Source organism: Calypte anna, chromosome 12 (genome assembly GCF_003957555.1).
Source record: "Calypte anna isolate BGI_N300 chromosome 12, bCalAnn1_v1.p, whole genome shotgun sequence".
NCBI classification, from domain to species: domain Eukaryota; kingdom Metazoa; phylum Chordata; class Aves; order Apodiformes; family Trochilidae; genus Calypte; species Calypte anna.
The window spans coordinates 2,214,056-2,355,514 of record NC_044258.1 but is presented as its reverse complement, the minus strand read 5'-3'; the positions used below and the strand labels follow the sequence as shown (position 1 = coordinate 2,355,514).

At 44.1% G+C, this 141,459-nt stretch overlaps 1 protein-coding gene and 1 long non-coding RNA gene across 2 annotated transcripts in view; one reads left to right on the top strand and one right to left on the bottom strand.

Moving 5' to 3' along the window:
• LOC115599030 overlaps positions 1 to 4,164 on the top strand; it is a 10,759-nt gene extending 6,595 nt beyond the window's left edge. The window contains exons 2-4 of the long non-coding RNA XR_003988093.1: positions 2,739 to 2,831; positions 3,733 to 3,824; positions 4,091 to 4,164. This is a non-coding gene — a long non-coding RNA (uncharacterized LOC115599030). The remainder of the gene's footprint in view (positions 1 to 2,738; positions 2,832 to 3,732; positions 3,825 to 4,090) is intronic.
• An 18,195-nt stretch (positions 4,165 to 22,359) lies between these two features.
• On the bottom strand, positions 22,360 to 133,878 carry WNK2 (WNK lysine deficient protein kinase 2). Its single transcript, XM_030458638.1, has 28 exons — positions 133,135 to 133,878; positions 96,305 to 96,477; positions 95,112 to 95,332; positions 91,536 to 91,693; positions 82,067 to 82,155; positions 81,042 to 81,261; positions 77,854 to 78,142; positions 73,244 to 73,440; positions 70,537 to 70,683; positions 66,992 to 67,183; positions 65,443 to 65,997; positions 62,835 to 63,149; positions 60,022 to 60,071; positions 57,143 to 57,308; positions 56,946 to 57,062; positions 56,616 to 56,783; positions 56,361 to 56,406; positions 55,383 to 55,499; positions 53,820 to 54,910; positions 52,346 to 52,397; positions 50,842 to 50,897; positions 50,088 to 50,764; positions 48,694 to 48,908; positions 46,567 to 46,782; positions 45,584 to 45,682; positions 40,333 to 40,377; positions 38,564 to 38,817; positions 22,360 to 22,530 (listed from the first exon to the last, which is right to left on the bottom strand). The coding sequence occupies exons 1-28, from the start codon at positions 133,846 to 133,848 to the stop codon at positions 22,423 to 22,425; spliced, it is 6,747 nt and encodes a 2,248-aa protein (XP_030314498.1). The 5' UTR covers positions 133,849 to 133,878; the 3' UTR covers positions 22,360 to 22,422.
• Positions 133,879 to 141,459: the final 7,581 nt, after the last annotated feature.

Here is a 141,459-nt window from a genome sequence, read left to right as displayed (position 1 = left end):
AAGGGACCTGGGAGTCTGGATTGACAGGAAGCTGAACATGAGCCAGCAGTGTGCCCAGGTGGCCAAGAAGGCCAATGGCATCCTGGCCTGTATCAGAAACAGCATCACCAGCAGGTCCAGGGAGGTGATTCTGCCCCTGTACTCAGCGCTGGTTAGGCCACACCTCGAGTATTGTGTCCAGTTCTGGGCCTCCCAGTTTAAGAAGGATGTAGAGGTCCTGGAACAGGTCCAAAGGAGGGCAACCAGGCTGGTGAAGGGACTCGAGCACAGGCCCTATGAGGAGAGGCTGAGAGAGCTGGGGCTGTTCAGCCTAAAGAAGAGGAGGCTCAGGGGAGACCTCATTGCTGTCTACAACTCCCTGAAAGGAGGCTGTAGCGAGGTGGGAACTGGACTCTTTTCACAGACGACCTTCAACAAGACAAGAGGACACAGTCTTAAGTTGTGCCAGGGGAGGTTTAGGTTAGATATTAGAAAGAATTTCTTCATGGAGAGGGTGATTAGGCTATGGAATGGACTGCCCGGTGAGGTGGTAGATTCTCCGTCCCTGGAGACATTTAAAAAAAGACTGGATGTGGCACTCAGTGCCATGGTCTAGCAACTGCTCCGGTGGGTCAAGGGTTGGACTAGATGATCTCTGAGGTCCCTTCCAACCCGGCTGATTCTATGATTCTATGATTCTATGAATACTGTACACATTCCTGGATGCAGGAATCAATCCTGTGCCACTTCTCTAAAATAAACTGATCCATGCAGTATTCCCTGCACCAAGGAGAAAGCAGACCTTGCTCAAGGATGGGGACAACATTACACTGGCTAAGTCACCTACCAGAACCGTGGATTTATTTGCTCTTGCTCAAGAGGCAGAAATTTACTTTTGGCACAAAAGAACATGATCTAAGAGCTGAGTATTTTGCTCCGGGTGGAAGAAAAAGTATGGAGCTTTTCTAAGTGTAAGTTGTTCAGCAGCATAATAATTTTCTTGCCTTGAGGCCCTTGATTTATGGGTATAGCATTAAAAAAGCTTCTTGCTCAGGAAGGCCATGAGGGTGCCATGGCAGGGCACGAATGGCACTGCATTCATTTCCAGCTACTATACTGGCTGTGTACAGCTACATCCCAAACCCAAGCTGCAATTAATATCATTCCCTCATTTGAATGTCTCAGGGTGATCCTGAGACACACTCACAGTTTGTATCATCCATGCTGGGGGTGGGAAGGTGCCAAGGATTCCTGCAGGAGCCTTCCTGGAGCGTGTGGGTATCCAGTCCTGGCAGCTGGGCTGGGGTAAAGACACCAAAACTGTTGTTTGAAAGTTGGGCTGAGGGAACTTTGATGCTTAAAGCCAACAACTTATTCCTATAGCAGGCTATATGAAGCAGACTAAATTATCCCAAAAGTTATTTGTGAGCACTGAGAGTTAAAATTTTGGGTGATACAGTCAAAGAATCATAGAATTACAGCGTGGTTTGGGTCGAAAGAGATCTTAAAGATCATCTGGTTCCAACCCCCCTGCATGGGGAGGGACACCTTCCACCAGACCAGATTGCTCGAAGACCCATTAAAAAAAAGGTGCATTGGGTCTTTTTTTGCACTGACAAAATCAAAAAATATTTCAGAAGTTGGATTGAGAGCAAAAATACAACTTCTATTTGCAAAATTCATATTTGAGCAAGTATAAATTGGTCTATGACTTGCATTCTTCAATACTTCTATACAGAACATTGGGAGGGTTTAGTTGTTTTTCAAGGTTTTAATATTTTTATAGAGTGGACCTTTTGTAAGGGACAGCAGCAAAGATGCTCATCCGTGTCCCAGTCAGAATCACAGACATCATCATCACCCACAAATTTCATTACTTTTTCATTTCCATTTCTCATACTTAACATCACAAAGTGCCTGGGTGACAGTTGCAGCAACTGTTTACATGGTCAAAAATACCAGCAAAAAACTTGCACAGCGTGCCAACCAGAGCCCAGGCCTGTAATTTATAAATGCCTTCACAGCAAACATTTAAAGATTGGATTTGAACTTCTCACTCTGAGCTATGGTGGCACCCAGTGTTCAAGTTGACTTTTTCCTCCTTTTTCAGCATTGCAAAGTCATTCTAACACTTTTCTTTTTAAGAGGACATGTGATAAAGTGTCCCAAACCCTCTGAACAGTGCAAACTTTCTTTTCTACTTTTATCTGGAAAGATGGTAGAAGGGCAGTTTCCTCCAGCTAGGTAAGTGAGAAAAGGAGGCTTTCCTCTGACTCCAGCAGGGTTGGGCTCATCCCAACCCAGTGTTTTGATCCAGTCAGATCTTTCATAAAGATGCAGCAATAACCAGAAGAATCCTGCAAGTATTTCTAGGAACAAAGTAGTTTTTAAACGGTGAAGTTTTGCATCATTTCAGTTGTAATTTGGAACCTGAGCACTTTCTATGCTGTTGAAAGCCTCATTTCTCACAGGGATGTATTGTGAGACAGAAATTTCAATGAACTGGGGTGAGACAAACACTCTGGTGAGGAACAGATTGAAGCTGTGAAGTGAGTAAAATAGTGTTTTCTTTAGGGCTGGAAGAGCTATCTTCTGGTCAGCTTGAAAATTACCAATGTGTGTCAGCTGCAAGCATGTGCATCCCTAAGTCTCAAATAATTTTCAATAGAATGTGTTTTCTGTGTGAGTTTTCTGAGTTCAGAAGGGGGAATGTTCTCAGAGAAAATACTGAAAAGCAGCTTTTGATATTGTGTTCACAGAAACAGACACCACATGATGTTCATGTAGAACAAATGGAATTAGGAGAAATGTTTGAAGACTTCTCACAAGAAATTGCTCACAAATGACCTACAGTGCACAGTTATTGCACAGTTATTACAGCACATGTAAAAATAATCAAGAAAATCAGACTCATGGACAAATAACAAGGAGTGGAAAAATTCCTCTAATAAATATTATTCACTGCAAATTATTCAGTCAGCTCAGGTGGCAGTAACCAATTTTTATGGCAGTTTGTGGAGTAGGAGGTAACAGTATGAAGAATGATTGATTCAGTATCTTACATTGCAGTTCTGGAAGGGGTTCAACTTCTAATTCAAAAACCATTTTCTTCCTTTTACCCACTAACAAAACCAATGGCAGTCACTGTCTGTGAGCTGTTTGGGCAGATAGAATCTATTTTGTCTTCATGCAGTACTGTGGTCACTGACAAGGGCTAGCTCATAAGAAAGAGCAGCTATTTATTAAGAAAGATGTCTCTTGCCAAAAAAAAAAGCAAAGCAAAACAAACCAAAGCCAGCCTGTGGAAAGATATTGCAATCATAATCCTCTTTGCATCTTCCCATTAGAGAGTAAAAGATTTGCCCTTCTAGAAGAGACACATAATTGGTCTTAAACTCAGTTTATCTCTTCAGCCTTTGAGTTGTGGAGTCTTGTGTAACCTGCATCTCCACCAGCCCATCTTTCAGTCCTCAGCAATACAATAATCAATGATTTACTTTCCTTTAGAAGACTACAGAGCATACTTTGGGAATCTCTCTCCTGAGACCAAATTTTGTCTTTTCTTCCCCACTCTCTGGGAGGAAGCCAGACACCTTCTGGGCAAGTGGCTCTGGGTGGCCTGGCCAGGATGGTGGCAGAGTTTTCTGTTTATGCCTGGAATGTGCTGGGTAGCAGTTCAGCACTTACATCTCCTAACTCCTTACATCTGTATTCTTGATTCAGTCCTTAATTCTCTATTTAATTCCTGCACAGGCACACACAATATTTCACAGGCACAGAAGATGGGAGATGGTCCACTTGATCCCTGCTGCTTTACTGCATAAAAACCTGAACATGCTAATGCTGTAAGTAAGAATTACAGCACAGTCTCTGGGTGAATGATATCCAGCACTATTACAGATTTTATTCATAGTGAAGGATTTTAGAAGCTACTTTGAGCTAGTGGATGGAGAGTTTTCATTTAGAGCAGGGATATGTTGGTTCCCATAAGTGCTGATTGATGTAATTCTATTGTATGTTCTTGGCTTAGCTATACTGTGCTGAGTTAGCTTGTTATAACTTAGCACTAACCACTGATTATAACTTAATTATACTATTTCTATGTTTTTAGAGAGAAAGCCACCAGGACCAATACATTCCCATGTCCATTGAAGCCAACAATGAAAAAAATTGCATTTCTACAAGAACATTTGAATCAATCTTTTCAACAAAGGGAGGATGTGCTGCAGAAGATGATGTTGAGGAGCTATTTCATTGGGATACAAAGGGAGGATATCTGCACCCAGTTGAGTTGTGCTGAAACCACCTTTAATTCCTGCCCTTTCCTACCATGCTGGAACCTCACAATATATTGATGACCTCTTGAAATGCTTTTGGAGAGCAATGCCAACCCACTGCAGGTGAACATCCTGCCAGCCCCTATGTGCTTGAGGAGCCCTTTCTGCACCCCCCACCTCTGCTTCTGGAGCACACAGTAGCTCATCCCATCCCTGGAAGTGTTCAGGCCAGGTTGGATGAAGCCTTGTGCAGCCTGGTCTAGTGGAATGTGTCCCTGCCCATGCAGGAGGGTTGGATTTTGATGGTCTCTAAGGTCCTTTCCAACCCAATATGATTCTGTGATTCACAGCCTGCAAAGTACTTATCAGAAGACAGCTAATGTGTTGGTGGATCAACCTCAACAGTTTCTCTGAAGAGCTTTAATTCTGACTATACTCTTAATATATAGACAGATTTCTCAGCCTGCTTCAGTCTGTTGACTGCAGGAATGTATGTAGATTGTTTGAGCCAGGTAAAAAACCATCCCTGCCCTTTGCCTTTATCCTCCCCATATGCAATTTTGGAAAGTTTGCCTAGAAAGGGTAACAATGCTCAGCTGCAGCAGGTCCCCCAAGCCTATACCAGCTTTTTTCTTTTGTTTAATTTGTATTTGTGATTAACTCCACTGCATTTCTGCCTGGCAGAATCTGTGACTAAAAATATCCTGTGAGTATACATCGTATGCTGCAACACTGGCACCAAGTAAATAAGCCCATAGTCTTCATAATCACTGTTTTTCCAAAGAACTGCTGCTCCCAGCAGACAGGTTATTTTAGGCTGTAAGTGGAAATCAGAAAATGAGGTTTTCTTTCCCCACTGGTTCTTCTCCTGGGAGCTTTAGTGCTTTCCTCTGTGCATCTGCTTGGGGTGTTGGTGGCAGGTTATTGGCAATACCAGTCTCTTGGTGGATTGATCACTGGAGCCCTTTCTGCAAATCACCAGTGAGCATGGGAAATCATTTCCACTGGTACCAACACATTGTTTGTTGATATAAAATCGAGTATTTGATCAAAACCAGCTACCTGCATTTCTGCTCTAATATTGCATCTCTCAGTTTTGCAGATTTTACCTCCTGTTTGATGGTCTGAGTCCAGTCACGGACGTAGACACTCTTGATTTGTAGTCCTGTCAACAGCAGTGATGTCTGGCCTTGCCTCCAGTTTCTAGCACAGACACTATCACATAAATCATCCTTATCATATGGATCTAAAGCAAGAAGCCTCCACGGTCTTTAAATCTCAGAAGTTCTGATTATCATACTTAATACTCCATGTATTATGCATTTTTTCTGGAAAAAAAGCTTTGCGTTATTAGGAATTCAGTAGATCAGGTTTTGCTACAGCAACATGCAAATCTGAGAACTGGGGAACAAATCATAGTATTTAGCATCAGCTGTACTTTTCTGATGCCCCAGATGATGCTAAGAAGGATTTCTTGTGAATGGAAATACCCTAATGACTTCATGTGATGGGTACTGCTGTGATATTACATCTGTATCACCCATTTGATTGACTGCTCCTCACAAGCATCCTTTGGCCTGCTGAGTAGCTGGTAATTTATTTTAGTCAACTCTAGTAATACTGAGAAGCACTTTCTTTTTGCCTATATAATTAAAAAAAAATACCCAACCAACTTTTAACCTTGGAAAAGCATTAATCATGGTATTTGCTTCACTGAGGGAGAAGGAGTGGGCTTTTTCAGCAGCAAACCAATTGAGTGAAAGAGTATCTTGGGCAACAAAGGTCAGCTCTGTTGCTGAGTCAGAGGCAAGATTTTCAGAAAATTCATGAAAAAAAACCAGATGGCTTTACATAAATGAATAGAAAAGCTGCTTTGTGGTGTACCCAGACATCCCATGTGATAGTCCAGACATCACAAATTGTTGCCATCATCATGATCTGTCGTTTTCATGCTCTTCCATTTTGTTTTATCATTTGCAGCACTCACGTGCTTGACTTAAAACAGTCTGATGCTGTTCATTTGGTTGCTTGCTTTGACCTTGAAAATATCATTAAAATTGCATACACAACTAGCAAGTTGGAAAACTAGTATCCAGGAAAAGTTCTTGGAGCACAGTGAGAGATGTGAGGCCACTGAACAACCCACTCTTAGCCTTACTGGGTTTGAAGAGGTCCTGTCCCCTCTGTCTCTCCTCACATACCCCCAGCTGCACTTGTCCATGCCAATGCTGCTTCACCCAGACTGTTTCATAGTGGGCTCTCCTCCTTTTGTATGATTTATTCAGGTATTTTCATTCTTTTCCTTTTATAGCCCTCTTTCTAAAACAGAACAAGACCCAGATACTCCCTATCACCCACCTTCTTAGACTCTGTTACCATCTCCTAATCATCTATTTTTACCATAAATTGTAGCTATGTATCTTCATGCCCCACAGTTTTCTATGTAATATCCCTCCTCTCAGGTCAGCCTTCCTCTTGAGCCACTATGGCTCCTCAAAATTAGAGGAGCATGGGTGAGCAGATGCTTCAGCTCATTAAACACAGCACACAGTGCAACATGGTCAACCATCACCAGATCTAGTGTTAATTTTGTAGCCTTTTCTCCAGAGACCCCTTTGGCTTTTCAAATCCTGAGCAGCTGGAGGCAGGGAATGTTTTCCTTCCCTTTGCTCTGCACCTCACACCATGGAGGACATGATGGTTGTGGTCTCAGGGATGTTTAATGTAGAGAAACAAGATAAACCAGGTGCCTCGAGTTGCCAAAGAGTGGGTGTGAGTCCACCTGTGCCTGGTTAGGGCAGGCCCCCTATTACCAGGGGGCCAATAAAGGTGGGACACACACCCACAGAGAGAAGCTCACTCTGGTGCGAGGCAATGGAGAGACCAGCAGCTCGTCAAGCCTCAGGAGCAAGAAAGGCTCATCCTGCAACAGTTTAAGGTCCTGTATTTTCATTCTTCAAATCCTTACCTCCTATGTTACTTCCTTGCCTTCCTCTTTTATAGCCCATCACCTTCCCATTTCTCGTTTTTCCTGTGCTGTTCCTCAGCAGGAGTCTGCCTGGGATAGATGGGACTGTGCCAATGGTTTCTGCCTCTTTGTTGTTGCTCATCCCATGGTCCAGTTATCTTCCTGATGAGATACCCACTGGTGCCTCAAGGAGAATACTGTAACTTACTCCTGGAAAGGTAAAAGGTTACTTATCCTGGAAATTTCACACACACAATATTCACATCATGTACCCAGGTGGGCTTTTTGCCCCAAAAAGGGGTCATTTAAATCCTTAAAGTAAGAGCTGAAAGGCAAAGTACGTGGGTGGCTCCATAGGAGTTTTTCTCCAACTCTGAAAAATCCATCAGAGGAAAGAGAAGGGGTGGGGAATAACATCAGTTTCCTGACAATTCATGTATAATTCCTACTGAAATAAAGGAATAGAAGAAGAGGGAGCCACAAAAGAAAATACAGCAGAATCCCTTTGCTAGAAATAATGAACAGTTTAATTGGTCCAAAAGGCTTATTCTTACTGCTGAAAATTACACAAGAAAAAGAAAAAGCAGAATTTAAGAAACAGATTTATGGGAAGCTACCAAATTCAAGAATAATGAGTTTCATTTTCATATAAACACCAAATATAAAAGAGCAACTCCAGTGGGAAAGGGCAAAAGGGTTGGGGCTTTGCAAAATCAAGCTGTGGCCTTTTGTAGCATTTGTTATGGTCAATATTATAAGAATAAAATATACAATATTTCATAAGGGGATTTCCAAGAGGTTTTTAAGTGGAAGTGGTGCAGTTTTCTACAGATTCACAGAACACCTTTGCCTTCAAATTTACTGCATTGCCAGCCAATATAAAACCACTCCTAAGCAGAGATGGTTTTGCCAAACTGAGCAGACAATTCATAATAGGAAGAGGGAATTAAATAGCTTGATAGATTGTCATTCCTCTATCTGGTCAGTAAATTTACATTACTTACATTATGTGGATGTGAGCACAGAATTCCTGGTCTGTGAAATAAGGGCATCCCTTACATGAAACTGAAGCTCAGCTGAGCAAATCTTGAAGGAGCAAGACTTGTAGGAGAATGCAGGCTCAGCAAACCCTAAAGTCTGGTGCATCAGGTTGGGCACCCTAAAACTGTATCACCCAAATCCTGCCAGCTGGTTGGGAGCCATCAGGATGGCACTTTTGTTGCAAGGTGATGACAAACCATGAGGTTTGATGCCCACCAGCTGCATCCTGGTATACAATAGTCTGCTATTCCAATAACCACTGAGTCTTCTCACAATTCTGCCTCGAGAGAGGCAATTGCCTCTACCTGTGTTTACAGCATCCTTCAGGTGGTTTATTTCATGGAAGATCCTGTGGGTCATTAAGGAGAATGAGTACCAGAAAAGCAGCTGTTCTCAGAATAGAAATCAAGATCAGTAGGCAGAAAAAACTCACTACTTAAATAAGGGCTCAAATGTGGATGACAGGTGTGGGCTAATCCATCTGTTTGTCTTCTCCTACAACCTCTTCTGCTTGCAGAAGGAATGGTACAGGTTTGTTAATGATTCTTACACATACAAGGGGGTCCCTGTGTGCCAGGAATTGTACAGGCACAAGGGAATAGATACTGCTTGACCTGGGCATCTTCAGCTCTAACAATGTGTCTTCATCATCTGCTTTCTCAGCCTCCAACTAGAGGTTATTTTGCACAACTAATCTATCAGGCAGTAGAAGGGCTCCGAGGAAAGCTCTGTCTTTGGTTTAAATAATTAACTACCTTGACTTGGATATTCTGAGAGCCCCCACTAATCTCAGCCTTCCTAGCAGTATGTACCAAATACAATAAAATAAAAGTTTGTCTAACTCACCACCATTTTTATGATCAACCTCCTCTGCCACCTTGGCTCTTACCACTTGGGACCAGACCTGCCCAGGTAGGTTTGTGTCCAAGGCAGCAGAAAAACAGCAGTTTATTTCTTTCCACTGAGAATTTGACACCAGGCTATTTTGGGACTGAGTGAAACTTGTCCTCTGTAATTACAATCAGAAAAAACCCCACTTCCTAGAGCAGCTTGGTATAATATGAAATCATTCTTTAAATATTCTGAGTTTGTGCTGTGTAACAGCAAGGGAGGATGATGACCTGGAGAGTGCCTGGTGGTCACCTGAGAGGCCACCAGAGCACTGTGGCTGTGCTGTCATGGACAGGAACAGTTTAACCAGGCCTGAAGTTGCCAGATGTTGACCAAGGAAATCAATAAAGCATGTGGGGAGAGCTGGACAGCTTATGATGTCTTCTCTCTAAGGCTACATGGACTTCTATTTATTAGGAAAATAAATGTACTTTAATCAATTAAATACCAGCCTCTGATGGTCTTCTATGTTGCAGAAGGAAGATGAATGTATTCTAGGATCTTCTAGGTCTGTTGCATTTGTCCACGCACTGCATCCAGCAGGATTGATCAGAAATAGAGGGTGCAGTCCCTGACAGATGCAGAGCTCTGTGTGAGCAGGACAGCAAAACACCTCCTGTGGTGCCTCCTGGCACTGAGCTTCCTGTCCCAGCACTCTCCTTGCCCTTGGTTTGGAAAAACATGATTTTACATACCTGCTTTCTACAGAAGGCCCAATGAGTGCTGGGATGGCCTGTCCTAAGATGATCCACACAAACCAGGGGCACTGCTGGGTGTTTGGCCAACACAGGATCCCAGGGCTGGAAGGGAGACAGGGGCTACAGAGCTGGAGCCCAAACCTCTGCAGGCCACAGGGCAATAAATGTCTTGGGCAAAATGGTACAAAGGCTTTCTGCTTACCTGCCACAAGCATGCTGGGGCCACAGTCTGTAGCCAAAGGCCAACCTCATCCCTGTGCCTTTCACCAAGGAGAGGCAGCAGTCAGCAGTCAGCAGCAGCAGCAGTGCCTGGTGTGTGGCTGCATCCCCACATGAAGCTGTGGAGTGAAAATTGGTGGTGGCCTTCAGGGACTGATGTCCCTGACTGCACAGGAGGACAGGGGGACCAGCTCTGGGTTGTCTCTGCTGCCTGAACTCCATCCAAACCTGGACTTGTGAGAATGCCAGACAGGACCACCTGCTAGACCCCATCATTTGCATGCTACTTAACAAATCTCTCTTTGTCCTGTTTCTGGACGAAACTAATCTGCAGTGGTTGAGAGGATGGGGAAAAAATAACTCCCACAAGTTAGATGATACACCAACAAGAATTTCTTCTTATCCCTACAGGTAACCAGCAGAAAGGCTGGGACTCATGCTGTAAATCCAGCATCGGGGGGAAAAAACACACTCCTTTCTTTTCTCAACTACAGCAGCCCACCAAATCCCTGAGGACTCACACCAAAAAGCCATTTTCTGTCCTCAGGAATCTCCACTTGGCTGCACAATCCTTCTCAGTCCACCTCTGAAATCACAGGGCACTCCATAATGTTGCTCCTCTCATTCCTGTTAACTGTCTCTTAATTTCTAGTCTGTGATTATTTGTGACTGACTGACACTCACTTGATCCCAGGCTAACATTAACCTTTAACTCATGTAGTGCTTCCTGCTTGCTATTTACCCCTGAGGGTATTTATAAACAGGAGCCTTCTGTCATGCTCACTTTGGTGGGGATGAAAAGAGAAACTGGTGTTTATCAGCCATTGAAGTCCTTCCTGTGTGAGGATGGATTTACTCCTTCATGTGGTGGATCAGCCCAAAATAGGTCCTCAGGTTGCAAAAACAGTCTCCTCAGTTACATGTAAGAGCTGTGCATTTTTTGTTTGTAGTTACCAGATACTAAGGTGCAAGTCCAAGTCATTAACTGACTGAAGATCACTCTCCTTATTGCTCTCCTTGCTGTGCCAGGCTGCTCTCTTTCCAGGCAGCTCCACTGCTGATGTCCAGCAAGGCAGAAAGGTCCCAGCAAGGCAGAAAAATCTTCAGAGGCCTTTTCTGAGCTGCACTGGCAAAGCAGCCACATCAGCCACTGCAACACCCATTGCAGCCAGGGTCTCCTAGCACCAGGACTATGGTGACAATGGGCACCAGAAGGGGAAGATGTGTTCAAGAAGGCTGATACCTGGGAATCCTGGTAACACTTTGGGTCCAAGTTGTTCTCCTGGGCTAAGGAGGAGCAGCCTCCCTTGGGCTGGCCAGAGAGCAGCTGGCAGCCTCAAAAATAGGTAAAATGGATTTGAAATAATTTTCAGCAGAGGAGCAAAGTGTTGCTGACACCCAGACTGTTACTGAGAGCACCAAATTCCTCAGGTCAGCTCAGCTCTACCCAACATTAGGTCTGTGTTGATCAAGTGTCCCTTCAGTGGCAAAGTGTCAGAAATTTTCCTCACTGTCACCTTCCCCCTGCAAGGCTCTCTCTGCCACTTTGCTGCAGTTCATTACTTCTTAAGAAGGTTATCCTGGCAGAACACAACTCAGGAGAAGTTCTTTTGGTTTTGGTGAAGTTCTCTGGGGCATTTGCTGTCTCAAAAAGCTTTGCTCCCTACCTTAAAAAGGTTGTAAAGAGGTAGGGGTTGAGCTGTTCAGTGAAGTACAATTGAACAGGAGAAGAGGAACAGGCTGCCCAGGGCAGCGGTGGGGTCACCATCCCTGGGGGGATTTAAGAGTCTTATAGACATAATTCTTAGAGATATGGTTTAGTTATGGACTTGTCAGAGTTAGGTTAATGGTTGGGCTCAATGATCTTGAAGGTCTTTCCTAACCAAGGTAGTTCTGGGGTTCCCTGTCCTCCTCCCACAGTGCTGCTCTTCCCTCAGCCTCTCCCTTCTGCAGCTGGTGCTATGGATTGCTTTGTATTAATATAAACTCTGAGATCTGCAGAGCAGGACAAAGCCTCTGCACCATACTGGGGGTTCCCTCCATCCACCCCTGGTCCTAAATCTCAGACCATCCCACAAGGATGAGGGGATAGAGACCTGGGACATCTGGAAAGGCAGGAGATCCATCTGGTGCATTAACAGTCCCCAGGCAGGGGCTGGAGCTGAAGAACAACACAGACCTGCTCAGAACCACCACACCCTCAGGAGAGTGATGCTTTGCTTTGGTTTGTACCCTTTTGGAATTCTACAATAGAGTTCCAGAGGCTGGGAAACCCCCTGACCTGGTGTTCTGCACTGGAAAATAATGACAGGGTTAAAAATGTTCTCGAAAAGCTGAAAGTTGCATTTTTGGAGGTAATGCCTATGCAGTTACTTTTCTACTAAACAAGCAAAGTTGCAAAATTCAATATAAATGGATTCCTCCAGAAGAAGCAAGTACTCCAAGGTAAGGAGAACCAAATATTGAACCCTTTTGAGGAACGGCAACAAAAATATTTAGAAAATCGTTACATACCTTCAAAGAAAATTCCCTTTCTTTACTACAGAATTGCTTTTTAGATCACCCTGCTGAAACTAACAGTATTGGAAAATGTTTCTAGCCATCCCTTAAAGGCAGGAATTCCTTTACTCTCTGTCAGACAGGGACTTAGGAAATTTAAAACACTTGATGCTAAACTTTGCAAAACTGACCGTAGGCAATGGAAGTTACACTGGGTCATGCTTCCTTCATGGAATTTCTTTTCCAAGCAAAAAGGCAGCACTGAAAATATTACTCCTCAGAGATAAAATATTGACAGTTTTCATCACTGCCAGCAAGCAGGAGTCAGCTGGGTAGTGGGAGGTTCTGAAGCAGCTTTGAGGACAGCAGCTCCCAGGGCAGGAGGAGGCAATCCCAGGGTTGATTCCTGGCTCATTTCCTGCAGCCCTGGCTCTTGGGGTGGGGGAGGAAAGAGAGCTCTGGAAATGAAAAGGGAAAAGGCATTGCTGCAGGAAGAGGAGGCACTTTCTGGGTGCACGGGGAACTGCTGGGCTAAATTAGAGAAAAAAAAATTAGAAAACTTGGTTATTTTTCTTAGTGTTTGCTAATGAAGCTTCTTAAACTCTTCTTCATTAAGAGCGTTCCAGTTACGACCTGTCAAAAGCAGCAGCTGAGGTGAGAGGTGGTGGCAGAGCTCCAGGTGGAGGGGACCGGGTTTGAGCAGTGTCACAGAGATGGTCACTGGGGTCAGTCCCAGGGAAAAGGAGCCCTTAGAGCACCTCCCAGTACCTGAGGGGCTGCAGGAAAGCTGGGGAGGGACTTTTATATGGTAGAACAAGAACAGTTTTAAACTGGAAGAGGGGAGATTCAGATGAGATCTTGGGAAGAAGTTTGCTGTGAGGGTGCTGAGCCCCTGGCCCAAGTTGCCCAGGGAAGCTGGGCACACCAAGAGAAGTCCTAGCAGAGTGGGACTGATGCAAAATGCCAAAAGCTGTAAGCCAGGAGGAGCCCTGGCCCCATGAGCTTGCTGTTGAATCCCTCAGCTGGAGTCTTGCTGCTCTCATGGAATGAGCTGGGTTGGAAGGGACCTTAAAGCTCATCCATTCCCACCCCCTGCCATGGTCAGGGACACCTCCCCCAGCCCAGGTTGCTCCCAGCCCCATCCAGCCTGGGCTGAGACACTGCCAGGGATGGGGCAGCCACAGCTTCTCTGGGAAACCTGGCACAGGGGCTCAGCACCCTCACAACAAAGGATTTCTTCCTACTGTCCAACCCCTTTTCCAGTTTTAAGCCATTGCCCTTGTCCTTGTTCCTGCCCTCGTACAAAGCCTCTCCCCACACCCTCCACAGAGAGGGCTGAACTACCAGTAATAGAAGCAAACTTCTCTATGGGCCCAGTTTGTAGGTGAACTGGGGAGTGCTCTTGGTGGGAGCATCTCCCACATCCTCTCCAAATGGCTTGACCCTCGTGGCACTCTGCTTCCCTTACTAGGTGCCAGTGTGAGAGCTGGCACAGCAAAATTTCAGAGGAAACAGACTTGTATTTTTATACATTTTTTTTGTATTTGTATATTTTATACAATTTTTACATTTTATGCAATTTTTGTATGTTATTATATATTTATTATATGCTTATATAGAATATACTATATAAATTTATTATATATTTTTGTACATTTGTATTTTTGTATTTGTATATTTTATACAATTTTTATATTTTATGCTATTTTAGTATTTTATTATATATTTATATTTTATTATATATTTATTATATGCTTATATATAATACACTATATAAATTTATTCTATTTATTATATATTTATTTTTGTCTATTTTATACAATTTATACATTTCTTGTATTTGTATACTTATTTTTGCCCTTAGCTGGCACAGCTAAATTTCATAGAATCATAGAATCATAGAATTGGCTGGGTTGGAAGGGACCTCAGAGATCATCGAGTCCAACCCTTTTACCACCGTTGCAGTTGCTAGACCATGGCACTCAGTGCCACATCCAGTCTCTTTTTAAATATCTCCAGGGACGGAGAATCCACTACTTCCCTGGGCAGCCCATTCCAATGGCTGATCACTCTCTCCGTAAAGAAATTCTTTCTAATATTTAACCTCAATTTCCCCTGGCACAACTTGAGACCCTGCCCTCTTGTCTTGTTGAAAGTCGTCTGGCAAAAGAGACCAACGTCTACCCGGTTACAACCTCCTTTCAGGGAGTTGTAGAGAGTGATGAGGTCTCCCCTGAGCCTCCTCTTCTCCAGGCTGAACAGCCCCAGCTCCCTCAGCCTCTCCTCACAGGGTCTGTGCTCGAGTCCCTTCACCAGCCTGGTTGCCTCCTTTGGACCTGCCCCAGCACCTCAATCTCCTTCCTGAACTGGGGGGCCCAGAACTGGACACAGGACTCAAGCTGTGGCCTCACCAGGGCTGAGCACAGGGGCAGAATCCCTTCCTTAGACCTGCTGGCGACGCTGTTCCGGATACAGGCCAGGATGCCATTAGAGGAAATTTCAGAGGAAACAGGTTTGTACTTTGCTTCAATTTCTCCTGAACCCCCTCACTTGTCCATAGCAGAGCCAAGGGCAGAGCAGCAGCTGATCAGTAAACAGGACATCGATTGGGGACACTAAACCTGAACCTTTCCCCAGCAAACCCCAGCATCCCTGCACCCCTCTCCCTGAGCAAACCCAGCAGGGTTCCTCCTCCTGCCCTCAGGGATGAAGATTTTAATACAAAATCAGCTCCTGCCCCCCCGAGGAGCTCTGCAGGCCTCACCCCCACCCCTCATCACTTGGTTTTTCTGTTTCACCCAGCAACGCAGGGACTCAGAAATTAAAGTTTTGTGTTTTGTTTGGGTTTTTTGTGGTTTTTTTTGACTGAGCAGCAGTGAGGAAAGGAGCTGGGCTGAAACACGCTGGCTCCTGGCTTGATTTTAGCAGCTCAGAAGAGATTTTCCAGAGACCTTTTCAATTTCATCGAGGACATTTCTGGGCAATTAAATGATGAGTGAACTTTGCCTGCTCTTAAGATAAAAAAACAAAACCGAAACCCAACTGATCTGAGGAGATGAAACCGAGTCCAGTTTGATATTTAGGACTGAAGAAACCGAGTCTCTCAGATCCTGTGTATTACAAAAACAAGGCCCAGGGAATAGACTGCAGCTTTCAGTTTACTTCATTAGTTTCTACACTGAAACTATGAATAAAAGGGCTGTGAGTTGCTTTGGCTTTAGTAGTAACCCTGGGACCATGACAACAGCAAAGAATTACTGAATTTCCATGACAAAGGAGGGGAGAGAAGGGCTCACTTGGGCCCATCAGAAATTCAGTGTACGTGGAAAAATACACCCTGGTGTTTCTTTACTTCAATGCCCAGGTTTTAGCCCTCTGTGGAATAAAAATTTGTGGAATGGTTTTTGGGCACCTCAGAAGCATCCCTGCCCTGTCAGGGTCTGTGGGTACCAGCAGCATCTTGCAAAGCCAGGATGCACAGATATTTCCAGGCTGTACCCCTGCCTGCCCAGGGGCTGCTGCTCTCAGCCAGCTGAGGATTTTGTCCTAGATCTGATTAAAAAGGACAATGAAAAAATTACCTTGGCAAAAGCTTCTCGGGGCCCTCCAAGGTCTTTCTGACTTCTGTGGAGATGGACAAGGAAATCCCCTAATAATGCAGTTCAGACCAAAACTGAGTGTTTGGATTTTGAGTTTTCAGCAGCTCCATTTCCCCCTGGAGCAAGCAGGTACTTTTGGAATTGTCAGCTTTTATAACAATCAAACTTAGAAAACAGTGAAGAGGGAAAGGAGTTGAATAAAAGGCTCCAAGTGCTCAGCTCTGTAAGGTTTGTGTCTCCTTTCTTAACTTCACCAGTCAGTAAGCAGAAATATTTTTCCTTCTGCAATGCTAATTGCCAGGTTTGGTTCATCTGATTCAGCTGATGAATGCTCATCAGAATTAAAAAAAAAAAAAAAGAAAAGAAAAGAGAAAAAAAGGAAGGAAATGAAAGAGGAAAGAGGAAAGGAAAGGAAAGGAAAGGAAAGGAAAGGAAAGGAAAGGAAAGGAAAGGAAAGGAAAGGAAAGGAAAGGAAAGGAAAGGAAAGGAAAGGAAAGGAAAGGAAAGGAAAGGAAAGGAAAGGAAAGGAAAGGAAAGGAAAGGAAAGGAAAGGAAAGGAAAGGAAAGGAAAGGAAAGGAAAGGAAAAGGGAAAGGGAAGGAAAGGGAAGGAAAGGAAAGGAAAGGAAAGGAAAGGAAAGGAAAAAAGGAAAAAAGGAAAAAAGGAAAAAAAAAGGAAAAAAGGAAGTCTGTTTCTGGAACCCTATTCCAAGAGCAAATGCAATGCTGCCCATCATTTTCAGGTTGTTTGTTACTTCATACCAGCAAGAGCAAAACCACTGGGACTGGGACTGGATGTGCTGGGAGAAGGGAATCTGACTCCTCAGCCTTCTGCCACCTCCTCCTGTCCTCACTGTCCCCAGGACAGGAAACCCAAGGCTCATTCTGCCACCAATAGGCTGGCACAGCAACACTGAGCTGCACTGACTCCACCTGATGGACTTTTTTTTAAATCCAGTGCACAATGCAGTTTAAAAAGGACAATAAAACCAGGTTATCTCCCCAAGGAAACCCCCAAATGTAGCATTTAAAGCTCCATGCCCAAAGTATTTACCACATCAGTAAACCTAACAGCCTTGGCTGGCCAAGCCCTCACATGCAGTTAGCAAATATTTGACAATTATTTTGTTATGTTTGACATTTTTTACTGACTTCCAATTTCCATGACTATGTTTAATAGCCCCTGGAATCTTTGGTAAGCATCTAACAGCCTCAAACATCTTCATATCCCCCCCAGCATCAGTGTCTCTCCAAATTTATTCCTCCTTTCCTTTCCAGAGATTCTCCTGCTCAGAACACTGAAGCACCTGAAGAAACTGAAGGCACAAAATAAAACATCTGACTATGCTCCAAAGTCTCAGGGAAACTGTACCAATCTAGAGGGGATTTGAAATAGTTTCAGATTCAGTAGCTACTGAAATACTTTGCTGCTTTTAGAAGCCTCTGTTGCAAGAAGCTAAGCTACATTTTTAACATTTGCAATTATTTCCTTTATCATCTCAAAAAAGGCATTTTTGTCAAAGTAGAATGTATCTTTCTGAAAAATACACAGCTATTTTAATATAGTAAAGGTTTGGTTTTACTTATTTTTTCAACAATAATTTGTCTGTTCCAGGGAAAAATTAGAAATGAGATGTAAGGAACTCTATCAAACATGAGTTATGTTCTAAAAATAATGTTTAAAAAACGTAACAAAAAAAAACCCACAAGATTTTTGGAAAAAGTGACATTAAATGAATGCAATTATAAAACACCCCAAAAATTTTTCTGAAACTAATGCTGAATGCACTTAAACCCCACCAAAACACAGTTTTGGTACTCGGTGTTCAGGCCTGTGACCTGGCACAAACTGCCCGTGACACATTGGGGTGTTTATTTCCCAGGTCCCACAGGATGGGGCTCACACAGCTCAACCTCCCTGAGACCTCCCCAGAAATCTGAGGCCAGAGCTGCAGCAGAGACCCTGCCATGGGATAGGGTTAGGATCAGGGTCAGGGTTAGGGTTTAGTGTTAGGATTTAGGGTTAGGGTTTAGTTTTAGGATTTAGGTTTAGGCTTAGGGGTTCAGGTTTAGGGTTTCAGGTTAGGGTTGGGTTCAGGGCAGGGTGCTGGAGGGGTGCAGTGGGCACCCTGTTGTCCCTTTCCTACCCTCCCCAGAGCACAGCTCTGCCTGCACTGCAGGTCCCAGCTGGAGCTGTGCTGCTGACCTGGTGTCCCCAGAGCCTCCCCTGCTCCAGGGGTACCATCCCACAGAACCCTTTTGGATCTATTCCCTGGATCAGAGACCAAACACCTCCCCTTGCTTTTCCCACTGGGTAGCAGCATCATGGACGCTGCATCTCTGTGCAGAGGAGCTGCAGCCCATGTTGCTCTGTCCCCAAAATCCCACAGCTGGGGACATTTTGGTGCTCAACTCTGCACTTCTGGGTAGAGCTCAGAAGGGTCTGACCTGCTCAGCCTCATGGTTCTTCTTTGCCAGAGCAAAGTTGTTACCCACACATCCCTGTTGGGTAGTGCTGGGGATGCCTCAGAACTTCAGTCCCCAAATCTGGGCTGTTGTGGGTTGAGGGGATCTCTGAGTCCCCAGAGCTGTTCAGTTCCCTTGCAGAGCAGCGGGGCTGCCTGTGAGCAGGGTTACAAAGGCTTTACTAACTAGCTACTCCTCTAGATGTTGTAGAAGGCTGAGGGGTAGCTGATAGATCACAGACAACCTGGCAGCTGAGGTCTGACCCTGAGGACATCCCTAAGGATAGTCTGAACATATAAAGCCAATAACACAAAACATCTTTACTGAGAGCTATCCCAAGACTTCAGCTGCTTCACATCCACATCTTGGCATGAAAGAAACCAAGACCTAGCAACTACAGTTTAGCTGAAGACAAGTTGGGTTTTATCTCAGTCTTGTAAAACTCTCTCTAAACCTCCTAACTATGCTTTCACCAGCTAAATGGCAATAAACTGTTTTTAATTTAAACACTTGTTTTATATCCAAAGTGATTTCAGAATAACCAGCCAGCACCAAGGAATCTCATTCTTACACTCATGGTCAAATCAAACATGATGGGACTGCTTTCAGAGCACTGAGCATCCAAACCATTTTGGTTTGGGTGTTGGTTTTTTTTTTTTCTTTTTGAGGTGTTTTTTCAGGAGGTGGCACAGGCCCATTTAAACTACAGTGACTCACAGGTAGTAAGGGAGAATATTCTTTCAGGGATCAGCATTAGTCAGAGACTTCCTGAGAGGCTGTGGGGTTGGCACAGAACCCTCCTGAGCTTTCTGTGAACTGAAGCCAAGGGACAAAGCCACCAGCAGCTTTCCAGAGGGGAAGCTCGACCATGGTGTCTGGAGTGACACCATCCAAGAACATCCTAATGGCTTCAGCACAGTGTTAAATCATCTTAGGGTGACAAATATCTATGAGATGTCAGAGGAGACTGTGAGACTGCTGGCAGCTCCAAGAAGAGAAATGGAGCTGGAGAACATTGGAGAATATTTCATTGAAATATTAATGGGTGCCATGGACAGAGCTGTTTCAGGTGCTCCTTGCTCAGCATTGCTGTTCCAGCCAGGTACAAGCCATGCACAACCAGCCCATCCCATAACCTCAGTGACCAACAACCAAAGAAAGGAGCTGGAAACAATTCCCCCCACAGCAAACCCAAGGCTCTGGTGCAGGAGTCAGGGGCTGCTGCTGGCTGGCAGGCAGAGAGGAGCTGGCCCTGGCCACTCATGGGGTTTGTCCTGGGTCCCCACCACACACAGTCCCCATCAGTGGGTGCTGAGCTTAAAGCAGCACCCTTAAAGCTGAGCTTTAAGGTATAAAGTGGAAGAAGCAAGTTCACCCTCTGTGATGTGTCAGGCACCAGGCACTGCATTACAGATCAAGGATAAAGCTCAAATCTTCCTATTCCTCCTTTGCACTCATGTGCTGCATTAAATCTTGTCATGGTCTTACTCACCTGTGCTTGGGCTTTCGATTATGGCCATCAGAAAACATTTCTGATTGCATTCTAAGCTTGACATCACCTGGAGAGGAGAATTTGCTGCTGCTCTGCAAGGAAGAGAGAAGCTGGAGAGAGCAGGCAGGGAGGAAATGCACCAAAACCCATCTCTTCCTCCAGGGGAGCATCCCAGGCAGTGGTTCCTACCACAGGAGCTCAAGGATTGTTAGCACCTCTGGACTTTTACACCAAACTCTACTGCAACCAGTCAATACATGGGTTACACCCCAAAACAGAGCATCCCTAGTGCTGAGGAGATTATCTAAAGGTGGGGGGCTTGGCAGAGGTGGAGAGCAACCACCACCCAGGGTTTGCCACAAGTGCTCCTCCTCAGTTTTCATCTTGTAACTGAACTTTATATTTTAGCTGAATATTAAGATTATATTCAAACTACTGATCTGAAGACAGAGCCCCACCAGCTTCTTGCAGCCATAGCCATAGCTGGGGCCATGGAGAAGCCCAAGGGTTTGCAGGAAGAGTTAAGAGGGGTGGGCATCAGAAAAAACCAATGAAGACTGTGCATGCTGAAGGAGACTCAGACCCCAGAAACCCCAGCACAGTGTTTCTCTAGAGAAAGCAGCCTTTAGAACTTTTAGGGAATAAAAAAAATCTCAGGTGAGGGTACAGTGATGACTGGACCAGTGGCTCAACCCTGGAGGAGCACATTAGGTGTGTGGTACCCCCTTCCCCATACCCCATGTGCAGGACTGGTGGGCAAGGGAGGCAAATTCAAGGCCAAGGAGAAGATGACAGCAACCAAAATAGAAAATGAAATGTTTGGTGCTGGGTCGGACCCCACATTTCCCACCCCTTAGAAAGGGAAACAGGTCTGGCAGCTGCTGAAGGCAGAAAAACCCAAGAGAAGCAACAATTTATCATCAGTCTTTACTCCCTCTCTATCCCCTATTCTCACACAGGAATCAGTCCCATGTCCTGAGCTGGAGATAGGACAGGAGGCACCCCAGAGAAGCACAAAGTTAGCACAAATATATTGATTTTAACCCCAAAGCTTCAGAACTCTGAATTGACAAAAGTGTTTGAGTAGGTCTTTGTTTCAGGGCTCTTGAGCTTCAGCAGTAAGTCTAAATCCACCTGTGCTCTCATCACCCTGGCTGAGGGGTAAGGGAAGGTGGAAAGGAAATAGGGACCAACGGCATCAAAATAAGATTTATTATTTAGAACTGAGATTTGGAAGAGACAGACATGGCAGGTAACACCGAAACAAAACGCCAGGCTCCAGCTGTGAGAAAGGATGAAAGGTCCTGAAAGGCTCAGGGGCAAATAGAAATTCCTCTTTCTCTTTTCACAAGAGTGAAAAAGTCAGAACATTGAACTGTCTGCAGGGGAAGCAGCCGAGGCCCCGGGGCAGAGCACAGCAGTGGAAGGGTGGAAGAGTTTGAGCCCCAACCCTACCAGCAGAGGCAACACTCTCCCCCTCCTCAGGGACCATGCTGAAACAAAACCATCTCCCTAAGAAAGAGCTGAGGACTCCACTCCTTTATAAAAAGTGATTGCTCATGAGATTATTGCTGCAAACTAGTTCATACACCACCTCAACCCAGAAGACAGCTGAAACCCATTGTCAGTGAATGAAGGAAATCTCCCACTACATAATTTTAGCTTGCTGAAGGCACTTTAAAGTCTTTTAAAAATTGCTCCAATTACCACCCCCTCTGCAGAAGGATTTTAGTCTTACATTTAAAATTAGAAGTGACTCGAAACTGTATTTAATTCTGGCAAGAAAATGTGGCCAGGCTATGAGAAAAAGAAAGAGGTAAAAAGGGAAGTGACAAGTACAAACTCTCTCTCTCTGGTGAAGGCTCTGGAGGTTTCTTTACTTGATTTAAGCAGATTTAAAATAGGGTATTATCCCTACAAAAGAACCGTGAGAAATTTAAATAGAATTGGAATTTATCCTCCTTGTACTAGAATCTGAATATACGTGCCTGGCTTATCTTTTGGAAAATTACTTAAATTTACAATTGACTGTGTGGAACTACAAGTATTTGAAGGAGTGCCTTCTCCTCCTCCCTCTTCTCCAGCCGCTGCTCATGGGGAACCTGGCTCACAACAGAAGGGAACAATTTGGAACAAAATCCTTTTCCCCCAAAATAATTCTCCTTTATTTTTTTTTTTTTTTGCATAACATTTTTTTTTTGTATTTCCAACTATAAATAAAAAAATGATTAGAAAGAAGTTACAAAATTGCGTTGAATGGACCAGCACAGCACAGAATTTCTCACACATGATACATCACTTCCCATCTTCCTCTTCCTCCTCCTCAGCTGCGGCGGGGCCTCGCACTTGGCACCGTAGCTGAGGGGGCCATGTGTCAGTCGCTGATGATCTCATTTTCAGAATCTAAAAAAAACAAAACAAAACAAAAACCCATATATGGATTTCACATTCAGGAAAACCCCAGCAAAACCCAAAAGGGCCACGTGGGACCGTGGACCCGCAGCATGTGGGAGATGCTCTTGCAGGGGAACAGAAACCCAGATCACAGAATGGTTTGGTTTGGAAGGGACCTTAAAGATCATCAAGATCCAACCCTCCTGCATGGTCAGGGACACCTCCCACCAGCCCAGGCTGCTCAAGGCCCTGTCCAACCTGGCCTGAGACACTGCCAGGGATGGGGCATCAACAACCTCCCTGGGCAACCTGTGTCAGTGTCTTACTGCCCTCATGGTAAAGAATTTTTCATAATATGTAACCCAAATCTCCCCTCTTTCCGTTTAAATCTATTATCCCTTGTCCTGTCACTACCCTCTCTGGTGAACAGTCCCTCCCCAGCTTTCCTGTAGGTCCTGAGGCACTGGAAGGTGCTCTGAGGTCTCCTCAGAGCCTTCTCCAGGCTGAACACCCCCAACTCTCTCAGCCTGTCTTCACACCACAGCTGCTCCAGCCTTTTGGTCATCTTTGTGGCCCTTCTCTGGACCCTCTCCAACAGTTCTGTATCCTTCCTGTGCTGGGGGCTCCAGAGCTGGGCAGAGCATCCCTGGTGAGGTCTGAGCAGAGCAGACAGGGGGGTATCCCTGCTGCCCTGCTCCTTGTGACACAGTCCACGCTGTCAGCCCCTTGAGCCCAAGGCTTGAGAAGCATCAACACAGTGGGGCTGGGGGCAGAGCCGCACGGAGACCACAGCCCCACCACCCTTGGAGGGTCAGAGCTCAGCTTTTTGGAGGTGGGAACAGAGAACACCAGCAAAGACACCTGGGGCCAGGCAGCTCCATGGGGTCCTGCCACGGGTGGAGGGGGTGGCGATGCCACTGGAGCTGGGACAGGGATGGAGGGGCCCTGGGCTTGGGCTGGGCACAGCTCAGGCTCCTCTCCCTTGTCTGATGGAAAGTGAGATGGGCTCAGGATCCCCTCCTGCCTGAGAAGCAGGGATGCCATGCTCCATGCCAGCAGAGCAGAAGGCAAAGGGTGGGATCCAGCAGCCTCCACCGTACTCTGCAGCCCACGGGGGGTGATGGCAGCTGCACAGGAGAGGATGGAGTGTCCCAGGACAGCACATGGTGAGAACACAGCACGAGGGGGAACACAGCAACACCGGGTATCCTGACACGTCCCCTGCATCCCACAGGATGTGCCCCCCAGGACACGTGGCTGTGCTGGTGACATGCACCAAAGCCCTGCACTCTACAGCATGGAGCCATGCAGGTTGTTTGAGATGTGCAAGCACAGATGGGTTTAGGCAGCACCCAGTTTGGTAGCTGCTTTCAGAAGAACGCAGAGAGTGATTTTGAAGAGCAGGGAGGGCAAAGGCCATCGGGGAAAGCAGAGGTGCAAGGAGATGTTTTCTGTGCTGGGCATCGCTCCTGGTGGGTCTCCAAGTATCAGGCTTTGCTTTCATTAAATGTGGTCCCGATTTCTTCCCTCCCATATTTCTTACTCTGCCCGCTGGTCAGGAGAAGTGCTTTTAAAGATGTAAAATCACATCTTGATCACAATTCCTGCCCCAGGTTCTGATCAACATCAGTTCTGCAGACTCACTCAAACCCACCACCACTCTCAACAGCTGCCCATTGCTGATAACCACTATTTGGAACAGAAGGTCACCCAGGAAAACAAAACCCAGAATTAACTGTTCTTCAGGTAATGGGGAAAGCTTTAAGACAGCAGCAGCCCGACCCCTGCTCACCTCACAGCTCAGCCACAAAGCCAGAACCAGAGCTCACCCTCCAGGTGCCCAGCTCTGCACATAAACCCTCACACACCCTTAGCCCACATCCCAAGGATCTGGGATTCCCAACCTCTTGGCTTCTTATTCCAGATTCCATCCTGAGCTTTCAACCAGAGGCTGAAAGGGCAGTAGCACCAAGGAGGTCAGTGAACTCAGTGATACTCACAATTTCCTTGGTGCTGAGAACTCTGTGAAGAAGGCAGTGACTTCTGGGGGTGCCCTATACAGAAAGAGGAGTTGGACTTGATGGTCCTGATGGGTCCCTTCCAACCCAGCAAATACTATGATTCAGTGACTGCATGTCTTGTGCCAGCTAACAGAGAGACCAGTACTAGACACAGTCTATCCAGCAGGATTAACAACCTGAATACTGGGGAAGTTTTCACCTTATTTGCAAGGTAATTAAAAAAAGAACACAAGAGCAAATATTTTTTGGAATTATTTTAGGTCAGACTTAAGGAAGACCCGTTTGGGAAGGACTGGCAGCTGCTTCTCTTTTAACATTCCCATGTTTTTACAATGTGTCAGAGCCCTGAGTATCTCAGAAAAGCTACCATGGACAAAAAAAAAAAAAAAAAAAAAAAAAAAAAAAAAAAAAAAAAAAAAAAAAAATATGCCCACAAGGAGTGGCTGAGGAGGCTTTCCCTGTGTCCATCCTCTCACCTGGAGCTCCTCAAGAGCAATGGTGCTGCTGCTGCACTCAGGAGGCACCTCACAAATGCAAGGCAAAGCATGGGGAGCTGCTTTGCAAGAGAGAAAAAAAAAAAAAAAATAATAAAAAACCCCTCCTAACTTTTCCTTTTTTCCTTGGTAATGTGTGAATACCACAACACACTAAACATACGCCATGAATCCACCCAGTGGCACTGCATCAAAAGAAATTAAGCCAAGTCTCCCTTCTTGCCAGACTTTGAAAAACCAAGAATTCATCCCAAGAATTTCACTGTTACAAAAGATACTTTATAAAAAATAGTAGCTTGTCTTCCATGTGTAGCTTCTCCACACTGACCAAACAAAATCTAAAGCTCAACGAGGCTTTGTACGTAAGGCTGAAAGCCTGAATTATGCACCCTTTCACTTTTCATGTGAAAATTATTTCAAGGGAAAAGTTTTATGTTCAAATATAGATCCAAGAGTACATAGCAACAAACCTGGCAGTACACTAAATCTATCACTCTGGGAAAAAAAAAAAGCAGAAAGGGCCACATGATTTACAGAAGTTGCTGCCTCCTGGTGTAAGCTTGGCTCTCAAATGAATCAGTGACAAGTCATCTATTTACTGACACAGCTAACATCAGCACCACCATACATTCAAAGCCCTCTGAGCAACAAATTGTTTCATATTGCAGAATTTGTAACCTGACAGCTCCTAAAATCCATTTTATTAGGTTGCACTTCTGCAGCTTATCTGCATTAATAAAAGAACCAGCCCAGTGAGGGCTGGAACATCTCCATCCTTGCTGCATCTGCTGGGGTGACTCCAGTCAGACCCACCATGAAAGAGCAAACATCACCCCAGGCAAGAGGCACCAAGACATTTAAGCCACAACACAATTCCCATCTCATTGACAGTCCATTTCAGGAGTATATATACAGAAAAATAATTGTATTTACCAGGTTCCTTCAGAAGAAACACCCCAAAGCTCAGCACAGCAGAGAGCTTGCCCAAACACTCCGGCCAACCACAGCTCTCATCAGCACAGATCATAGCTCTCCTCAAGGACACAATCAATAACCAGGAATGCAATCATGCTTTTGCTGTTTTGTAAAGTCAATCCCATAGCAAAGATGTCCATCCAGCAGTGACAACAAAGAGTGCATGAACTCCACTTGTGTACTCTGCAGAGACACCTTGCCCGCCTGCAGCAACCACCCCCCTCCAGCACTGCAATCCTCCTGCACAAACACCACCAGAAACTGGGGGCTGAGAAGAGTCAGCAAGGAACCAGAGAATGCAAGGAAACCTCACTATTAAGAGCCATGAACTACTGCATTTGTGACTTTGGTCTTCAAGCCAACACTTCCAACAGCATCTACTGAAAACTCATCTGAGGGCTACTTGGGAGCAAAGCAGCAACCTAGGTAGGTTCTCACCCCACATCTACCACCTGCTAATTATTCAGCTAATACCTGACACATCAGCCTTTCCCAAATACACCTGAACCCTTTGCTCCATGAAGGGGCACCCAGGGAAAGCAATGCTGAGGTCAAATCACGTCAGAAAGGAGACTGATGAGTACAACTCCCCAAGCCAACCCCGAAAGAATGTAGGAGGACAGATATTCTTCTGCTCAAACATGCACTCAGCTGAACAACACTGACAGGGACCCACTGAGCCACCATGGGGCTTGTTTGGAAAAACTCTGAATGTTCTCAGAATTGAAAATAGTGCCCAGGGCCCACAGAACCAATTTTTAAAGGGAAACAACTATTGACAAAGCCAAGTTAAACTGTTCTAAAGTATTAATTAGGGGTTTCCTTTCACAAATACCAAATGACAAAACCTGCAACTCATTTCACAAATGCTGCCATTTAGCCCTGCACCCAAACAGCAAAGAGACTGTCACACTTGGCCTAGTCAGTCCCTCATCTTGTCTTTCACACTGGCCAATATCAAGTATTTCAGAGGAAAGTAATCAATTTATACAGTCGGGAGACAGGTGTAAAGTAATGGTTAAGTAATATTTCCTCTTTAAAGTTGTGTAATGTAGGCCAGAGTTAAACATGCAAAGGAACCACAAGGGACAACTTTACATCATTTAAAAAAAAAACAAACAAACCATGTCAGGGAGGTTGAATCAGGGCTTGCAGAAGAGCCTTAAGATGTTTGAATGTTTCTCCCCATGTTGCATCCCTGCAGCAGTGGCTCTGCTCCAACACAAGCTGGGGGGGTGGTGGGAAGCAGGATGCAGTTACACACCCAGCTCCTCCATCCCCATGTATGGCAAACAGAAAGGCAAATTAAGGGCATATCACAGTATCATAGAATAATTCGGGTTGGAAGAGCCTTTAAAGGTCATCTAGTCCAACATCCCTGCAGTATCAGGGACACCCTCACCCAGATCAGGGTGCTGAGAGCTTCCTCAAGCCTCACCTTGAACATCTCCAGGGATGAGACCTCAAAAACCTCCCTGGAAAACCTGTGCCATTGTTCCACTACTCTCATGGTAAAAAAACCTTTTTCTAACAACTTAATTTGGGTAAACTTACTTTGGTACTGTCAAACTACTGGGTGCCTGACATAAAAAGTTCTTTCAGTATTTGTATGAAGCTTCTAAAACTTCCGAAGGGTTGATAACTGGGGGATCTGTGAACTCCCCCATCAGCCCCTTACATTTCAAGCTGACTGTCAGATCCATACGGGCTTCACATCTGCCCTTGCAGAACAGTGCTGGGAATGTCTGGAGATGGCAGAGCTACAGGACGTGGCTGCAGGTCTGCAACCAGCAGGGTAAGGCATTCTACCCAGCAGGTTTGACCCCTGTTTGCTGCAGAGTTAGGAATAAAATTAATTCAGTTCTGAGATCTGCAAGGGAATGTCTTTTAGGGTAGGGACCCACGACCTCTGATGGTGCAGCACAGACCCCCCAGGTCCCTCTCACTCCCTTGCTCACTTTTTGCTCAGGAACTTGTCCCATTTATTTCATCTCATGTCATTAGTTTAGTTGCTACCAAGGCTCCAAGCACCCTCTGATAAAATTGCCACGATGGAGGGTAACGAACCACAGCTTCAAGTTAACAGTCAGAAGAATTGCAGCCAAGACAGCTACAGGGAAATTAAAATCATAGATATTGAAACGCAAACATCAACCTCCCAGCCCAACCCCAGCTCAAGATGCAACACTTTCTACAAGAAGTTTGGAAGCTGCGTTGAAGCCCGGCTCACACCGGCTGCCTGCCCGGGGTGGGCACACACAGCACATGCAGCTCAGCCACTGGGGGGCAGGGAGGGCTGCAGACCCACACATGCACATGGTGCATGCAGCACATGCAGCACCCCGCAGCACCCGCAGCACCCGCAGCACCTGCAGCGCCCACAGTGCCCGCAGCACCTGCAGTGCCCGCAGCAAAGCCAGGCAGGTCAGACGTGCAGGAATGCAGAAGCAGGAGCAAACCCTTTCCTGCATGCCCCTTCCTAACTTCTCCTACACCAGCAATGGTGACTGCCAAGAGGGTGCTGGCACTGGGGCCCAATTTTGTATCAAAAATTTCTGTGCTTTTCAGTGTTGGAGAGACACAACCCAAGCACCTCTTTCACCACCTACCAAACTCACACCCACTCGGCATCCCCACGGGCACCCACCAGCAATACTGAAGGCACCAGCTGCTCAAAGGAGCCTGGTTCATGTCCCACTCTGCTCTCCTCCGTGGCAGCCCAATGCCAGAAACACCACAGTGGGCAGGGGATTTCGGGCACCGTGACCTGTGAGGTGGCACAGATGCAAGGTCTGTAGCACCGTGTCACTTCTACAGCAGCCAGGAGGAGGGATGTGCCAGCTGCTATGGGCAGAACCTGAGAAAGAGTGGAGGCATCACATCTGCTCCTTCTACACAAGTCAAGGGATAAGAGTCTGGAAAACAAACGTAGAGTTACCCAGAACAGCTGGGAATTGACACAATTCTACACTTTTGAAAAATACTGGGTTTTTCACACGATTTTCAAGCACAAAATGTTTATTTTTCTTCTTTTTGATCTGTACAATTTCTCGGGGTTTTTAGTGCCACTGACTTTGTCAGTATACAAAGGATGGGCTATACAACAGGCAACAGCGACATAAACTGTACGGTTCAGTGCAAGCCAAAGGAAAACTGGTGTGAGAACATATTTTCCATGTTTGCTCATGAAGCATACAGGCATGAACCTAAAAAACCCAAATAAATTAAAGATACATGTTACAGAGAACAGAAATCTCTTACTACAGTAAGTATATTTTGCCCAGGCAGAAGACTCTGCATAATTGTCTATAAAATTCAATTCTAACTGAATTGATGGAATAATATATTCAAAGGCTACAAACAAAATAATTTAGACAGAGAGAATGCTCAAAGTACAACAGAACTATTCAATTAACAGCTTGGCAGCACAGGACATCTCTGCCCTTCAGCAGACAGGATAAAATGCCATGGCAGCAGAGACCCAGCACCAAGTGCCCTCAGAGGTGGCCAGAGTTACCATGGGCACATCACAGCTGCTGCTTCTCTGGTGCCTGTAGGCCAAGAGGCACAGGCAGAGGCTCTGTGCACAGCAAAAAAATAGGAAAAAATAAAAATAATAAAAAAAAGCAACTTTCAAACAGGCAAGAGAAGTGTCCATACCACCCAGAGCGCAAACTTTGTGAAAGCAAATAAATAGTTATATATATATATATATAGGTTTGTAAACAAACAAACAAAAAAAAAGGTGGTGAGGCTCCAAAACTGAAGTACTGTATATGAAAAAGAATTGCTTTGCATTTTCATCCCATGCCAGCAGGGCACTGGAAGAACACCCGCCCAAACCCTGCAGACTGAGGCTGCACTTACACAGCTCTTACACCAGCCCAGAGGTGTGTGCTCCAACAATCAGGACTGCAAGTGAGATTATTCTTTTTTTTTTTCTTTTTTTTTCCCAACTTATGAAACATGCATGAGTTAGTAATTTACCTGAATTATAAAAGAAACGTAGTCCCCTTTGCTGTGATCCAGAAGAAAACAATATTTGCCTGCCTGTTAGAGAAATAAGTTGCTGTCTACAACAACTTTCCCGAAGAGTGGGGAAGAGAATGAATTGCACTGCCTAAAGCTATTGCCTGTTCTTGAATACAACTTGGACCTCTTTGCGAATGCTCCCGTTTTCAAACGTGCATTTCACTATCCCTTGTACAAACACAAGCAATTTTTGATCAGCATCCCAAACAAACCTCACCACACAATTATTATTTTCTTTAAAAGCTTCAGAAGTGAGAATTCAACCAGTGAATGAAAACTAAAGCATTTACAGCGGGACGATAGTGATGAAGAACATGGGCTGTAAAATTCCAGTATCTTTGCAAATAAGAACTTCAACTCACAAGCAGACTGTAAAGAAAACACACCTTCCAAATAATGTTACATCTCTTTCCAGCTGGAACTGGAAAGCTGAAATTCAAGGCACTGTACTCCTGCAGGGTTAGTACAATTTTCTAGTCAACAATTCAAGTACATCGACTCTCTAAAGTGTGAAACATCAGAACACAAGAGGATAAAGTGCCTTCAGCAACGAAAGGTAAGCAGCTATTGCCGTGACAAGCAAACTCTCTGGTGAGCCCGTGTCACAGTGATGCTGATGCGGCTGCTGGCCCCGCACGCCTGCCCGGCCCCCGCCTCGCCCCGCACCGCCCCGCACCTACGGCATCTGCCAGCGCTCCCGTGACGACGCTGCCATCGTCGTTACCTACGGCAAGGCAAGCGGCCCAGGTCCCGGGCGGCGGGGGGCTGCAGCGGCACCGGGTACAGCCGCAGGCAGGTTCTGCCCAGGGGCGAGAAGCGGGCGATGCCGGCACCGCCGACGAACCGGGGCTGTGCCGCCGGCCCTGGCCACCGCACGGCGTAGCCGGGTGCAGGGACAGCTCCTCCGTAGGGACAGAGGGGCATCACGTACGGTGTCACCGCGCCCGGCAGGACAGCCCCGGGCACCGGCACCGGTACCGGCACCGGCACCGGCAGCGACGGCGACGCTCCAGCAGCTCGAGCAGCCGGCAAGGGGCAAGGCGCTGGAACGACGCACTTTGTCCCCAGTCCCATCCTTACCAAATTAACCTACGGAGAGAAAAATACAAAGAGCATCGCTATAGGCTCCTCACTCACTCGCTCCCCACCTGCCCTGGGCAGCAGGGGAACCTCGACACGCCTGTCCCTGCCGGCACATGGGCTGCATCCTCCGGAACCACCTTGGGATGCGCTTGCTTTCCTGCCTCCCCCTCTCTCTCTCTCTCTCTCTCTCTATTTTTTTTTAATGTCTGTTTTTATTTTCTTTAATAAAGGACAAAAAAAACCCACCAAAAAACTGGAAATGAATAGTAAAGGCTGCTACAAGGAGGAGGGGAAAAAGCTGCCTGAATATCATCTTACTATTTACAGAGGCAGGAGGCATTGCAGAACAGGAGAGAACTCAACACCACCCAAAAAGGCACAAAAAACCCCCAAAGTCCAAAGTAACTCAAGTATTATTTGTGCTTGGTCTTGTGCATGAAAGTAAACTAAATGCAGAATTAAACCAAATCATAAAAAAAAAAAAAAAAAAAAACACCTTGAAAAAAAAGTAAAAAATTCAGGGACATGGTATAGTGGTGGCCTTGGCAGTGCTGGGTTAATGGTTGGACTTGAAGGTCTTTTCCAACTAAAATGGTTACATGATTCTACAAAGAACTGTCACCCCATATCTCATAAAAATCCCAATAAACCCCAAAGCTGATGTTGCAAAAAACCCCAAGACAAATCTTGAAAAAAACACCACACAAATATAACAACAAAAAAAAAAAAAGAAAAATCTTGTAAAACCCCTAAATCTTGCAAAAAGCATAAGAAAAAACCACACAGCTGTATTATTTAGGTTTGGGAGTCTTTCATTAATTTGGTATTTCTCATTAAAGTGATAAACTTGGTATGAAGGTGAAATTTCAGCAGAACAGAACGTATGTACAGGACTGTGCAGAGCACTTAATTCTATGTTTCTGATTTTACCATCTCTTTTCAATTAAAAAAAAAAAAAAAAGTCACTTTAGAATTTACTGCTTTTGGCATTAACCTGTGTCCCAAAGGAAATTTTTAAAAAGTACAGAATATTCAATATCCTTCTGCACTCCACTGTCTCCAGCTGGAATCTGAAATGCACCTGATGGTGAGCATCCAGCTAAGAGAAACAGTTCTTTGGCTATAGTGAGTTTAACATCATTAATGTACAAAAATCCACCAAAATTAACAGGAGAACCCAAAGAACAATAAAGAGAAGAACTAAGGATACATTTTTAAGACAACCCCAAAATGATGGCTCCCACCAAACCAGCCAGTGGTGAGGGGATGGCAATGGATGCCTACAAAGATACATAACTGAGGTATATAATTTTTTTTCCAGGCTGTAGATTACACAGAGGCACTGACAAAGTCAGGTCACATTTTAGCAAGCTGCCTGTTTATAAATTTGAACCTGAAAAAGCTTATTTTCAGTTCTTTTAAAACAATGAGAAATCAACCTCTACCTGATTTGGGCTTCTTGACTTGTTCATTCTCAGCTGCACTACTCAGGAAAGCAGCAGCTCTATTTGAGGCTGTATCTGTGCAACTGGGAGTAAAATTGCATCATGCTCAAACCCAGCCAATGCACATACATATTAAAACCTGTTTAAGGTGTGACGAATGCCTTCTAATGATTTGATGTTGTCTCCTCTACCTTTGCTGCATGCTTCAAGGCAGCAAAACACACGTTAGGAGCCAACAAGTCATCTAGCTCTTGCCTCTTCCCCTGGCTAGAAGCTTCTTGTGAAAAGCCATTTTTAAACCATCATTTAACCAGCTGTGACAACTTAACACCAATGGAGCAGGAAGCAACCCGTTACACCAACTGACACATCAACACCAATATGCACCAGAATATTCCTCAAAACAGCACATGGATTTCCCAGCTGTATGAAAGCCAAGAGTCCCCAAGTCACTTTGTTCATAAAATTCAAGGGGAAGCAGATGGACATCCACAAAGTGATGGATAAGGTGCGTACCCATGGTGGGGCCAAAGTCATGGCTCTGAGCAAAAGTGATTTGTATTTCCATTGGTAATGCTGATACCCTACAGGAAGGACACTGTGGCATGGCTGGGTGCACTGCCAATAGGAAGGGTATTTCAGCCCTGAGCACAAGCCCTGTAGCTGCCAGGGGGTTAAAGCTCACAAAAGTGATGCTGTGAACCCAGAAGCTCTCCCATCACCCCAGAGCTGGCCACTTCTGTGCTGAAAAGACAGATTTGTTCCCTGCAGCTCCCTGCCTGCCCAGGTGACCTCTTGCCTTAGCTATGAGCTTCTCATTTCTGCAGAGCACAAGCTGTCAGGTCTGAAGTGTGCATCAAGCACTGCACACAATAACCCAGCACTGACAAAGCTTCAGCTTCCAGAATATCCTCTGGACTTTGGCATTCCACACACAGCTTGAAATACAGGTGAGGATTGTTCCTTTTATACTGAAATTGTCTTGGAAATGAAGTGGCCCAATGGGGTACTCCTGTACCCAGCTCAGTGTTAAGCAACCACTGAAATATCTTAGAGATACTTTTTGCCCTCACCTGCAGTCACACAGGGCAAATGTTTGGGGTTTATTTGACACACACCAACTCTTCTGCAGGAGAGGGAAGCAGCAGCAGTTTCTTCCCTTCCCAATTCAAGTTTAGGTGATGAACACTAGCAATGAGGAATGAGATCAAGCACATGATGCAGCCAAGCACAGATTCACTGTTAACATTACAACATTAATTTACTTCTGTTTGTTCTGCTGCCTGCCCAGTCCAGCCAGCTGACCTGGCCCTTCAGCAGGCCAAGAAGGTAGGCACAGTATTAAATGTAATTAATTTAACAAATGCACTGCAATATTTATCTCTGCCATCACTATGTAAAATAGTCTGTCTGCTAGAGATATTTAATAGGGCAGGTTTGTTTTTTTTTTTTTTTTTTGGAAGGAAGACTGGGTTGACATCCTAAAATGTGTCTAGGGAAATCCACCCCCATCTCTTACCCTCTGCATCTCAGCCTCCTCCATCAAAACAATGAATTTCCTTGAGGAACACCTATGGTGACATCTCAACCTGCTGCCTTCATTCCTCCCTTTCTGCCCTTGCCAACCTCTCCCTGCACGGATGCACCTCTGTCCCCAGGGCTTGTACAAGTCCCTGCTGGGAAAGAGCTGTCTCTTGCTCCTGCCACCCCAAGTGCCTGCCTTTCTGCTGCCAGACTTCCCTTGACACCTTTTATTGCTGCTTCCCCAAATAATCATTCATACTCACTTAGAAAGCAAGAATATCATCCACATAAAGAAAAACATACATCAAAATATAAGTAAAAATGAAAGCAAGAGAGTGGTAGTCAATGGGTTGGAGTCCCATTGGAGTTGGTTTTAGTGGAGTCCCTCACGGGTCAGTACTGGGACCAGAACTATTCAATGTATTTACTGATGACCTGGATGAGGAAGCAGGGTGTCCTATCAGCAAGGGTGGGGTGGCTGACACCCCAGGAGGCTGTGCTGCCATTCAGAGGGACCTGGACAGGCTGGAGAGCTGGGCATGGAGAAATTTAATGAATTACATCAAGGGCAAATGGAGAGTCTGACATCTGGGAAAGAACAACCCCAGGTGCCAGGACAGGGGGAGGACTGAGCTGTTGGAGAGCAGCGAAGGGGAAAGGGCCCTGGGGGTGCTGGGGGATGGAAGGATGGATGCCCAGGAGCCAACAAGGTGTCCTGGTGGCCAAGAAGCCCAATGGCACCTGGGGGACATTAGGAGGGGGTGGTCAGGAGGTCAGGAGAAGTTCTCCTGCCCCTCTGCTCTGCCCTGGTGAGGCCACATCTGGAATATTGTGTCCAGCTCTGGGCTCTCAGTTCCAGCAGGACAGGGAACTGCTGGAGAGAGTCCTGAGCAGAGCAACCAAGGTGATGGAAGGAGTGGAACATCTCCTGGTGAGGAAAGGCTGAGGGAGCTGAGGGGCTCTGCAGCTTGCAGAGGAGGAGACTGAGGGGTGAGCTCAGTGATATTTATAAATCTTTATAATATAATGTGTGCTGAGTGCCAGGAGGAGGGAGTCAAAGCTTTTCTCAGGGGTGCTCAACAACAGGACAAGGGGCAATGGTTATAAAAGGGAGCACGGGAGGTTCCATATAAATAGAAGGAAAATTTTTTCAGTGTGAGGGTGATGGAGCCCTGGCCCAGGCTGCCCAGGGAGGGTGTGGAGTCTCCTCTGGGGACATTCAAACCCCCCCTGGATGTGTCCTGTGGGACTGATGGAGGTGACCCTGCTCTGGTGGGGGCTTGGACTCCAGGATCCTCCCAGGTCCCTTCCCACCCCTCACCTTCTGTGATTCTATGATTCTATGAAATTTAATCCTACTGGGCAAAGGCTATGTGGTAATTCAAGACCACAATTCTGCTCTCTGGACTTGTTTTAATTCTCTACCTTGCCATCATGCTTCACCAAGTGAGCTCTGAAGTGCCACTTCAGCAGTATTGATAGCCCCAGTAATGTGAAAGCTGACTGACAAATATCATAAAAACTTGTTTTTATATTAGAGCAGATGAACCTGGGTAATTCTGCTGGGAAAATTGACCATACCTATTACAATTCATTCTAAAAATGCAGGCTTTAGATAATTTTTCTTCCAGCTCCATTTTGCTGACTACATTACTAGAATGACTCAAAACAGCAAAAACTTTTGCAGGCTCCAGCTACCAATGAACCAAAACCACCTGAATGACAGAACAGAGTCAGAGCTGGCTGCCAGCACAAGCAGGGCAAGGACACCAATACATCTTTTTTATCACCCTTTTCCAGTGTCCCAAAAACCCAGAGTCACCCATGCTTCTGCAGATTGGTGGGTGCTCCTCCAGGTTCCTGGAGAGCTGTGCTGACATTTAAACCAAGAAGTCAGTGCTGAATAGCTTCCAACACAGATTCATCCAATTTTTTTTTTTTTTTACTATCCTGGTTCAATGAAGATGAAAAACACAGTAAAGTGTTACTAATCTCTTCATTTTCTCATCTGTGGGGGGCAGAAGAAAGAACTCTTTCCCAGCTCCCTAAAATCCCAGTGTACTCAATGCCAACTCCTGATGTTGTCTAAACCCCAGCACACATCACTGACCCACACAGACCTGCAACACTTCACAGGAACCACCTCATTATCAACTTGGAACATGGTCACAGCTTTTTTTTTCTTAGATAACAGTTATTTCTTTAAACCTTATGGAGCTATGGAACAGCACGAAGAATAGAAAACATATTTTTGGTGAGCCCTTTATTCCCAGATGTCTTGAAATAATACCTTTAACTACTGAGTGTAGTTAATACTCATTTACACACAAGGCAGCTCATGCTCCCAGGAGAATTCTTTGACTGGTGGTAACCACAATTACCTCTAAAAAATGATTACTTCATTGTGCCTTCAACACAGATGAGCACAAGAGAAATAACCATTATCAAGCAGTTTGACTTCCTAATAACTCCTATTTCAAATTATTTCTGATGAGAATCCACGTCTCTGTGTTTAAATGAAACAGCTGAAAAGGAACATTTCAGTGCTCCTGTGACATAAATGGATGCTTGAAGGTTTCCCCAGAAACTTGATATGGATCAACAGGATTTGCAGCCAAACCAACAGACACACAAAGCAGATTTCAAGGTCTTCCTTTCTGTCCTAATTATTTTGTTCATTCTACACTTCTATTGAGAAAGAGAAGAAAATAAACCCACTAACTTTTCACACCATCAGTTTCTCCTTTGAGCTTCCTTTCTGCCTTGAAGAGTAGCCCACACTTGGTTAAAAACAGTTACCAGTAAGCTGTATGCACACAGAAAATAATTTGCTGATGGTGGTAAATTACCTCTAAAAGATTTCAACCACCTTGTTAATTCCCTGGAACAAAGGCCACGTTCTAGAAAGAAATAAACCCTCTAAAATCAGTGTATCACAGCAGGGATATTCCTCTCACAGCAATATTCTGCTGTCTCCACAGGCTTTGAAACAGAGACACCAAGACAGCAGAAGGGAAAATTAACCATAAATGTATCTTAATGGGTGATTTAAATAAGCAAAATAACCACTCTCATTCCAGAGTTACAGCTGGGCAAAACACCCTCACCAAATGCTTCAACTGCTGCAGGAGTCTTGGGGGAAAGACATCAAGCTGCAAAGAGCACATCAAGGAGAGTCAGGAGAGACTTAGCAGAACAAAATCTGGCCCCTTACCATCACTTGTCTAGAAATCTTTGTGTTTGCTGGCACCTCTTTTGACTTATTTTGGATGAACTAACAAGGTCTTCAGTTGACATTGCTATTACTCCAGGATGAGCTTATAGTGGTTGAACCATCACTGTGCAGGACTGGTTACTTTCCAGATAATTTACTCTTTTTGTTCATTTATGGTAGCTAAGAATTGACACCAAACTGCCCAATAAATTTCCACAGGTATTTTCTCCCTGTGACATCAGTGACCTGATAAGCTCTGAGATCAGCAGGTATCAAAGCAGAAGTGTTATGGTTCCTACCTCAGCATGTCTCACCTCACAAATAACTACAAGAGGTACCACTGCTGCACATGAGCTTTTTTTTTCCTACAGCATCTCAAAAAGGCATGAAATACTATCCAGATATCTTGTTTTTAAGGGATAACTAAAGCAGCCTCTCACACTGGTTTTGTTTTCATTATTTGTTTTGTTTTGTTTTTAAAAAAAGTAAATCCAGCAGAACTTCAAAGAATCATCCAACCATGAAGAAGAGGTCTGGAAACCTAGACCAGGGGGTGGGACAGAATGATAAACTGGGATTATGGATACATCTTCATCCATTTTTGCTCATGGCTCTCTACCATCCCTCAGTCACAAAAACAAGCACCAAACACAGACACAAACATACGTTTTTTTCCTGCCACTGAGAATAAAAAAGACTGATTGGAAGTGCTTCCAATTTCCATTTTGTTGTGGTTTACTCTAACAGCATTTCAGAAGAGGGTGTTTTCTGGAGGCAGAGAGCCTCAGAACTGCCCAGTACAACCATCAGAGGTGAAACACCTACAGCTGCCCTGGTCTCAGTGCAGTACTCACTCTGCTCCCACTAAAACAAAGGCTTTCTTACCACCAAGCCTTCAGCCCAGCCACTGTTCTGCCCTGAGGAAAATTAATATTAAGCATCAAAAACTTTAGTTATAGAGTAGTTAAAACTTAAGTTGAGCAACGTATAGTTAACGGTATGAGTATTGCTGTTATTAAGTAGTTTGCAATTTAAACATATATATTTTTATATATATATGTGTGTATGTATCCTTCAAGGTTATTGCAAAAGACAATTAAAAAAAAAATCTGGTTTAGACTTAAAAGAGATGGACATTTATAGCAGGCATCTATCTGACATAATTTTAGTCTATGTCCTTCTCCCAATCTGAGTTCTGCAAAGGCTCTCAGACACACAGCACAAAAGGTATGTTCTTCAAGGAGTGCCACTTACTCCACATGTCTCATTCTGTGTTTGCATGGGATTAGCCTTTGGCTCCATGTCTTGCCTTTTTTGGTTCTGCTTCAGTTGATTTAAAGAAGGTTTTGTCTGTGCAGCTCCAACGGTTTTGCTTGTCCACTGGTCCACCAGCTTGTGAAGATCATCTGTGAAGGTCCCTTTCTTGTTGTTACTGTTGTTGGCCTGAACCTGCAGGGTGGATTGCGGGAGGGGCTCAGGACACGTTGCAAGACTGTTTGTTGAGGATCCTGGAAAATCACACACAAAGAAAGTTGGGGATGGCATCTCTGCATCACCGCCCACTGCTCAAACAGTTTCTCAGCTACTGCAATTTAAATGGTGGGGTTTCAGACTTCTAACCCTCCCCTTCCTTTCTAAAGAACAACTTTGCTTGAAGACATGGTTCGAGTCCAAGAGTTCCATATTTTCTCTCAGATTCTGTTACCTCAGCCTCCAGCTGCTGTGCCCACAGCTTCTCTCTGGGTGAAATTAATGACTCGGAGAGGACCAAGAGCAGTGCCTGTAACGTGAACATTCCCAGGCTGACACAGCCTCTTCTGGGGAGACAAGAGAGTGAGAGGCAGGCTGTACTACTTGCTAACAACTGCATGTGTTTAAAAAAAATGAATTTACCATTTATTTTACCTGTCATATAGTTTACAAGTAGGGTTGGCTCCTATACCTCGCGGGTTCCAGGAACCCACAACCTTTCTTGATGATGTCAGGAGCATTTACTCTGCCATCTGCATTTTTGGGGGGGAAGATCCCATCAGGACCACAAATGTCCAGAGGAAAGAGAAGAGGAGGACACAGTGGGTAGGTGGCTTTTTGAGACAAAGATCGAGATACAGAACTTTTGGTATAGGTAAAAGCAGACAGAAAGAGTGTTGATAGAGATTTGATTTTAGATGTGCACTTAAAAAAGAAAAAGGGTCCTTTTTATGTGTTGGTGACTACAAGTCTGGCACAGCCAGATCAGCTGGGAACAGCAACTGAATGTGCCTGAATTTGACCTCAGCAGAAAATCTCAAGTGAGTTTTCAGCTAACATGTTTGATAAAGCTAAAGATTTGAAATAAAGACCATCTCTTCAAGCAAAAAGTTCATAGTGCTGTAGCAAAACTACTATATAAGCAAACATGAACATTCAGTCTTCATTTCTGTGTTAATCAGTTACCAGCCATTGAAACCAAGTAAATTAGTCCTATGGTTACATAAAATACATTAATAACCTTTAAATGATCATGCATTCAACCTGCAACATGACTTCTAAGTGAATACTGATCATTGTCTTTTCCTTTGCTTGGGGGGAAGGGACCAGTGAAGAAAAAATAAGTATTTTGACAGGACAGGTGTTCAATTAGTGCTTAATTTCATGCAGCTCAACAGGACCAAAATAATTTTAGACTATAAATTCCTCCAGCAGAGAACTGCAGTCATATAAAGGTGTGTATTTCAGAAGGACAAACACAGAACCCAGTTTTCTCCCTGCATGCAGGCACAGTCTCACACACAAAATACCACAAGTGTCTCGCAGCATGCATGGTTTCCCAAGACATCACAGCACATGCATTATTATGAAAATATCACACTTTAGACAGGCTAATTTCATATCAGTATAAGCGCATCAGCTCTACTTGTCAAACCACTAGCTTTTAGTAAAAAAATAAGTAGAAAAAAAAAAAAGAAGAAACCAAAAACCAAAAAACCAAAACCATCCCATGCCATGAAGGAAATACTGAGAAACAGAAACGGGATAGTTACTACTACTGTGATCTTTGCCTAGACATAGTCGTTTCAAGGTGGACCCTACAAGGTAAAACAATACAAGACATACATAATTAGGTAAGACTAAAACACAACAAATCTGACGGACAAGCTTCTGTACTTTTAAGCAATCAAAAAGTAGTTATTATGCAAGAAAGGACAGACAAAGTCAGCAGTTCAGGTGAGTCAAGAAGTCTAAATAACTGGACAGCTCAAACCTTTCTTAATGTGCAGCCATTCAGAAGCTTTGAAAAGTAGGACAGCATGCCAAAAGCAAGGTCTTGTGACTTAAAGATGCGTTTGTTTGGGCTTTTTGGTTTGTTTGGGTTTTTTGTTTGTTTGGGTTAGTTTTTCTTTTCCACTTGCCTTGGCTCCCCAATAGGAGGGTTTGATTCTTACTCTATTTACACAGGAAATGTCAATTCAGTTTGTGACAGGAGGCCAAAAATGCTTTCAGGAACAAGTCAAGCTAGTCTGGCTGCAAAGACAAACTGCAAAGCAACCCTAAAAGCCCTGTTTTACAAGTCCAAAAAGATACATTGTTCTGCAGGTCTGAGGCCAATTGTTTCCAAATATTTTATTAGCAGGATTTGTGTCTGAAGTGAGATTCTGAACTTAATTCAAAGTAATCATGAACGAGTTTCCCTTATGCCTTGTCCAAGTGCAGAAAAATAATCCAGCAGAGCAGCTGAGCTTTCATTTAACCAAACTTTGTGGTTTTATCATTATTATCTCATTGCAACCTCCATCATGGTTTCATTACATACTCTGGTGGATAGCAGGTAGCTGGAGTGCCACAAGTGTACCAAGAACCCTCCTTGACTGTCAGATCTTGCCAGACATAAGCACCATTTCTACTTGAGTGCCAAATTTCCTGAAAGGTATTTTGGACTTGGTAAGAAGAATATCATTATGGTATGGGAGGAGATGAATACCTGACAAGGGGCATAGCATTGTGAAGAAGCACTTGAAAATATGAGCAAAATCAGATAGTGGGGCAAAAAGCAAGATACAAGACAGATGTGCTTTTTCTCTACAGCAAACCAGCGCCGATAATTTATGTTACTGTGCCAGAAATGCAGCTTTGAAACTTAAAGATTTGCAGGTCCAGGTTGACATGGGCTCTGAGTGAGTCTTCAAAGGAGAAAGGAGAGACATCAGTCTGAGACTGAGGAAGAGAAAGTAAAGAGGGAAGAAAAAAAGGCAGAAAAAATGTTTGTTTTGATGTGGGTGGCATGAGAAGGAACAGGAGGATTGCTTTGAAAGATTTGCTTATTATTTCATAGAGTTTAATGAGGTTTCTATTCCAGGAAAATCAGAAGGACATGACTACAGTAGCATCTTATGCAAGCATGAGCAAGTTTAGTTTCTCATCCCAAAGCCTAGATAACACATACAAGTCACAGTCACAGCTGAGCAGTCTGCTTTAGGTGTTCCAATTTTTTTTTCCCTCAGATATACCTTACCTTGCCTGTCTCAAAGTTAGCTAGCAACTCCCATTAGGGAAGCACCAGTGGCAGTCATATCCAAATGCCATTTTCTGAACTGTCCTGCAGCATTCAGCAGGAAGCAGCAGGTAGGACTTGGCACAACACATATGCAAATGAAAAACACAAGCAGGCAGCTGACTGCAGTGCGTGCCCAAATGCATGTAAAAAGTTTAATCACCAACCCCTCTGCTTCCTGAAAACCTGGTCACAAGTTCATGTGCACCTCGGGTGCCAAACACAACCTGGGGCCCCTGTCTGTATGTGGAAGCACAAGGACCAGAGCTACTCAGGGGTCACAAAATACTCCCAGGAGTGGAGCCAACGCTCAGGAAAACACCAAGGGAGCAGCAGTCACCCCAGGAAAGCTGCTTCTCCCAGGCAGCATCACTCAGCACGTTGCTGGGGAGATGAGAAATGGTATCCAAGTGGTGATGCTGCTTGAAGGGGGCGACTGACAATCACCAGCTACAATTGATTTTACATTCAAATTCAATTAAAAATGCATTCAGTAAAGCTAATTTTCCAGATTAATTGTATTACTTCTAAATCAAGGTGTTTAATAGCTGTAAAGTTAGAGAGGAACCATAATTAAGATTTAATCTAAGCCTGTAAAAGTTCAGAAGAGTGTTTTGCTTCCTATTCCAGATTTCTTATCTGAGAAATTAAGTAGCTATTATATCATACAAGGCAGAAAAAAGCCACTGTCCCATACTTGCACTCTAACAGCTGCCAAAAAGCTTGAAAACTGAAATAAAATTGGAATGGCAATAAACTGTTAGACTATTTCCATAATAGCATATGAACATACTATATATTCATTACTACACACCTGACAAAAAAAAAAAAAAAAAAAAAAAAAAAAAAAAAAAAAAAAAAAGTCACACAAGACTACAAGGCTGAAGCCAAATGGATCTTTTGAAAGCTCCACTCACAATCAGTGCAAACCCTTCTCTGGGCTTAACTACCCTTGCAGCTTAACCCAGGGAAAGGATTCAGGCTAAAATTACACCGAAGCCCATCAAAAATATTTTATTCTATGAAAAGTGCAAAGGAAAAGTCAATATTGGACACGGGGAATAGATCAAAAAGCTGTTCTGGCAGAACACTGAAAGTGTTCAACTTTGATGGATCTTGTAACCAGGACAAAATACTTAGTAAAACTAATCTTTAATGCATGGGAACATTTCTTTTTGAATGTGTGCAGCTAATCTGCCTGCCAATAGAGCACAGGCCTCGCAGGGGAGTAACCAAGTTCCCCGAGGGGCTGTTCTTCTTTACTCAAATATATATGCTCAGAGCATTTTTGAAAACCCAGCGCAGCTTTTCCCAGCAGTTCACAAACAAACAAAAACATCCCAGGGCAACCCCAGCTGGGGGAGCAGCCCCAGTGCCCTGACCTGACAGGAGAGGCCCTGAGATGCCCACGCTGGGCAGCCCCATCCCGAATGCCTCGTCCTAACGCTCAGCCCTGCATGCATGCGGGGTCAAACACCTCCCTTCCAGAGGGGAAGGAGCACGAGCTGGTTGGCATTCCCATCTCCATCCTCTAGCACTATATTTCCTGAGGTCTGTACTCCCGGCTCCTCTGCACCAGCCGGCTGGAACCACCTCCCAGCCTTCCAGCAGCTGCCCCTGGGGGGAACAACAGGGCTGCCCGCAGCGCGTACTCATCCCTTCACACACACGCTACCAACCTGTTGGGCTCCCTGGGAGAAGGAGCTCAGCCAACCTCCTACCCCCATCCCAACCTACCAGCGAGGCAGCTGTGGCAAACTGTCTAGCAACCCGAGTGACAGGCAGCATGGGAAAGGCAGCTGCACGCTCTGAGCAGCGGTGGCTTTACGGATGCGTCAGGGTTAAGTGCCTGAAACTCAGTCCTTCTCCTGGAATGACTCAGACCCGGGGGAGTGCAAACCTCCTCTCCAAACACTGCGCCCAGAAGAAGCAGGGAAGAGAGCATATGGGCTGAGAACAGAAAGCAATTAGTCGTGCCGAGTTAATTTAAGCATGGGGAAACTTCACGATTTGAAGGATTTACATATTTCCCTTGGTTTCATTCACAATATCCATGCACCCAAAAATTTCTCATATTATGGTCTTTAACGGCCATCTCCCAAGTCTTTTTGCATCCTACTGAAGAGTAATTCTATGAAAGATTAATGAAACAGCTTCTGGGAATTACATGTGCAGAGGAAGAAACTACTGGGTCCATTATAATACCAAATGGAGAAATCTGTGAGCTGAGAATTCCTATCAGGTTTTCAGAAAAAAAAATAAAAATCCCCGAATGCAAAATGCCTCACGACTTCAGCAGTCATTAAAAACTTGCATGGTAATAAATTCAGTGTGCTGAGCAGCAAACATCAGTCTTCAAGAATTTGAATGCCTGGACTTCTAGGGACCTCACCCACTTAAAAAAAAAAAAATCAATTTTTTTAAAAAATATTTTTTATTCATAAAATTAAGAGGAGTGTATTTGAGTGGTCTTGTGCCTTTGATCTGTACCACTTGGATAATGATGAGCAATGCAGAACTCCAACAGGAGATCTGAGATTAATGCAAATGAACAGTTGTTTAACCAGACTTTTTCTCAAGAACATTCTTAGCTTTCTAATGTTGTATGTAAGTGGCCTATAGTACCTGTTCAGCGCAACATATCTTTATTGTACAAGCAAAATCTGTTTGCCTAAATAGCAGCATATATGATTGGGCAAAAAGGTCTTATTTTTTTAATGAAATAGCTTGATATCATTTGGTTGAATTGCCAATTACTTTAGAAGTGACACAAATAGAATACAAATAGCAGGTGCACAATTATTTGAAACAAAAAATACTGGATCCTGGTAATCAATTTCAATGTGAAAATCTGATATTCCTTTTTCACTTATGCTTTGATGAACTGCTAATTGACTTCATCTCTGAGGTCACATAAGGTCATAAGAAAATAAACTGAGTAAGTGCTTCAGCCAGATCAGCTTACACAAAAAAGAGTTGATGGTACTCTCCCTTGGAGTAACCAGATCCTCCTGCTGCTTACCATTCTACAAAACATTGCTCACTTAGAGTAATTGAAGTGAATGCAAGGGTAAAAGCCCACCTAGAAAACAGATTTTGAAAGAACTAGCTGGAGCACTATTGCCTCAGCATTTCCACATGCAAAGAGCAGGGAAGGGGGGGAAAAAAAAAAATCAAAGAAAATAGAGTGAATATAAACAGTACTGTATATCGTGTTAATACAGCCCTTGTATGGAAGTTATACCCTTCAGTGACCTTCTAGTATTGTATCAGCTTGCTACATGCATGTCTTCATAGTCCAAACATGTGTGAAAGAGACCATTCGTCTACAGAAGGATGGGTTTCTTTTTGTTGTCGCTGGAACCGGGACAGCAGACATGTATTTGCCACATTGCAAATAAAATTACTTCAACAGAAATCACATAAAGTACAAAAGCTTTGATAAGTCCAGGGTAAAATTTACCATAAGGCTATATAATAAATGATGAGATCTTCCACACATGCTTTTGGTGCCCAGGCACGAGTCAAAAGCAGTGCAAAAAAAGCTTTCATATGAAAAAAAAATCAATATAAATAAGGTGTGTTCATGATGATTACTTAAAAGAACGATAAAAAGAAAAGAAAAGATGGTTGAGAAAAGGGGCATCCTGCCAAACATATTAATAGATATAAAACATGGAATTGGAAAAAAGGGGGTAAAAGAAAGATGGACTGTGATAAAATACAAAAGAACAAATACAAACAGATGGACAAAGACACAGGTCCACTGAGGAATCTGGTACGAGGTTTGCTACTAGATTTATAGGTCACTCTCTCAGACGTTTGGTGGAAAACCGTCCAGCCTGCAAATGAATATAAAGGGAAGAAAACAAAGACACTTATAAAGTACAAGTAGCTGTGATCAGATGTCCTATACCATCAGTCAAATCAGCTTTGTTAGTTAAACATCCACATCTCCATTTTAACTTTGCCAAAGAGAAGTTAATTGACCATACACAAAGGATGCAATAACGGCAGAAGAGAACAGATACTTTGCAGATTAGTTTGGCAGGATGTGCAATGGAAGGAAGGTATTTTAATCATCATTAGAACTTCCAATATGCATGGCAACAAGATCAGTCAAAGCCTACGGAGGTGTGCAATACACAGAGTTATCTGAGGTTGGGACTGGGGAACACAGCCAATCTATAGGCATTTAGCTGGGACTCCAAAATCATGCACAAAGTTAACTCCTTGGGTAAAGGAAACACAACTTGGTTCTCTGGTTTGGGGTTTTTTTTGCCTTTTGCTTTCCTCACACCCAAGATGGTTTGGTAATCTATAAAGAGGAACTCTGGGTCTACCAGTATCAAGGGGCTAAAAGAGAGCCCAATGTGAACCAAGGGAAACAATCTCCAAGACTTCTATATAATTTGTTTTCCTTTTTTAATTTTTTATTTTTTTCCCCTATGAATTTGTAAAGCAGACTCCAGAAAAGGTATTTCCTTCCTAAAAATCAGCACTCCTTCTTGAATGTTGACGCTTAACACTTGGTAAGGCACTTTACTTTTGTTCTTCTGACAACACTGCAATGATCTTTTTAGAGATAAGCCAGTATTTTGGACTGTTCATGTTCCTAAATCCCTAGAAGTGAAATCCACTCCTAAAAAGTTCAAGCATAAGGGAAGCAAACTAATTTTAGCATGTGCTGGAAGACATGCCAAACAGCTGGTAGGAAAAAAATCACCTTGGCTAGAGCTTGCGTTGGCGTCACCTCCTTCAGGGCCTAAGCCAGAGCAGATGTCAGAAGACAAAGAGGCTTTGACAGAGCAGGGCTGCTGTGTCTGAACTGCTTTCCCAAAGGTGGCTGGTGCAGGGGCAGTGACTGCTGCTGCTTCAGGAGAGCCAGGCTGAGCTTTAGCTGTTTCTTTGTGGGGTGAATCTTTAGAGTCTGAAAGATTACCTGGAAGAGCAAACACACACAAAATAAATGCACGGGCAAATGAGAGGAAACCACTGAATAAAAATCCGTGTCTAAAAATAACCAGTACTCTGCCACTCTGAGGAACACTGGTTTGCAATCCTCAAGGACAGACTTTACCCAGAGCCTGAACCAGAAAACAATCTACACCTACAATGCCTGACCCAGTTTGTCCAAGAAGCTTAGGGAGCAGGTGCAATTTTTACAGGTACTTTTCTGCATATTCCAGAGAGTGGGAGTCAGAACCTCACAAAGAGCATTGCTGAAATACAGTGAGAGCTGCAAAGGAGCCAGAAGAGAATGATGAACACACAGAACACCTGAGGAGAATGTGGAGGCTTGCACTCAAACATGAAAGGTGAAAACAGGCAAATGGAGAAGTAAGAAGTTGCTGCAAAGACATGAGAGACTTCTTATCGTTATGCATATAGGTAGATACATTTCTAGATATTTTTATCTGTAAATATATCTCTGTCTACATGGGTAGCTCAGGTAAAAAGGCTTTACCACCAAAATCCCTTTGTAACCATTTGTTACATGGATTTATCAGCAAAATCATCAAACAGTGGAAATGACAATTACAACATCAGTAACTGTTAGAAACTGCTTGCCCTTAATCCCTGAGAAAGGCCCCGGGAAGCCCCCAAAAAGAGGATTCTATATAGTCAAGGATGAGAAGACTCAGGCATGAAGCACACTCTCAAAGGTAACATGAACTTAAAGCAGTGCCTCAAAAACTGGACAACAACACAGAAGTATTTGGATATTTTATGTAGAAATATGCTTAGATTATTTGGACTGGGGTAGCACACCCAAGATCCATGAGTGGAGACAGACGTGGGGTTCATGAACAGACAAGAGGGGAAAATGGCTAGAAAGAATTGAAGAGCAAACAGGAAAATGAATGGACCACAGAAAACAGAGATTCAGAGCATCTCATCACATGGCAAGGAAGTTAAACCATGCATACCAGCCAAGCAGCTGATAAAGAGTTATAAAGCACTGAAGATTGCTTTGGCTCCTGTTGGCAAGAATACTCATATTCAAGGTGAGTCACAGGCCATCTTGTCTCTGAATATCTCTGCTTTCCCTGTCTCAGCTGAAATTCTCAATGAAAAGCAAAAAAGTCCAAAATACTGTTTATAATTAAGACTGATGCAATGAAATCTGGAGTGGACCTATGACTTTACAAACAAGAGCGACCAGGTGTGAAATACAGGATTAATGCTGGAAGTGCTGATGCTCCTCTTCATAGCAGCATGAGCTATGTTGAAGAAAAATTATTCATATTGTATTCTACATTTTGCTGAAAAAACGGGTACTAGGGTGTGTCAAAATCCCCCGTTGAATTTTATCTTTATACTTCACAAAGAGATAATGACTCGTTTGAAGTAAACACTACTGTTTGAAAAACAAGAAATTATTCAGATAGTCATAGTATCTATTACAGTCTTATATTTTTTTTCCTCCTATCCTTCGGGGGAGCAATTACAAGCCAACCTTATTTGTACATCACCTTCTAGGAAGAAATGAACAACAAGAAACAGCTCATAATCAGGAGAGGATAACGGCACCTCAGAAGTAAATAAAAACATCAATAAATTGCATTTGGAGAAAGGATGAGAAAATGTAAGCAGGCCATGTTCCAAACTGGAGCGGAATACTATTTCTATGCCAAGCACTGTAAGCAAGGCAGAGAAGACATGCATGGGTCAGCACTGAGCAGCTGTAACAAGTCTGTCCTGAAGGGAGCCCAGTTCAAAACCAGTTTGCAGGATGCCAGCTGGAGTCAGAGCACTGCAAACAATAAAAATCCAGTGCCTTTCCTACATTCCATGCAAGCACACAGCAATCCCCAATTGACATGTGTACAAAGAGACCCAGTGTACCTACTTGTGCTTGATGTTCTGCTCCTGAGCTGCTGGACCAGAGGGTTTAACAGTTTTCCACCTTTTAATTTATTTTTGCTGGTTCTTCGGCGACGGCCGCTGGGTGGGGCTGAGTGGAGGAAGCCCAGGTTGGGAGGCAGGGGTTTCCCTAGCCGAATATACAGTGCTTCTATCTCATTCTTCTGCTGAGTCTGAAGTTCAGCAATTTCTTTCATATGCCTAAAAATGAAAAAATAAAGAACTCAGGTAGAGATGTGCTTGATAAAGCACTGTGTCTCGACAGCGTAATTAGTTATTAAAAACAGAAGAAAAACAGACTTTGGTTATAAAACCATCAACTGCTCATCCACAAGTATGTGAAGTTGTAACAATCTACCTGGCAGATGTGGTGACTGACTTCTCAAATATTCACTTATAAGACAGAAACCTTGACAGGTAAAAAAAATTTCAACATCCACAGTAAAACAACTGATTTTGACACGACATCTGACAGGAACTTTAAGCTGTTCCAGAATTTCTCTTTTCAAATGGGTGGCTTCAAAAAAGTTAACTCTTAAGGCATCATGATGTACATCAGCTTGAAGGAGTTCAGCATGAGGAAAATCAAAAGTGCTTCCCAGTAAAATGGCATTAGCATATGAATCACTTTCTTACTTATAATACTAATTTCATGATGCCATAGAGTCAGTTTAAAGTTTTGTATGACTGTAGTTTTGTTTTTTAAAAGATGCATCATCCAGATTCAGTAAAACAGTAATTCCTTAAGGTAAAAAACGTTTTAGTTTAAGTAGCATCTAATGCCACTTTCTACTCATCACCTGCTAGAAAAGACAGAAAATGTTCACATTTAAAGAAGCCAGTTGTCAGGCCTGGCAGATAACAGATACCAGGCTGCCTAACAGATACTGGGTTAGGTACTGTAAACCTGAGCCTGGGAACAGTGATGGGTATGCAGACCTGATATGCAGACCTCTGCATCACCCTGGCAGAGAAGGGCATGAAGAGAATGCTATGGCAGCCATCGAGGTAGGCATTCAGATTATTTTCATGCTGCCCTAAATAGTGTCCTCACAGGAACCCGCTATCACACACATTACAAGTGCTGTTGTTTGCTACCCTATCAACACAGCTTTGCAGCAAGGAAACTGGGCATTACAGCAGAACTGGTTTGGGGTGTAAAAAAGTTATTACAAAATTACCCTCCTAAAGGGAACTGACAAAGGAAGTGATGCAAAAAAGGATGCATCTGGGGGAAAGTCTTAGTGATACATTATTTGCCCATAACCAGTTTAGTCTTTACAGCTATATAGAAACCACACATTTGCTCATGATATGCAGACATGCTGCCTGAGTATCTCAACAGAAGCTTCCCCATCAGTGTTTGCAAACTTGACATACTTTTCTCTGAGGCTCTGCAATTCCTTCCTCATATCTGCATCTTCAAATTCCGAGTCGTTGTCACTGCTCATGTATGACGACTGGGAGTGGAAAGATGTGATGTTGATGGTAGGAATTTTTGTTCCCTGGCCATTAGGTGACTCGGGACCCGGGGAGCCAGCCTTGCTGGACCTCTGCAGGAAAGCGGCTGCTTTTTTAATTAAGTCAGTGGCTGCACTGCTGCTGGGGGGGGACAGTTGGGCAGCAGCAGCTGGCTGACGGTGGAAAGGCTCCTCGGCAGAGTCACTGGAAGCCTGGTCACAGAGGATGTCAACAGAAGAGGCTGTCTGCACCCTCCGGACAGCTGTCTGCAGGTCAGGGCTGGAAGGCAGCGCGTCCAAGTAGACGTCCGGGGGTGCCGAGAACCTCAAGCAGTGCGGCGCTGTCAAAGTTAATTCATCTTGGGTGCTGATTACTGAAAACCTGCCAATAGTTTTGGCTGGTGTACTGCTATCGTGAGTTTCAGCCTGTTTTCCACAGGAACCAGAGTCCAGAGAGTCATCCCTTTGAAGGTTATTTATCACCCCATCTGCTGTAGATGTATGTGTTACATTATCCTGTGCAGAGGAAGCCGTTGCCTTCTCGCTCCTTTTAGAAACTTCCATCTGTTGAGTTAGGCTTGATGATGTAGGTGCAACCTGGAGAAAATAATGGTGATTTATTTTGGAAGTAACTGTGACAATCAAGCATAAAACTGCTCCTAGCTTCTGGTTACCTGAAGGAGGCCTTTTGTTGAAGCAGCAGGAGTTGAAGCGACACTTGCAGTTGACCCTGTTTCACAAATCAAAAAAGAAAACATTCTCATATCTGGAATGCTTCAGTATCATCATGAGCCAACCTGCTTACTTTGACAAACCCAAGCGTGAAAGTGTAGCACTGAAAGGTAATTAAAATATCTAGTCTTTGTAAAATTTGATCTACAATGCAGGAGGAGGTATCAGTGGCAAGATAAAATATGTTGATGTGGGGAACCCAAATAATAATAGGAGCATGGAATTTCATTAGTCAGTTGAAAACTTAAGGAGAAAACCAGCAGAAGAATAAAATCTGCATGGTATGTTGGGCCTGCATGACTAAGGTGTTCTTGATGTCTCAGAACAGTAATTGCACTCAGCTGTTCATGCACACAAAATGCTACAGCTGAGCACAAATGGACCAGTACACACGTTTCATTGGACAGATACCAACACCAACACTTAAAAGTGTCTGAAATGAAGTTCAGCACACACTGCTGAAAGTGGGAGTTACAAGCTCAAGCACAGAGGCATACAAGGAGCAAAATATCAGTGTCATTACCTAAGACGTGATTATTTCACCACTTGGACCCTGGTTTTGAAGCAAACCAATAAATGCAAGCTTTTCAGAAAGCTACTTTCTTATGGCACATTGCACAGAGCCAACATAAGGTAAAAATCCAGCATTTCCTAGTCCTGAAACGCTGAAACACATCTCTCTAAGGTGTTAATTTTACCAGACAGTGCTACACACCAGTTGCATGCTCTCTTCATTGTCTGTAGTTAGACAGATGAACGTAGGCTGCCCAAAGCTTCCCCCTCTGACACCCACCTAAAAAGCAGATTGCCCACCAGGACAAGAATGATCTCTGCTGTCACACAAACCTGGCAGCCAGCTTTGCCACAATAATCTCAAAAAAATATTCATTCTAAGTCTCCAACCCCACCCATGACAGTAGGAGCAGCTTTGGGTTCTCCTCAGCCCCTAAAATTTTCCACGATTTGCAAGACAGGTAAATAGAGTGTGATAAATATGCAGGTTCTTACTATGGCTCCTACGATGTTATTATATAAAGTGCTGTTTTATCCACAGCTACCTAAAGAAAAGCACTTTTATCAGCTTTTCTCAGGACTTCCTTGACAAAATCTTACCGGCTTCCCCCCAGGAGAGGCTGCCCTCAGCCACGGCATCTTTGTCACCATGGTTTTGAAACCCAGGAAATGAGGGACTCTGGTCATTTTAAAGGCACTGTAGTGTTATTATTGGAAACAAAGCCTTCCATGGGAATGCCCAATGCCTACATGACAGTCAGAACAATATATGGTTTCAAATAAACCTGCAGGTGAGGCAGTGTCTTTCTAGGAAGCTGGGCAGAACTGAGATGTGTAATGGTAGTTATAGTACAACTGGGACCACAAGAGGCTTGTGTTGGGAAGCACTGGTACAGAAGCACTACTGCCCTTCATCACCAAAAGGAGCATTACCTTTTCTGCTTGTTGACCCACCTCTTGCTTCTGAGGACTGAGTGACCTCCGACTGTTCAAATGTTCAATAAAAAACAAAAAGAAAAATAATTTCAGTCACACACACAAAGCAGACAGGCAATGCATTCTCCTTCTCTCTCTCTCTCCCTCTTTTCCCTCACATTCCTGTGGAATATTAAACTACCTTATAGCACCTGGGGAGGTGCCCTTCTACCTTTTCCTTCAACACCACCATTTTTTTGCCCCTCCCTTGGACGAAGAAAACGGTGGCAGTGACACAGAGGGAATAGCAACCTAAGCTGCTAAAATACAAGCATTTAATTATACATATCAGTCTGGGGTTTTGTTCTGGTTTGCTTTTCCAGCCAGACTGTGTGGTTTTCATCTGCATGCCTCTCTTCAGATATTCCCCATCTCTCTTTTTCTATTGGCACAGATTTTAATAGAACAAATTGAAATTACCAGAGAGACATAACACCTTCCATGAGGGAGAATTTTCTCTGCTGTAGTAAGTCATTTATCATTATAAGCAGTATGCTCTAGAGAGTACTCAAGTGCAGCCACCTTTTCCTGTAACATACAGCATCTTTCAAGCAGCTGACACTACACAGAACAGCCTCATCTTTGCTAGTGGTGATGTCATTATCTCCAGAAACGCTATTTTTCAAGTAAGACATACACTGGTCTTTCAGCAGAAAGTGCTGCAAATCTGCTGAATCTCATAAACTCAGGATTTTATCTAAAAGAACACAACACAGGGTGCACGATCGAGACATGGAGTAAATAATGACCCAGACCACCTGCTCCAGCTTTCCTCTGCTGCTTCCCAAGTGATGTCTTGCCCTGCCAAGTCCAGGGGAAGACAAAAGAAATAATGCAAGCAGAGCAAGCAGAGCAAGCTTCTACCTACAGAGTGTCTTCCTTCAGCTGCAGCACTTGAACAAACCTATGCCTCCTGACGCACTGACTTCATTCAGACTGCCTTGGAAGGCAGGCATTATAATCACTGCCATTAATTTATATTTAAAAAATTCCTACTGAGGCATCATTGTCTTTATCAGAACTTGGACGACCATAACCCTCATGTGTTTTACATTTTTAATCTAAAAAAAAAAAAAAAAAATTAAAAAAAACACATTTCTGCCTGATCTAGAAACAGGACACTCTGCTGTCTTGGGGGAATTGAGATACATAGCACTTTAAAAAACAGTGGAAAAGTTTGGCTTTTACTTACAAGTGTTCATGTAAAATGAGTCAGAATGCATTTGACAGTGAGAATTTAAGAGAACTTTCACACTGGCAGGCAGTCAACAGACCAAAGGTAATAAAGCCAGCAGCAGAGACATAAAATGTTTAGAGAAGCAAGAAAATCGTACGTGTCCTACTACAGGCTCGTTGTTTCTGAGCTCTGCTCTGGTGCCATCCCTAGCACTGGATCTGGGGGTTTAATGGGCAGAGCCATGGCCGGACTAACCAGGACTGGGTAGGGTGAGGTCTTGGATGGCAGGAGTGGCACCGACGGGGCCTCAGCAGCAGCTTTGGTCTCCTGGCTGGTATCAGCGACGCTGTGGCCAGGTTCCCTCACCTCTGATGTGGAAACGCCATCTTCGGGGAAAGGCGGCAAGTTAAACTCACTGTCACCCTGCTCTGAAGGGACAGGGGCTTCGGGGGTCCCGGCCGACGCCGAAGAAGTAGGAACGTATTCCTGGTAAAGCAAATTGCGCAGCTTCTCATCCAGGCTTTTGATGGTGTTGTCAACGAAATCCACCCTGGGCGGACCCTCCCCGTCGGACTCAGCGGTGCTGGGCTGCAGCAGGCCGACCCCCACGCCGGGGCAGGGGCCTGGCTGGCCCTGTGGCAGCATGGCGTGCTGCTGGGACGCGACCACCGGCACCTGAGTGGGGCTCTGCAGCTGGGACCCTGCCATGCCCAGGGGGTCGGCGGGGGGGAAGGTCTGGCTGAGGAAGGGGTGCTGCTGCAGCAGCCCGGGCTGGGCGGCCTCCGGCAGCTGTGAGGCCTGTGCCGCCGGCTGCCGCTCCAGGACGACGGCGTCGGGGAGCACAGGCAGCGGGCAGGGCTCGGGTGCCACCACGGGAGCTGCTGGCACCACCACGTGCGGCCCCACGCTGCAGCACGCCAGCTCCACGTCGGGGACACAGGTGCCCTCGTCGGCCTGAGGCTGCCGGGGCAACGGGGCGGGGGCAGCCTCGGAAGGCTCCTCCAGTGTGGCGGTGTGGGCGGCAGGCACACCCAGCGGCTGGGCCACCATCCCTGGCGGCTGGGCCACCATCCCCGGCGGCAGCGGAGGACACTCCGGCTGGGCACCGTTAGCAGCCGCCTGCTCCGGGGGGTTTGGAGCAGATCCCAGCAGTGCCGGAGCTGGGAAGTCCACCTGGCTCGGCAATCCAGTGGAAGATGCTGCAGCAGGAACTTGCGCCGGAGCTGGGGAGGCCCCGAGGGAGCTGTCACTGACACCCGCTTGCAGGGGAAGCTGCTGAGCAGCTGAGCCCCCGGGTGGATCCATGATGGCAGAGCTGGCCTGCTGGTCATCCGGCTGCTCTGGGTCTAGAAAGAGCACCAACATCAGGTCAGCTCCTTGATGAGCTGGACGGAATGAAAGGAAGTGCCTGCAAAGCCTCCTGGCTAGCTGCAGTGATAACCAGATCTAGCTGAAACCCATTCATTAGCACTTCCCACCAGAAACTGTTACACAAGACAAATTAGAACCTGAACTGCAGCTTGTGCAAAAGCATCTGGCTGAGAAGACACTGCTTATTGAAACAGCACTGACTGGAACTTCAGCTACCGTACAGGGTAAGGAAGAGTTAAAATACTGAGACTTTCCTGGAACTCAAGTAGACATTCCTAATTTGGTTCAATATCAGGAACACAGTTAAAACACACAACTTAAGAAAATTCATCGTTTTCTTCCCCCAACTATATTAAGTGAAAAAACCACAACTAAGTCAGATTGAGAACAGAAGAGAAATGACACAGCTGCTCTAGAGAACACGTTTTCGATTCAGTTTGTACATACCTGGCCCTTCCAACTGCTGTGCACTCTGAGGTACTGGGGGAGAGAATTCTGGTGCATCAGTAGTAGGGTTTTCCACGACAGGACATATGATAAACCACCTTTTTCCTGTATGCAAAACTAGGGATGAAAAGAAAAAAAAAGGTAAGTACTTTTTTTCCTGTTTAACTTCCATCTTGGAAGTTTTCTAGCTAGTATTACCTTCCACATCTTACCTCATAGCCTCCCATATGTAAATGGCAAACCAGAACTAACAAACTGTGCAACTTTTATCATCAGAAATTTAAGTGTTATATTAAAAAACAGGTGTACCGAGGAAATTGTATGATGTTACAGTCAAAAAAATCAACCAAATCTTTTGATCAGAACATCTAATTTGGAGGGTTCCCAGTTTCTACACTTATCAAAGAAGTCTTAAATTATCCTTCTTCCCCCAGTCAGCATGAAGCAAATAAAGAGCGCCCCAAGCAGTAAAGAGGGATTTTGGAAATGATGCTTCCTTTCCTTTGTCCTACCAGCATGCACTTAGGGAGAATCATGGGTCAATGTTCTTCTGGTTTTGTGTAAAAGCCATGAGATACAATTGTGTTCAGTTGTATCTCCATACAAGTAGCTGAAAACTTCTGGGTTAAAAGTTTCAATGGAATTACTAACACAAACAAAACCTTTCAGCTTTCTCTTGCGAACAGTCATTGATGTAAAAAGAGTACATTTTCCTGTGCCATCTAAACTTTTCCACTGCTGTTTATCAGCTTGTGTAATTCAGGGCTTCCCTAAACATCTCCAGATGTTGGATTCATCCAGGTTATCCTGCAGTCTCCCTGGCTGTTAACAGTAGGACCACTGTCATACCTGTATTTCTAGATGCATTTCCAGGCACCAGTAACTGGTGGGTTTTTTTCCTGAATCTAGCAAACTTCTGCATAAACTAGTGACTGCCTTAAAGCTTGAGACTAAGTTTGTATTCAGAGGCACATTTACCATTTTGCTGATAGACAGGTGCCTTCATGTGAGACTGCCTCTTCTCCTGTTAAAAAAACAAAAACAGAACAACAGAACAAATAGTAATTTCATATCGGTGTCAGGGGAGCATCATACCACACACACTGCAAGACCTAATGGAGCAAAATCTAAGAAACAATTTTATAAAACACAGAATGTAAAACTAATTTATGTTAACTAGCCATTAAGAAATCAAAGGAATCAAACTATAAATCTTTATTTAGCATTTCTTACCTCACTCACTTCCAGTCTATCAGCATCTTGCTGGGGACTCATTCCCTGGTCAGAACTTCGTTCTCCTTCGGTATCTTCACTGAGCATATCTTCTGCTTTATCAATAATGTCTTTCATTTGTTCAATAAATGTCTCTTTTTCACTGGGCAATATGAATTCATTCTCCACCTATAAGGCCACACCAAAACAGCAAGGAAAGGAGTAATGTTAATGCTCCGTTCTGTAGCTCCCAGAAAGCTGTGATCAGTCAGCAAGCATATGGGAGAATAAGTTGGCTGAAGCAGCTTGGTTCAAAGAGGAGACTGCAGGTAGCTGCTCCCCAAGTCTTACCATGTAAGTAGCAATTTCCTCTGGTGCATCACCATCCAAATCGAACTTAAAAGTCACCATTTTGTGATTGTGCGTCTCAAGCTGGCACTCCACCATCTTATCCCCTGTGTTACAAACCTGCAAGCAAAGAATAACAGCAGTTATTTCTGGCAAAGATAAAAGAATCCTAAAGTTACCCTCCAAGAGGTTGTACTTACATTTAATATGGTCAGTTTGGGTCTGCTGGACTTTTCCTGGCGGGAACGAGTGCGTGTAGATTTCTTATGTTTTTTCGAAGACTTTCCTTCTTGTTTTCCACTTCCTATTGCTCCTTCAAAGCTGTCACTCATCTCTTTACCTGAAGTAACATCTTGACTCATATAGCTTTGTAAGAGAATGGAAGAAAAACACCAATATAAAACTGCTGTCTACTGCACAGGTTAAGACACACAACAGAGACTGCAAAACAAACAACAAAAAAGCACACCTGCACTCTTTTGGCCCAAAATGAGCCAGCTACAGAAAGATGCTCAGCAAGCAAAGGAAGTTACTCTACATGTACTCTGGCTACCACATCTACTATGAAATGATCTATTAACATTCCTGACGATACCCCTGGGAAAGGCTCATCACTCTTAATATATCCCTGCACCTCCCTAATCCCTCCACTTGAGGCATCCTTACAGCTCCTCTCTGGGCTGCACAAGTTCCTGTTTTTTTAAGGTCCAACTTCCTCAGCTCCTGGCTGTCTGCACCCCCAGGTCTGAGCAGGGTTTGTCAGAGATGAAGAAGAGAGTAAGAGCATCCTGTAAGAGACTGCCTCTCCTCTCCCTGCACTTCTCAAGGATCAGAAAGGTTATATGCCACAATACCCTGGATGAACAGCTAGCAAAAGGCTATTATTTTAGCAGCCAAAACAGTAGCTGCTAACAACCTTATTGTAACATGACACGTACAGAAAACATCAGTGTGCAAGTAATTTGCAAGAAATTTTCAGAGGTTCATAAGAACTGTGTCAGGAAGGAACCTTGAAAGACCATCCGACCTGTTCATTGCCCCAAGGTATGATATCAGCTCTGGATAAACCAGAGGTCACCCGAGGTTTGTGATCTTACAAAACAACTGAGATCCCATAACCTTCCCGGACAATTTATTTCTGTGCTCAGTTAGCCATACATTAAAAAGTCTAACCTTTTCTTAAATTTAAGGCTTTTACTTCTTGTTCTGCTCTGTTTGCACAGAACAGCTTATTTCATATAATCACAGAATGGTTTTGTTTGGGTGGGAACATAGAGATCATCCAGTCCCAACCCCTCTTTGCTCCCTCATAACTCCCATGTTAAGAAGGTGAATCCAGTCTGCACGTGGGGCATACTCCCCACACCACCTCTCTGCAGCAATTTCTGGATGATTCCCCCACCCTTACCTTCCCTTCTACAAAAGCACAACCCAGCTCCAGTGCTGAGTTTTCTGTGCACCTAGGAGAGAGGGATCTCCCCTTACTGCAACTCCAAGATGTGTGCTGACACATCTCCCTGCTGCTGCAGTCACAGCAGTCAGCTTTTCAAACACAGTTCTGGAACAGGCAAATGAGAATTTGATGACTGAAAATTTTATGTACCTTCCTACAACAGACTAGATGGACAAAATGAACTCCTTTTGTCTAACTCATTTATCATAGAATCACAGAATAGTTTGGGTTGGAAGGGACCTTAAAGACCATTTACTTCCAACCCCCTGCCCTCGGCAAAAAAATCATCCCACCAGACCAGGCTGCTCCAAACCCCATCCAACCTGGTCCTAAACACTTCCAGGTAGTGGGCAGCAACAGCTTCCCAAGGCAACCTGTTCCAGCATCTCACCACCCTCACAGGAAAGAATTTTTTCCTATTATCTAATCTAAATCTCCCCTCTTCAAGTTTTAAGCCATTGCCTCTTGTCCTCTTGCTAATCTATAGTGGCTAAACATTAGATTTCACTTTCCATGCATTATTTATAAGCAGCAAATACTTGTGCAACAAAGGTTCTATTTTAAGGTTGCATTAACTTGTGTCAGGCTGTTTGGGCAGGGTAGAATGAAAACAGTAAAAGTTAATAAACTTAACCTGGGAAAATAGAAAAGAGTCACTAAAATTCTAACCCCAAACCTTTATATATAAAGGTATATATTATATATCAAGGACGAAGCTGGTGCTGGCTCCTGCAATAGATGAGGCACTCAGCTGGTTCTGAACATAGACTGTTCACATCTATCTAATCCATACCCACACTGTGAGAAATCAGACTTGCTGCTGGTGCCAAGGCAGGAGCTGTAGCAAGGAGGATGCATGGGGAGGGGAGTCCTGCCTTGGAGCTTCTCCCATCACCTCCTCTGCACTTTGAACCTTCCTCTCCAGGGCTTTTCCTCACTGCAGCCTCTAAACTGTGCTGCCTCCCCTTCTGCTTTTGAGTACAGCCACATGAGGGCTGGCAGATTGAAATGTGCTTTTGCTTCTGAGGAGTGCTAATCTGGCTCTGGGGTTCATTTCTCATTGCTCCTGTCATTGGCACTGCCAGGCTTCCATGTACACTGAACACACATCACAGGCTTCTGGCTGTTCTGACTCTTGGAATGATACCTTTGAGTGGCTCAACACACAACTCTCACCTATAAATCATTCCATGTACCATGCCTGGGGAAAGAGCATGACAGGCACACCCAGTTTAGTCTCAAAGAGGGAACATATACCCAATTTTACCAGTGTAGCATGTTTTAATACAGATTCAACAGCATCAAAACCAGAGGCTGTATCAGTCCAGTTATCTTAGCAAAAAGAGAACCTACACTTTGAAATGAAAGCTGTTGTTCATACATCAAATTTAGGATGCGGCACCCAAACTATAGAACTAAAAGAGTTGGAAGAGCCAAAAGAGGCAACACTGCACACACATGTGCAGCTCTCTCTCCAGATGTGCACCTTTCTAACTTCTCCTGGTCAGCTCCTGCTACTCTTCTCTGAGCCAAGGCAAAGGCCAGATGTTTGGCCCAACCTTGTAGAGAGAGGGGGAAAAACAGCCTCCAGAAACATTTCTTATGCCAAAGAGATTATAATGATACCTTTCACAGCTCTGTGACAGAGTTTGGAGTTTGTCCTGCATTGCCTGCTCCTAAAATGTAAGAAAAAGTCATTTAAGTAAATGCAGATTTAAAACACCTTTAAGAAAGATTTTGCTGTAAGCCTAGATCATTCTGTTTAACCATTTCTTGGAAATCAGAGGGAATAAAAAAAAAAAAAAAAAAAAATCCCACCTTACCCTCCCAACATTACTTCTGCCCAAAGCATCAGTATTTGTGCACAACCACTTTTTAAGACAGAGCCACAAATCTGCTTGTTCCCTACTGATGTCTATAAAGCAGAAGAGGTGGTGAGAGAAACAAACCAGTTTTCACCACAATGGAAAAGCAGATCCACAACAGCACCCACCTAATTTAGTTTTGAATGGATAGAAAGTTTTAGACAATTTGCTTCATTATTTAGTATAGTTTCTGGAAATACGTTAAGTACTTTCCTTTCATTTGGCTTGACATGAAAATTTCTGGGGAACTTACAAATAAAAGAAGAAAATTCATCATTTAAAAACCTCTGTGCTCATCCCCCATCTTCTTGCTGGCTTACACTACAGAAATGGTAGCCCTGTTCTCCCAGAACCTGTCATGCTGATGCTGCTGTACCTGCTGGAACACACTTCCCATCCATGTGAACAGACAAACACCTGAGCATGTATATACCTGTGGATGTATATACACACCCCCCAAATATATATAAATATATATATAACTATACATATATTTATGAATATATCTGTACAAACATATGTCTATAAAATCCTTTTATGGACACACAGCTAGAACCAAGCCTCTTGACCCACATTTTCATACCAAAGCAACTGGTAGACTGGAGTTAAAGGTCAGTGGTTAACCAGTCAACTCCACTTGTTGCTTATAATGCCACACATATGCCATGCCAAGCTTGACTGCAGTTTCAGTAAAACTGCAGAATTAATGAACAGTGAGAACACAGACATAATGTATCTAAATTTTAGTCATGCACCTGATCAAGTGCCTTACAAAATCTCATTTCCTGATCAGTTCAGGTTGGTCTGGATGTGAGCACTGACACATGTTGGAACAAAGCAAAGAGAGAACAATATGGCAAAGTAGCAACAAAGTAGTGTTTTGAGTATGTGCAGATATGAAATTCCTCCTACAACCAAGAAAAACTTAGCAATATGTGTCATAAAATCAGCACGGGAAGCACACTGATCAGTCTCATGATCCTGGTATTGGATTGGCTTCCTAGATTGAAAGAGAGAAGGGAGTTAACTTAGAGATGAAATGTGAGAATGAAGTTAGCAGAACAGTGGTTAAATGCTCCAAAGGGATATGAAGAAGTGACAGGACACACATGACTCAGTGGTCATGGACTTCCTAGGTATTTTAGGACAACTTGTATCCCCTGTATCACACTGTGCAGGAACAATGAGGTTTATTCATAGTTCCAAAACCTCTAATGGGATGGATCCTGTGCTGAAGGTTGCAGCTTTGGTATCAGTATTGAACCTCACCTGAGCTGCACATATACCAAAACAAACAAACAAACAAACAAAAAAACAAAAAACACTAAAAAAAAAAGGAACTGGGGAAGAAATACCATACCTTGAGTAAGGGATATGCCTGCCACAGAACCTGGGGGTTCTGCAAGGGACTATTGGGCAGGTTCTACCATTTCTGCTACTTCTAACCAAGAGGACACTGGAATCCATTAGGGAACACCCTACATCACAGCATGAATATTTGCCAGGAATTAGACTGCCACTAAAAGGACACATCCTTACTGACTGAACACCTTCTGGAAGAGGAGCTAAGCTGCAACTCTACTGAAAGTTGGAGGCTGTCCCATGTAGCTGGGGCATGCCCTGAGTGCATGGAAGCAGGGGTGAAAAAAAAGAGATTTAGCTGAAAAGGCAGAAATTGTTATTTTGGGAGGAAAGGTAGCTCAGAACAGAGAGGCTCAAGAGGAAAAATTCTGAAGGAAGAATTGCTGAGGGATGCTTCAGTTCTGGAGAAACAAATCAGACTTATTTACTGAAATGTGGTGCAAATGCCAAAACGTTTGTTTTGCTTTGCTTATGGAAAAGTGTTAAACAATTGAAGAGAAGGAAATGTTCTGTGACATTCTGTCAAGACTGAAAGGTTAAACAACTATGGGAGTGGAAAGACAAGTCAAAATAGCAGACAGGAGGAGCTGATTGACAGTTATAAAGAAAAACAAAATGTATCTTCCTTATATGACCACCAAGAATTGGAATCACCTACAAATATCCGAGGAAACAAAAATCCCAGGGCTAGACTAGAATTCAGGCAATACAGGAGGATACAGCACTAAATGAAATGGGATTACAGCTCGAGATAAGGAGCATGAAGAGCTTTTACATAGTGAAGAATCAGAGTATGAAGCAGCTTCTTAAGGCAAATGATGGTTGGTTGCACAAGTGCGAGACATTTAAAACAAGACTGGACAAAACACATTTGAAACTCTACAGAACAGCATCTGACTGACCCACAGCACTTCAAAGGAAGTAATCTCTATCACTGTGTGTGTGTGTATGCACAGCTACAGACAGGGAGATACTCAGTCCTGCTGCCCCATTCCTTCAAGGAGACATTTCCCAAAGAACAACACGCAGGTTCCAGCTTCATCTGAAATAGCCATTTATTTGCTGACCCAAGTTGTGAGTATCTAGGACAAGCAGCTCTATATGGTAAGAGGGGATCATCTCCCTTAGGAAATAAGCCCCTTATTTCACAAGGGAGTAAGAGAGAAGGTTAAGGGTGAGGCTGGGGAGGTATTTCAAAAGAAAGGGCTCTACCTCTTGAGATGTCTCTGCTGCTGCCGGGACAGCGGAGCAGGGAGCTGGGAGCTGCTGACCCAGGGGCTGGGAAAGATCAGGCTGGAGCTGCAGCAGAGCAGAAGGCTGGAGAGGCAGAGAGTGATCTATGGGGATGGGTGGGCTAGCTGCTGCCAGGCTGCCATGAACCTGGGAAATGCCTTCTGGAGTGACGCGGGGAGGCAGCAGCTCAGGCTGCAGCTGCACAGGCGGTGACATGACTATGGAGGGTTGTACAGGCAGCACAGGCACCTGGGCTCCAGCTTCCAGAGCATACTGAGGGTGTCCAGAAATCTGCTGCAACACAATAGACAGCTATTAAAACATATCTCTACTTAAGAGTGCTTGTGAGTTACGTGACAAGGTGCTACAGCCACTGGAGTTCATGAAGAAAGGATTATAAGTCTGCAGTGAGACTGTATCTGTATGGTCCCTGCTTGGAACAGTAACTATTTCAGCGTTTAAACTTGCTTTTATATGACCAAAGAAAAAAATCTAAGGATTTTTCCTCAATAGTTCTGACAACATGCACATTGCTCAGGTCCTATTTAGTGGAAATAAAGCCATATTTTGCAACAAAATTAAAATCTTAGATTACTAATTCATTGCCCTGAGTAGTTCATTGCAACAAGCCTACCATAGTGCCTGTGCAGAGAAAAATAAACTCTACCCATAGATTTAATTAAGATTTAAAAAAAACCCTACTATATATGTAACCAGTAGCTGGTACAGACCACACAGTTAACTCTTTTTTACCAGACATACACCAGTGTCTCATGAAACACATTTTTTTCCCATTTAGCTTAAACATTTAAGACACAACTTAACTCTTGACATGCTAAGCACCAAGGCCCCACTCCTGCAAAGGTTTCCCTGTGTTCCACACATTGATCTCCGTGGATTTGTTCAGGGCATTAAAATAACTCCTGTGCGTAAGCGCTTGGTGGGAATGGGGCTGATGCGATTAGATGCCATAGAGACTCTGTTGTTGTTCTGCATAACAGTTCTTTTGAGTTGTACATTTAAGAACAGAACATTCTCCTTTTAGGTACATCATGGTTTTTTTTTTTTCTCCAAAGGGACTGAGCTTGTGGGAAGAGGAAAAAGGAAAGAAAGAAAAATATGGAAGCAAAAAATCGTTTTAATAAGAGGGCAAAGCTCTGAGTAGTTTTGATTTTTTGAAGCATCACCTGGAGATTTAGACTATCTGGGGAATGTACTTAAAAATAAAATAAAATCAAGACTCAGATGAGAACTAGGCCACACAATTTCATTACTCCATGCTCTCTGCAGATTCTGGGTACGACAGGAAATTATTCCAGGTCTAAAATGTCTCAATGTCTAATTTACCTGGGCAAAGCTGAACTCAGGGATGCTGAACATGGACAGCACTGCACAAGAACAGCACTGCAGGGGAAAGCCTTTAAACACCTCTCCAGTGAAAGTACTTTAAAACAGAGAACAACGAAATTTTGAGCCTTCCTCTTGTTTATTTTGTTTATAATATCTATTTTTAAAAAAAATCTTAAGATTATTACTATGCAATTCTTCCACAGATATTTGATAGAAAATGACTGTGCCAGGATGCTCTGGGAACAGCAGCTCTCAGTTTCAGTGTCTCTTGCACACTGGCTGCAGGTGATGGGCCTGCCTCAATTCCCTCTAAAGCCACTGGAAACAGCAGGAGCTCAGCAGGGACTGTCCTGGGCTCCACATTGCTTATTTCTTCACAAACAGTATTTCTGCATAACAGTATTTCTGTACAAAATAAATGCTGAAGAGAGAAATAGAAAAATGATGCACTGCTTTTGAAGATGCCATGGTATGGCAGGTTGAAATGGGATGTTATGAATTTTAATCAATATGTTGTGGCAAAGTGATGTAGTAGAAGACAGATTTTCAAGAATGTTATTATTAACAGATTCAGTGCTCTCTCCTGCTTGGGTCAGACCACATTTCATGTTGTCATATCACAGATGTGGCAACAGAAGTATTTACAGACTCTGTCAACAAGTCCTGAACAAGTTCCCTTGTAAACAGTGCTAATATTAGAAGCTCCATTTGATGCCTCATTTCTTTTAATGGGGAAAGGGTCAGAAGTTAAAATTCATTCCTGACAGATGTTCTCCATGCATTTTGCTAGAACTGGCCACTTCCCTTTACTCTTTTAAGCAGTTGTACAGCAAACCAGCTCCATCACTCCTGCCAGCTCCCCTGTGCCCTGCCACAGGCTGGGGAACAGCACCAGGGAGGCTGTGTGACTGCTGCCTCCTGCCACAGGAGGCTTGTAACCCTTCCCAATGTGAGACAGGAGAAGGAAGAAGGAACACCAAGTGCTCATCTGCTTGCTTTCCAAAGCCCGTTAAGAGTGTTTCCTATGATCCTCAATATTCACCTGTCCTTCAAGGAAAATCTCACCTGACTTCACAGCTCTGGCAACCACTTCCAAGACCCGGGTCAAGAAGTTAAGAAAACATCTTAAGGACAAGGTAAAAAAACCACCTGTCATTGTGTGTTTACAGAGCTCAAACCCTGGGAACACCCATGTCCATCACCACAGAACAGACACAGCCCCGAGCCCACGGGTTACCTGGTGAGCAGCCCCAGGTGCAGGCAGGGCCTGGTCTGGAGGATGGATGACGCTGGGCTGCAGGGACTGAGGAGGTGGAGGCTGCTGCTGCTGCTGCTGCTGCTGCTGGGACACTGCCTGTGTGCTCTGGGTGTGATGGGGAGAGGGTGCTTCACTCTGAATGATCTGCTGGAAGGTGCTCTGGTACATCTGTTGCTGGGAGAGCTGGGGCACCCCATGGTGCGGCGGCAGTGCCGGCACTCCCGGCGGGGCCACGGCAAGGAGGGGGATGGTGGCCGCAGACATGTTTGGCACTATAGTTTGGCAGGGCAAGACCAGAGAAGCCACGGTGGTGTGAGGAAGGTTGACTGCCTGCATGGGGAGGGCGGGGGAGTTGGGTGCCAGAGGCAGCGTGGGGTTCATGGGGAGGCTGGGCAAAATCACGGCTGGAGCAAAGTACTGAGAAGGAGCGGGTATGGGGGGCACGTTTGCAGCAGGTATATCAGAGAGGTTTGGAGGAAGGCTGTCAAGTCCTGCCAGAGGAGTAATTGCAGGAATGACAGGAAACTGAGGAATCTGAAAAAAATATAATATCACATAAATGGCGAGTGCTTTCACTGACGGTACCGACTCGTTTCATTTGCCATACAAGTACATAAAAATCATCTGTGCCATGAGGATTATGTTTGTTTGTTAATCACTTCCATTCACATCTTGAGGTTTATAAACAGTAACGAAAACCGATTTATGCTTAAATCACTAGAAAAAAAAAAATCATTTCATGGGATGTGCTTATACGTTATAGCTTGAAGTCTTTAAGCAACATACTGATTAAAAGTTGCTTTCATTTCAACAGAAATGAAAAGGCATTGGATCAGACAGAAAAAACAAAACTCCATGCAGAATTCTATAAGACGATTTAAACCCCTTGTCTTTAAACAGGCTGGATGCAACCCAGGCAGCATGGAGAATCCCATGGAAGGGTTTTAACCACCCTGTCCTAGGGAAGCAGCTTGTTCCTTCCCTTGGCACAAGGTGCTTCACATCATGGTGGCTGTCACTAGCAAACACACTGAGAGCACCAACAAACCCTCCCAGGCCATGGAAAGGTCTCTCCCTGTTAATAAAAACAGATCTGGGCTGAGAGCTAGGAAGGGGGATGGGAGGGTGATTGGGAAAGTAGAGAAGTCAGGAGCTCAGGAACACAAAAAGAAATGGGCTACTTCTCATGCTCTTAAGCCTGGGATGGGGAAAACAGTATGCCAGGGGGGAAGGTACAAAAAAAAAAAAAAAAAAAATTAAAACCCAAATACAGCTACTGCAGTTCTGTAACTGCCATTAAGTGGACTCTCTAGGCATGACACAGGATTACTCAAAGGAGATTTTGCTTCACCAAACAAACCAAATAGTAAAGAAAAACACAGGACTTAGGAAAACACTGTACTTTTATAGACTAATTACATTGACATGCATTCCAAATAGCCACACAAAAACTGCAAATCATGTTAATTATTAGCCAGAAAGCTTTACTCAAATGGGTTTATTCGCACACAGTTTTCCAAGGCATTACCTGGGAAGGGGCCACTGGTGGAAGCTGTGGCACAGTTGAAATCTGAAGGGGTTTTAGTGGTGTACTGGTAGCTGCCACCTGAGAGGTCTGGGGCTGGTACTGGGGTAACAGATGGGTTGCAGGCTGGATTGGGCAAACAGGCTGGCTGGCCAGCACTTGCTGCAGAGAAGCTTGCTGTGATATGGGTTGTTGCTAGGAAAGAGAAGAAGAATAAAAAAGGTTACAGCTTACATATTAAGTGAGAAGCAGTGCACCAGTTTCTCTCTCCAGTTAAGGTGTGGTCAGGACAGAACTGTGGCTGGGATGGGGGGTCCTTTAGAGAAGGGCACTCCTGATTTAAACACTGCACAAGAGCCTATGTGTAAAACACATTTAAATGGAAGATACATTACCTGAAAAGAAGTTATAGCTGTCTTGGAAAGGCTATTTGTAGTGACTCAGACTCTTTAAATCCCAGAGTTTGTTCTAGTTGGCCCTGTACAATCCCCACCCACAGACTTCAAAGATTCTCACTATGCAGATCATAGCCAGCTAATCTTGGCATTCAAAAGCTGACTACACAGTGTAGCAGGCATGGAAATACCAATGCTTATTATCTGAGACATGAATAAAACACAGTAATTATTGCAAAAGCTGGATTCCAGTTATTTCTGAGGTTCCATAGTAACAATGTGGCAGCCAAAAGAGCTTTTTTACCCTTCCAGAGAAAACAGTGCTCCACTGTCCTGCCAAGTGCTGAACAGTAGAACAGAGATTAAAAAGGATACATTAAAGCTGAAAACAACCAGTTACAAAATTTCACATTTTCCATGCTGCAGGTATCTCCCTCTTCAGTTCCTCTCATTAATGCTGAATGTACTTTAAAAATTCTTCCTTTTCATAAGGATGGCTCTGGACTGACCTATGTGGGACCACAAGATTGAATGCCTCACCCAGACTCTGCAGCACACAGAACTCAATACCATGGCCAAAGCTCAAGAGGTAACTTATTAATAGCCAAGCATCTTTCATCTTCACCACTTTCACTGTAAATGAGTGTTTATATAATACTTTGCTTTGCAATTTTTAGTAGCAGTGTTACTCTACCAAATTTTAGGCATCAATACAATTAAGCTGTAGAAGATGTACAAAGGAAGCAAGATGTCATCCATCCTTAAACAGCTAAGATTTCACCACGACTGGAAACTGCAAAGTGTCCAACACAAGAATCAGTGAACAAGAGTATCTGGAAACTGGTATTGAGTGTATGGGACTGAATGCACTGAATGCCACGAGCAGTGCAAGGCATGCTGGAGACTGCATGTCTCCTGCCTGAGCATTCATCTTGCCACATTAAAAAAAAAAAAAAAAAAAGCCCAATGTTGGGCCTCTGCATGGCAGTTCTGGCTAGTCCATGTTTTAGGAACACAGGGGCAGTTACAATGAAAACCCCAAACCCTCAAGGAAAGGGGCAGTGTGGATGCAAACCATGGAAAAGCCTGTCAGAGCCAACCAGCTCTCGGGTACAGAAGAGCCACAGGGTGCTGGGCTGGGGCCAACAAACCTGCCAGCAAGCCAAGCCAGCTCAGGTGTCCCAGCAGCCCTGGCTGGGTTAATCTGCAGCTCAGACAGGCTGCCTGCAGATCAGGGAGGACTGAGCACGCTAACACAGCCTCTGCAGCCCCAAACTAAAAGCAGCTCCTCAAAGCCTCCAATCCAACGTGTGGGTTACAAAATGCTCAAGAACTGGACGAGGCATAGAGAGGGGGAAATATCCAAATCAATTATGTGAACTTTGCCTCCTTATAACCTAAACATTATGAATGCACAGACACCCACACTGGGGAAAAAATACTGATGAGATGTGACACTGATCCCACGTGTCTGAGCCAGCAGGGTACATTCATACCAGATCCATACATTTCATTGTGTCAGGCACATGAATTTGCTCCCCAGTTTCCCATTCTTTTGTTCACCTGCCCTGTTCCTCCAGATCTCCACTGCTCATGGTTCCTGGAGACAGGGAATGGCAGGCCCTGTTCTGGCTCTGAGGCACACGTGGGTCCTCTGGGAACCTCTGCATAAAACTGTATAATTGTACCTAGCATCAAAACTGCAAACAGTGTTTTATTTGGCTGCCTGGCAAACAAAGACAGACTATTTATTAAATCCTTTTACTATCAGGGACAGAATAATTTCAAGAGACATCAAGGCTGTGAGGAAGGGGCATGTGAAAGAAACGGAGCAAAGTGAGCAAATATCCTATTCCAAATCAGCATTTACTCAGGGGAAGGAATAAATAACAGATATTGGAATAAATAACAGAATAACAAAGTTGCAGAGGCCACTAGAGAGATTTGTGCAACTAGTGAGGTGCTGAATTTGCAGAAGTGGAAGAATTTTTGGCTGAGAGAACTAAGAGAATATCCCTGCCCATTAGAAAAAAATCTGACATAGGACAAAACATGACAAAGCCTATGTTTTTCAAGAAGACCAAATTACATTGGTCTTCTACTGATGCTTTCAGAAGAACAGGGCTCATTAAAAAAAAATAAAAGCAACCTGGGAAATAAATGTTGGTAACTAAGAAGGTTTGGAGTACTACATTAGGTGCCAGTTGCAAAGTACACAGGCACTCCCCAGCCCTGTCAACATTTTTGACTGAAGAAAGCCACTCTTTTGGTAGAGTCATAGAAAGGAGGCACAAATTTCCAAGCTGTAATTGTTTGCTGCTGTGTTCATTATGGGAAGCCACCACCTGCAGGAGGAGGTGGCTGCAGGCTTTGCAGCTGCCCCTCAGCTTCTTGAGAGGTGTTTGGTAATCAGCTGTAAGGTACACAGGTTTTGGGGGCAATCTGGCAATTCAAAACACACAAAGAATTACTATTTGGAATGACTAGTAATATTACTATTACTAAATGAGAGAGACAGACTCCTCTCTTGGAATGTCAGGCTCCCGGCTTGTTCAGCTTACACTGAACACACATGCACAGCTCAAAAAGCATTTCAAAAAGCAGCATTGCTGAGGAATCAGAGACATCAGAGTCACTATCTAACCTGTTAGAAAGGAGGAGGCAAATAATCCTAGAATCACAGAATGGTTTGGGTTGGAAAGGACCTTAAAGTTTATCTATTCCCAACCCCTGCCATGGGCAGGGACACCTCCCACAGCCCAGGGTGCTCCAAGCCCCATCCAACCTTCAACACTGCCAGGGATGGGGCAGCCACAGCTTCCTGGGGCAACCTGGGCCAGGAGCTCAGCACCCTCCCAAAATTAATAAAAACTATTCCGTTTTTAAGGAGCAAGGTAGTACCTTGAAAGCAATGCAAGGCTTCAAGCCTATGCTGTTAAGCCACAATGGAAGAAGTCTTAAAAGTATATGAAGACATTCCAAGGTATCACAGGACAGCTCTCCTCAAGCCCCTTACTCTTCCATCCCTAAAACTCAACACCCTTTGCCCCGTCTCTGCACCTTTCAAGTAGCAGTTAAACACCTTCCAACACCTCAGCCTTGGTAGAGAGAGGGTAAGGAATGGGCTGAGAAAAGAACTTTTTGTCATCTCACCTGCTGGCCGGCCAGCACTGGCTGTGGCTGCCCCATGGGCAGGGAGGAGACAGTGGTGGGTTGGACAACAGGGAAGGACATCGTGGGCTCCTGGAAGGGCTGGGGCCGCGGGGCCACCACGGCAGGGGCAGCTGCGGGGAGACCGGGCTGTGGGGAGAGAGCAACTGAGTTAGAAACAGGGGGAAATGAAAGGGGTTATCTGCAAGGAATGAAAAGTCACTTAATGGGGAAAAAAGGTTGGCGGCTTCCAAATAAGCCAACCAAACTTCATTGCATCTCTTTCTGGAAGGCAGCATGCAGAGCAGGAAAACCACTGGAAGCAGGGACACAGAGGAGGAGAACACGCCAGCAGCACCAACAAGGCCTGGAACTGGGGGAAACAGATTCACCTTCAAAGATTTTTATAATTTTATAAATGATAAAATTTTCTCTACTAAGAAAAGCAGGTAATTCACTTGAATTGGGTGCCGCAACAAATAAGGAAATACAAAAAATTAAAATCCACAGTGGAAGAGTAAACAAAAGAAATTATTAGAAATTCAGATTTCAACAACAGTTGACCCAAAACTTTATATCAAACCAAGCGTGTCAATTAAAAATAAACAGTATGTCAAACTTAGGCTCATAAAGTTAAAACCCCAACACCACTACAGCTCCAATTCTGTGCCTGTTATCTGCCAAATAAATAAATCTTCCAGATAAATACAGTGATTTTTTTTTTTTTTCACAGAGAATGGAAAGGTTTGAGTCAGACTTTTGTTTCTGGTTTTTGTTAAGATTTTCAGATCTTGGAGCTTTTAACCTAAATTGTTGCAGGAAGAAAAAGACATGGAAGCCCCATGAGGAAATATAAGGCTGCGAGATAGATTTTGCTCATGCAAAAGGCTATAATCTTTCTTAAAAAACCAAACCAAAACCAAAACAAAAACGCATTTAGGTTAAAACTACCCAAACCTATAAAGGCAAACAGCAAGTCTGATGTATGAGAGCATGCTGCACAGCTCTGATTTTTAAAAAATCTGCTCAAGATGTGCCATTTGGGTGTTCTATTTCAAGTTGTTAAGTTAGTGCTTCAGCTGACCAAGGAATGAGGGGGGATGCATCCTAGAAGTGTGTGCATAGAAAAGGTGATTTCCACAGTGGAGGAAGCTGGCTACAGATGCCAAGGATGATTTTTTTTTTCTTCAGGTAAATGGAGTGATATTTCAATGCATCTACCAAATACAGTTCATAATTTCTTGCAAGCATTTTGGAAAATACAAGGTAAAACCAGGACAAATGACAAAATTACGAAGTATGCAGAGTAAATCTGGATCAAGCAGGAAAAAACTTTGGTCCTTCATTGTATTTTTTCTTCTTCTATGTCAAGTAGGATGAAAAAAAAAAAACCAAACTAACCTACTAGATCATTACTGTCATTTTTTTCATGTGGGGCAGCCACAGCCACCAGAGTTGCTCTCCACCTCTCCTGGCACATCAGAGCACCCAGAGGGCAGGATGGTTTTGGCTCCTCTTGCAGCTCTCATGGGAGAAGGGCTGCTCTGCAGGTTGATGATGGGTTCTCATGGTTCAGGTGTGAACTCCTGCCATGTGGCCTGCTTATTCAGGGAAGTGGTTGAGCTTCCAAGACTTCTGACAGGTTCTGAATTTGTCCAGAGTGAATTAAACAGGTCAGGCACCTCTGACGGGACTGCCGAGGAAGCCTGAGCTCCACGGGGTTTGCAGAGGTCCCCAGTGCCACCCGGGTGACGTGTGTGCCACCTCTTCTCTAGTCTGCAGATCTCCATTTTCCTCTCCCAGCTGTTGAAGTAGGGACATGGAGTTTCCAGTTGGAGCCACACTGGGGTCACCGTGGAAGCAAAGAGCAGAGTGAACACGGCCCATGAGTGTGTGCTGGAACAGGAACATGGCCCTGCCATGGCTCCCCAGGGACACAACCTGCCCGGGCCCTGCTCTCCCTGGAAGCACCCCAAGATTTATGTTCTCCTGCATCTGCTTTTTCTTGCACCAGTAGTTCCATTAATTGCTGTGGGTCAAGGTTGTAACAGCACTAAAATGGGAGCAAGTGTGAACATCTGATGGGGCTTCCAGTGGCTGGTCCGGGGCCTCAGAAATGGGTGTGCAGGACCAGCTCCATGCAGGATTAAACCCAAAGGCAGTGGCAGGGAGGCAGTGTCAGGGAGGCAGTGTCAGAGAGGCAGTGACAGGGAGGCAGTGACAGGGAGGCAGTGACAGGGAGGCAGTGACAGTGACAGGAAGGCAGTGCCTGGTTGTGTGACCTTTGCCACAAGTGGAAGAAAGAACAGACCCAAGAGGCTCTTGACCCCATGATGGAACACTAACATGTGGCTATTCTGACAGTGAACAAAATCAAGCAGAACACTTCTCCAACACATGCATGAGTTCAAAGTGAGTCACTGCAAAGCTGCTAATGTAGTCCAGTGCCAACAGATTGACAAGAAGCTTTTCTGCTCGAGGTGTGACAGCCCCAGTGAAGCATTTCTCCAGAAGAGCAAATGGAGCCAGGCACACAGCAGCAACTGAGAACACAACCACGAATCCATTACTGAGCAGGTCAGCACCAACAGAGGTGAGCAAGGAATACACAAAGCAAGCCCTGGAATCCACATCTACTGAAAACAAGAGTATGAACCAGCCATTAATTACACTCTCAGGTACCAAATAAAAAAAAAAGCTTTTCACTTACTGCTGAGGGCTGCTGGAAGTGTCCCAGCTGTGTGAGGCTGTGGGGCAGGGCCTGGCTCTCAGTCAGGGGGGGGCTGTACACCCGCTGGGCAGCCGGGGGCACCGGCTCGGGCAGGGAGGAGTAGATGACACTTTGCTGGCTGCTCTGGGAGTCTGAATAAACAGTCGACCCCTGACCACTGTCAAACGTGCTGTCAGCTGAAAGAACAATACCTTGTGTTAAAACTTCAATGACTCTGAACTTTAAAGCAATGATTTTGGACCAAGGTCAACACTGGTTTGTGTAATTATCATTTTTACTACCCCAGTCCTTTCTGTTCTGTAAACAAATTCTACAAGTCAAATGTTATTTTCTACAAAAGGCACACACTGCTCCTTTTGAGCCAAGGACTATCCCCACGGATTTCTCTGCACAATGATATTTTAGGCACATTGACATTTCCTTTAAAGGGCATAAAGTTGACATTAAGAATTGCAGATGCTTATAGATTTTGTAGGATGAAATAAAAGAAAACCCCAATTGCAATGTCCCTAGCAGATCACAAAGTCTTTTAGTGTATGATCTCCCAGGGACGCACTGACTTTAACACCTTTTTTTTTTTATTGGCAGCACTGAAAATTCTTTATATTGTGGGATTTCTTAGTTCAGCAAGCCATACCCTATATTTGAGCATCCAGCAATACCTCCCAATGCAGAACAGATCGACACAAACTGCATGGCCCCAGACACTTTGCAGTTCTCATTCTGAGCTCTGTGCCAACTTCACCCAACCTGCTGGGTTAGCTGCTCACCTATAGGTACTGGGCAGGCACTGCATCCTCTGCTCAATGGAAATCAGTCTGTCACATTGAGTAGTACTGATTTTAAAATGTCTTTTGAAGATTTTTAAAGTCTGTAAAGCATAGGAGCCCAGTTCTTAACTGTAAGCAACTCTTTTCTTCCTTAAGAAATCAATTGAGACTAAGTATCCAAAATACAAATAAAATAGCTTGTAAACAGATTTACCTGACACTTTCCCTCTTCTCTTTTTTCCCTGTTCCAAATAAGACTGTTTTGTTTTGTTTTAAAAATTAAACACCCCTCCATATTTATTCAACTAATTTCTAAAAAGGGTCAAACATGGCCCTGCTCTAAGGTGGCAGGACATTTCCATTTTATTACAATTATATTATATTATTATTTATTATTATTTATTTATTATTATTATATTTCAAGGGGGAAAAAAAGAGTATGATGGTAGGGTGCTAGAGCAAAAGATGTGAGTCAATATCAGATTTTTATAGAACATCTTGCATTATACACATTAAGTTATTAATTTACATTTTTATGTTTGAGCTCAGATTATTACATGCATTGGCAGAACAGTAATTTATAGAGGTTTTAGGGCTAAAACCACGTACAAAACACTCAGAGACATGCAGTCATAGAATCCCAGACTGGTCTGGTTTGGGAGGGACCTTAAAGCCCATTCAGTTCCAATACCCCTGCATGGGCAGGGTCACCTCCCACCAGCCCAGAGTGCTACAAGTCCCATCCAGCCCCATAGTGAACTGTCAGATAATACCAAGCATTGGTTTAAAAGGTGAGGAGGAGTAGAAAATAAATTGGAGGGTTTATATTTAGTATAAGACTCTGCCAGCTCCTATGCAACAGGATAATCAGAACCATGGGTAGCCTCATTGTACCATTGAAAAGTCATAATTATGGTGTTCCTCAAAGGAATTAGTACAATAAGTATATACTAAAAAATAAATAAATTAGCTCCAGAAAAAAATCGTTGTAAACACTGCAATATTCAGAGAGTTCTGCATATATGGCCATTTCTCATATCTTGAAGGTTTGCTTTCATGTAGAAGCATGCTTGGTTATTTTAGTATTTAAAGCAGCCCTCTGTATAGCAGTTTATACAATACCTGAATAAAAGCAGCAGTTGTCTCTTTGCTAAAGATAGTGCATCTTTAGGTTAAACATGCTTACATGAGAGTCCAGAACAGTAAAGCAGAAACATTGTAAGATTTTGGTCGCAAAACATGTACATCAAAATTTATCAGAAAAACTGCCTAGAAAATAATCAATAAGATCTTAAATCTTCCAAGGCAACGCTTTCTTCAAGAATTTTAAAAGTAAAAAGATTTAAGATTTCAATACCAGAGCCTGACAAGGTAACAAAGGTTGATCTTAGGGGACAGAGAGAGGAACAAGTTCCTTTACATAAATAAAACCACTACTTACTCATGCCTTGCTGTTTACAAGGCTGATGCTCAAAAATAAATTGAAGGAACAACAAACAGGCTCTACAAGCAAAGCCAGGTAGTTTCTTATACAGAGAGAGACCAAACTCAGTGCTTGGCATTGAAACAGGGGATTGAAACAGCCCAGTGATCATCCTGTCAGCAGTCCTGGCTGACTGGGAAGGTACCAACAGCCTGGAAGTCAGCCAGTGTGACACCTGTCTATAAGAAGGGACACAAGGGTGACCCAGGACGTTACAGGCCTGTCAGTTTGACTTCAGTCCTGGGGAAGCTGATGGAACAGCTCATCCTGAGTATTATTATAAAGCAGATGTAGGATTAAGCAGGTGATCAGGCCCAGTCAGCATGGGTTTACAGAAGGCAGGTCCTGTTTGACTGACCCCATCTCCTTTTGTGACAAGGTGACACACTTACTGGATGAAGGGAAGGCTCTGGATGTTGTCTATCTTGACTTTAGTAAGGCATCTGACACAGTTTCCTACAGCCTTGTCCTAGAAAAACTGGCTGCTCCCATCTTGGGTGGGCTATTCTGGTTTAAAAACTGTTTGGGTGGTCATGGCCAGAGAGTTGTGGTCAATGGAGGGAAATCCATTTGGGGACAGATCACCAGAGGTGTCCCCAGGACTCAGGGCTGGGACCAGTCCTGTTCAACATACTTATCAACAATCTGGATGAGGTGCTAAAGTGCACCCTCAGTGAGCTGGCAGGTGACAGCGAGCTGGGTGGAAGTGTTGATGTGCCCCAGGGTAGGGAGGCTCTGCAGAGGGACCTGGAGAGGCTCAATCCATGGGCCAAGGCCAACTCATGAGTTCCAACAAGGTCAAATGTTGGGTGATGGCCACACTAGGCTTGGGGAGCAGTGTCTGGAGAGCTGCCCAGCAGAGAGGGACCTGGGGGTGCTGAGTGACTGACATCCACCTGAACATCAGCCATCAGTGTGCCCTGCTGGCCAAGACCACCAGTGCCATCCTGGCCTCTGTGAGGAATCAAAAGTGTGTCCAGCAGGAGCAGGGAGGTGACTGTGCCCTTGTACCCAGCCCCAGTGAAGCTGCACCTTGAGTGCTGTGCTTGGTGTTGGAGTCCTGACTGAGCTACTGGAGTGTGTCCAGTGATGGGCAAGGAGGGTGAGGCTGGGTTTGGAGCACAAGGCTTTGGAGGAGCAGCTGAGGGAACTGGGAACCTTTAGTTTGGAGAAAAGGAGGCTGAGGGGAGACCTTATGGCTCTCTACAACTTCCTGGAAGGAGGCTGTAGGGAGGTGGGTACTGGGCTGTTCAGTGAAGCTACAAGTGAACAGAAGAAGAGGTAATGGGCTCAACTTGGGCCAGGGGAGGTTCAGATCAGATGTCAGGAAGAATTTTTTCACTGAAAGGATTATCAGACATTGGAACAGGCAGTGGAGTCACTAACCCTGAGGTATTTAAGAATCTTATAGACACAGTTCTTAGGGATATGGCTCAGTTAAGGTCTTGTCAGTGTCTGGTTAAGGGGTGGGCTCACTGAGCTTGAAGATCTTTTCCAACCAGGGTTATTCAAAGAATAACCCCCCCAGTGGAATGTAAAGCCTTGGTTTGTAAGTACAAGGGGCTGGACAAATGAGAGCAGCTACTGTGATTCCACAGTGATCAAACAGCTCCCTTGGTTCCAGCTCCTGAGCTTAGGACAAACCAGAGAGCCCAGGGGAACAGAGAGCACCTGCAGTGGGACCTAATGACCCAAATAATGATAATAATGAGGGTGTCAGCTGATACAGCCTGGTGCTGCCAAGCCAGGTGATACTTCCTACAAAATGGAAATCCTAAATTACAAAATCTTAAAATTCAGAAATGTTTTGTTGGGTTTTTTTGTCCCCTACTCTAGACTTTTGAACAGCTTCACAGAGGCCATCGAAAGTAATTCCCAAAATACTAGAAACCACAGTGCTTTGGTTTCAGCAAGGTCTGCTCTTGAACAAACATCTCCACATTGCCAGCACCACCTGAAAAAGCCACCAGTTGCTGTGACACTTTGGTGCCAGTTCAGCTCCTGCAGGTTCTGAAACTGTTTCACACCGATTTAGTGTTGATCCCACACAGTCTGGCACAGAAAACATGCACTTTTGTGTTTAGCTGCTGTCCTCCTTGCTTTTCCATCTACAAATATATAAAGTTTCCTGCATTTCCACTGAGGGAGGAGCTCTCTCAATATTGTTTTCCTAGGACTATTACTTTCAAAACTGTTGCACATCTGTCCCAGACACTTGTGTTCTTTAGGCCACAGTGAAAAAACCTCCCAGAGCATCTCACTGAGCTCAGATTCTTCCCGATTTCCCCCCTCAGACACGCAGCACCCCACGCCCACAGAACCCAGACAAGACTTACAGGCAACAGAGGTGACACTGGTGGGCAGGTTTTGGTGGTAGGGATGTTGGTCTGCCTCGGGCTCCTCCGACTCTGACAGGACATGGTGACCCGTGTGAGAAAGGTAGGTGACCTGGACCTGCTGGGTGTGAGGGGTCTTCAGCTTCTCCAGACACTCAGAGTCTCGACGTTCCTCTGACTGCATCCTAGGCCAAATTCTCTCTCTTCTCCATAGTATTAGTGCTACTCTGTCACGTATTGACTTTGCAACTATCTTGAGATCGTTTTCATGAAAAAATCCAGAGTCAATCTATAGAAGAGGCACAAACTTAGATTATGTGCACAGGGATGGGCATGCACACCTGTGCACACGCACATATTACTCACATCTCTTCCTAACAGAGAAAACATCAGTTTGAAATAACACAAATTGCATATTTATTCCCCACAACAACAGGAACTCTTAAGATTGCTGTGTTTTTCAAATAAAACTTCTACACCTAATCCATTTTAAAGCAACAGTTTGGGGACTGGTCTCTTCTCCCACATAACTGGTGATAAGACAAGAGGAAAAGGACCCGAGTTGCACCAGGGGAGGTTCAGACAGGACATTAGGAAAAATTTCTTTATGGAAAGAGTGGTCAGGCATCAGAACAGGCTGCCCAGGGAGGTGGTGGAGTCACCCTGTGGACACAGCTGGCTTAGTTTGGTGGTGTTGGGTTAATGGTTAGACTTGGAGATCCCTTCCAACCTTAATGATTGTATTCTATGATAATTTCTAAGACCTGAATATCTATTAGGTCAGTTTGTTGACCAGTTCACATCCCCTGAGAAGATGTCAGCAAGTATAACTGTGTATGGGTTATTACACTGACAAAATAGTCAAAAGAGGAAAAGACCATCATTGAACACTACAACTGAAATAAACCAAACTAGCCCTAAAGGAGAACTTAGAGCCTTAACATTTTCAGTATTCCTGGGCTTAATATCACAGTAAGTCATAAAGGAAAAGATGTTAGCAGAATTTTGTCTTAACTTCTCTTGAAAGAAGCCAGTCTGTTAGTATTGATTGGCTTTTATAAAGTATGATTGAGTCAAATGCAGACTGTTCCCCTTTGACCAAGAAGGTGGACAAGCTCTTAGGATTCAGCTACTCAAGAGATAAAATGCAAATGCCTCTTTTTGCTATTTGCTTGCATAACCTCCTACACTGTAAGGTATGAATTGCAGTCTGATAATGACCTAACAGTGATTTTTTCTACTCTTCCCACTTTCTTAACATGCATATTTCACAGATGTAGAAGCACTTGGATACATGGATGAAATCTAGAGGTTTTCCTTCTTTGCTCTTGCTCAGTTTTACAGCTTAGATTTTCACTGTTTAAAATTAATAGATGCAAAGCAGCTTAAAATACAGCTACAGATGGACATGGGTATTTTCCACTGCCTGTGACCTCAGACCTTACTGACATTCCTGAAGTGATGATCCAGCAAAAAATACCAACAGAAGAGAGACACTTGAGAAAAGAACCACACAAGCCCAGAGGACCTTGTATGGTATTAATAATTGTGCCTGGTAGATTCTTTGTGACCAAGCCTAATCGGAAGGCACTGAAAATCTGCCACATTAGAAGTTTTTTTTTTTAAGCAATCCTTATTCTTATGTCTCTATAAATATAGATAATGTTTAAAGTTTAATGAAGACATGCTATTTTACAACACCCACTGGTTGTGAAATGTAGTTTTAGGTTGCAAGACAAACCACCAGAAATTTTCAAGTTTTTTTTTCCCACATTGCTGGGACAGGCTGCAGCTTCCAACTGCTGAAAACCCATCAATAAGGATACATAATTCCCCAAATCAAGAGGATCTTCTGTATTCCTCTCCCACAGTAAATAAGGCAGCACTAATTGATGAAAGCACATGGCTTTGGTGTTCCATAATTCATAAGGGCTAGAAAAAGACATTTACGAATAAATATCCTTAGCCCTAACCATACTGGCCCAACAGCCTCCAGTTTGAAAGTGTTTCATATACAGTCAGGTAACTGTTAATGTAACAGTAAAACAGAGGTTTTAAAATAATTTGAGAGGGAATAGTATCACAGTGGTTTGGGATCGACCCTTCTAAGCATCCCTTTTGCCAGAATTATCTCCTCTTGATGACAAAATATGACAACTTTGGCCCAAGTAACCTATGGAACTTCAATACTACAAATCTTTCCAGAAATATTTCAATGCAAAACATTAAAGTGAAATCAGATCTGTAACAATACATTGCTCAAAAACTACTGGACCTACTGCAAAGTAGTGACAAGAAGACAGAGGAGCAATAATTTCTCCCTCTAAATCTGGAGTACCTGGTGATGAGTCCAAGCACAGCAACATTACCCAAATGAAAACCTCCCAAGCAGCACTGGAGGGGTGATGACAAAATCATCAACTGAGATCACTTGGGGCTTAGGATATAATAAGAAAGTTTCTGCAAGCACAAGCACATTCAGACCCCTGACTAAAGTGCTTACTGATTCTCTTTCCATGACATTAGAATACCTGAACAACTGCAGGAGAGACATCATTGAAAGACAAGTCCAAGGACTACACAGTAAAACCGGAACACAAAGGAGTTTTTCTAACAAGCCCCCAGAAGTTAAGATACAGAAATCCACCAAGGTAAATTTCCTTGTTACAAAATCCAAAGCTTATTCCAAGCTGTAGGCTTGAATCTGGTTTCCTATTTATGTTTGGAGAGTTTGGAATCTACTCTTGTCTATATTCCTCCTAAGTAACACCAACAGAAAAGATGGAAAAAAAGCATTTTGAAGAATTCAGTGTAGAATATTTTGTGATTGAACTTTTGAACTCTGCTAATTTATTTCAAGATGCTGGTTTCCTGAAACTGCTAAAGACACTGGCAAAGGAGTTTTCATAATATGAAAGTGGGAGAGACCTCTATGGTCCCTAAGCTATTTGAAATGCCCCTTCATGCATCTGTTTTCATACTTGGCAAACAATGTTTTTTAGGTACTAGTTCTTCCCCGTCTTACCCCCTTCTTGAAGCATTCACTATACAATAAATGCCAGCTGCTTAAACTAGACACCTGGAAAGGTTTAAATACAAGTTACTTCACCAGACTCACTTCTGCTGTCCTTTGGGATTTATTCACTAATTTATATATATACAGTTTTGTCAGGAGATGTTTATTTTACCATTTCTTGTGCAACATCATCAGGAGTTTCCTTCTCCAGATCAAAAGTAAACTCAATGGCTCCATTATCTTTGGGTTTTCCTTTCAGTTTCTTAGGATCTTCTACCCAGAGTCTTAAGGCAATAGAAGATTTCCTACCATGGTCTTCCTCTGCAAGTTCCACTCTTACCCCAGTATCTTCAGCAAAAAAGGCATGGCTTAGTAAATCTTTAATTTCATATCTGCAATGGATATAAAGAATACTCAAATACTGCAAAAGACTTAATCACTTTCAAAGAAGTTTGCTGTTAAAGGCAAAAATATTTACACTATGTTTGGTTTTCATCCACAACAACTGTGTGTTCTCAGTAACCAAATGCATGATTTCCATTGTTTTGGAAGACTGCTGAGAAAATGACACTTCCTATTTCAAAGCTACAGCAATATTCATACATCTTAAGCATGTACAGAAATTCAGATTATAGCTCTGCTCAACTTTTCTTCAATATCTGATCTCAATTAGTACTAAAATAGAGGTTCTATTTAGGTAGTCAGCTGAGGCCCCTAAAAGACATATTTGTGGAAGACAAGAAGTTACTCAACTATAGACACACTTAGATAGGAAAGGCCAATATTAGAGATAAGTTTTTTTAAAATCAAAGCTGGAAAGAAGGCAAAATTCCCAGCCATATCCAGAGGCTGATGAGCTATAACAGATCAGTCAGGACTCCACCATACCCTATTCATGGCCAACTTCCACCACCCTTGATGCTCCACACAGAACATCTGAGTGAAATTTTACAAACACCTGAGCCAAAAGATCTCTAGTTTGCATGTCCACAATGCTGACTTGAAGCTGAGAACACAACAAAGGCATTTATTCTGTTATTATCCTGACATGATATGGCAGGAAAGTTGACAATCGTGTAGATTTGTGCTTCCATTCTGCATTGTCTCCTGCACAGGGAAGACAATGAGAGACACAGAGAGCTCTGAAATCTCTGCAGACACATTATTTAATTCAAAACCTGATTACTTGAAACAAACCTTTCTTCTTTATTTTTGCAAATGCACTCCCCAATTATCTCCTTAATTTCAGGATCCGTAACTTTCTCAAAGCTTGCTGGCTTTATACCCTGCAAAGATAGAGAAAACAATTTAGTTTGAAAAAGAATTATAATTAAGGACATTTCTCCTTCACTTTACAGTCAATGCAACCCTTGGAGTAACTAAGACTTTAAAGCTGTTAGTGTTAATGTAAAACTGAACTGAAGACTTAGGACTAATGTATTTCAAAGCACTATAGTACTCTGAAATAAGCACACAAGCTTGCACATCAATTCAGCCACACACAGGGCAAATTTTTTTTCTTAAATAACCTCTGCAAACTGTATTTTTCTATCCTATGGACTCCGAAGTCATTGTTAAAGAAAAAAAATTAAATATTGACAATTATTTTGAATTTTTTGTCTTAACTCTCAAGATGTTAAATGAATAAAGACAAATCATGCTTTTCTTCAGATAGCCAGTTTCAAGAATAAGTAAAAAACACTCTGGAGGACCCGTGCAATATTCCATATTCCTGTTTCCCACAGATCTTTTGCTTTTCTGTGTCCCCAGCCCTGTCCCCTCAAAAAAAAAAGCCCAAACCCCACAACGTCAGCCCCCAGCAGGGGAGCAGGGATTGCTCTCCAGTTCCCTGGCACACTCTTAGGATCTGATTGGGAATGAGAGGCAGAGCAGGTGTAACCTAGAAATCAAGTTATCACTCTGTCAAATAATAACATTTTTGCTTCAAATAGTGTCCAGTTCTAGGTGTGGAACAGCTAACCCATGAGTGTGGCCTTTCAAGGAGAAAACAACTGTGCTCTTCAGAAGAACATTTTAGGAGAAGCAGAATTCACATCACCAGCTCTGGCTCAGTGTAGATGGAACAGGAAGAACTGGCATTTCTTTCATGTTAGATTGAGTTGTTTTAAGATGATGGAGAGGATTTAAAAGAACTGCACACTCCTAGGGTGGTCATAGGTCATCTCTCCCTACTTCAGGACCAACTTCTTAAATCAGAATGACCTCCTCAGGGTACACAGCCCCTTATAATAAAAACAACATATATCTTACCAACAGAAAAAGAGACTGTAGGAGATGCAGCGTGCAAGTCCTCAGGGTAAATCACAGCTTACATATTATGTCATCTTTCTGTACACATAATCAAAATATACTACAAATATAATTACAGGAACACCTGGGCAGTTAACACACCCCTGCTTTTTCAAAGCCAGGGCTGACATTTCTCCTGATGCCAGGTTGCAGGCAGGGAGGGAAGGATGCTGTGCTGGGAACACCCTGCCCCTCTCCTTATCACAGGACACAGGAGCCAACATCTGCTGCTCATTCCACAGGCTGCTAACTCATTCCCTTCAGTCCAAGAGAAGGATTTCTCATTAAATACTTTTCATGTATGTATCCAGCTACAGGTGACAAGTGTCAACACAAGAAGTTATCCTGAAAACTTTGGCTTCAGCTTAAATCACACACAAATTGATTCTCTTCTCAAAATGCTTAACATTGTTACCTACTAAAACAAGATGTATATGGATGAAAAATTGCCCAAATTAAATTGGAAACAGATTCTGCAGATAGACTATGACTTAAGGACCAAAGGATTTCTAATTGTCTCAACAATTAAGTTTTCGTTTATCTAAAAACCAGAACCTGATTAAGCACATAACTAAAAGAGATTATAACATTTAACTCTGTTCAAATCCTTTTAAAGTTTCACCCTGGAAGAACAGTAAATAAGGGATCATGCAGTGGCAGATAAGGATGTCTGAGGTCCTGAAGAGTAGACTTCTGGTTCACTTGATGCTGCCTTGGATAAAAAATAAATAAATTTCTATTGCAGAAAATAACTGCAAGTACTTCACTGACTTTGGTCTTGGATCAATGTTACAGGTACATATTCTGAAAATTTCTGAATATTCCAGCATCAGATCACAGTCTCAGCTTTTTGTTAACTTCCTGCTGCCATTCAAGCCTTGGATTTGATTTTAAATTTGGATTTATTTTAGGTCAGAAAATCCATTCAGACTGAAAACTTGAGATAAATGTCCAGAATGCATAAATTTTGAAAGAAATTCACAGAATAGCCACACAAAGCCTCAGCTTCCCAGTTTTGACCAGGCCTGTTGAGATCCAAACCCCACATTATTTTGGGAACAAAACAAAATAATCCACACACACAGCTGGCTGGCTGTGACCCACGAGAAAGAATTACTTGCTTAGACAAACCTAAATCTTCCCTACAAGAGGAGGGCTCACATTTTTTTATATCAAAAATGTGTCAAAATGATAGGGAGTATCTAGCTGAGGTTTGCTCAGAACAAGCCAAAGCCCACCACAGTGGGTCAAGAGGGTTTCTCAGAACTCCAATCTAAATTAGAAATCTTAAAAAAACTAAGAAACAAAAGATGCTTTAACAAGAATCCTTTACAACCTGAAAACCCTCAAGCTACATGAGCCTATTGTGTTCTCCAGTGGGGAGGAGCTGGAAGAAATATTAGGTAATTCACAATGGAAAGTAATCAGATGAACCTCTGTATTTCCAAACACTCTGGTTTGCCATTGGAAACCCTTGATTTTTATCTAAGTGACACCAGGAAGAGTGGGCAATAAAGACTACTAGCTGCTATAGCTTAATGTTTTCTGGAAAGCAGGCCCACCAGAATATAAAAAAAAAAAAAAAAACAAAAAAAACAAAAAACCCACCTATGCAATAGAGGCAAATTTCACCATGCTACCTGAAGAGCTTTCAGCAACCTGGAGGAATTCATTGCTCATCTATCTATCTATGCACTCCAGGGAACTTGCCAACTCTTTTTATAACTGCAGAGCATTCCATCAGTATCTTAACACAAACAGAACATATGAGAGATACAAATAGCACAAGGCATATCACAGTATCTCTCAGTTTAATTCTGTTTTCCAGAATTCATGAACAACCTTCAGTTCATGGTTCAACTTGAACTCTCACACGACTGGGATGGAGCAGGCTTTGTTGGGCATCTAGAAATGCAGTTTGCCTGAAAACAATTTGACAAATCCCTGGTGACTGGCTCCAATTTTTGACCTTACAAATTTCCTCCACAAAAAATAAGAAAAACAAAAAAACCAATCCCCCAAAAAATAAAAATAAAAATAAAAAACCAACCACAGCAAACCCTCCAAACATCATTTTATTTTTAACACCTTTTGCATCTGACTCCCCTCTGAACATCTATTGTATTAACCTACTGAACAGCTTAGTTGTGAATAGATGACTAAAACCAACAAGGACATAGTATGTACAGTGCAGTACAGACCAGAACTGCTGTGCCAAAGTCTTTTTTCTGATTCTATAGCATGTTTTCACTCCTAACTCGTCATTAAAACCTCCAGGGCCATCCCATTGTAATGCTGCAAATCCTCCCCACGGTGCTGTGCCCTGATGCTCACCAGCCTCCTGACAATGCCAGGGGTTTATGCACAATGCAGGTTTCTATTTGTGATCAAAGGACTCATCTCATTCTTTTATATAAAAGCCATCTGCCTTTCCTCAGCATTCCCAAGGAAACATGGCACCAAACCTCGAAGTGCATTAACTAAGGAGTTATCAGTGGCAGTCTGCAAACTGCACAGCTGTCTTGTAAACTAAAGTAAATTCAACACCCCTGCATCTGAAATGCAGGGCTAGCTGGCTGACAGGAGGTGTACTTCCATACAAACTCTTTAAATGCCAACAAGTATAACAAAAATAAATCCAAGAGCAAAATGAGAGAAGATTAAATACCTTCTCTTCTGAGAATTTTTGTCTCAAAGGAGATGACTGACTTTAAATCCTTCACCATCACTTAGACTCACTCCTCCCCCTCCTTCTCAAGTGATTAGATGTGAAATACATGAAATACTCCAGTGCAAAATACTGGAGTTCAGTCAGGCACATATAGGACATTAACATTTCAACTGCCAAGCTGGGGGCAAAAAAATGTGAAGCTTGTTTTTTCAGAGCTTTAAAAATAGCCACTTGTCATTTTCCATCAGCAGAGTACACTTCTTGAAGGAGTAACATGTACTGTTTTGCATGATCAGAGAAGATGCCAGACAAGCCAATGTTCAGCCTCACCCATGACAAAATGTTTTCCTCAGGTTCTCCTGCCACCCAAGAGGTGCCCTCCCAGCAACCTGGGACTGAAATGCCACCTTCCACCTGAAGGCAGTCTCTATATTCACATAGGAAGAAAAAGGAAAAGGAAAAGGAAAAAAAAAAATCTTTCAAAAAATCTGAAACCATGTTTCCTGAAATTATGTCCTACCACAGAGTCTCTGAAGTCACTAAAGATCAGGTGAAGCTCTCAATTCTGCCAGGAATTTATTCCATGACATTCAGCAGCGAGATTGCTACGTACAATTAGAAACTCCTCTTTATATCACTCCCAAATGGTACTCAATCCTAATGCTATTCTAAGCAGATTATCCACAGATCTAAGACAATATGTGAAACACACGAAAAGTCAATTAAATTACATTCATAATGTTATTTGGCTGTTAATGTGCTACAGCTACAGCATTTGCTCAGTCTGTAGGAGCAATATAGAATATAGCCAGTGAAAGCTGAGGAAACATTCAAAACATTCATAAAAAAGAAACTATAAAAACTTAACATGAAATAGAACATTATTTATAAACACATGGATTGTTTTCCAGCTCTGGCTAAAGCCAGTGAGGTCACCATTAAGCCCCAGCAGATGCAGCTGGTCTGCTGGGCATCCTGCAGTGTCCCAGTAAGGACACACTGGAGTGGAGCTGCTGGGAAGGTCATGGGCTCTGATGCTTCATCACTACTGAATACATCAGAATCACTTGGCAGAATGATTAAACACAAAAACAATCTGACTAAGAAAAACCATCAAGTTATGCATGAAAAATGAGATTATGGAATCAGAATGAAGGTCACTGCAAATATGCTGACCAGGAAATCACTCCAGTGCTAACTGCAGTAAATGTGGCTTGGACCTGTTGCTTGAATAATGTTATTTTTGTTATGTCACATACCCATTTTATGTTTACCCTCCAGAATTCAGACTGAAAGGGCTGGGAGAGATGTGATAAGGGATAACAAGGGTGTCTCATCTGGCAAAGGAATGAGCCCCTTTATATGTTTAGGAAACAAGTGCCACTTTATCCTATTATACACATACAGCTACACAAAAGTAAAAACAAGAGGGGAAAACCAAAGGAGCAATTAAGCCATGAGAATATGGTCAGGTAGAATAAAAGGGCACAGAAATAAATAACATTACAGACATGCCTAAAGCTTAATATCCTAAAAAAGCACATTTCAGAAGGGTGATTTTTGTTTTTTCAGTACCACCAAGGACTACCAGTGCCCAGGGCTTGACCAGCTATGACTGCAGCTATAGCTTGCATCCTACTGGCAGGCAAGAGTTTGATACGGTTTGATAATAAAAAAAGATGCTATAATGGCAAAGCCAAAGAAATTTACTGCCTGTGCTGGTCAGCAGCAGGAAGGCAGGGGTGTACCCAAAGTAAGGCTAGGTGCAAGGAACAAAGTGGCATCCTTGCTAGCAAGCAATCCCTTGAATGCAACCCCAGCAAGCAACCCCAGCCACTGGTGATGCTATCAGCAACCTCCAGCAGTTGCCACCACGATGCCTCCCACCTCAGACAGCACTAATCAGTCATTTCAGATTTTTAAAATAAACCCACCAGGAAATCAGACACCACCATCTGCTCTTTGCATTGCATTGACTCTCAGTTTAAACACACTAAAAAGAGTGTTTATATTTCTATTGCAAAAACTGAAGTTTAATAAAAGATGAAGTCCCTGCCTCACTGCCAGGCTGAGTCCAGGAGCACTGCACCACTGATCCCTCCACCCAGGGAGCTCAGGGCCACCTTCTGCTCCAGGAAGCATCCCAGAACTCACCTCACCCCGGGAAGAAGGAATCACAGTGTGATTCAGACTCCTGCTTTTAGCCTACGCTCCATTTCCATGGTTATCTTTTAGTCTAGACAAACCCCAACGTTAGCAATAGCTGCTGCATGACCAACTCCACCTCCTGATGAAAAGTGACTTCTATATTTTTTCACCTCCAGGTCCCCCCTGCCCCGCAGACCCCACTGCCTGGTGATGGCTTGAGACAAGGCAGAGGAACCCCCCACCCCAAATCCTGCAACCCGAGAGCAGCAGCTCCCTCAGCCCCGTGGCACTGCCCAGGCAACTCACACGGGTCAGAGCGGGGTCCCTGGTGTCACAGCTCCCCTGGGATGCCGAGAGGAATTGGGGAGCCCAGCAGAGAGGTTCCTCCTGGGATCCCCCCTCCAGGCGCCTGCAGTTCCACCCCCTGCTCCTCCTCCTCCCAGTCCCACAGTGCCCACAGCTCCACGGGGCTTTTTCCCTCTCCACAGGGAGATGGTTAACCCTTTCCTTGGAATGACAGCAATGCCAACTCTTCTTCCTAAGGGATCCCAGAGTTTTTGCTCCCACTGCAACTGTCTCAGGTTCACCAAATAAGGCACCACACAGCCCTCCATGGCTGTATCTGAGGCTTTCTGTCCCAGCTGGCCCTGCTAGACAGCCCCTAAAAGCAGTAAAGTGACCTTGATACAGCTTCTCCAGCATCACTTGTTCTTCAGGAAAAGCATTGCTTCCCATCTCTCTAAAGTTGCTGGTACAAAACCAGTTTTCCAAATTTCCAGTACTTTCCCCTCTAATCTCCTGCTACCCAGCAGTTCACTGCCACAGAGCACGAGCTGGCTCAGGCCTTCAGTGTTTATAAAACTGAGCAGTTAAGTCTGCAAATTGAAATATAACATCTAATTAGGAATACTCTGATTAATAATTGTACTTTGCCATCTTGGATATTGCTTTTATAAATGAGGCTTAGGAGTCTTCCAAAGCCTTTAATTACCAGTATTGCAGATGGCTAAGAGTTGTACACAGTTTCCCTGGGCACCTGGAGCAATAGAAGCCATCTATGTTACCTGGGGCTCCAAATTCACACACACACGTGTCCAGGTCTCCTTAACATTCCCTGGCTGTGGTGGCAGCTCCAAGGCTCCCATAGCACCCACCCAATGCAGCTGCTCACACACCCTGCCCCTTCTCATGGAGCATTGGTTACAAGAGCACAAGGACACCCAGCATCACATTCAGGGGAGATGAGGCCCCAGACCCTAAAATTAGAGGGGACTCCTGCTGGCATCACATGAAGCCCAAGGAGACACCTCTTGAGGTACTTACAGAGGTGGCATTTAGAGCACATCCAAAGGACTGCTTGCCTAAAGGAAGCTAACAAGCATTGTGCCAAATGAAATAAACTTCTCCTTGTAGGACAGGAGTGAGGGGAATAAGTGTGATACAGCCCCATGGGCTAACGCTGTGGAACAAGCAGCCATCCTCATAATAACTCAGGCAAGCAATTTCACTGAGCCATCAAATGGACTTCACTTCTTTGGGAAGATACAGCACTCATTTCCAGCCACAGCCTGTGGTGCCAACTCATGTTGCTGGTTTATTTTGTTTTGTTTTGTTTTTTGTTATTGTTTTGGTCTTTCTTTGTTTGGTTTGTTGTGCTTTTTTGTTGTTGGTTGGGTTTTCTTCCCAATCACTTCTGACTAATTCTGGACTGAAATCAACACTCTAGGAGTTAAACTACCAGGAATCCCAGCTGCACTCCACTGGGAAAGATTCAGCCTTACCATATTACCTCTCACCTTGCAACAGTTTACAGAAAAATGGGATAAAGTTGCTTTTCCCACTTCAGATGCAGCCTATGGCTCTCAGGAAGTCATGGCATCTCATTCCCTGCAGGGACACCCTCCTGTGTTTCATGACACTTTTGAACACAGACCCAACCCAACTCTTTCCATCCTCCCCCTCCCACCCTGGAAGCAGCACAGCAAAGGCAGAGCACCAGAAGAGCATCCCCTTCCCAGCAGCCTGATCTTCAGGCATGCCAAAGCACAGACTCTCAACACCACAAAACATACCTAGAAAAGTTAAATTGCACAGAAACCCATCACCTGGCACATACAAGTGTCTGAGCATCTCCATATCCAGCATGGGAGATGAGCATCTAGCAAATCAGAAAAGGCAACGCTGAGCTCGGGCAGGGTTTGCTGACTGCAGCGTTTCACAGAACCATGTTTGCTCCAGCCTGACTCACCAAACCTCCTGGAGAAAGCAAGTGCTCTCAAGTACCATTCAAAATCAACCAGTTATTACTAAGTTGCTTTTGAGAATATTTTTGCTCATAACAAACAGCTGGGTAAGAGCAATACAAACTCATTTTGGGACCATACTTTTGGAGACTGAGAAATGGATCCACTGAATGTATCTGCTATGTAGGCCTAATTGCTCTTTCTACTTTACAGCTCAAAGAAATAAACCCAACCTGATCTGGAGCTAATTTTTGTGAATTTTGGAACAGATTTATTCAGAAGATTACCCTCCTCACACCCTGAGTGTGCAGACCGCTTCTTCTGATGATGCACATGGCCAAACCACACAGCTTGGTACCTTCTTCTGTAGCAACCAGATGGAAAGTACCACCTGGGAAAATCTTTGACAAACCAGTCTATTTAACATAATCTATACTGAAAAAAACCAAAAACCTCCTGCAACTCTTGGTTTCACTTAACCAAGTAGAACAGAACATAACCACAGATGCCAAAGCCTTTGGCAAGTCTCATTTCTCTGCAGTCAGTGATTTGCAATCTGATAGCATCTTACAGACTCAGGAGCTTTTTGAGACATTTGCAGTACAGCACAAACATTTATCATCTGGGGGTGCAAGTGTCACAGAGGGTATTTTGTGTAGTGTACAGACTATTTTAGACTGCCTTCTCCTCCAACCTACCCTCACCTGAAAATGCAGCAAACGAATTCCCATGGTTCTTGTTTGGGGATTTATCAGACCTTGCAGATACAAAAAAATGCAGGTACAAAGCTCCTCTGACTGACTCCAAAAATAAATATTGCTATTTTTTCCTTTTAGTAGCTTCTGGTAATCTGTCACATATACAAACACTGAGAATCTGTGCTGGAAATCTGACTGAAACATCCTCCGCCATACAGATAAGTGTTGTGGCTGCAACCCCTAAATACTCTTTTTTTGTGGAAAACTTAAGCCTGAGAAGTCTCCACTTAGGAGGCAAGACTAGAGTAAACATTTTTCCCTGCTCATTCTCCCCAAGTTTTCTGTGACTTTGGCTGGAGACAAGTACATGTAGTAGTATGTATGTCTGTATGTCTGTATGTCTGTAGTACAGCCAAACACCATCCAGGAGTGGAACTGAAAATTTCCAAATAAACCTGCCACAGGTTGGTGTAGCCCAGAGCTAACACACCTCAGCTTCCACAACACCCTAAACATTCCATGGCACTGACACCTCAAATACATTTTTAAGCCTTCAAATTACAAAATCTTATTAAAAATGAAGGCTGTTTACTCACACAGGTTACTTTCCGGTAAATTTGAGCAGCATTCTGGCATTCTGAGTAAGGGTATTCTGAGGTAGCCATTTCCAACATGCACATTCCAAAAGCATAGACATCCACGGATTCATCATAGTGTTCCTCATACATTTCTGGGGCCATAAATTCCGGTGTACCTACAGAGACAGGCACAAAAAGAACAAATATTTTGTGACATTTCAATGCCTTTGGCTGCAATCTTTTTTGCCCATTATAGCTGTGTAAGAGTGTGTACAAGATCATTTCAGAAAAGGGAAGTAACTAGAATAAGCTCAAGCACCCCCGGGGAAGAAACCCAGAATAAACAAACATGCACACCCATGGCTTGCTGGTAATAACACAAGGGGGAGAGGAAAAAAGAAAAAAATTCAAAATTATTCAAATTTCAACAAGAACAAGAGAATGAGGTGTATAGCACACTGCCTGAGCACACTGGAAGTCACGAAATGGTTTGTTTGGGCAGAGAGAGATGTGTACAGGTTGGTGGAGCTGAAAATGAACCTTCACTCTTGGTTTTATCAATAGGAATTTGCATTTTTTTTTCTTCCAGAGATACACTGCAACTACCCAGCAGACAGAAAGCAGTGTCAGAAATCACACCACACACAAACCATTAAACAGAATTCTGCCACTGGTTTAGTGGAACGAAGCAGCAAGGCTACTCATAGAGTAAGGTCCTACTCAACAGAGATTAATGGTGTCAGATACCTGGTGCAAGTGGACAAATACTGAGGGAAGCAGTGCCCTTACTGCTTCAGAACAGAAAGCTGCAGCTTTGTGACAGCATTTGCACAGCAGACTGCTCTGAAAAGTGAGCTCTGTCTTTAAAGGCAAAAGGGGGAAAAATTAACACTTTGGTAATTTATTCCAGGAACTGTATTCCCCTAATGGAACTTCGTCTTAGGAGTCCAGACTAATTAATTTCCTTTTCACATTTAGAAAACAGGAGGCAAGAGAGCTCAAGACAGATGTGTGATGGGGGAAAGGACAACTGAGCTCTGAGCACTAAGATGCCAAAAGCAGCCTGAAACGTCTTGGACCACAGGAGGGACCTGGACAAACTTTGCCCATCCAGCCCAGCAGCACCCACCTCAGAACCCAAAATCCACCACCCCAAGCCCCATGGTAGCTTGGTGGGTCCTTTTGTTCTTTGTTCTGACATCTCTACACCACCAGCAAAGACTCAACTGTCATAAAGTAATACATACCTGGAAAAAAAAGAGTTCTTGTTGATGTCTGGGGACCTGATGTAAACTTTTTTTTTTTTTAATGGTGACAGAAACAGCATCACAAAATTAATGTCTGTTAGTAAAAACTCTGCTTTTGCACATTATCTAAAGCACGCCTGGCCTAACTCACTAAACAATGCCCAGCACAAGCATTTCAGTATAACAGATTTTGCAAAATTTGGGACTGATCTGTCCCCTTGTTTATGGTTTGTAGGCCAACCAGAGCCATGTGGTGAGAGCTCCACTTGGTGCCTGCTCCCAGGGCTTTTCTCCCCACTGTGACAGGGAGGTGGCTGCTGCTCTGGAACACTTCACAGCTGCCATCATGTTTTCCAGAGCTGGTACCTTGTCTGAGAAGGAACAAGGCTCAGACACAGGAGTGAATCTCATGAATTATGGAGCATTTAGAGCAAAACTGAGAAAAGCGACAGCAACAGTCTAAGAAGCAAATGAAATTTTTGACACGACTCCAAAACAGCATGAAAATGATACTTTCCCCTCACCCTCAGGGCTGGGAAGGGATACTTAAACCAGATGTAAAACCTCTCAGCATCTATCCAGCTCCTCTTGGCAGAGGGAGCTGTGCCCAGGCTGGGTCCCCACGGAGGCACACGGCAAGGTCAGGCCAGCAGCACCAGAGATGATGGGAGAAGCTGGACCTCAGCCATGCTGACTTCATTCCCTTCAGAGCCATGTAAAATTGCAGCTACTAATAATGCTTTAAAGCTACTACATCTACAGAGGGGGCAGAATTACTCATCTCAGCAGTATTGCCAAGCCTTTCAAATTCTTCCTTGGAGCAGCCACCCTTATTGCCAAAATGAATGCAGAGACCTCAGAGACCTTGCCAGCCACCTGCAACCCTTTTCAGTACTGAATTTCCTTCAGTCACAAGTGTGCTCTAATGGTGGTGTGGTGGCAACTGATTTTACAGAAAAGTTGTACTGGTATTACTGAGATTATTTCCAGTATTATTATTGCTGACATTATTCCATTATGTTCCATGGACAATTGTTAAGACTGGAAAAAAATAAAATCTGTGAAGAAGTACTGATCCTGACCAAAAAAAACCCCACACCAATTATTTTAAGTTAAAAACTAGAGAAACTTAATAGATATTAACCAACATGATTTAGCTACAGTCAACAAGGCTTTAAGCAGATCTGATCCTTGGTAGTGCCCAAGCACATAGCCAGAATTTCTATCATTTTGGCTCCAGCAATACCAGGCTCCCTAAGCTTTAGGGTTGATACTTCTGTACAAACTGTAAAGAATCATAATCTTTGAAAATCTGACATGTCAAAATAATTATTTAAGCAACTACTGCTTGAAAGAAAGGGTGAAATTTTTAAATGTAGCAAGGGAGCAGTCATTGTCACTATCAGTTTGCTAGTTCTAATTACCCAGGATCTCATTTCCATTTACATTGTTAGCTGAAACACGACTATGTGAGTGATGACTTCCCCCACTTTCAGCATAATTTCTCAGGAATTTGCAGCTTCCTAGAACCATCACCTTTACAACCATCATCCTTTTCAAGGAAACAACAACCTTCAACAGTCATTCAGAAACAACCTCCCGGGTTAAGTCAGCCTGAGTTCTCACACAGACACCACCTAAGGGCATCAGCTATTACATTTTCTAGTGGAAATTTCTTTTAATTTCATAGCCAATGATTTTTAATAAATTGCAGATGGTGTTTCAGCAGAACTCTGTCAGGGCTGAGCTCTGCAGCTGCCCACGGATGGAGCTGGTTCTGCTGATGCCCAGTAACTGGAGATGAGATGCTCCAGACAGAACATCTCCCCCACCACCTCTCTGCAAAGGAGAGAGGCCCAGCTCCCCAGGACACCACTGCCTCACCCTTCAGCAAAAGTCACCATCCCTATCCCAGCATCACGGGAAGCAGAATTCCCAGGCTTTTGCAGCATCCCCCTTACTAAGGGGAGAGCAGGGCAGCCCTTCCCTGCCATCTCCTCCCTCAGTTCACCTCCCTCTGCAGCAGGCATTGAGGATGATGCACACAAGCTGCTGAGAACCCCTCCTGATCCTTTTGAAGGACAAAGGAGAAGGATTTGTGGATACAGTTATACTTCAATTAAAAACAAACACTGACCATTGTGATACAGAAAGAAAGAGAAAGAGAAGTCATGCTACTATTTACTTATTTTTGTTGTGGTATAAAGGGAAGAAGCACAAAACCACTTTCATCTCTACTACTAAACTATAAGCAAAAAACCCACTCTAAAGCAAAATGTGAAAGAAAGATTTTAAAAAGACAACGACCAGAGCTACAGAAGGAAGCCAAGGAAAAGAGGAGGATTACCTATTACACTTTTGGCAAAAGAAGCTCTCTTGAGGGTTGCCAGACCCAAGTCCCCTATTTTCACAGATCCAGTTGGTCCAGTAATAAAAATATTGTCACATTTTAAGTCTCTGTGAATTATTGGTGGAGTTCTTGTGTGCAAGAAAAGAAGACCCTTCAGGATTTGCCGGCACCAACTACGCAGGACTTTTGGTTTCATCACTTTAAATCTCTTCAGATACCTACAGCACAAACAGAGACCCAAGTGAGTACAAAGAAAATGAAGTGTTATTAGAGATTCCAGGGGCTTTAACAGCTGAAATTCCATTCTGCATAAAAGCCCCTCATTAGACTCCAGAATAGCAGCTCAGAAATATCACAAAATTTAAAAAATTAGATCTTTTCAAAGAAGGAATTAGAGCATTCCTTTTTCAGGGTAGAAGACAATAAGCCTTTTTGGTGCAAATACAACCAAATATTTGCAAGTCTAATGGTACAGCAATTCACAGTGCAAAAAAGCTTTAGAACATTTCATATATTGAAATCAGAAGAATACAGAAGTTTAATTTTAACTACAAGACTTTGACCTCTGCACTGTGCACCTGCATTTTTTTCACTTACCTAAAATACCAACTGGGAGGGTGCATTTGGGAAAAATGTAAAAGCTGGAAGTGCACTGGCAGAGTTGCACATGGGAGATACACAGTGGTGAGCACTGCTCCCATTGGGGCTGGAAATCTGTTCCAGAATTCATGCCAACTGTTTCATATCAACCTTAACAAGATTTTCAATACCAAAAGCTATTAATTAATATTGTTCAGTAGATAACCTAGAGCCTCTTCTGCTTCAAAGTGAGATCCTACTATCCAAGTGCTATTCTGCCTGAATTTTCCAATAAAAGATGCAAATCCAAGTACAAAAGCAACCACAAAAACACAGCCTGGCAAATTAAAACGTCACAGGCAAAAGATGAAACACAGCAGAGAGCTGCTTGTAGTTGCATAATGGAAACAGGAGAGCAGGGGAAGAGATTGGAGGCCAAAATTCTTCCTGTCAAATCGATGCAGTTCAAATACAGGGACAAATGGCAGACACCAGAGAACAACTCCATTTTCTTTTATCTGGAGGTGTCTTTTTTCAGACTATGAAAGTAGGATTTTTCTAAAAATTTCCATTGCTATTCTTATCCTTCTCACCAGAAGCACAGTACTTACGTCTTCAGTGTTCCAGAGGTCATCAATTCAGTAACCAGCACGATGCATCTTTTGCCTTTTACACAGGATTCCCAGAAGTCATAAAATCTCACAATGTTTGGGTGCTGTAGACCTTTCAACATTTCTGCTTCCTCTTTAAATCTCTGCCTCTCTACTTTTGTGAGTTTTCTGTCCTATAATCCAAAAAACAACATTATTAGTGGTTATTAATAGACAAAAATAATGGCACTGCATTGCTGGGGGGTTCAGAATTCTAGATTTGTTTTATGCTTGTATCAAGAGCAATTATAAAATCTTTATGTTAGAGATGAGCAGTGTGTGTGAAGTCGGGCACTCACCTTAAATCCAGTGTCAAGATGACAAAGACCCCCCAAACAAGGGGCTGCTTGTGCTAGGCTACATGGCAGCACCAATATTTCAGGCAACAGAAAGGCCCTCATGGCTTGATGGATCACCACAGAGCTATTTACTTCTCAGTGTGGTGAGGATCACTGCGAGAGAGATTCAGAGAGCCAGAAGTTCATTCCCAGACACAAAGGCTGCCACAGGTGAGGTGCCTGCTCAGCCCTGCCCTGGCTGCTCCAGGGAAGTGGTGGCACTGACCCTCAGGAACCACATAGGGCTGCACCACCCTTCCCTCTTCTGGAGGAAAAAATTAAAACAATATACCTCAAAAAGGTATATTTTTTCCTATTTGCTTGACAGACTTTTCGTTAAAGTTGACAAAGAAAGGATTAAAGCTGTCCTTCAGCCTTTCCTGTAGGCTGGACACTGGCTGCATGGTAATACTTACTCCTTGAGATATGAAACGTGAGGATTTTCATGTTCTACTACTCTCTTTTTCCTAAAGAAACTCAGGAAGAGGTATCTTAACCTCCTTGCTGTGAAGTGATGCTGGCAGGAGCACACAGAGCCCACCTCCTCCTTTCCCATGGGTCAGCACCAGCACTCCCAGCAGCTCAGATGCACACCCCAGCCTCTTGGAGCAATGGAAAAGAGCAAAATGGGAGTTTGGCTGAAACCAGTTGCCAGCTGGTTTGTCTCTCCTGGATGGCTGGTGGGGCTGGGAGAGCACTTCCCTCCCCTGCCCTAGAAATGAAGCTCTCTTGTTCTTTAAAAGGCACAGTTGTGTAACTGTTCCTATAGAAGCAGAGGCTCACAAATCACTCAGATTAATTAGTCCGTATTTTAACCTCAGACATTTTTCGTTTTCTCAGCTAACTTGGTCAATGTTTATAAGAGCATGTACTTAATGAATTAAATTGGCATCCAGCTGGTTTGTAACCAAGATGCAGAGGGATCAGGCCACTGCCATTTGGGTGGCCTGGCCTCACCTGCCACTGCAAAGCAGAGGGGGATGAGAGCAGCTGTGGCCTCCAGGGAGCTGGATTTACACAGAGATGGGAGAAAGCCACAGAAACCATGATGGGAGAAGCTCCCTGGAGGCAGAAGCCTGCTTCCCCAGCATGCACGTGTGGAAGGAGCATTTCCATTTTACACTGCTGCTCAGCTTCTGTTTCCTTCCCATTCCATGGAGCAGCAGCAGAGCTGGTGTTGCCCTGAGCACCAGGAGCCATTGGGGCTGGCACGGGGTGTTCCGTGGGGACCCCCAGTCCCTGGGCAGCCAGGAGCCCCCAGACAGGGACAGGCTGACACCTGGATACTGACAGCCCACACCAACAAGGGAATATTTCTGCTGCCCTGCAGCATCTCTGATTTTTCTGCATTTAAAAAAAAAAAAAAAAAAAAAAAAAAGAGAGAGAAACAAAACAGCTGTCTAATAAGCCAGGACAGAAAGGCCCAAGAATAGCTTTCAAATCCATCACTTCTTTCCCTACTGCTGAGTTTCTCCTTAAATTAAGCCTTGTAGAATAAACCAGACAAACTGCTATTAAGGAGGAAAGGGAGCAAGTCCTTGTGTGAGAGAGGAAGAGCAGAGTGTGGGCAAGCAGAGAAAGGAAAAGGCAGCAACTCGGATACAGCAGTTTTCTAAAAGCCTCCTAATTATGAGAAAAGAAAAAAAAAGGTAAAACCATACCCTCAACTCTTACTTCCAGATTTCTGAGCACTATGAAAAATTTTCCACTGCTACTTTAAGGGTAACTTTTAAAAATACCCTTCAGACGCTGCAGACAGTCATATTTATAGAATCACTGAATGGTTTGGGTTGGAAGGGACCTTAAAGCTCCCCCATTCCCAACCCCTGCCATGGTCAGGGACCCCTCCCCCAGCCCAGGTTGCTCCAAGCCCCATCCAGCCTGGGCTGAGACACTGCCAGGGATGGGGCAGCCACAGCTTCTCTGGGCAGTGTTGTCCAGGATCTTGCCACCCTCATAGGAATGAGGAATTTCTTCCTCATATCTCAAACCCTTACCCCTTGTCCCATCACCTCCTGCCTTGCAGAGAGTCCCTCCCCAGCTTTCCTGCAGCCCCTTCAGATACTGAAAGCTGCTATAAAATCTCCCTGAATACCCTACATATAGATTGCTTGGGCTACTGTCTGAATTCTAAGTACTAACAGGGCAAGCTGGGCAACTGCAACAAAGTGGTTTGGGAAGACAGGTGTGTTTTATCCATAAATACAGTAGAAGGAATCTGGATGTTCTTCATCAGAATGAGAGCTGAGAACCTTTCTTAGGAGAAAGGTTGGGGCCAGCACGAACCCTTGAGAGGAGAGGTCAGGGAGACCCCCAGGCAGGGTTTGGGGCATTTCTAAATTCCTCCAGGCTGAACCTGGCATGTGAATTGTTAGCCACAGCATAAGCTGGTTTCTGAAAGGGTATAACAGTTGAAATGTCTTCTACTCCAAAGCAGCAAAACCACCTGTTTAACTGCATCACTCCAGAGTTTAATACAAACCCAAAAAACTAGGGTTACAGATACTTATTCCCCATAAAATAATCCACACAAGGTGTAAGCCTGAAACCACTCAGGTCATAAAATTTTAAGATAAGAAATGGGATCTTTTGGAAAGGCCATGCCAAATAAAGCCACACCACTTAACTGGGTTTCAGGCATCACTTTACACAACCCAAATTTATCAGAATTCAGGGTAATGAAGCAAGTTTCTTGATTCATCCAGAGCCCTCAACCATGATGCTTCTGGAGATGTGAGCAGCTGAACAAGGAGCTCAGGGATGTGGATCCTCCATCACTCCACGAGCTGCCCCACAAGCATGTGGCTCAGTCTGTGCCACTGCATTTATGGCACTTCTGCTATTCTGAGCTGCCTCAAGACACAAGACTTGAAGTGTGGAACATGTTCTTCCTGATGGGATCTGGGAGGTAACATTAGTTTGCAGATACCTACGAGGCTTCCTCTCCTTTTAAGGCATTCACACTTCTTGGCTGTTTCCCTCCTTTGCTGGGACACAAAGTCTTGGCTCAGGAGGCAACACTCCGTTTTAATTCCATTTTAAATAACTGCAAGCTTCTCAAGCCTACTGCTTTCCACTAAGGTTTCTAAAATAAACTTTAACCTTCAAAAGTCCACAGAAATCATGCTCAGCTGTTCAATTTTTCCAGAATGACTGAAGTTAAACACAATGGAGCAAGCAGCAAGACAGCTGCTCAGGCTGTGTTACTGCTAAGGGAGAATCTATGAATTTCACCTTTCATCTTAATAAACTGTGAAGAATACCCATCTTAAAAGGCTTCAGCACAGACTTTGTAGATGGCACAGCCAGAACCAGAGGACCAGAGAGGATGCAGACAGATGGGCTTTGCCAACGCCCAACACAAACTCCTGGTCTGCCTCTTACTGACTGCAATGCCACAGTCAGAACCATGCTCAGCAGCAACAAAAGCACCAAATCCCCCCAAAACGAGGAGCAGACAGGAGGCTGCATTTGTGGAGCAGACTGCTTGGAAAAGGCCACACTGCTCAGATTGGCTGCCTCAACCCAATGACAAGAAATTGCCATTTTTTTGCTTCTGCAGGAAAAAAGTTTTTTTTGCTCCTCAGGGCTCCTGCAGCTGAGTGTTTACAGGGTGCAGGAGGAAACCACCAGCAGCAGCAGCATCTGTGGAGCATCCAGGGCACAGCATCCTGGGTCAGACACACACACAGCCTGGCTGGCTTTGGGCTTTCCCTGTCATACAGAGAAATAATCACTCCCTGGGGTGGGGTTATACAATGCAGCCTGCACTGGGAGAGCCAATCTAGCAGATACTGAACAAGTCATAAGAAAAGGATAGAAACTGTAATTCTTCATTAATTTCCCTAGCTTTCCAGTTGCAAATTAGATGTATGATCAGTTTTAAGCAGCAAACCACGTTTTTTTTTGTTTGTTTTTGTTTTTTGTTTTTTTTTTTTTTTTTTTTGTTTTTTGTTTTTTGTTTTTTTTTTGAGGGAATAAATAATTGGCAATTACTACCTTCTATCCTCACTCTTGGTACATCAGACGCCCACTCAGAGAGGCTGGAGTAAAACCATGTTTGCAGCAGGAAGCTACTACATTAAAGAGAATTTCCTACCCATAAATGATGTATTTCTGCTAATCTAACACAAATATGCTCCCTGCTTCTCCCCACTTGTCACAGGTAGAGCAAAAAAATACCTCTCTGTGTTAATATAAAATTCAGCCCTTCATTAAGGTCCTTAGTGGGGAACAACAGCAAAGACTGGAATTAGCAAGTAAATGTGTTAACAATATGAAAAGGAAAGCTTACAAATTAAATTTCTGGAATGGCACCCAAATTAACAGCAGGAACATGTTCTGTTAGTCATCCTCAAGCATCATTTCCTCCAGGTTGTAACATATGGGCACTGACTAAGACTTTGCAAGTTATACAAGCAAAGAGACTGACTAGCTTTCACCTGAGTCTTTATAAGATTTCTAAGATTTATTAAAAATTGAGGTCAAGTTTCCTACCCACATACTTGCAAGGCACTAATGGATTTTGGGATAAACTACAGCCTCATCCCATGAGGAAAGGGGATCAAATGAAAAAATCAAGCAGACTACATGAAAAAAAATTTTTATATAGCAATGACTACAACAATAGCAGAGTTTAGAGTACAAACCAGCAAGCTGTGCTGCTCTGCAGCTCCTGTTCCTCCTTTTGAAATCTTTAATTTTCAGTCATGCCAAAAAAAACCCAACAGCCTCAAAACTATGCTAAACACTTAAGAACAAACTCACACTTACAAGCCAGCAAATCAGCAGACTGAAGATCTCTCCATAGATTTTCACACCTGCATGCCAAGTCTGTACATCTGCTCATGCACTGCAATGACTCTTTTAACCAGAGATTGCCTTGAGAAATTAAATCAGCAGTGGGATCCACTGGCAGCTTTCTCCTGTGTAGCAGCCTATTTATTTATTGCAGATTTTTGAGCAGAAGTGCAGTTCTGGTCTGCTCAATGGTCACAAGCTTGACAGCTGACATATCCACAACTTGGTGGAAAGAGAGAGCATCATTCCCAGACTACTGCAGTGCAAGCCAAGAACCTTCTTTGCTCCTGCAGTGAACTTGGGATGTGTTAGGTGGTACCTGCTTTGTCAGCACTTCCCCCTCAGGGAATCTCTACAGTTTTGCAAGTTTTCAAATTTTAAAAATTAAAAGATGAGCATTTCAGGAGAAAAATTGTTTTTAAAAATAGTTGAATTTAAAATGAAAATTTTCAGCATTTAGTGCAATCACCTGCATTTCATATGAAGATGAATGGATTCCAATCCATTATCAAAGGCATCTGGGATTTCTCCCAGCTACATAACAGAGGGAAAGCAGGCTCAGACATGAAGCAGTTGGGGCTGTGAAGAGCTTGAGATACAACTGAAGCAGCAGCTCTGTGCCTTCATTATGAGTATGCCTATGCTATCAATTTTTAATGGCATTCAGGACCTTTTATCCCCTTCTCCTGTACATTGAATTGTACATTCAATTATAAGCACATAGCATTTAAAGAGACCACAAAGGAAAAAAAAGCTCTTTCTGCAAGCAAACAGCAGATGCCATTAGACAGCTTGCAAATAAGGGAAAGAAGTTGTCCAGCTTCATTGCATATCAGCATTCAGCCAACATTCTTCTTCACTAAGTCACCCTGGGTGAAGTTACAGCCTGCTATTTGTTAGTGAAGGCACAGTGAGGATTCCCAGTGGTAACTCATTTTCCAAATGCACAAGAAGCAGCCCTTACCCCCCAGGATGCTCACAGCTTAAGGAGCAGGAGCTACAGAACAGGCTGGGAGAGATTTCCTCTTTTTTCCTGAGTCATTGCTACAAACCTATAGAAAATTAGGAGCTGAATCTGGATCCTTATGGCTAAATCTGGCACTGTAGAAAAGGCTGAGCTTGCTTTTTTGCTGGACACAATACACAGCTTGCTACTTTTAGAATGGCTTAAGGGATATATCAAAGCCTTACAGCAGAGGAATGATGAGATTCAAGTCTTCTGCTGAATGACACAACTTGAAAAACTTGTCCTGCAAGATGCAGGAGGAAGGGGAATCAACATCTCAAATCACAAATCTCAGCACAAAAGCCATGAAAACACCCAAAAACTCCAGCACCATGGGATGAGAGAATGTTTTACAGATGAAAACATCCCAACACAACTACAGCACAGTAACCTGTAACTAAACAAAAAAGCTCTTGTCACAAGCAATTGGATTGGTTGCAGGTAGCACCCCATTAACTCTCTTAATTCCCAGTACTTCCCAGGTTTCACATCAGCTTGTAAATTTAGATAAAATAGCAGAAACAGTTCAGGCTTGCATCACAAAATGACTTTTTCAAAAGGAAACTGTTTGCAAAAAGCTGGACAAGCCATATGACACCAGCTCACCCCTCCTTGCACAGAAAGAGTGAAAACAAGCCACCAAAAAGCTGCTTTGGACTTGTCATGAGAATGTGATATTTTGGTACTTTCTGGATTTTTCTTCTGAACATCACATTCTCTAAAACTGATGCAACAGCTTTTTAGAAAGCATTTGGCTTCACCACCTCTAGGTCATCCATAAGCAGTGTTTGGGCATGTAAAACATCTAAGACATAATTATGTCTCAAACTGCTAAAGCCAAACGCTGCCATGCCCTTGATCCCAATCTCACCTCCAGAGGCTCCTGCATCTGTCATCATTTCTGAGGCTGGAAGTCTGCAAGTTCTGCATTCAGCATCTCAGAACCTCTCCAGTCTTTGTTTTCACAAAACAAGACTGTGCAGGTGTGTGACTATGTACATACATGCTGAAGCTTAATTGTATGGAGGAACAGGAATATTAAACAGCTAAACAAAAGAACAGTGACAGGTCTTTGCATAGAGCTTCATTTCACCTCTGATGGGGGGCCTGAGGGATGCTGGAGAGAAACTCCTGCAGTTCTTCAGTCACACTGTGCTGCTAAGCCACCTACATCTGCCCATTTAATTCTCCTATGCCCCTGCTTTGGATCTTTGTGACACAAAAAAAAAAAACCAAAGAGGAGTTTCAGCCTGCAGAGTTATGGATAAAGCAGCATCCTTACCATGAGCTGCCTCCTCCCAACCTGCTTCTTCTCTGCTAGGGACCTTTTTTGTGGGAATTCATTGGAAGACAATATAGGAAATCAGTCCTTCCATAAAACTTGTTCTTATTAATAAGACTTGTTTTAAGGGAGGAAGAGGGGGAGGAAGAGGGGAGGAAGAGGGGGAGGAAGAGGGGAGGAAGAGGGGAGGAAGAGGGGGAGGAAGAGGGGAGGAAGAGGGGGAGGAAGAGGGGGAGGAAGAGGGGGAGGAAGAGGGGGAGGAAGAGGGGGAGGAAAAGCCCCACTAAACTCTGGAGAGGGCCATATTATTGGAAATACCCAACTCCTGCAGCTGGAAAGCTGAGAGCCTCGGAGCTGCTCTGCTCTGCTCTCCTTCCCTCCCTGCTCCCCAGCACACAGCACCAGAGAAGGCCCAGCTGCTCACTGCTGCTGGAAAAGAGATTCAAAAGAAAAGCTCCATGGGAAGGGAACAAAAGCTCCAGGAGAAAGCCAAGAGGCTGCCTTTTCTGCTGTACCAATGCAGAGACTGGAAACAAGCATCCCTGTGGTTTGCTGGGCAAACAGGGACAGGCTGGGGCACCCCTGCTCCTGAACAGTTACCTTGGAATATATTTGGGGTTTGGAAATGTCTTACTTGGGAATCTTTTCAGACACTGGAAAGAGCTGTCACTCTTTGTGCATTCCTAACTCCACTTGACAGCCTGTTAGAAACCACTCAAAGGCAAACATTGCACTCCTGGCCAGGACACATTAATCAACATCTCCTTCAAGAATTAAGAACTAAGGCAAGAGCATCACATTTAACAAAAAATTTCCTTTTTCTTTCTCTTCCTTTTCCTACCTGCAAAACTTGACATTCTATAGCCCTGCCCCAAAAAATAACACTAGCTTGTCACCTAATTTATACTAAAAAATTCATTTCCTATCCCTTGAACAGGGAAGCATGAAAGGGTAACATCAACATGGGTTTATGAGAAACAGATTCTGGCCTTTCTCCAGTGAGATTACATGTTTGGGTTGATAAAGACAATAGCATGGACATAACAAACTGAGATTTCTGCAATGCATTTGCTTCAGATTAAGACAGTAAGAATGAAACAAAGCTTTCATGTGCATAAATTGATTAAAAACTGGAGAAGTGGTCAGTTACAAAATTACAAATAGAAAAATGTTCATCCTTGATGATTTACCAAGAGGTTCCCTGTGGCTTAGCTTTTATTCTAACAAAGTGATTCATCATCAGAGATTCATCCAAGAAATGAACCAAGTAGGAGACTGGATGTGATGATCACAGGGATGCTTTCTGACAGCCTGTGACAGTCACATCATGGCCAGAGTTATGCCATAAGCAATGAAATGTGCTCCTGGCTACAGGCCCAGAATAATTCAAATCCCAGTTATCAAATGCAGACAAGGTAGTTGGAATCTTGGTTAGATAGGACCTATGGAAACAAAGTCATCAGCACCAAATCTAAACAACTGCTGAGCAATGCATCAGGACCAGAGACTGAAAACTGGACAAGCACTACAAACCCCAACTAAAAAAAAAATAATTTAATCTTGCACTGGCAGATTGACAACTGGTGGGCACGGATACACCTCTTGCCATTTCAGACACATGTTTAGAGCCCTTGTTCACAGCTCAATAATAAGCCAAAATACCTTGCCTACAGGAGTATGGATCTTGTAACATGATGCATGGAATGTTTCATACACTGTATTTAACTAACATCCTCAGATGTTTGGAGACTACAGAAAATGATACTAATGAGAAAACTATGAGGACAACACACTATATATAATTTAATGAGGTATTTCAGTAAGAGAATACTTTAAAGACTTTCAAATGGGAAAATCAGGTTATGGGAAAGAATTGCCTGGTAGTTTGGGCTTCAATTTCAGATTTCATTGAGTAGTGCAAGGAGGAGACACCATCAACGCAGTGATGTTACTTGCCAGAAAAGATTTGTTGTATGTTATCCACATATTATTTCATCCATTCATAAAACCCAATACTAATCAGAACAACGTACAGAAACCTTACAATCTCTATTATCTCTCCCTCCCCTAGAAAAGTTCTGCAAATGGCAAAGAAATACCAAAACCAGATTTAGTCTGAAAACTCCCTTACACAGGTGGGAAATAAAGATGAACCTATTCTTGCCTATCCTGCACACTTGAAAATAAAACTCTTCAGCTGGATAGGACTTCAAGCGCACTAACAAAGTACTAAAGAAGTGAAGAACCCACGCACAGAGCAGTAACTCAAGAGAAGTGTTTGCCCTCCTCTATACATTTCAGTAAATAAAAACACCAAAATCTCTTTGATTTAAATAACCGAGGAAAAAAACCCTACTGCTTATGAAATCTCATATTCATTTGAGTGCTTGGGGGTTTGGTTTAAAAACAAATTGTATTGCCTGAGAAACTTAGGCTTGAAGACCCATTAGGTTCAATATGAATACAGAACCATGTTGTTTCATGTAATAGATATTGCTGCTAAACACTTTCACTAAGGCATGAGAAAGAATATTTTTTAAATCTTTTTTTCCCCCCCAAAGATGGACCTTACTGTTCAGTAAAAGTTAACCATCTACAAAAGAAAATACAGCACAGTAAAAAACTAGAAGTCAGGAAAAATTATCTGGGAAAACTGCCTAGTTTTCATATGATTTTAAAACACTTTTCAACTGTTCTTCAGACTTACCAAAATGCAGGTATTTCATCTCTCCTTTGATATTTCCTATTAATAAAACCCAATCAATATGCCCTTTTAAGACTGCAAATATCTCTCTGAAGTCCCTGTGGCTTGCACAGCACGAAAGCTTTTTCCTGGTATGAAACAACAGCTTAATTACTGGTGATGGAGAACCAGCAATTCAAGAAAGACATTTTTTAAATCAGCAGCAGTAATGGACTTGAAGTGTAAAAAATGTGAATGCTGGGATAAGTGACAGGTGAGTACACAGAAGGGCTTCAGTGGTCAACAAGTTATTGTTCAGTCATGGGAAAAACAGCACCCATGAGGAAAAAGGAAAGCAGAGATGTCCTCAGAGTAGACTGGAAAAAAGAAAAAAAGAAGGATTTAGCCTCATACCATGGGACATTACTAAATGCCCTACCCTGGGACAAAGAACTGTAGGAGGTTTCCTTGCAGGAAAACGTTCAAGGCTGATACTCAACTTAAAAACAAAACAGACACCCTCAGATGATTCTGTTTGCCTCTTCCTCAATAAAATAATTGTTTCCATGTAGGATTTCTGCAGCACTCCTCAGCTGTGCCTCTTCCCACCTCCCAGCTGGGACTGGGCAGCCTCACTCATGGGCAAGAGCAGATCAGTAGCTGGCATGGATGCAGGAAAATGAGGCTTAGCCTGAGGATGGCACCAACAATGACCTGAAAAGCTTCCTGGGGAAACCAAAGAAAGAGGTAAGGGATGTGTTTTGCCTAAAATGCTCAGGAATTCTGAAGGGATGCAGCCTCTCCTCAGTGTAGGTTTTTCAGAGTGTCTGCATGTGCACTCATGGTTATAAATGTTGACACTCTCATCCCTTAAAATAAGTATTAAAAATCCTGCTTTATGTTTGGATTAATTATTGTATAGTTTATTTCTTTACACATTTCTCTATAAAGGGATTTCAGCAAGACCTGGGTTAACGCAAACTGCAGCAGTGAGAGAGGATGAATTTAAACCTCTGAATCCAATTCAGCTCCTCATTACAGTGATCAGAAATGCCAGACATTCTTCCCAATAACCTGCCCAATTCCTCCACCTCCCAACATATCCTTTCTTTATAATTTTACAGTAAATTCAGGTAAGATACCATGGTAAACAGCACAAATAAGGCATCAAAATCCCTTAAAAGCTTACATAAGAGGGCAGGGCTGTCTGTAAAACTCATTGGCGGGTTAAAACCCAAGGCCATGCACTCATTCCCAACAAACTGTACCCAAGTTGAAAGCTCAGACTAAAGTCTGAAACTGCTATTTGCAAGAAATAGCAGCTTGTGCTTTTCCTTTCAGAGCATGCTGGTGTGTGTCTGTCTGCCTGTCTGCCTGTCTGTCTGCCTGTAGTAGGGTGAAAGGTACAAGAAAGTTCAGAAAATACACGAAAAAATGTTAATAAAACCCAGTGTGCAGCTTGGTAGGGGTTTATCCTTCTGTGGACACAGCTCCACATTGATGGTCTTTACTCTCAGGAAAGCCATGGGGGATTTCTGAGCCTTCCTACTAGTGCCCAAACAAAAGCTTTATAATAAATACCATTATAAATGTTGATTTCTACCAGCACCACCAAGTGTTGTAGAGGTGCTCATTTTGCCAGGTCACAATTTTGCAGGACAAGGCAGGTAGAGGGAGATAACCTCATCATCCTGCACTCCTCTGAGCTGCCCTTTTCTGCACAGGGCTCTGCTGGGACCCCCTCTGACAGCCCCTTGGCTTTCTCAGCCCCATCCAGCCTGGCTGTGACAGCCCCAGCTGAGCTGCTCTGAACACACAGACACACACTGCCCACTTCCCTCAGGTCCCTGCTCACTGTGCAGCCAAACCCTCATTTCTTGCTAGACATAAAATTCCAGGCTCAGCAAGGAGAAGGAAACAGGGGCACCCGACACCCCTACTCGTCTTACAGGGGAGTGTAGAGGAGTTCTTGTTTTCTTCCTTCTGGTGGTAACCATACCTCCAAGCCTATAAATCATTACCCTGTTAGGATGCCAGGCAGCACCAGACTGGACATCTGATGCTTATCTGACTTGTTTAACACCATCTGCCTTCACATGGAAAAGAGCAGCTCAAGTCATAGAGGCTGCAGAGCTCTCCAGAAGAGCCATTCATGCTGTTATTAAATAATACTGCTCATGTTCTGCTAACAGACACACGAGGACCCAGTTTTGGTTAAGAAAACACTGACATGGTCCATTGGTTTAGTTTCATCCCGAAACAAAGAGCATATGGAAAATCATCCCCTAGAGATCAGTGGTAATCTCCTAAACAGATGTTCTTGCCATAGGAAACATTTAGAAGGGGAGCAGGTGTGATTGATGGGATGGCTCACACACACGAGCCTTGGCACACCAGGAACACTATTTCCATTCAATTCTTGCACCAGATAAGGGCTTTAGAAGGAAGAAAAGCAATCCTATGACTTGGACAGAAAGACAAGAGAGAAGGACAAACACACTCTTGTGTTCCTTATAGAAAATGTTAAAATAAGGCCCAGTAAAACCAGCAAAAACTCCTTCCAGTAAAGTGTTATTATTCCACAAAAAGAAAGTTGAACATAAAGGTACTGCAGTAATCGATTCAGAGCTGATTTACCATGATAACAAATGGGATTAGTTTCTCTTATTACTGTGTCTCTTAAACAACCTTAAGTTAATAATCAATGATTTCTTCTACTCTATTTACTCGATTACTTCACTAAATATGAGCCCAGGCAGTAACAGGAAACCTGCTCTCAAGTGAGAAAGCCTTGTGAAAAAACCTCAGGGTTGCAGCTTCATTGCTTTTGAGATTTTTTTTTAAGCATTTTTCCTATACTATGACCAAAACCCACAACGGATGGTCTGATGGTATAGACACCAGCACTCCATTTTCTGATTACAATGATCAGAATCCAGGAAGACATTGATACCCCCCCTCAGGGAGCTTGTCCTTACAGTGACCTTGGCAAATGCTCACAACCAGCATTTCTAGAAAGTATAAAGAAAGGGCTCCTTTATTCTAAAGGCTTGCTGTATGATGAGCAGTTACCCTCTCAAATTAAGTCACTGAAGCCATAAAAACCTTTTTCCAACCCTGTCATTAAAGAAAAAAAAAAAAAAAAAAAAAAGGAAAAAGAAGCATGGACACAAGGAGGCTATTTAAATCAAAACCAGAAAGACAGGAGGAAATGTCAGTATCTCCAGGAAACTGTCTGCCACCACTTCCACAGCCATAAAAATGAAAAGTATTGGTAAAGCAAGGATGAAAACATTTGTTCACACCTGACCTCATCACTTTGGACTGGAAGGGGAAAAGGGACACAAAGAGCCAGGGAGATGCAGCAACACTGCCCACCCCCCTCACTGGCTCCTTGTCTGAAGCTTCAGCATCCTTGCTTGAAAACAGAATGAGCTTTTTTTAACTGGGTTTTGAAATAGGAAGCACAATCTGGAAAACAAAGATTTATTTTTACAGGTATGTTCAAAGCCCAGAGGTTGGTGCAGATGCCAACCTCACCTAACTTCACAACAGAACTTGGAAACAAAACAACAAACACACCAAAACAAAACCCCAACCAACCAAAAAACTGAAACAAAGAATACCAGCAGCAATTCAGAAGCAATATAAGCACTTTAAGAGAAAGATTTCCAAATTAAAGTTGTTTCTTTTTTTTCCTTATGCTCCTCTCCCTGAAGTTTAGTACATTGCAGGTGTTGGATGAAACTTGAAAATGTTTACAATGCTCCTGACACTTGTCAAAAAAGCCAAGCAACAGCTCCAGCTCTCAGCAGAAAGGATTTCTTATGTTTCTTATAACATAAACACTTCTGAGACCAATGCAGGAGATGCCATATAATCTTGTTCATAAATTTAGCATTCTTCATCTTCAAACAATTAGAATTCTTGTCATGCCACACCTAAAGCAAAGCTGTGCTAAAACCTTCTTCCTCCTCGATGTTTAGTTTGCTCGTGGCCACTGGGCCAATTCCATCCTTTAGCCTTCATGCCCCTTTTCCTGCTGGAGAGTTTTCCTTCCTGTTGCCTTTCCACCACATCCCCTCTGGCTTTGCCAGGCTAACCAAGCTGATGTCAAGCCTTATTTACAAGCAATGTTCCCACTCCCTCAACCCCTCTGGGGGCATTACAAGCCATGTTCTGCCTTCTTGCTGACACTGACCAGGGCTGCAGTCACTGCTCCTCTTTGGTGTTTGATCCCTCTGCAGGAGAAGTGGGGACCATTTTGCTGGCCAAGCTATTGTTTGAAGTTGCACCATAAGCTTTGCTCCATCTGATACCAGTCCAGCACACTCACTGAAATAAATACATACACAAATTTGCCAGCAGTTCAGTTCAGGTTTGGACCATAATGAACTTAGCCAAACCATGTGCTGGTTGAAGTAACAGCACTCACCAAATCAATCTTAAACCCTGCAACCCTGAATCCGTGCCTGATGGCAAAGCCCTGAGTAAGAGAATCACAGCCAGTTGGTTTAGAAGTCACTGGGAAGTATCAGTAGTTTACTCTCTTGCTCCAAGACAGGAGCAATGATTTCCAAATCATCCTTGACAGAGCTGTACACCAACCCCATGAGCTTCCCTCAGGAATACCTGGCAATGCTTATTAACTGCTCTTGGTTGGGAGTTCTCCCTTTTGGCCAACCTACATCTCCCTTAAGTTTCAATTGAAGCCCATTAATTGTCTCTACACAGAGGCCACAAAGAATCCTTTATTCAGCTCCTCCTTTAAGCAGGCTTTTGGTGTGGTTTTTTTTTCCAGATCCTATTTTTCAGGTATCTTTATCTCAGTCCCCTCCTCCCCAGCCTGGGCACACCTAACTCTGCCCATCTCTCACTGGCATCCATGTGCTGGAGATCTCTGCTGGTTGGAACCTGGGGTCTGATTGACCATTCCACATCTTCCTTAAAGTGAGAGCCAGGGAGTGCTTTGCTCTGGAAAGGATGCCTTTAGTTATCCAAGGGAATTGTCCAAGGTTTTGTGCCTTAACATAGCAAGATCAGGGACCGCATCCCCACTTTTGGGAAGAACAGAGACTCAGAAGGTGTTTCACAAATTCTTAATGATGTTAAATTTGGAAAATAGAAAGCATTTCAAAGGTCAGCAGCCAGCTGAGCTTAATATGGTTGTTCAGACTTTGAAGTCTTGATTTATTTTACCTGTGAGATTTGAAACACAATACTGCTCTAACCCATTCTCTGGAAAACCCTCCGGGTATCCTAGTGCACTCCCTTTGCCTTGGGATCATGGGGGAAAGGCCTTGCAATTGGAAGAAAAACCCAGAAAACCTACAAGCACTGCAGTGCTTAGGATATTAATCCTTAAACAGAAACAGCTTTCCAGAAAGGTTTGGAGAGGATCATATATCCCCATTAGACACCACTGGGGGATTCTAGGTATTGCCTTCCCCGACAGAGAGGGTCTGAAGAGCAGGATGGATCCTGGGTCATCCCAGAAAGGGGTCCCTGAGCTCTTCCCTGACACAAACTTAATGCCAGGACAGAGAGGAAGAGGAACTGGGGAAAAACATTCCCAGGACCATGAGAAACTCCCAGCCTCACCTCACATGAAAGAACCAAAGCAGGTGAAGGAGCAGGGTCAGAACTCAGTCCCAGGAGCAAAGGGTCAGGAATTCCCTGCTCCAACTGCCCCTTGCCCACAGCTCCCAGCCCCAAAGCTTCTCCCTCCCCACACTCCCCCACCACGTGTCCCAGCTAGTCACAGTCTGCTCCTAAAGCCACCTGGTACCCCTCTGCTACCTGGCTTTATCCTCTGCTGAACCATCACTGGCTCTGTGCCTCCCACAAAAAAAACCCAAGAAAACAAAACAAAACAAAACAACAAAAAAAAAAACCAAACAAACAAAAAAAAACCAAATAACAACCAAAAAAACCCCAAAACCACAAAAAAAACCGAAAAAACAAAATAACAAAAAACCCAAAAAACAAAATACCCAAGAAACAAATAAAAAAAAACCAACAAACAAAAAACAAAACAAACAAAAAACCACAAAAACCAAAAAAACCCAAAAAACCAAAAACCCAAAAACCCAAAAACCCAAAAAACAAAAAAACAAAAACAAACAAAAAACAAAAAACAAAAAAACCAAAAACACAAAAACACAAAAACACAAAAACAACAAAAACAACCGAAAACAAAAAAAACAAATGAAAAAAACAAAATACCAAAAAACAAGTAAAAACCAAAAAACCGAAAAAAAACAAACAAAAAACAAAAAAACCAGACAAAAAAACAAACAAAAAAAAACGAAAAACAAAAAACCAAACAAAAACCAAACAAAAAACAAAAAAACAAACAAAAAACCAAAAAAACACGCAAAAAACCGCAAAAAACCGCAAAAACCGCAAAAACCGCAAAAAACGCAAAAAACGCAAAAAACGCAAAAAACGCAAAAAACCCGCAAAAAAAACCAAAAAGCAAAACAAAAAACAAAACAAAAAACAAAACAAAAAACAAAACAAAAAACAAAACAAAAAACAAAACAAAAACCCCAAAGACCACAATAAAAAACAAAACACCAAAACCCCTCCCAACCTGCTCCCAGATGCAGTGCCCCGGTTCCCTGCAGTGCCCACCCCACGCAGACACCAGTGGGTGTGTCCCAGCCAGGGCCACCCGGAGCGCAGAGCTGCAGCAGGAGCCCAGCGGGGCAGAAAGCCCCAGGAGGGCCTGGCACAGGCTGAGGCTCAGCCTCGCTCAGACCTGGCTCAACCCTTTCCTGGATTGCATTTTCCCCGTGCTGTGGGAAGAGCCGTGAACACCCTGCAGACATCTGGGAATTCAGGAGATGGATCATGGAATGATCCCCCCTCCCTCGCTCCCTGTGCTCTGCCAAGTGCCTGCCCTTCCCCACCAGCCCCATCCTCCTTGTCCTGCAGAGCAAGCAGCCAACAGGACCTGTTCTCAGTCACATCCCTGGACATCCCTGGATCCCTGGACATCCCTGGATCCATGGTCAGCTTTTCCCATGCACAGCAGTTCTGACAGAAGGAACATTTAGGTCACTCCTGGGAATCAGCACCTTGCCTTAATGCCCCACACAACAGGGCTTCCAGAGTCTGCCCAGCCAGAGACAGCCTCTGCAGAAACACCTTCTGGAGGGGGAAGAAAAATTCCTAATGGGTTTTCTGTCACAGGGGCTTTGCAGACACCTCTGGTTCCAAAAAGCTCAATTATTCAGCAGAAAGACAGGACAGATACACGGATGGCTACCAGGAGCCTTCTGACCACCAGCACCAACCGAGAGCCCAACCAGTGGCTCCAGCACCACCCGCTGATCCCATCACCTGAAAGGCCCTCACTGGGGTTTCTAAACCAGCAGATTTCACAGCAGGAAACCCAACTAATTCTTCCTTTCTTGTCCTCCCCCAGCCCAACCCACCCTGCGGACAGGAGGAGATCACAGCTCAGCTTCTGCTGCCAAAGCTGAAAAAAAGATAACCTGGAAGAAATCCTCCCAAGCTGATCTCTCCATCAGCAACAGCTGAGAAATACTGGTTTCCTTTTACCACAGAAAAATCAACCTGAATTTTTTTTTCCCACATTTTTAACTTCGTTAACTGCAGAGCATTATACCCCACAGCCAATATTACTGTGTGCCTTTCATTATAATAAATTTGATTTGACATAATTATAAGTTATTATGTGAATTGAGGAAAGGATTTCCTCTCCAAATTACATTTTTCTTGAGAAGGAAATTCAGGACTGTCTCGTCCTAATAATACATGTGAAAAATGGATGCAGACAATATATGTGAAGTCTTAAAAATAATAATGTGTGCACTTAAATCTGATATTCAAATTAAGAGATGTTTTTGTGTAACTCAGGAGTACTTAATTAGCTTGAAACAGGACCCTGAAGAAATTATAGGAATGGGTCTGTTTGGAATTCAGGTAATAAACTGTAAATATTTTCTGTGACATGAGAAAGTTGGGGTCCCCTTCCTTTGGAAGAGTAACTAGCTGGAGATAAACTAGTAAAGCACAGCTAGTTATGCCCTTCATTATTTTATAAAAACCTAAAGAAAGAAAAAAAGAAAGCCACACTGAAAGGAAGCTGCCACAGACCTGTATGTGTTAGTTTAGAGGATGTTCAACTAGACTGAGAAAGAACATAACTAATAATTTTCTTCTTATGGCTTTTATATGCTGGCTGCTGCTTCAAGGAAAGATGGATTAAATACCACACCTGCTTGCTTGGGCTTCAAATTAAAAGCTCTGGGATGACCTTTCCTTCCCAATAGGGCATTTTGGGTTTGGTTGTTAGGTTTTTTGGGTTGGGTTGTTTTTTTTTTTGGGGGGGGGGATTGTTGTTTTGGTGGTAGTGGTGGTTTGGTTTTTTCTTTGAGTCTATGAACTACATTAGGCCCTCCAGAACATTACCCTGTTAGAAAGTAGCTTCAAATGTAAAAGAGAAAAATAGGATAGGAAAAAAATACATCAACTGAGCCTTGTCCTACAAATTCAATTCCTGAACCTCCTGGATCTCCACCCTACAGATGACACCCAGGAGCCCTTGGTCCTGCAGGGATGAGACCCAGAGCCCTCCTGCTCCATCAGGAGGCAAAAAGAAACTCAGCACACACCCAAGCACCAGAATATTAAGATGTTTAACATGGACATCAGATTTTGCAACTTAGGAAACACACAGGACCAAACTCTTCTGAAACTGCTGCAGGCTCAGCCTGTGATAGGATTGAGTGTTTCGGAATTGCAACCCAGGAGGAGGCTGCCATAGGAAAAGATGAGCCCTGACCTGCAGCTTCTGAAAGGAACCAGCAAACACAGCAGGTAGGAAAACCCTAACCCTTACCAAGTTCATTTAAGAGGAAAAAAAAAAAAAAACAACACAAAACCTAGGGAAGTTCCTTAATTGTGTTTCAGTTCCCAGAGCTCCTGATAGAGTAGGAGAAACTCAAACCCAGGAGTTCCATCCCTAAAAACCAAGCCAAGGCTGGCTGAAGGTGCTTTTCTCATCACACTCCTTTCTCCCAAGGTATTTCCACGCAGAAAAAAAAAAACCCCACCATTAATTTCCCACTCCAATAATACAAATGTAAAATGTATGTTATTAAAAGAGCACTCCAGGCACTGGCTCCCAGCAGGCACTTGCCAGCCACAGAGGCACCCCAGGCATTCCCAGATCACACCTGCCCTTCCCACTCTTCCCCCCAAAACTCAGACATTAAATTTAGAAAATTTCCTCTTATCCCTTTCTGCTCTTTCAGTAAATCTGGTTATAGAAATCAACCTGCAGCCTCTCAGCCTCCCAGGGAGTGAGGGGTGCTCAGCACCCTCTGCTAAGCCTTGGTTTTCAAACTCCAAAGATGAGAAAGCTTCCAAAGACCACTCATGTTACAGTCACACTCCTGAAACACAGAATTTCATTTACTGCAAATATCATTCTCTTTCTAGAAGCAAAAATACTAAAAAGTGTTTTTAGAAAGGCTGTATTTTTAGCCAACAAGACTAAGACACGAAATTAAGTCTGCAAGACTGAAAACATAGAATTTGGAGCTCTGAGAGGTTGCAAGAAGCTGTATATTATATATTATATTATGTTATATATTATATATGTTTCAGATATCTTGGAAAAGATTTCTCAGAAGTATTTAGCAAAGGACTTCTTGAAGGAAGAGGATGAATTAGTCTTGCCAGCAGATTCAACCAATTTCCAAAGACCCCAATGGTCTGAATATCATAAATAAAAGTAATAATACAACATCAAATTCTAGCTATGGACTATCATCCCACACAAAAACACCAGACCATTAAGATCAAATAAAAAACTTCTAGTCACAAAGTGATTACTTAGAATTTCTAATTCTGAACACTTTTGAAAACAACGAAGTTTTAAAATATTTTATTAGCAATTTATTGACTGCAATGGAAAAAAAACTTGTAGCACAGTCCTCCTTGGAACTGCAATTTCATTTCAAAGATGAAATTTCTCCACTTTCTAGCTTCTAAACACATCCCAGCACCATTTTATACACAGTATTCAAGAGTATTCACACTGATACAACAGCTGCAGTGTAAACTGTTAAAGTATTTGTAAGATCAAGGCTTTGGGAAAACCTCTAACAAGTTCACAATCCACATAAACCAATCCAGATACTTTTTAAAGAAAGAATACTTAGGAATTCACAGTTCCAAAGATGATTCTAATTTTTTTTTAAACCATTCAGGCACACTTTGCCCACCAGAAGGACATTATATATTCTGTAACCATATATTATATATATTCTGTAACCATATATTATATCTTATATATTATATATTCTGTGCCACTGCAATTAAGATTGCCACATGCTGCAATGAAGTTTTAAACCCCACATATTTTAAAAGGTCTTTTTAACAAAGAGCAACACACATTGCCAAGATCTGATTTAATGGGTGCTACATTTAGGAGGACACTGACAACTTTAGATTCTTGAAGTTCTCACCTGTATAAAGATTTTATCCATAGTATGACTATTACTGCACATTTGTGCACATGTTTTTAAAGCCACTCTCACATCCATCTCCTGGGTATGCAATGGATGAGGACCAAGCAAACCAACGGTGAGCACTCCCCAAGTGTATGAAAACAAAGGACAAGGCAAAGGGATCCAAACCAAACCCCACCGCAACCATCACTGAATGAATTCCCATCCCACTGGCAGTGCTGTGACCAGATACAATACCTCAGCCCTTTAACAACCCTTAGCACACCCTTTAAGTCACCTCAGGCAGCAAGGAAAACATTCATATCAAATGCTTTCTTACAGAAAGGGAGAAATACTGGGGTTTTATTAAAAGCAAGGGAAGCATTGCAGAGTCATATTCCCATCTCCACATGTGGGGTTAAGGAGAAGTCAATCAACTCAATCCCTGACTCTCCAGCTATGTTGATCAGATGCATATATTTATAAATATGCTGATTTTCCATTATGTTTTCCTTTGTGGCTCTGGTACAGGCTTACACATAGCCACAGCTTTACACTCCACACAGTGATATAGCTGCTGTCATTAGCTCTCTGCAATTAAAAAAAAAGTTTGTTCACTTTAATCTTGCAAGAGAAATAACACTCTCAAGACCTGCTACCATCATGCCACTATCAGTGCAAGGAATTGTTTTAAAACCAGGTAAATTTGCATGCTAATTTTGGGCAGAACCAAGAATAAAAGCTGCTGCTCTGGACAGATTATTACATATCAAAATATACAGCATGCTTAAATCACAGAGCCAGTATAATGCTTATGGAAATGAATCCATAAAGTCTGGTTCAGAGATTTTTAAATTTCAGTACATGAGCCACTTAGAAATCTTTTTTTTCAGATTTTTTTTAAACTGAGCTCATTAAAACAGGGGGACCAATTATCCATCTGATGGTCTTAGACCTGTAAGAGCAATTAACATTTCAGCATGTTTAAGATTTTCTAGTTAAACCAGTCCTTCCATTTTTCCACGTATGCAATTAAACCTTCTGCTTTGTTGCAGATCATAGTTCATTCTAACCCTTACATACGTATCCTCTGAGGAAAATGCATGAAAAAATTGTACTGAGTTGATGGAAAGGTGAGTACACATTGTTCAGACTTGATGCAACAGTGATACACAAGGAGTAGTTTGTACTTAATTCATCCAGGCTGGAAAATTATTTTAAAACAGACTCAAAGGACTCTGCTGCACCTTCCACAGAGATGCAGCATCACCCATCCATTATTATACAAATATGTTCTTTGTACATAAGCACTATAAATAATGCAGATCATAGAATCCCAGACTGGTTTGGGTTGGAAGGGACCTTAAAGCTCCTCCATTCCCCCCCCCTGCCGTGCTAAGGGACCCCTCCCACAACCCAGGGTGCTCCCAGCCCCATCCAGCCTGGGCTGAGACACTGCCAGGGATGGGGCTGGGGGCAACCTGGGCACCCAGGGGCTCACAGCACAGGATTTCTTCTAAAATCGCCTCCCAGTCTCCTCTGTTGCAGCCTGAAACTCTTTCCCCTTCTCTCATCACTCCAGGCCCTTGTCCAAAGTCCCTCCCCAGTTTTCCAGGAGCCTCTTCAAGTACAGTTTTCCTAAAGATCTCCCTGGAGCCTTCTCCAGGCTCCGCAGCCCCAGCTCTCCCAGCCTGGCTTCAGAGAAAGCTCCAGGGATGCCTCAGAGACCTCTCTCTGTATTTTGCCAGGCTGGCAGCAGGACTGGGTTCCAGAGCCCTGCTCCAGCAGTTCTACATCTTTCACAGCCTAAAAAAACCTTCTGAAGAGCAAAACAGAACTAACAAACCCCATCCACTCTGGTTATGTGTAGCAGTTGCAAAAAAACACCACAAAAATAACAAAAAAAACCATAAACTCATGCAAACAAAAACAAACAAAAACACCAAACAAAAAACAACCCAGGAAAAAAACCCCAAACAAACAGAAATACCCAAACAAACAAAACAAACCCAGACCAAAACAAAACCATAACCTAAATGCTATTTTTCAGGTTTGTGGGGTTTTTTTGCTGTGCATGCCACTCCTGTGAAACTTCCAATTTTCAGGAAAACTACTCTAACAAGGCAAGACAAATTCTCTAGTTCCCCCACTGAAGGAAAAAGCACAGAAAAGGCACAGCCCTTGGAGATGTAAAAGCAACTGGGAAAACACACAGAGGAATAACCAGAGAAAAGCAGCTTCCTGGGGAGTTCACATCTTGTTAGGCACAGAGGACTCCAACTACAAGATGATTCCATGAGTTCCCCTGCTGACAGAACCCACACTGAAACACACACTATATGTCTTTAAAGGTACAAAGGTCACACAGTTCATTAGAAATTAGAGCTGCCTCTTTCTACACACAAAAATTACCTCAATAAAAATGTTTTAATGGTTTTCTTCTCTTTTCCAATAGGACTCATAAATTAAACTTTCAGCTGTAACAGAGGCGGTGCTACTGGGATCACAAATAAAGCCCAAAATACAGACTTTATCAGAAGTCTTCCTTAAGAAACAGACAAGAAAGCATTCCCAGCACCTGGACTGGGAAATCATTGACTGCAACATCAGAATTAGGGCAGTCAAACCCTACACCCCTCAGTCACTGCTGCAAACCAGAAACCAACTCTTCAACATCAGTCATAAAACACCTTCTCATCCTACCCCACTAGGTGCTGCCTTAATTTCCTTTATTTCTCTGCAAATTCTGATCTGCATCTCAGGTCCATCAGGGTTTTTGATCAGAGCAGAAGCTGCTGCAGCTGCCTGGGAATGAAATGCTCATTGCTACAGAACACCCTGGGGCAGATGAAGGCTCCTGGGTGCAACCAACAGCATCTTGTGAGGTCAATCAGGGAAGATAATTTCATGTGACTGTCTAAAGAAAGGGATACAGAAAGAGAAGCAGTGTGTTTGTGTACACCCTGTGGCAGTGCAGATGGCATTAAAATGACCCTGTCCTTGTAACTTTTGAGAGGTGGTGGAGGACAGGGAAGAGGAAGAATGAGAAGATTTAACAGCCTGGAGGAACAGAGGCTCTGAGGTGACTTTCAAATAATCTGAAGGGCCCTACAAGAAAGCTGGAGTAGGGCTTTTTGCACAGGTATGAAGTGAGAGGAGAAGAAGAAATGGTTTAAAACTTCCAGAGGGGAGATTTGTGTTAGACAATCAGAAAAAACTCTTTCCTGTGAGGGTGCTGAGCCCCTGTGCCAGGTTTCCCAGAGAAGCTGTGGCTGCCCCATCCCTGGCAGTGTCTCAGCCCAGGCGGGATGGGGCTTGGAGCACCCTGGGCTGTGGGAGGTGTCCCTGAGCATGGCAGGGGGTGGGAATGGATGAGCTTTAAGCTCCCTTCCAACCCAACCCATTGTGTGATTCTATGATTGTTAAAAACCCACTGGAACATTTTTGTAAAGTAGCATCCACTTTTAATAAGGCCTCCCTAGAAATTATAGAATGATTTGAGTTGGAAGGGCCTCCAAAGGTCACCCAGTTCAAGCCCTGCAGTATCAGGGATGCCCTCACCCAGATCAGGGTGCTCAGAGCCTCCTCAAACCTCACCTTTGATATCTCCAGGGATGAAGCCTCAACCACCTCCCAGGGCACCTTGTGCCATTGTTCCACTGCCCTCATGGCAAAGAACCTCCTCCTAACATCCAGTCTAAATCTGCTCTCTAATTCTAAACCACTGCCCCTCATCCTGTTGCTCCAGGCCCTTGCACACAGTCCCTCTCCAGCCTTTCTGTAGCCCTTCGGATACTGGAAGGTCACTGATACTGGAAGATTCCAGGCTGAACACCCCCAAATCCCTCAGCCTGGCTCCATACCAGAGGTTTGCCATCTTCCAGCCCCGTGAGCATTTCTGTAGCCACCAGGTCCATGGCCTTCCTGCATCAAGAGCCCCAGAGCTGGATGCAGAACTCCAGCTGAGGTCTGACCAGAGCAAAGTGGCAGAATCCCCTCTCTCCATCTGCTGGCCACACTTCTGATGCAGCCAGGATGCCGCTGGCCTTCTGGGCTGCAAGCACACACTGCTGGCTCATGTCCAGCATCCCCAGGTCCTGTGCTGCAGGGATGCTTGCTAAAACCCCATCCCCAAGCCCATACTGACAGTGAGGATGGTTCTGACCCAGGTGCAGGGCTCTGCATGTGGTCTTGCTGAACCTCAGGAGGTTCACTTGGACCCCTCTCCAGTTTGTCCAGATCCCTCTGGATGACATCCCATCCCTCTGGCTCATTGACAGCACCACTCAGCTCAGTGTCATCTGCAAACCTGCTGATGGGGCACCCAGTCCTGCTGTCTGTGTTGCTGATAAGAACATCTGAGCAGTACAGGTCCCAGTGCTGAACCCTGAGGGACACCACTTGGCACTGGTCTCCATCTGGACTTTGAGCCACTCGCTGGCCACCGTTCTCTGCATGCAACCATCCAGCCAGTTCCTTTTCCACTGAACAGTCCACCCATCAAATCCATATCTCTCCAACTTGCTGAGCAGGATATTGTGGGGTTCTGTGCCAAAGGCCTTGCAGAACTCCAGAGAGGTGACACCCACTGCTTTTCCCTTGTCAACTGATGGAGTCACTCCATAGCAGAAAGCCACTGGGCTGACCAGGCAGGATTTGTCCCTGGTAAAGCCATGCTGGCTGTCTTCCATTACCTTCCTGTCCCCCAGGTGCCTCAGCACAGCTTCTAGGAGGATTTGTTCCATGATCTTCCTGGGCACAGAGGTGAGGCTGGCAGGTAGTAGTTCCCAGGTTCCTCCTTTCTATCCCGTTTAAAAATGGGTGTGATGTTCCCCTTCCTCTGTCACCAGGGGCTTCACCTGACTGCCAGGACTTTCCAGTTATCATGGAGAGGGGCTTGGCAACCACATGCTCACAGAAATGCAGGAACAGGGAGTGAGGAGCCAGCCTGGTTAATCCTGCTCTAGACTGGAAGAAAACCAGGCCAGGACCAGTCACAGCCCTGGCATTCAGCGGTTCCTTCCTCAGGTCCCAGGCCAGCCCCTGGTGTATCTTCTGTTAAACTCTTCAGGCAAATCTCACCCCCTGGCCACAGACCCTCCAGTTTCATGCTCAGATCCCCTCCAACACAGACCACACTTACCAGCAACCCTGCTTATGAACAGAGTCACCATGCAGCACATTTGAAAAAAAAAAAAAAGGAAGAAAACCACAGATATTAGTGTGGCCAAAGTCAATCTGCATCCCCCCTGCTTTTAAATCACAGAATGTTAAGGGTTGGAAAGAACCCTGAAAGAGCATCAAGTCCAACTGATTCCATCATCTCAAGTGCCACTTCACCCATGGAGGAGTTTGAAGTTAGACACGTGAGAGTAAGCACAAGGCTCTTCTCAACCTCCCTCAAACCACGTAAGAGAACTCCAGAGGGTGAAAAGAAGCTTTGCTTCATCTTCCCTTGCCCAGCTACAGATATTTGCTGAGTTTCTTTCTTCTATACTTTGAAGAGTATATAGAAGTATACTTACTTCTATACTTTCTTCTATACTTCTATACTTTGCATGGAAGGATTCAGAGTTGTCTACAGCCTGGAGGAAACCACAGGGTGCCTTCATCAGAGGATCTTGACTCAGGTTAGAATCCATCCCATTGGCTTTACGTGAGACTACAGCAATAAGGCATGGAGTTCAGCACAGAATTCAGCATTGTGTCCAAATGCACTTTTCTGAAAGCCCTTGTGGCTCTGACACCCATCCCTCCTGCAGCCAGCACAGCTTGGCACCATGGCTCTGGTGAAGATGGGGTGCCTGCAGAAGCTGAGGTCTCCTACATACACCCCAAACAGCCTCAGCCTTAGCTTAGGTCGGTGCCCATTTTGTAGATAAACAGAGCTGCGACCCAAAAATGAACGGGGAACACACTCCTGAAATAACTGAAGCCAGGAGACACTTGCAGAGCACACCCAGCAGACTGTGAAAGAGCTGAGTGATGGCATCTGGATGTGGCAGCTGGAAGAGGTGTTGCCCATCTCCCTTTCCATGATGGCAATGCTCAGACCAAAGGACTTAAGGAACAGGGCAGATCCATTCCAAATTCCCATTTCCACCTGAAACAGCCATTAGAACCTTTACCAAAGCCTCTCAGGTGCTGCATTTGCAGCTAAGGGAAGGGTGAGGAGCACCCCTCCTGCAAACTTCCTGCCTCCAAGACAGGAGATTCTTCCAGTCTCAGGTAAGAAGTTAATCCCAAGAGGAAATACCAGAGCTTGCTGGATGCACTAGGTGGTTAGCCACAGGTCTCACCTCTCTCTCAAGCCAGTTCATGTGCCTGAAGGTGGAGTGATGGTGATGGAGCCTTCTCCATCCACACGATGCTCTCTTGGGTCCCTTGCAGCACACCTGAGCACAAGGCACCACTGCACTCTCTGTCTTTACAGAAAATCTGTCTCTACAGATGCCCAAGTTCTCTCCAGCTGCTTCTTGAGGTGGGTCTGAAACCAGCTTAAGGTCTGAAATGGAGACTCCAAAGCAAATTTGCTATTTAAAGACCAAGTGATCATTGCTACCTGATACCAATGGGGCTCAGAAGCTCTCGGCAGCTTGGAAAAATTTATAGCTCAAACTTGCTTCAGTCCTCTTCAAGAGTCTGCCATGTATCTGAGGGACAGCAGATTACCCCCAGGAGCTTTTCTCTCACTTTCTCAGAGGAAAGTCACAGAAGAAAAAAAAAAAAAATCCCGATTTGTTTCCTGGAACAGTGTTACAAGAGCTTCAAAATAACAAGGTCCTTACCATCCAAATAACTAAATAACTCCCAAATGTCACCCCATATTCTTTCCCCTCACTCATCTGCCTGTGCTGGAAAAGCTCCTGGAGATCACAGGCTGCAGCTGGGCTGAGCTGCCACAAGGACTTGTTAACTTCATTAAGGTCAAGGAAAGATGCTGCACATGTTATTACAGGCTGTGAAAAATGAAATGAGAAGCCTGGAGGGCAGCAAGGGCTGATGCTGCATCCCCAGGAGCATGTGCAAAACATACCACACAGGAGAAGGTTACCTGAAGAGCCAGAAGCACTGATGGGCTATAAGCAAGCATTCTAGGTCATTCTGAATTGTTTATTTAACCCTATATACCATGGCTTAATACAAGTGGTTGTGCATTTTTCTCCTCTTACACTACCCATTTTATCTATACACAAATATTAAATACAGGCAAATCACCCATGGGTGCTTCCCAAAGGACAAGGTATTCTGATCCTCCATTAGAAATCAAAAGCAGCAAATCTTACTGTCACGGAGAGAAAAGCAAGTCCATTTTATTAGTGCCTTATCATCCACAGTCTTAAAACAGACACTGATATTTAAAGAGAAGCAAAGAAAGTTCAAATTCACATAACCATGGTAATTTTCCTTAATTAATCAGTAAAGCCTACAACAAAACAAACCTCTCTGCAATCAGTTTTTCAACATCTAGATATTTCCAAAGGTTTCAGCAGAGCACAGAGCTGCAGCAAACAGATACACTGGAAATTTAGTGATTCCTCCCCCCTGCACTGTTCTATTTTAACAGAACAGAATTGATTCTGCTCAGTCAACCACCACAGCTGTATCAGCTCCACTGAGTACAATGGGTCACCCAAAACGTGGCTCTAGCTGAAAAAATCCAGACAGCATCAGGGAAAGCAATGTTAAAAAGCTGCTTTTGTACAAAATCTGAAATAAACACTATAATTTTAATCCTTCAAGCACAGGACAGCAAAAGAAAGGAACATCCATTGTAGGCAATGCCTGGTTCATAGAACTCTTGTAAAGTAAATACTCAGTTCTCAGCAGAGGAAGCAACCAAGTGGCATTTGTTCTTTTGAATAAAACCTTATGGTAGAGGATACAAACAAATCTGTGTTATTTAGCTAAAGAAAAACCACAACTTTCTCACATCTGTTCAGTCTTACGATGTTTCATGCAGGTGATGGCACTTGGACAAGCCCTGCTAATAGAGGGAACACAGACAGAACCATCATCTATTAGGGCCCATACTTTGTTAAAAGTTACTGGAAAAGCTAAGAGAGTTCCCCAAAAGCCTAAAGTTAGCTAGGAACAAAACAGGTCAGCTACTATCCATACAGATTTACATTTAAATTCTTTGGGTTAAGATGAAACAAAATGCCTTTAAGTAGTTTAGAGGAAAGCTGGGCTACAAGCTGGATGTTCAGAATCTGGAAAGGTGAGTTTGTAGTTTTCATAACCAACTACTATACAGCTTCCCAGCCCAAAAAAAAAACCCAAAAGGCATTAAAAAAAAAAAAAAACAACATGTAAGAGAAAAAAATGTCCATTTCCTTTCAGGTTTTCATTTTCTCAGAAAAAAGCTAGGAATGAAACCACTGAAGTTTACTTACCCAACGATACAAAAAAAAGTTAATTTTGAGGCAAAAGTGTTGCAGAGATTCGTAACAGGATCAAACACTGCTTAAACCATGTTTAATTTTCCTTTAAGAAGTCAGGAATGAAGATCAAATTGAATTCACAAAAAATGGCCCAATAAAAACCCTTGATGTTATTTGAGCCTGCATTCTACTGTCTTTGTTTCTCAGAGTTCATGAATAAGTGTTTTGTATCTCTCTGTAGCAAACAACTGAAGAACAGAAGGTATTAGGTTTTAAGTTACTCCTTCCTCAATAGTTTAAGCAACTTGGATATTTCCATAATGCAGCATTTCATTTTACCCACCCCATATTTAAGCACCCCATTAATCCCACCCCATATTTAAGCACCATATCATACAGCCAACATGCTGTATCAACACAGTACAGCAGAATTATTTTCCAATAAATCACTTATTAAAACCTGACTGTGCACACAGTGACACCTGAGACAAATGACAGTGTGTAAGCACTTGTATGGAAGATTCTGGAGAGGGAGAGAAGAAATCCCAGCAGCTCCAGGAATGTGCTGATTTGGGATAATGCTGTAGCCACAGTGGGGTTAGAGGGGGGAGAGAATGTTTAGTAGGGGCAGTAATTGTTTGGTTTATTAAAAAAAAAAAAAAAAAAAGCCTTGTGGGGGTGACGGTGAACTGAAAACCCAGGTACACAAGACCATTCATACCTGAGAGGAAGCATCTTTCAAAAATAAAATTCAGGATTAGTGGAGTTATGAGTTTACCTATTTTTCCTTTCAGGGATTGAGCAGAAGGGAGATCCCTACAGACACCTGGGGTAAGCAGAGTCACTGCTAACCAACAACACAGTCACCCTGGGAAGTCCCTGGCAGACATTTCTTGCCAGCAGATTTACAACCCAAGCTAAGTCCACCAATCCCCACAGATGGCAACTAAGATGTTCCCCAAGTTTTCCCACTGTGTCCCCAGGAAAGGTGATCATGGGAGACACAGGATCTGTGATCCCCTTCCTGCACCAAATTCCATGTCCTTTGCATGCTCATGAGCATCTGCAGGAAAAGTCAGAACAGCTCAGGAGCACCCAAGCTAATTCAGAAGGGACTAAATTCCCACCCAGCAAGCTGTTCTGAATAAACACCATGCCCCAAGGAGGTATGGATTTGATTCCTTTGAAGGGCAATGAGATTTTGGGGGATTTTTTGAGATTTTTATGTGAAGCTGACTTCATGGATTGGAGATCAGCCCATTCCATTGCAAGGGACCAATCTAATACATAAAATTAACCATTTTGTGGTTTATATGGAAACTGGATTGAGAGATCTAAAGAAATACCTTTGCTCAGAAAGAAAAGTACGGAGAATGAGAGGGGGACACCTTTTTTACAGACCAAACAGCTCACACTTGCACCAACTGACCACCAAAGCCTTCTTCCCATTTGATCTGCAGAAGTAAAATGAAGGCAAAGAGGGGTCAAGACTCTTTTCTCCCTCTCTTTTTCTGTTTCTAAACAGAAAGAAAAACCATCACACCAGATACAGCAGTAATTTGAAAGGATCTGCCAGCATGCAGCTGTAACACCTGGTCCATACTCCACAGAGATGCTGCAGCCATCATTGTTAAAGATTTTGGAGAGAATCTGAGTGTACACCCAGCCCCTGGCAGAGGGAGAGTGCTTCACACTTCCAGGCAGGCAGAAGGTCAGTAGGAGAACAGTGAGTCAGTTCCTCCATTTCAGAGATACAGAGGAGCACCAAGACCCTGCTTCTAGCTAACTTCTCAACTCTGCAGAAAAAAAAAATCCCAACTCTCCCCTCCTTTCCTTGCCAAGCCAAGTTGCAAGCACACCAAAAATCAACATCAGGATAGCCCTCATGTTTTCTAGGAAGTCAGAATCACTTCAGGGAAATAATGCATTTCCAGATGTAAATTTCATTTCACATGTACAAACTTAAATGAGGAAAACTAGTTCTGTTTCTTCATGACCATTTTCAATACCCTCCAAACATCATTTGCAGAAACCCTTCCTATTTCAGAGCAATGAAAGATGTCTCTTTCAACAGGATTGCCAAGTGTCACACATCTCACCTGACACACATCTCACCTTTGGCTGCCTTTCTTATGCCTACTGTTCTCTGGACCATCAATATTTACCTTATCTTTGTCTTCTACCACAGAACCTCCTGAACATGCAGGTAAGGATCCTGCTGCTGGCACTGTCACAGCAAGTCTAAAAGCCACTTGCCCTGACCAGAGTTGTATCAAACTCTTGTCAGAACTCAACCCCAAACTCACCCCTCCCTGGGGCTCCTGAAGGGTCAGACCCATCAATCACTTCCTCACCAATCCCCCCATTCCTGCCCTCACCCCATCCACCTTTCCCCACCCCTACAGCACCTCTGTCTCTCAGAACACACAAAATTCCCAGTAGCCAGCAGGTGACTTGCTCTTGCTGCCCTTTCAGCCCATCAGTACCAGCACCACTGAGCTTTCTGCAGCCCCTGGTACACCCCAACACCCCACCAGGTCTATGCTGTCAGCTTAGTAATGCCTGCACTTGAGCATCAACCTTTTCCCTGTCAGCTGTGGACAAGAGATGACCCAAGGCACCAGAAATATCCTTCACACCAAGTCTGGGTTTTATTTTAAGTCGTTTCTTCTGCTGGCAACTGGACCCCAGGCATCTAACCTGAGGAGTCCAACAAGGACTGAAAGAGCACATAAATGAATGCACTCAGAAGCAAAAGAAAGGAGTTTTATTTGATTCAAAGGCAGAATCTGAAGTCTGACCCAGCTCCATTTCATTTACTGAACTAGAGAAGATGTCTATTAATAGTTCCCTGCTGTATCCCTATCCTGCTCCTCCATGTCAGGGCTCCCCTAACAAACACCAGGGACCCAGCACAGGGTTCGGTATCGACACCCTGAGGCAGAGACAAACCAATTGTTTGCATTTCAACACAAGTCACTATCCCAAGAATTAACTCAAAACAAAGTTAGTTGGGGTTAAATTAATAAGAGCACACAAGAGTGCCAAGTTCAAGCTTTCAGATACAGTTTCCCACCTTTCTTCTTCCAAACCCATTTTCCAAATTATTCTGTTCATTTACACTACAAAGTTGACCCAACCAATATATTAACAGCATAGAGAGTAACCAGCTGCTATTTTGACATCAGCTGAATGCTGACAGCAAAGGACACTAACAAAAGCCAGTGAAAATCCTGAAAATCCAGGAATTCCCTGGATTCTTAATACAGGGGCATCAGACACCCTTCTCTTTCCACATAAGTTTCATTTTGCCAGAAGTGACTTGCCAGCTACAACAAAGTGAACTTGCTCTAACACTGCCCATTTTCCAGGCTCCCACTTTTAACCACACAAAAGTCTCAACTTACACAAAATCATCTGAGCCATGGACAACTATCAGAAATTGTCTAAATGGCTGTAAGATGGAAAAAAACCACTTAAAATGTAATTTTTATTACACAGACATCATTGCTTTCTCTCATCCATAAATTATTCCACTTGGAAGTAAGCTGCATGCTTTTCTCTCTTTCCTCTACAAACTAGAAGTTTTTCTTCAAAGAAAGATAACCAGCCTTAGAAGTAAAGATTTCTAAGTTCACATAGGTCTAGCATCAATGATTTGAAACACCCTTTTTATTCACCTTGCTTTAAAACGAGGACTAATCTCTTCTTGTGCTTCTAGAATATTCGTGCAATATCAGTCAGCTATCACTAATTGAAACAGCTATTACTACATTTGAAACAAATAAATATTGGGAAACTTTAGAACTTCATTTTCAGTTAGATCTGTGCCCTCCAAAAACTGGAAAGCCCTGAATGAGTGACTCAAGACATACAATGGATCAAACAAATCAATCAAGACAAACTTCTGGATTTTTTTCAAGGCTGCAACGACATAAAAAAGAAGTGCTATAAAACCGAAGTAAAACACTTAGCTTAAAAAGATAATTGAGTTTTTCCCTACAGAGCTATATGTAGGAAAACCTTGGCAGAAAAGCTGTAGGGTAAGAAGCTGCCACTGTAGAGCAGAGTGTCTGGTTGTGGTTTTTTACCTTGGCTTAGCGGCCATTTATAAAACACAAGCAGAGCAACTTTGATACCTTTGATTTCTAATTTCAGCTATATGGGCAGGGCAGCACAACTGACCTCTGCCCCTCCTTCACTCTCGCATCATTCCCCAAACACCTCCAACATCCCATACCTGGACAGAGCTCTGTCCCAGGGAGCAGCAGGGACTCCCAGAGCATCCTGAAGACACCAGTAGCCACCTGAGCACCTAAACACAGAGTGGAGAAGTCTTGTGCAGCCAGTGGGAAAACCCTGATTTCCCAAGCATGCACTTCTCACCCCACCACTCCAGCAACAGCAGGACCAGCCAGCCCAGCCCTTCATTTCCAACAAAGGAAGCTAAAATTAAATACAATCATACAGAAGCTCAGCATTCACCACCCAAGCGAGAACCATAAAGGTACAATGAGGTCTTTGCACTTGAGACAGCCCCAGGTCTGACTCTTCTACAATTTCCTTACACATTCCCAAAGGGAAGAGGATGGGCATTTTAAAACCATTTATCTAACTAAAAAGATTATTTGGCTCACCAGCAGCAGATTGGCAAAAGCCTATATTCCTTATTCATGACCTAACATTTCAGTGAGGAGTGTAACACTGAAATACTGTTACACCACACAGCAATCCTGTGCCACCAATTAAAATTAATTATAGCTGTTGAAAACCTTAGGCTGCAATCCCTTCCAAACTCCAAGGGCATGCTAATCCTGCTCCAGTGGTCCTCTTTCAGGAAGGAACAAAAACTTACTTTCTAGCTCAAATTTGACAGCAGCTTCCACATCTGCAGGCAGGCCTAACCCCAAATATTTGATTAGCATTTGGATCCTACCCTAATCCAAGTCATGATTTCGGTTCTGAACCCTAAAGCCATCTTTTCAGTGAAATAAAGCCACTGAACAAGAATGGCTCACAAGGTCTTTGTACAGACAAAGAGACAGACACCCAGGCAACAGTACAACTGGGCTGAAAAAGTGCTGAGCAAGGAGAGAGGATTAATGCCACCATGGAACCTCGATACTCTTCACTTCTAACTACCCAGCTCTGGAAGTTAACAATCACAAGACCATCTCCAGAAAAAAGACAAATTTGTTGTAATTTTTTAAAATAATTTTTTAAAAGGCTGTGTTGGAGGGTTTTGATGGTGTGAGACTGCAGAGGAAGTCATTTTGTCTCCAGCAGCATGGTGATGGTGTCTTCCATTGCCTGGTGTGTATCCCAACTCCACCTTTCTCCAGAGAAAGGCAAAGGGGAGCCAGACCTACCTAGCACAACTTAAAAAAATCTTCAAAATGCCGTGAAGACAGACATTGCTTACTTGACAGCATCTTAGGGATGTTTTCCCAGTAAAACTGAATTCAGGTACTCAGCAAGTCAAAAACCCAAGACAACACACAGCTATTCACACCTCTTCCTGATGCTTCCTCCATGCAAATTCATCCCAAAAGGGCAGGCATTAATCCCAGAGTAAAGCTTTTTGTCATTCAGCTGAACTTGCTCAATTCAGACTCAGGTACTGCCCTTTCAGAACTCACATACCAGCTCACCTTACCTGGCCCCTGGCATCACCTCCAGCTCCCCAGGGGAGCAGACAGCAGTTTTTAGGGAAAAGCAGCTCCTTTCTTTAGTATTCAATTGCTTTACAGAAACTGGTGTGAATCCCTATAAGCAGGGGAGTTTTCTTTCCACAACTGCAGGCAGAATAACTCAAAAAAATCTAGCAGAGCTGTTTTAAACTGATGCTTAATGGAAACTTGCAGGAATTAGGGGATTATATTACAAATTATTTCTTCACGTGCAGTCACAGTTTAAGAATTCCTAAACAAATGTAACCAGGAGTATAAAAACCAATCCCCAGGTCAGCGTCATGCTGCAATTTCCCCTTCCCAATCTTCTTAAGATGTAAACGACCCAAATCCTGAAATACAAGTCCACTGTGTTCCCCAATACTTTTGACAAATAAAGGTATTCCCGTTACAGAAAATACACGTTTCAAACACATCCATTGCAATTCCCTTGCAACTTGGTAACCAGCCAAATTCCTGCCCTGTGGGATGGCCCCGCAATGCCCGGCATGGGGACAGCATCCTCTGGACAACCCTTCCTACCCACAGCATCCCAGTCACCATCCAAACCAGATTCCAGGTTGTCCAAGTCAAAGCCTTGCATGCTGGGGACTTGGCTGAAGGCAGAGGCCAGACAAAGACCAGGCCCAAGGTTTTCCCCCCAGCAGCAGCTGCCTCGCCCACCTCTCCTTCAGATCCCTTTGGCAAACCCACAGCCTCTCCCCTTCCCTAGGAGATCCCCAGAATCCTACAGAGGGGATAAGCCCCTTGCCCCCATACCCCCACATACTGCACCTCCGTCTAAAAAATCCCGAGAAGTGCTCCCCATACTTTTCCTAAGGAAGGAAGAGGTGCTGCAGTGAATAATGATGATATAGTGTAATGAAATCGCTAGAGGAATAAAGGTGGGGCTGTGGATCCATCTCCATCTATCCCAGGAAGCCAGGAGGGATTTACAAAGAGACTGGGCCACCATTAAAAAATAATCAGCCACTTGGATTTATCACATCAAATTATTTACATGCTATTCTCAAATACTCCCCTAGGCCATAAAGCTCAATCAGCCAGTGAGAGTTAAAACCTGTAGTTCCCACCAAAAATTAGAGTGTCCTCAATTAAGAAAAATAATGAAATCCATATTGGGTTTTTCTCTCGGATAGGTCTCATTCAAATGGACACAGAAACGAGGCAAGTAACACGGTAAAGGCTTCAGAAAGAAAAAAATTACACATTTACTACTGTCATTTTTACAGAAGTGATTATATAAAAATCTCCAAAAAAAAGGCTAACAGCTATGTCCCAAACCACTAAAAGACAGCATCAACACCTTCACTTTCTTTGGACATTAACTGGATGACTTCACTCTAAAGGCCTAGAGCTCAAGTCACATCCTTTATTTAAAATATGCCTTTTAAAAGACATTTGGATTAACAGGTCTGGGAGCTAACTGAAGCTCAAAGTTCACAACACCCAAAACCAGAAAGGAAAGCATCGAGGTGGTGTCAGAGATCTGAGTCACAAGAAGCTGGTGACAGCCCCAGCTCCAGAGGGGAGGAAAGAGCAGGTCCGGGGGCTGCGGATCTTCCATCTTTACAAAAGCATTTATGCGCCTAGAAAAAGGGCCTGGAAATGCACTCCAAGTTCATTCCTGCTGGTATTTTTAAATCCAGACCCTCTCCTTCACTCCTGCTACCCCGAGCTGCTGCTTTCTGGCAGTGCCGGGGCAGGGGGAGGAGAGGAGCACCCTGTGGCTCTTACTGCCATCCTTGTGCATCCGGACAGGGACTCCGGAGCTTCTGATGCAATATGACAGGACCCACGTTAGCATCGCCAGTGTCGGGAGGCAGATCCCGGGGCCGAGAGGGTTAAACCTGGGAGGAGTGTACATAAGGTGGTAGACTCGGAGCCAATGAGAATATTGCGCTATAGTTAGACACTGGATACTAAGCGATGATGACTATAAAGGCTGCTCAAAGCTGAGCTCCTGGAGATGACACCGGCATGTGGCCATCGGCCTTAGGCTTACAAAGCAGAAGTTAAAAAATAAAAAAAACAAAACGAAAACTAAAAAAAAAAAAAACCAAAGCCCAAACCAAACAAAACAAAAAACCCACACGACACCGGAGGATCAGGTCGGCTTACCTGGAGTTCACACCACGCGACTTCCACCCACGTCTCGGTGTCCAGGCCCTTATAGACCGTTTTGAAGGATCCCCTCCCGAGTTCAATATCAAACTTTAGGAACCTGCCATCCAGCGAAGTGGCAACCGCTTTCATATCGGCCTCCTCCTCGGGCTCCTCTTTCTTTGCCTTGCTCTGATCTTTGGAAGCATCCGACGCCTCCTTCCTCTCCGCATCTTTCCCGGCTTCCCTCTGCTCCTCGGCCCCCGCGGCGCTGCCAGGGGCCGGCGCTGCCGTCAGCGCTCCGGCAGGCTCTGCCCCCAGGGACCCCTGCTCGGGGGCCCCCTGCCCTGCCTTGGCTCTCTCCGCAATTATCCTCCGGGTTTTAGGGAGCAGGATAATTTTCCTCTGATGCTCTGACTCGGGAAGGTCGAAAGCAGGCTCCTCCTGGTCCGAGTCCACCACGCTCCGCCGCAGGAACCGCTGATGGACCATTTTGGGATCCCTGGAGCTGGGTGCGCGGAGCGGCGGGGCGGCAGCTCCTGGGGCTCCCGGCACTGCAGCAGCGGCCGCGGCCGCCCCGCTCCTCCCGCCACCGCCGGGTCCATCAATATTCATGTTCGTCCCCGCAGCCGGGGGAGCGCTGGGCTCGGCAGTCGCTGGAAACCCGCCACGGCCGCCGCCGCCTCTGCCTCCCCGCCGAGGTGCCGATCTGGCATCGCCCCCAGTTTCCATTAGCTCTGAGGTTTCAGCGCCTGCCGCCGCTGCCCCCGGGCCGGGGAAGTCACCGCGGTCCATGCCCGGGCCGGGCCGCTCCACCGCCACCTGCGAGGAACAAGGCAGAGCGCAGCGTCCTGACGCACCGGGGCCGGCCGGCACAGCCCCCCCCGCGGCACAGCGCGGCGCTACGGCGGGCAGAGAACCGCGGCGGCTTGCGGGGCTTCCCCGGGCCGCCTTCCCCGCCCGGGCGGCCGCAGCGCAGCGGGACCCGGCGAGGCTCCGGGCAGCCCCGGGGCTCAGGTGCGCGGCGGGGCCGCCTCCCCCGCGGCGGGGCCGGGCAGGGCCGCGCACAAAGGCGCGGCGGGGCTGCTTTTACTTACGTGCGGAGCGGGGGGCTGCGGTGCTCAGCGCCATGGACGGGGATGAGAAGGGCGGCGGGGAGAAGGGGCGGGTACCGCCGTGCCTGCGCCTCTCCGGCACTGCGCGCCGCGGAGCGGGCACCGAACGAGCCGGCCTCCCCTGCGCGCTGCAGCGCGGCCCTGCCCGCAGCGCCGGCCGCTTCGCCTCGCTCCGATCCCCGCCGTCAGGGCGCGGGCTGCGGCCCTGCCCGCCGCCAGCCCTGCGGCAGCCTCCGCCGCGCCCCCAGGGCCGCCACCGCCCCCCGCCCGCCCATCCCTGCCCCGGCCCCGCCCCGCCGCGCTTTTGTCAATGGAACCGCTCCCCGCCGAGCCCCACATTTAAGGCACCGGCGTTCGGCGGCCGCCAATGAGCCTGCGGAGGGCGGCCCAGCCCGGCCCGGCCCCCCCATCCCCCGCCCGGCCCCCCTCCCGCAGCAGACAATGGGAGGGTCTCCGCAACCGCCTTCGCCCGGTCCCGAGGCGCGGGCGGGGGCCGCAGCGGCGGAAGAATGCGGGAGCGCCCGCCCCCCGCGGGCAGGTGCCCTGCACAGCCCCGCTCCCCCGGGCACCCTCCTGCGGGTGCGGGGCGGCTCCGGCTCCATTTGCCCTCTAGATCCGCGCACGGCAGGGAGGTGACTGCCCCAGCTCTAGCACGGGTGCAATGAAAAGGAAGATTTCCGAGGGGAATCCAGACATTCTTCCCACTTGTCATTTTTCAGAATCCTCCGAGCGTGAATCAGGACTCGCTCCCAGCGCCGAGCGATGCAGCGCAGCCTTACAGGGCTGCGGGTTTTCCCACACGTCCCCGGGTTTTTCCGTGTTTGCGGGTGTTTGGTTGGCTGGTTTGGTTACTTGGTTGTTTTTTTGTATTGTTTTCCCTCATTCCTGACACTTCGTGCATCCTTCTCCGTTGCCTGAGCTCCTGGTGCAGGGTGACCGCCCCGGGGCCACCCTTGGGACAGTCCTGCCCTGGACAGTCATGGAAGGGCTGCGGACTCCAGTGCTGCCAACTCCTCTGGTGTTGGGTCCATGCAAACAGACCGGATGCTTTAGTAATGGAAATGTAACTAAATTTAAATAAATAAATAAAGAGCTCACCCACTGATCATTCCCTGACATTTCTGAAAGGAAGGAAGTTGCCTGCGAGACAACCGTGATTTGTTTTTATTTCAATTAATTTATTTTTACTTACAGCTGATTAAAAAAAAAAGTTTCAAAATAAGAAAACAGGTGATTATTTTTTAAAATAGAATCTCTGGTGTTTTCATTTTAATTCAGGGTTATGTGTACATTCAATCCCTTGCTGGTCTGTTTTTGAAGTGTTCAATTAAATACAATGTTTCTGGGATTTGCCAGTGTGGCATAAAGCAGAGGTTTGCATGATACACAGAAATACTGAATTTTTTGTCTTTTGTTCTGTATGCCAGACTTGTCTTACTCCACAGACAGAGCCTTAATAAACAGAAAGCAGTGTGGAGTTACCAAGCAAAAAAAAGCAGGGAAAGTTAAGAGCTCTGACACCTTCTCCTAGTTATTATATAAAATTGACCTAGAACTCTCTTCCCAGCTAGAGAAATTCCCACCACCATGTAGAAAAAAGAAGAAAATTCAGGCTAATGAGATGACTAGAAGTAGCAGGCAGGATTTCACTCAGCAGGTGGACAAAAGAAAACGAGGAGTATTCTAGATCCACTGAAAATGGAAACCCAAACCCACAATCAGGAAAAAGATGAGGGAAGGGGGGAGGGAGGGGGGAGAAGTCTTGATTCTCCCTTTTCACTGCCAGGCCTTCCTGGAGGAGGCAATTCTCTGCACCATTAGAGGTGAGGACAGCCCCAGAGATGTGTCTCAGGAGGACCCCAGGACCTGCTGAGCTGCACCAGGGACACCCATCCTCCTCAGGGCTTTCTCACAGCTGGGTGTCCTCTGCAGCACAGTGCTCTCCCAGTGGCCACCTGCATACTGGAAAACTGTAATTTGCATTACTAATTTGCATTAGTGAGGTGTCACCCACCTCACTGTGATCCACTACCTGAATCTGTTCACATGGAGGATTGTTTATGGCACATAAAAAAACACAAATCCCCCTCACATTCCCCACACCACTGCACATTTGTGCAACCCCGTGAAGCGCTGTGACAGGAGCCTGTCCACCCGTGGGGACGTGCAGCACAGGGGACTGGGACGTGTGACACTGGTCACATTGGTGTATGACAAGTCCAGAGTCACGTGCTGACCCGTAAGCAGCTCTGGAACTGGGGCATAATCTGATCCAGTTCTCTGTGGCAGCCTTTCCCTGCAGGATGATGCTTCCGAGAGGAGGGGGAATCATGCTTCAGCCCTCAGGAGCTTCCTGGCTATTCCCAGTGTCAGGGACCACAACAGCTGGAGCCCATTCCATGCTTGGTTCCCTGAGTCCCACACAGACCCTGACATTCCAGGCACAGCCCTGCCTGGCAAGGAGGGTGTGACAGCTACACAGGGTGGGTTTTAGGGAAACCTGGAGGTAAGGACTGACACACTCTTAATGTCTGCCCTCCAGGTAAGACTCCTCAGCTGATGAGAACAGAGGCCTCTGAGCCACCTTTCCAGAAGCTCCTTTACTGAGTTTCCTCTACCTGCCCCAATTTACCCAGAACTGCAACACATTATTGGTTCTGCTACCATCCTGATCTCATCTCTGCAGCAGATAGCCAGATAGACAAGAGTATGCTTTATTCCACCCAAAAAAAACCTTGTTACAGTTTTCCAGGCTGTTAGAGCATCACCAGAGCAAACCTGAAGCAGATTCACCATTATAAAGCCTGTCCTGTTCCAATAAAAAGGTAGTGAAGGTGCTACCTGAGACACAGTGACCTCAGCCAAGCCTTGGAGAGCTGCTCTTGGTATGCACACAGCTGTACTTGGAAAGCCAAACTGCTCATCCCCTGGGATGAAATTCTCTCAGCTGTGGCCCCAGAGATCCCACAGCTGGGATTTCCACTTGCCAAGCAGATGAACACTGCTCTGTCTGCCTCTGCCTCACTGCTCCCCCAGCTGACTGCAGGAACAGCCACCAGCCAAGGCAAGGACAGCTTCTTTGAGTTGGTAACCAGGGTGCTTTTCAAGGGGGGGGGGGGGGAAAAATCACCATTTTCTCTTAAAACCAACCCCATTTGTTAGGTTTCAGTAAGGAAGTTAAATCCAGTTCTCTACATCAACAGCTTGACTTTCAGGTTCTTAGGTACTGAGAAATTTTTTATTTGTTTAAAATAAATGCAAGCAGGGGGTGTAGAAACATTTATATACCTTTATTTTTTTATATAACTCATAACTTCACTAAAAACAGGTCAAATACCTACTGAAAGGAGCTACTTTCAGCTGCAGTGGGCTCGTAGCTCTGTACATGTGCTACTGGCCTGAATGCAGCTGTATAAAAAACTGTGTTCTCTTTAAAAGAAGAAGAATTTTTGAAAGCCCATTTTCACAATACATTCTCAGTGAAGTCATCTGTGTTCTGTTCTGTTTCTAGTCACAACAGGTCGAGCCATGGAGTTCCTGCAAGCTCATCACAGGCTGCTGACATGTTGAAATGATGGATGCTGCTGGCAGGCAGGACATGCATCACCCACCTCAGGAGGAATCAGTACCATTTGTCCTTGCCCTCTGGGATGCCACTGGTGCCACACATCATTCTAACCTGCGTGACAATCTTCAGCTCAGAACATGTTCCTTTTGTTTTTAATTCTGTTTTTAATTCTAAATACAGCCCCTAATTATGTGCCATAACATTGCCTCTCGTGTTCCTCAAAATACACAAACCTGGTGGTGCTGCAAAGAGGTCAGCTGAAGCATCTTCCTTGCTTTGTGGATTTGTTGAGGTGTGTTCCCTGCACCCCTGCCCAGGGAACAGCTCTGCCTGGGGGAGCTGTGTTTGGGACTCCCTGAGGGGCAGCACACAGATATTTTTCATTTTTATATGATTTACATGGAGCATCATCTCTCCACATCATCTCATTAAGTGAGGTGGGTTTTTTTTTTGAGACAGGCAGGCCAACATCTTTCCCACCCTACATCTGACCAATGATTAATAGTTGTTTTAGAACTACTGTGTAATTCAGAGGTTTGTATTTAATTATTTATCTGCTTTTATTCGCCAGGAAATGATGGCTTTGAGCCTGCATTAAACTCAAATGAAGGATGCAATTAATTTCCCAATGTTTCTGCATGGCTTGCAACCATTGCAAGGTTGCAAGCGTTCAAAAAGCACATTTGTGTTTTTAAAAACCACTTTCCCCCCTCTCCTTGTGTCATTTTCTGCTACGATCCCTGCAGTAACTTGATAATGAAAAGAAAATAGATGGATAGACAAGGTAAGGACTGGAGCAAACTAAAGAACAGAGAAAAAGAGACCACATCAATGAGTCAAATGTGGCCCTCATAGCACAGTTAGAAATTGCCAAAATGTTCATGTTTCTATCTTTCTGCTGAGCTAGTGAATAGCCTTTACTTTTCTTTTTTTTTTTTCGGCATGAAGCTATATTTTATCAAAGAGCTCAGCTAACAGTGTTGAAAAATAGGCAGATTTAAGACATAATGAAAATTCCATTATTCCTCCTAGCATAAAAGGTGAGCCACAAGTTCTTCTAAGTTTAATAGGAACATCTGATCGTCTCTGCCCAGTGCTGCTTGCTGTGCCAAGCTCTTTGATCCTGCTTTTTTCTTAGAAACAGAAGAGAGAAGAGCAGATAACCTCAGCTCAAACCCTCCCACTGTGCAGTGAGCATGCAAGGGAATAACTTCTTTTTCCAAGCACAAGTAAGAGCCCGTGGTGTGGTATGAGGAAAGTGCCCAGTCATCTGACTGGTCCCAGTGACTGAGCACACTGCTATGATCCAAGGTCAGAAGTGTGTCTGCTGTGGAATTAACCTGGATTCAATCCTCCTGTGCAAAGGCAAACCCCAGCAGTCAGTCATACAGAGACTGTGCCAGGCGTGGTTGGAAACACAACACCTGGAGAGTCAACACCTGTGCTGCAGGCAGCCCCCACCCTCCTCAGGAGCAGCATCCTCTGCAGGCACCTCATTTTCTAGGTGCTTTTAAGAAAGGGGCATCCACACATGGAGAGGTCCCAAGCCCAGAGCTCCAAGCCCATTGAAGGAGTCACAAGAAGGGCAAGGATGTCTCCAGGTGCCCAAGGAGACAGAGGTGGCCTCTCAGTCCTCACCAGCCTGCAGGGGTCATTAGGAAATACATGGCAGGATCTGGGCAAGGGAAATAAATGGATTGAGGGGAACACTGCCTGGGCAAGGAGTGTGGGCCATGCAAGATGGGGGTCACCACATGCTGCTCAGTATTATCTCACTCTTCTCTCTGCACTTCTGAAAAAGTCCACTTAAGCTGCATTGTCCTTCTGGGCAGAGTTACTTGCTCAGGTTTTGGGTTTTTTTTTCATGTAAGAAGCACCACTGAGCAGTACCCCCTGGTACCAGGCTGTTCCAGAGTTATGGAACCAGCTCTGGGCTGCTTTTAATGCTCCTGACAGAATTTTTCTCATCTCTTGTAAAATGCCACACCAGAAGAACATTGATATACTACCAGGTTTCAGTACTGGAGAAATATGTATTGTACATGGATGTGTCAAAAATTTCCTTCTCCATCTGTCAGTCCAATGCAACAAAAAAGAACCAATCTACCTGAATTGATATAAAAAATAAGAACCAATAAAGAACCAATACATATAACCAAGCAATACCACGCTGAAAAGAAGCTGCAGTTCCTGCTTCCAGCTCCTAAGAGGAAGCCAGAAAAACCATGACTGTTCCCAAACCATCTGATACCTGAAACAGATCTCAGAACTGAGTCCTCTGTTCTTTTTCTTTCTCTTCCCTGACAACAGCGAAGAGACTTCATCTGAAACCAATATTTCTCAGGACTCTGCCTAGGCAGCTGGCATCCTGCATCAGAAAGGATTTAGGAAGAATGCTTGAGAGCTTTTGCTTCCACCAAACCTACAAAAATCCTGGCAACAGATCTCATTTTGGGTACCAAACCCCAGGGTCTGGCATCAGAAAGCAGTCTCCCCAGAACACCAGACAGCATTCCTCTGGAGATATTATTTATCTGATAATTTTGATATTTTTGTCTGATAATTTTGAATAAGTATTAGGTAAGCATTCCAAATTAGGACTCAGCAGGATTTGTAGAGCAAATAACTTATGATTGATATTTCACAAGAGACAGCTTAGATATTAACAGAGCCAGGTTGGTGTAATATACTGAATTTTCAGGTAGGCTCAGAGGAGAAATGTTTTGGCTGAGCACAGAGTCAGCCAAGATCCCAGTTCTGGCTTTAGTGACCCAACTATGGACTGAACTGAAGAAACAACCAGTGTTTGAGATTATAATTTCCTGATTTAACTGCTGAGCTGCTTACTGTTCACATGCTTGTTGAAAAAAACATACCTTCAAAAAAACATAAGGTCTTTCACCAGTCAGGGGTGAAATGTGTGGCATGCCCACATTTCCAGACTTCTGCAAGGGAAGATACAATTGAAAATTTAAAGCATGGCTTTAAATCTGAAAAATAAACCAGACATGAGATGGTTCTACCCATCTCTCCTCCTATATGTCAGAAGTACCAAGATTCCAAGGCCATGTTTTAACTTTTTATTTTAAAATATTTTTTAACCATATGTTTTATCGCTTACAAAAGGAGAAGGAGTGGTTATCAATTTCATTTAGAAGCTGGGAATGGGCATCCTGTCCATTAGAACTTCTAGTACACTTTTGGTGTCACTGCCTTGGCTGGGATCTGCTCTGGTTTTGAGATCTCCTGGGAACTTCTGGTGCCCTCACTGCGTTTTGAAAGAAATCCATGCAAGAGCCAGAAGCTCCAAGCTCCACCAAGTGGCATGAGAGAGAAGGTGTTGGCAAGAGCCATGGGATGGCTCCCAAGGCAATGGTGATGCCCCTTCAGGTTCTGTACCTGACCCATGGCAGATGAGCAGGGCACAGGGGGAAAGCCACCCTGCAACATCATTAGAATTACCTGATATTCACCTTGTGGTCCTGCAGTACAAATTTTCTTGCCCATCCTGCTTCTTATGGGGCCAAGTGTGCAAGTGTCACACTCCCACAGGACTTTCTGCAGAGCTGCTGCCTCTCTGGACCTGCACATCTGGGACACAAACATCTGGTGTTGCTCACTGCTGGTCTGGCAGGACATGCATGGTGTTACCAGACTGGC

Excerpts from the sequence above, each read along its gene's own strand:
- WNK2 (XM_030458638.1), bottom strand. The coding sequence starts at position 133,848 with ATGGAAACTGGGGGCGATGCCAGATCGGCACCTCGGCGGGGAGGCAGA. Across the intron at positions 78,143-81,041 it reads ATGATGTTGCACAAGAAATG|ATTGACTCTGGATTTTTTCA; the intron begins GTAAAATAAACA and ends CCTCTTCTATAG. Across the intron at positions 56,407-56,615 it reads ATAGACTGGAAGTGAGTGAG|GAGAAGAGGCAGTCTCACAT; the intron begins GTAAGAAATGCT and ends TTTTTTTAACAG.